This window comes from Dermacentor silvarum, chromosome 4, assembly GCF_013339745.2.
Source record: "Dermacentor silvarum isolate Dsil-2018 chromosome 4, BIME_Dsil_1.4, whole genome shotgun sequence".
NCBI lineage: Eukaryota > Metazoa > Arthropoda > Arachnida > Ixodida > Ixodidae > Dermacentor > Dermacentor silvarum.
The window spans coordinates 183,095,895-183,240,073 of NC_051157.2; the positions used below are offsets into that span (position 1 = coordinate 183,095,895).

General features: G+C 47.6%; 1 protein-coding gene and 1 long non-coding RNA gene across 2 annotated transcripts; one reads left to right on the forward strand and one right to left on the reverse strand.

Moving 5' to 3' along the window:
• Positions 1–13,326: 13,326 nt before the first annotated feature.
• Positions 13,327–110,176, reverse strand: LOC119450830 (hydroxyacid-oxoacid transhydrogenase, mitochondrial). Its single transcript, XM_037714323.2, has 12 exons — positions 109,954–110,176; positions 109,365–109,405; positions 100,331–100,446; positions 96,173–96,327; positions 81,607–81,803; positions 80,361–80,544; positions 70,604–70,756; positions 65,456–65,554; positions 53,038–53,116; positions 30,739–30,835; positions 26,158–26,315; positions 13,327–14,454 (listed from the first exon to the last, which is right to left on the reverse strand). The coding sequence occupies exons 1-12, from the start codon at positions 110,004–110,006 to the stop codon at positions 14,371–14,373; spliced, it is 1,416 nt and encodes a 471-aa protein (XP_037570251.1). The 5' UTR covers positions 110,007–110,176; the 3' UTR covers positions 13,327–14,370.
• On the forward strand, positions 103,485–105,040 carry LOC125944862 (uncharacterized). The gene is made up of 2 exons (XR_007466563.1): positions 103,485–104,445; positions 104,891–105,040. It is a non-coding gene; the product is annotated as an uncharacterized LOC125944862 (long non-coding RNA).
• Positions 110,177–144,179: the final 34,003 nt, after the last annotated feature.

The following is a 144,179-nucleotide window of genomic DNA, read 5'->3' on the forward strand; positions in this document are numbered from 1 at the left end:
CTGAGAATATGCCAAGTACTCGTTGTTTCCCACAGAGCATGTTCGCTTTTCCAAGTGACTTGATGTTCCAGAAAACGTGCCTTTGAAAACGCGCGATACTTTTGTCAATACGGGTGCAGACTGGGGCGTACCCACGACCACGAAAACATCGTTCATGAGCTGACCAGGACTTGTCGACACTTCGCACTTGAGCATCAGTTGTTGCTCAACATTCGGAACAACATTCACCGCTGCCTGCGATGTCTGGTCGTATCCAGTTGTTGGCACGAACTCCAGATTTTCGCATTTCACTGGGAAGTTAACCACCGGAACTGTCTTGGGCAAGGTCAGTCTACCGGATTGTGTTATCCTGGAGCACTTTTTGTCTGTCGTTGGGGGTGTGGCGGCGGCGACATGACACATGACTGTAAACACTGCAACCTCAATGGTGGATGCTCCTGGTTGAAAGACAGAGGAGTCGGGCGTCCACAAAAACGAAACTTTTTGTGTGCCAGCAGTCTGAGAATATGCCAAGTACTCGTTGTTTCCCACAGAGCATGTTCGCTTTTCCAAGTGACTTGATGTTCCAGAAAACGTGCCTTTGAAAACGCGCGATACTTTTGTCAATACGGGTGCAGACTGGGGCGTACCCACGACCACGAAAACATCGTTCATGAGCTGACCAGGACTTGTCGACACTTCGCACTTGAGCATCAGTTGTTGCTCAACATTCGGAACAACATTCACCGCTGCCTGCGATGTCTGGTCGTATCCAGTTGTTGGCACGAACTCCAGATTTTCGCATTTCACTGGGAAGTTAACCACCGGAACTGTCTTGGGCAAGGTCAGTCTACCGGATTGTGTTATCCTGGAGCACTTTTTGTCTGTCGTTGGGGGTGTGGCGGCGGCGACATGACACATGACTGTAAACACTGCAACCTCAATGGTGGATGCTCCTGGTTGAAAGACAGAGGAGTCGGGCGTCCACAAAAACGAAACTTTTTGTGTGCCAGCAGTCTGAGAATATGCCAAGTACTCGTTGTTTCCCACAGAGCATGTTCGCTTTTCCAAGTGACTTGATGTTCCAGAAAACGTGCCTTTGAAAACGCGCGATACTTTTGTCAATACGGGTGCAGACTGGGGCGTACCCACGACCACGAAAACATCGTTCATGAGCTGACCAGGACTTGTCGACACTTCGCACTTGAGCATCAGTTGTTGCTCAACATTCGGAACAACATTCACCGCTGCCTGCGATGTCTGGTCGTATCCAGTTGTTGGCACGAACTCCAGATTTTCGCATTTCACTGGGAAGTTAACCACCGGAACTGTCTTGGGCAAGGTCAGTCTACCGGATTGTGTTATCCTGGAGCACTTTTTGTCTGTCGTTGGGGGTGTGGCGGCGGCGACATGACACATGACTGTAAACACTGCAACCTCAATGGTGGATGCTCCTGGTTGAAAGACAGAGGAGTCGGGCGTCCACAAAAACGAAACTTTTTGTGTGCCAGCAGTCTGAGAATATGCCAAGTACTCGTTGTTTCCCACAGAGCATGTTCGCTTTTCCAAGTGACTTGATGTTCCAGAAAACGTGCCTTTGAAAACGCGCGATACTTTTGTCAATACGGGTGCAGACTGGGGCGTACCCACGACCACGAAAACATCGTTCATGAGCTGACCAGGACTTGTCGACACTTCGCACTTGAGCATCAGTTGTTGCTCAACATTCGGAACAACATTCACCGCTGCCTGCGATGTCTGGTCGTATCCAGTTGTTGGCACGAACTCCAGATTTTCGCATTTCACTGGGAAGTTAACCACCGGAACTGTCTTGGGCAAGGTCAGTCTACCGGATTGTGTTATCCTGGAGCACTTTTTGTCTGTCGTTGGGGGTGTGGCGGCGGCGACATGACACATGACTGTAAACACTGCAACCTCAATGGTGGATGCTCCTGGTTGAAAGACAGAGGAGTCGGGCGTCCACAAAAACGAAACTTTTTGTGTGCCAGCAGTCTGAGAATATGCCAAGTACTCGTTGTTTCCCACAGAGCATGTTCGCTTTTCCAAGTGACTTGATGTTCCAGAAAACGTGCCTTTGAAAACGCGCGATACTTTTGTCAATACGGGTGCAGACTGGGGCGTACCCACGACCACGAAAACATCGTTCATGAGCTGACCAGGACTTGTCGACACTTCGCACTTGAGCATCAGTTGTTGCTCAACATTCGGAACAACATTCACCGCTGCCTGCGATGTCTGGTCGTATCCAGTTGTTGGCACGAACTCCAGATTTTCGCATTTCACTGGGAAGTTAACCACCGGAACTGTCTTGGGCAAGGTCAGTCTACCGGATTGTGTTATCCTGGAGCACTTTTTGTCTGTCGTTGGGGGTGTGGCGGCGGCGACATGACACATGACTGTAAACACTGCAACCTCAATGGTGGATGCTCCTGGTTGAAAGACAGAGGAGTCGGGCGTCCACAAAAACGAAACTTTTTGTGTGCCAGCAGTCTGAGAATATGCCAAGTACTCGTTGTTTCCCACAGAGCATGTTCGCTTTTCCAAGTGACTTGATGTTCCAGAAAACGTGCCTTTGAAAACGCGCGATACTTTTGTCAATACGGGTGCAGACTGGGGCGTACCCACGACCACGAAAACATCGTTCATGAGCTGACCAGGACTTGTCGACACTTCGCACTTGAGCATCAGTTGTTGCTCAACATTCGGAACAACATTCACCGCTGCCTGCGATGTCTGGTCGTATCCAGTTGTTGGCACGAACTCCAGATTTTCGCATTTCACTGGATCGGACAGAGATTTATGTAGACAAGTAAACAGGATTACTTGCAGCAGTGCAATTGCAGCCATGCCGGTAAACGTCAGTTTTCTTCTTCTTCTATGTGGCACGCGCATTCGTTTCAGAGTCGAAGCCACGGTCGAAGCTCTTTCTCATCTTCGGAACAACAAAAGCTACGACGCGCGTGAGCAGTGAGAGTGTATAGTAGTGCCAGTAGTTCCTTGCAGGACTGTGGAAGCTGCCCGTGGCCAATAAGAAGACTCAATGCCACTCCAGCGCCGCGTCGTCTCCTCAGACTCTGTTTTCCATCCTGTCGATGCATGCTCCACGGTTGGTGGATTGACGCAATAAATGCTATGGCATTGTAACCATAAGCTCCTTTTACACGAATGCGACAACGGGCCTTTGCTTCATCTATACGCGTTGCAGTTCCGTAGCTAGTAGATAATGCGAACGTCTTTAAAAATGTTCACTCGCGCCGCATCGTTAGCTAGACGTTTATTTGGCGTCTGCTCGCCACCATCACGTACCATACTAGAGCGGGGTAGAATATTAATGATACAGTGAGCAAATAGATCTTTGTGGCGTTCCGCAACGCCCACGCATCAGCATGATGATAAGTGGCTTTGCCCTGTACAAGGCGAGCGAAGAACCTACTGAAAAAAGAAAAAAAGAACTACGCACTACGGGCGGGAGCGTCACGTGATTCAGCTAGCCTCGGCTAGAGTGACCTAAAATAGTGGCTAAAGCGCGAATGCATTTCCGGGGAACTGTCACGCCGCTGTGCCGGACCAGTGGGCTTTCTCCACTGTGGATTGTTTTCGGGGGGGGGGGGGGGGGGGCACTTGCTTAAGGCCTTGAGACTATTTGAGGAAGGCACCTATTTTTCAGTAATTATTTTTGGTAAAAATCGCAGTACGTAAATTATGTGACTTTTGAAATGCTATTGTATTAATAGTTTCACATTTTTAGATTTGAGATGAATCTTCCTAATAGATATATATTTTTCTACGGACGATTCGTCTCAATAGATTTCATTATTAAAAATTAAACAGCGGTACTCAGAGTCAAAAAATAAAAAAGACGCAGAGCGGAAATATTCGTTTCATTCAGACATACTCAAGAAGAGCTTCACCCAGCGTCTTGGCTGGAACGGTCGGCTGGTGCTACAAGGCTGTCTACCGCGGTACAAAGCTGGTACCGCGGCTAATACGCGGCGACGGTCGCGGGGGGAGGTGGAAGGATTGGGAGCGCAGCCAGCCGCCCCTCTCTATCGGGCGCCAACTGTCGGGTGCGGCGTCCTCTGCTCTTTTGTGATGGCCGCGGCGGCCCGTTCGGCCGATGTAAATTCGACCGCAAAATACACGCGAGCGCGTGACGAGACAGTGGGCCTTTTCGATTATGCAATCCCGGACTGTCTGCAAACCGTCCGCGGCTTCTGGTCCGACTAGCCCTGACAGACGAGCGCATCACACTCACGTGATCAAGCTGTCGGGGATTTCGGTCGAAGCAACGCGACCAGAAGTCACTCTCCTGGCTGCCGTCGTCTGCTCTTTGCTACTCGTAGATAGCCCCCTACCCAGCGTTTTTATTAGCGTGGCCTCCGAAATGGTGCAGTCTCAGAGGCCACGTCACCGACACAACCATGAAGCTAGCACAGTGGAATCGTACGTAGCCTGAGCGCGTAGAACGTTTTCGAAAAGCGCAGTTTATTACGTCGCGCTAGCCAGCTCATTGCCTGAGAAATTTAAGTGGAATTCCCACACGGACGTAAGCAAAATCGTGGTGGTGGTAAAATATATTTATTGGTCCTAAAATTGCTGTTGAGAGACTCCGAAATCATGGTCGTGCCACGTCGCTGTTCATGCAGAAGGCACCCGCCTACATCCTCAAAGATCACGAGACCGTCTGCTAATTAAAGGCCCGACGCGTGAGAGACCGCGTGTACACCGCCTACTAATCCTGCACGTCAAAAATCAAACGCTCGAACTTGGTAGCAGAAGGGATCAACATATATGTCAACAGCAATCCGCGAAGCTCCTATTGTATACCACCCCAGCTACCGGCGTGAAACAGGCACATGCAATATACGATTCCTCGCACGCTAGTTTCACTTACCTGAAAAGCAAAATTTACCTGCTTACTGCGCACATATCTAGCAATGAGCATGACAGATTTCGTGAAACACATTAAGAAAAGCAAGCATGTGCGCCTGATCGCTGTGCTTCTTTCTTAAAAAAACACTCGAAGACTAAAGCTACAGCAATTAGACGGCTTGTAAAAAACTTGCATGATGGCACACAAAGCACCGATGCAACAGAAGCGATAACTCAATGCACAATAGTTGCCGTCTGGACCGAGCAAAGTACGCAGAAGTACACGGAATCTTTCACAACATGGTGTCAAACACGGCGCGCATCTTTTTAAGACAGCCGTCGTCTGCTATAGCTACTTGCGCTTGTCCGAGCAAACATCTGCGGACAGCTCCAACAGTCCGCGGGCAGTCCGGAACTTCCGGTCCGTGAAAAAACGAACGCGCTTCTGACAACACTCGGACTAGTGGGCGGAGCTTTGGAAGCTGTCCGAGCAAAATCGAATGCAGCACAGCAGTTCCCAAGCAGTCTGGGACTGTCAGGGACTGATAATCGAAGAGGCCCAGTGCGTGTACATCGCCTACTGAGCCTGCACGTCAAAAATCAAACACTCCAACTTGGCAACAGAATGAATCAACATATATATCGACAGCAATCCGCGAAGCTCCTATAGTATACCACCCCAGCTACCGGAAATAGCCACATGCAATATACGATTACTCACACACTAGTTTCACTTACCTGAAAAGGAAAATTTACCTGCTTACTGCGCATATAGCAATGAGCATGACAGATTTCGCGAAACACATTAGGAAAAACAAGCATGTGCACATGATTGCTGTGCTTCTCCCTTAAAAAACACGAAGACCAAAGCTACAGCAACTAGACAGCTCGTGAAAAACTTGCATGATGGCACACATAGCACCGATGTAACAGAAGCGATAACTAAATGCCCACAAGTTGCCGTCTGGAGCGCGCAAAGTACGCAGAAGCACACGGCATCTTTCACAACATAGCGTCAAACACTCCGCGCATCTTTTTAAGACAGCCGTCGTCTGCTAGCTACTTGCGCTCGTCCGAGCAAGCATCCAACAGTCCGCGGGCAGTCCGGAACTTCCGGTCCGTGAAAAAAACTAACACGATTCTGACAACTCTCGGACTAGTGGGCGGAGCTTCGAAAGCTGTCCGAGCAAAATCGAATATGGCACAGCAGTCCCAAGCAGTCTGAGACTGATAATCGAAGAGGCCCAGTGTCAATCGCAAGAGGGGTTACACTCGCAGGTATATCGCCGGTGCACAAGGAGGAAGTGCGGAAACATGCACGCTTGCAGTCGCAGAGGGACGCGCATGCACTCAAGCGTCGGTCTCCTCACCAGGGGTGTGAGACGCGCAGGGCCGTCTTGCCACGCACTCCCGTGCCCCGCAATCTTTTGCAGCTGAGTGTACATCGGCGCTGTAGGACATAGGCACGGAAAGATCTGCTTAGCCTTGCACATGGTAAGCAGCTGCTGACAAGTTTAATTGCGCAGCGGATTAGAGGGAGCCCTGCTGGAGACCCCCCCTGGCTACAGGCCTGCTTGCTAATAAAAACCGTGTATCTATTAATCATCACACAAAATATTGACAGGCAAAATGAAAATACGTATAGAGCTGCGTTAAAATTTCGCATTAGGGAGTATCGTAATCGTCGGTGAATTTTTTTCGTCGCTATTAGTCAACGTTGCGATAATTTAGGTCCTATAAAATACTTAGTCACTGCAAGATAATACTGCAGTGACTCGCCGCACAGAGAACGAGTTTGTGTGCTGTAAATACGGGAAGTTTCTATATTTCCTTCTATGCTATATTGCAGGTTTGTCACCGCAATGGTCTGCACTTATGCGGCTGTTTCAGGCACACATTCAGCACACAATTCATCGTTGGCGGAGGTATTTTAATTTAGTTCAGAGTGGCATGATGAACGTAAACATACAGCAAAACAGAATGAGCCCGATCGAGATGGCGCCCGTAACCAGGAGAACCTAAAGCCTTTAGGAGAACCTTTGGCTTAAGCCGAAGGGAACGGACGTGCCGAGTGGACGAGCCTTACCGCGCAGCAGGAGCAGCGTGCCAAAGCGAAAAGTTTTTAAACAAAGCTTTATAGGCTCACAAGTGTCGGCGGTGGTGGTGTCACGCTAAAAAGTGGGCCGATCCTAGTGATAGTGCAGAAAGGGTCCAAGCTCAATGGCCCATTACCCCTCTAGGCTCGAAGACCTGTAACGTGCCCTGGAACTATCCTTGTCTCGCCCGCCTCTCCCCCAACAGTGTTGACAACGGCGTTTAGCCGTTCCCTCACGTAGCCAGTGTTTTGACAGCAGTTGTCTGCGGTCACACAAACAACGCCCACAACTGTTGTCGACGACGGCGGCGTTTTGCCCGCGTTCGTGACATATTTATGAAGAACGTGCCAACCTTTGCCGTACACCCTATGGCGGTGTACCGTAGCGACCATAAGACCATGGTTCCTGTGGTCACTAAATAAATGAAAACCACCGGATCATATATATTTCTTATTCTTTAATAGTTCAAATAAGCAATTACACCATCACATCTTAATAGTCATAATTGGAAATACATAATTCCCACCATAGTACAGCTTCGCTGGTCTTCCATCTCCACCTCAATGGAAGGGCTGACAGTTTTTTTATTTGGTATTTCGCTCATTTGTTGTTTAGGAGTGTTAGGTTAAGCGAGTAATCTTTATAAGTTATTTCTCATGCTTTTCAGTTTCTTGGTCTTTTTTGCTAAGATATAAACAGATAACAAATAGTTCTTATTTTTTTTTTACAGAAGATGGTTACATTGTACTGCACTTTGTTAGTACTAGGCGGAACCCACGAGTGTGTTGTTCTGAGTGCGAGTGTTCTTGCGCATTGTAAGAAACGCGGTTTGAGTCAGTACGTGAAGCGAACGGTGCAGATTTTATCTGTAGGATGTGTGGGCTAGGGTCGCGGCTAGATGGTCTAGAGCAGGAGAAGAATATGCTAGCCAAGCGGGTTGGAAAGCCAGAAAAGGGAACCGAAGCAGAGGAAGGAGGTAGAAGAAAGCTAGCCAATCTAGAAATAAACCTGAGGGCCACCATTCCGCAAGGCAATGGTGAACGCATTGACGTGAGCACTGCGAATGGAGCTGGCTTCGATGCGGGATTAGTTAAGGAAGCCGAAACCACCTCCGAACCATTTCAACCACATAAACTATTCCTGAAAAATGGACAAAGCTTGATGTGCAAGGTTTTGGCGGCCTACTGTACGCGACAACAAGCATCAGCAAAAATCTCTTCACCGTGTTTCACGAAAAGCTGCTAGTTTAGGGCCGAAGACAGCAACAGGCTTTCCGCCCGCTTTTACTTCCGGGGTAAAGAGGGCATAAATGTGCACGTAAACTCCATCAAAGACGCTGCCGAGATCCTGCGCCAAGCATCCTTTGCGAGGGAGCAGTCGGCATGAAGGATTATACAGTTAAACCTGGATATAACTAAATTGACAAATTCCCGAAAAACTTTGTTATAAAGAGGATTTCGTTATACAGTGAAATCTCGATGATACGAATCTCACGGAGTCACGAAAAATATTCGTATTAGCCGAAATTCGTATCATCTAAACACAATTAAAACTAGCTACATTAAAGAGTCGGAGGTGAACTCACTCAGGCACGCGCACGTAAAAAGCATTTACAGTATAGATCACTTATAACGCAACTGTTTATAGCGCAGAACTGGCTACAACGCGGCCTTTTCCGACTCCCGTTTACCCTCCCATAGAACTCCATGTATACGCATACCACTTGCAGTGCAGCCGCATGAGACGAAATACCGGTTATAATGCGGCTTCCGCTGGAAAATCTCGCCGACAAGGGCGGTAGCGAGCACGCTTCTCAACGAGGTGCGCCCACCGACGGGAGAGGAGATCAACGAAGGCGATGCGGAGGAGGAGCATGAGACGTAGAGCAGGAGTCCAAGGGTGATAAAATCGTCACCGCACGCCTGTGCGAGTGGAAGCGCGCCTTTCGCGCGGGGGACACGCGCCTTCACGCACGGAGAGCGAACGCACAGCGGAGAGCAAACGCAACTTCCGTCACGGCCGGGCGCGCCAGTCGAGCCCGGCCCTGCTTCCGTCGCGCGAAAGGCCGGGGGGGAGGTATGGGAGGGAGGGAAGGGAGGGAGGGGGGGGGCGACGCTGTGCTGCGGGGCACCAAATGCGTATCTTGCAACCGGGCGCAAGGGTAACTGGCGACGCAATCTCCCACAGAAAGGAGCAAAGCGGGAAGGCAGCGCAGGAGAGAGAGAAGGAGGGAGGGGGGGGGGGCGGCTTCTACTCTGCCAACAAATGCGTTCTTGTAATTTGCACCTGTGCCGGCTATCGGGGTTGTCGCGCGCACCATATCTTGAAAGCAATCTGCACACGGCTCTGACCTTTGTATGCGCTGTGCGTACGCAGCTGCTCAGTTACGGTTGAAGCGATAGACCGCACGAACCTTTGCGCGCAAGAGCAAAAAAGCGCCACCGCGTCAAACTCTTCGTGCCCAGTCGCGGCCTCCACGCTGTCCGGCGCCGCATCCGCGCCTCCGCACCAAAAGAGAAAGGAAGAAAGCGCGTGACTGCGCGCTGTTATTTTTCGTGGCCGTCGGTGGGGCGGCATTTATTCGTATCAACCGACGTGGGTCGAAAATCGATTCGTAACAACCGTTCTCTAGCACGTTGCAAATGGGGCTTGGCCGGGACTTCAGAAAAATTCGTATCATCCGGAAATTCGTATTAGGCGTGATCGTATCATCGAGATTCCACTGTATGCAGGTTCGGCACAAAAATTCGAAAAAAAAAACGCTTAACGTATAAACTCGATTCTAACGCACCCTCAATTGTAACGCGCACCCGTTTTCCGTTTTCGTCAAAGCACTCATCCTTGGAATGTCCCACCAGGTACCAGATGCGTGGACGCGTGTCGTTTCGCACAAGCGCGAGACATCGGAAACGAAGAGCGAGCGTCACGATGGCGTCGTAGCGTCGTAGTGTTACAGTAGAAACCCGCTGTTACGTTCCCGGGGGTTGCGTTTTCCTGGCTGTTCGTTTTCGGCCGGTCCCGGCACAGCACAACTCCCATAGAACCCAATGCATTGGTAACCTCGCTGTTGCGTCGCAACTGTGGGACCGTTCCCGCATCATACGTTGCGAACTGTCACCCCGCGCCGGCCCGAGCGGCCATTTTGACTTTTCATGTCGCTTGGCTTGGTGGCTTGACGATGGCATTGGCCACCCAAAGTGCCGGGGGCGACAACTATTATGTATTTTCGGTTTCCGCCAGCAAAAGTATGGCCCTTGAGATCCGTATTTGCTATACAAAGATGGTGTCTATGACACGTTGTGGCCCTAAAACTGGTTTTGGCTCATAGATATCTCGTATAAAGTCCAAGGGCGATAACGCAGTCGCCGCGCGCCGTATGCTGTATGTGCGAGTGAAAACGTGCGAGGGGAGCCGACGACTGCGTCTAAATCTCGCGTGCAAGAAAAGCAGGGAGGAAGTGTGCCTTCTTCCGTTACGCTCGAGGCACCAGCGAGGGAGCGAGGGGAGGGATAGCGGGGCGGCGTTGCACTGTACTCTGGCATCAACTGCGTACTGCGCGGCGGCGCGCGGTCCGGGCCGTATCTTGTAAGCGATCTGCGTTGGGATAGAGTCTCGTAGCTTTGTGCGTGCTGTGTGTTCTCGGCGCTCAGTTTGCGATGAAGTGATAGACAACAGCACGAAGGTCACTTCGCTGGCTTCTCCCGCGGCGCTTCCACCCGCCGCCAGCGTTTGACAGCGCGTGTCCGCGCTCTTCGAGTGTGATGTGTCACAGCGTGTACCAGCGCGTCGGCAACATCAGCTGGAAAAGGAGAGAGTGTCGGCTTGGCGGACTAGGCCAGCTGCAGCAACCGGCAGCAACCGGCAGGAAAGGTCACGCCCGCGGCGGCAAGATCGCCGGGTCGAGGAATGCAGGCCCGCCTCGCACACGCACGCACGCACATGTGTGCTCGCTTCGCATTCCGTCGCGGCGGAGAAGGTGCTGCTTCCAGTTGCTGCTCGCGCAAAAATAACAAAATTTGGGGCGAAATCTCTAGGTTGTCGGAGGGGAAAATTTGTTATATTGAGGGGGTCTCCCGCTGCCACTTCGTTACGTAGAGGGTCTCAAATACATGTGCTTCTATGGAGTAATGGCGGGGAATAGAAAAACTTCGTTATATCCAGGAATTCGTTATATGGAGGTTCGTTATAAGCAGGTTTAACTGTAGTATAACGGCAAGTACAGCCCACATATGACTGACCCCATCAAGGCTTCCACTCACATATTATGCAAGAAATCATATTCAGCAAACCTTGTGCGGGAGTTGTAACGGCAATCGGTAAGCGTTTCCATTTTTCAAAATTGTGTGCTTAGTACTTAATTGCGTGCATGTCAGATTCTCACCTTTAGTTTGTTTCTCAGCTACTTTGTGTTTACCAAATAATAATTGGCCAACTGTATCAATTTCATCTTGTAATAATTTTGTATCTTAATAACCTCATCTCATTCAACATATAAGCTAGTGGAGTCTAACTTGTTGACCATATTACAACTAAATCTGCTTAAATCATAATTTGCTTTTACCCCTAACATGAACTGATTACAACAGTGAAACAGCCTATTTTTCTAGCATATCAATTTGGATTTACCCCTCGTAACTGCCTGATTTCTCTCTCTCACATGCGTACAAAACATGCACTAAACTCTCCGATTTGTGCTAGCTACGTATATTCTACTAGAAGTTACTCATATTCTGTATTCTTTTTCAGTTCTGTAAATTTTGTTTGCACATAGTCTATAACATTTTTATTTTGCTTCATAGTTATTGTTTTGTCTGTATCATGTATTAATTTGCGTATTATTGGTGCAATTTTGTATGATACATTGATATTATGTACTTCACAAGGATGATAATTCTGGCTAGCTGTTTATTCATGACCATCAAGAACAACACATAAACAAGGAATGACCAACTAAGAAGAACAGCATTTGTATGTCTCTTCTTATCTCTAGGTGCCTTGTTTATGCACTGTTATAGTCAATATTATGTATATTATTGTTTTTCTGCTGTATTTTGGGTACCTTGCAAGTGTTCTACCCGGCTTTTTCCATAACCATCTTTTTATGTGCTAACAACAGGACGTCTCCGGCCACCTTGTGCTCTGGGGCCTCATTCTGTATCTTCTATTTATTACACTTAGTGGCTTAATGAAACATGTAATTCTTATGCAACACTCAGATTGCAGAGTTTAATTTGCCATTGTCTTGCTTTTTGTTTTCGCTTGCCTGAAATATTTTTAACAACTGCTAACCCAACCACCAAACTTATGCAGGGCGCTTTTGCTAGACAGTGGCGATTTTTTTTTTTTAGGAATCAGGCTTAGCATTAAGGCACCTGTCATCTTCACAGACAAACTGTTCGGCGAGGTGGGAGTACGCACGCTGTTTTCTATCCTTCTCCGCATCGCCAGCCGTGCGCACCGCTCTCCCGTTACCCTTCCACCCCTCCGAACACGAATGGGCTGTGCCCATAGCTCCAAGCTGCATCACCCTCCGAAACAAGAAAGGCCCACGCCAACTGCGCTGATAGCGCTTGGCTGGTGGAGCACCGTGATCGTGCGATGCAATAGAGCAAAAGGGGCGTTAGCGTCCACAGAAACGAAGCGACGGAGTTCGCATCGCCATAGTCATCAGTGAAAATCGTACGTGAATGACACCAACGCCGGAACGCTTCGAGCTTATATTTGTATTTAAAGCCTTTATTCTTGCGTTTACCACTGCGCATAGCACCGGGTCGGCCACGTGCCTTCATGACTGCGTAGTCGCCATCCATGATCGCGTCGATAGCGGCCGTGATTTCGTCTGCAGCGTTTGCGGCAAACAGTAGTTTCGTTTTGACAAGGTACGCGTGTCGGCTCGTGCCTTCATAACTGCATAGTCGCCATCCATGATCGCGTCGATAGTGACCGGAGTTTCGTCCGCAGTTGCAGCAAACGGTACTTTCATTTTGACTCTGCGTACGTTGGCCGCGCGCCTTCAGAACCGCAAGGTCGCTGTCCATGATCGCGTCAACAGCGGCCGCGCCAAACTATAGTTTCGTTTTTACTCAGTGCAAAGCTGCCGAGGATGAAAAGCACCGTCTACGTCGCGATGGGTGGCGACCTGGTGACACTGGCGAAAAAATAAGGGGATGTGCGCGCGGTAGTGAAAAGTAGTCTCAGATGAAGATGCGCGCCGCGGCCGCGCTGTGAACAAAGTCGCGAGGCCTTCGCCGCTGCGAGCTCTAATCAGTTACGAGATGACGAGAATTGCAGTTCCCGCACTGCTTTTGTGCAAAACAGAAACAGGATTCTGCCGATTCATTCAGTAAATAAAAGCGTGTTGACGTAGAAAGCATTTGTTTATTGTTTTTTTGGTACCCTCGGTAATTCGGACAGTTTTTCTGTCCCACGAAATCCAATTTAACGAGGTTTTACTACAGCAGTACCATTCTTGAACGCTGACAGCAGCGACTTGTTACACACGATCAGAGCGTGCAGGAAGGAGTATTAAACAGTTAAAAAGGAGTCAACACTATCAGCAGCCAGATGTAGGAAGGTGGCGGAGAGAGACACTGACCTCCCCACCATTATAGTTTTCGCACAACAGCTCTGCCATCCCCCCATTTTGATTTTTTTCGTGCAACCCGCAATTATCAGTCATAACAATGAAATTTTCGTGACACTTGAATATTGTTATAAGTGGGTGCGACTGTACAGGTAAACAATTGTTATAAGAAACATATTCGCTCGATAAATATGTGTGCTTCTGGGACAAAAAAAAAGAAGGAAAAAAAGATAAATACATCCATGCTATTCCCCCCTCTTAATATTGTGTATGGAGGCTTTTTACAAGTTTTAAGGTTTAGAGGTTGGCAGCTGTGCGTTTTGCACACGCACTCCATGTATGCTACAGTGCCAAGTACACTTCGATAAATTTCGTCACGAGCAGTCACCGTGAGGCATCTTGAAGGCACGCAGCTACAGATATAAACATGGACGAGCGTTTGCCTCCACATCGTCTGGTTTCACATACAACTCGCAGACTGCCATGAAAAACGGGTCTAATGTGAAGCAGCGTGACGTGCGTTGGTGAAGTTGAAGGTGCTGAATAACGAGTGCAATCCTTTGTTTCTGATGAAAGGTCCTCCAATTGCCGCCTCTTACACGCGTAGCTCAGGCTTTGCTCGGGTGACCCGGGCAGTTGGTGTGCGCTGCTAATGAGCGCTGGTACGAGTGCCCAAGAGGCGATGAAGTTGATGGGTGCTTGGTCCCACCTAGTGGGCACTCCAACAGGGGCACGCTATGTTTGAAATACGGTGGCCACGTTGCAAGAGGCGTGCTTGATTCTCTAGGCCAATCCTCGCACCCCGAGCCGTGTCAGCATTCAGTACACAGTCATGGAGGCCTCGAAGAGCTGCGTCAGATCCTCTTCGGTGTGGCTGCGTGGTGACAGGCGAGTCACTCGTTCCTGCACAAAGTGAAGGGGATCCATTAGGCAGGGCACACGGGATGCATGCGACAAGTCATGTGAAGAGCAGCCTATGACTGGCTGAACTTTAACATCCCTAAGAGCAGGGCAATGAGAGACACCGAAGCAATTAATTTTGATGGCTCTGGGCTCTTCCATGAGCGCTCAAATCACGGCATGCTCTTGCATTCCACACTCATCAAAATGCGGCTGCCTTGGCCCAGGAATCCAACCTGCAACCTTGTGCCATAGCCACTGGGCTCATGCAGTGAGTCAGTGAAAAGCAGCGTGTGGTCAAATGACCAGAACTGGTTTTCATTAGTCACTTACTGGGCGCTTTACCCTGTACTTTTCAGCTACTTGCTTAACAGTTCTCCCCTGAGCAATGTCTCATGGTACAGCTTTTTCTTTTCAGCTTTTTAATTGCGGGTAGCACAAGAAAAAGGATTTTTTTTTTGTTTTTGTTACTCTTCCACTTGTTTTGTAGCTGCTGGTAGTCATTGAAATGAACATCGCAGTTTCACATCCTCGCTCTAATGTTAACAAACAAATAATGTGAGTCTAGTACTCGTCACTAGATAGATGATGCACGTAGCACCAAGCTACAAATGAGTTGAACACTAGGCACTGCAGCTTTGCTCTATGCTGTACATACATTCCTGTACACTATTAACATCTTACACTCGTATCTTCCGAAATGCACATTAAAAATTACGTTCTTTAAGGTGGCCCTGAACCACCCCTCAGGCTTGGTGACAAAACACAGTCCGCGGGTAGCATACGCTGCTGTGAGCACCTCAGCCAAATTTTGCAGTCGTGTGTGGCGTGTAGATCTCACAAGCGGAGCGCGAAGTCACCTTTCTCTCAAACACTCTCATCTCAACAGAAGCCTGCTCCTCACTCTTTTCTGGACGCTTTAGTTCATAATATAGCTGATTCCCATACGTGGTTGCAATTGATCAATAGCTGACATCAATCGAGAAGGGTGTTTGGATCAGTAAGCTTCTTTCTACTGTTACTGTGCATATATGTTGATGCAGTTTAATAAACAAGCTGAAGTAAGCGACAATCTGCTTTCAAATTTCGATAATAATTTTGTACTTCCAGAAGAAGCCGACTATCGTCTGCTCACGCTCGGCCATGGCCGCCCACGTAGGAATTAAACTTTGGCCACTTTGCTTATCGGTGTCATAGCAGTCGGGTCCCGCTATTTTTGACTAGCTTTGAACACTGAATTTCGACAACTAGCCTCAAACCACGCTAAACTTAAGGTCACACCACGCGCACGCCTGCCAGCGCACGCTCATTCCTGGCTGCTCCTGGTTAGACGCCTTGGCAGACTTCGCTTCATAATGCGCGAGTTGGATGTGGCTACTTATCCGTCGGGCAAGCTGGTGCAGGACAAAACCGGTCTACACCATGTAGCACAGCCAGACAGGAGCATATGAGGGCGAGCCCACACACTTTAGCCCTGTCGCATACAAAGAAAACGCTGCAGTTGCATGTAGATACCGTGGCTGCCGTGGGGTGCCACGACGAGTCCATTGGTTGAGCGCTCTGCAGCTTGCTGAGGACAACTGTGTTTGGCTTATGTCATAGGCGTCAAATTTGGAAATAGTGGCATCTACGTGAACATCCGAAATCAAATTTGAACTGTGTGCCACAGTGACGTTTAGTAGGCAGAGCATTGTGGGCACACCCCGCTTCACCATAGCTGTCACAGTGCAAATCATTGAAGGAGGAGGGGAAGCACCGTGAACGGTATGCTTGATGACCAATACCTCCACTTCTGTAGAATGCACCAAAGAACTTTTTGCAGCAAAGTACAGTATAGACCACTTATAACGTAACCGTTAGGACGTGCCAGGACCGGATATAGTACGGTCTTTTCAGACTCCCGTTAATTTTCCCATAGCACTCCATGTATACGCATACCGCTTATAGTGCAGCCGCGTGAGACGAAATGCGGCTTCCACGGGAAAATCTCGCCGACAAGGGCGGCAGCGAGCACGCTTCTAACAAGGTGTGTGCTCTTGGCCGGCGTGCGCATTTACAGTATAGACCACTTATAACGTAACCGCTTATAGTGCAGGACCGTATATAGTGCGGTCTTTTCAGACTCCCGTTAACTTTCCCATAGCACTCCATGTATACACGTATCGCTTATAGTGCAGTTGCGGGAAACGAAATACCGATTACAGTGCGGCTGGCTGGGAGTACGGAAGTCAGCGGAGACGGCGAACGCTCCCCTCAAACGGGCGCCCCAAGGAGTGCTCGAGGAAGAAAGGGAGACGAAGTGGAGGAGAAGGGCACGTGGTGCGAACGAACAGCCAGTGAGGGTGAAACCAGAATCTTGAGTGCGAGTCGTGAAATATCACGGCGCGCATAGCAAGCGAGGGCGGCGAAACTGCCAACGCCATTCAACGCTCGCTTCACGATAACGGCAGTAAACGAAACTTCGGGGAGCGGGCGGCACCAGCGCAGCACGGCGAAGAGCGTACGCGGCGACCGTGGAATGTGAGGGAGGAGGGCGGCAGGGAAGCAGATTTCGCCTCAGCAACTCCGCCACTTCGGTGGCTCCCCTTGCCCTCCCTCGTAGCTCCCTCACTTTCGACTGTCACCGTGAGCACCCGCCGCCGTTCCAGCCGGCCCGGCGCCAGCTCCCCGAAGTTTCGTTTTCTGCCAGTATCGGGAAGCGGGCGTTTGCCGGCGTGGGCAGTTTCGTTGGCCGGCCTGGGACAGCGCCGCTGCTTCCCTCTGCGCCGTAGCCGCAGCGTGCAAGGTCAACACGTGACTAGAAAGTAGAGGAAGTATAAATGAGAAAGAAGGGTTCACTGCCATTTTCTACGCTTGGCTATGGTAGCGTGGCTGAGACGTCGGCACTAGAGTCTAGTACACTCTAGTCGGCACGTACACGCATGCTCCGGCGCAACGCAGAATCGGCGACCTTGCCATTTGAGAGAGGGCGAAATTTTCGCCGCGTTTTCTTTTTTTTGTTTTGTTCGCGCGCGACATTGAGGGGTCTCTCCTAAGTTTTTATTCTATGGCGGTGCTGGAGCAATGCCGGTTGGAGGCGCCGCCGCGTGATTTGGTTCGAATTAACGAGATTCGACTGTAAATTGAATGCGAACGTTCTAGCCGCATTCCTCGACTGTCACATATGCGTGGCGGCTCGGTGCACATGTTTTGCATATGTGCGGGCCTTGAAAATTGTTGCTTTGGTTACAGTGCGGTACCGCTTATAGTGCAGATATTCGCGACTCCGGCGACTTACGTTTTAAGCGGTCTACACTGTATTATGCAATCAAACTCTCGTTAATTCGGACTTATTTCGCCGCACATCAGTTAATTTGGACTACTTTCGGAGCTCGAGGAGCGCCGCAAATGTGGGACGCAAGAGAGCAAGACCGGCGCTAGCGTCCAACCGAAACGAAGCGGTGGAGTCCACATCGCCACAGCCATCAGTTGAAATCGTACGTGAATGACACCAACGCCAGAACGCTTCGAGCCTATATTTGTATTTAAAGCCTGTATTCTTGCGTTTACCGCTGCGCATAACACCGCATTGGCCGCGGGCTTTCGTAACTGCATAGTCGTCATCCACGATCGCGTCGATAGCGGCCGCGGTTTTCTCCGCAGCGGTTGCGGTGAACAGTAGTTTCATTTTTACATGGTACGCGCGTTGGCCGCGTGCCTAAAACACTGCGTAGTTGCCATTGATGATCGCATAGATAGCGATCGCGGTTTCGACCGCCAGTTGCAGCGAATGGTACTTCATTCGTCCAGACTTGGTGCGTGCGTCGGGCATGTGCCTTGAGCACCGCAATGTGACCGTTCATAATCGTGTCGATAGCGGTCACGGTTTTTTCCGCAGCGGTTGCGGCAAACTGTTGTTTCGTTTTGACTCGGTGCAAAGCTGCCGAACTTAAAGAGCACCGGCTACATCGTGATTATGTTTTCGCCAGCTCACTGGCGAAAACGTAATCGCGATGTGCGCGCAATAGTACAATGCTGGCGAAAACGTAATCGTGATGTGCGCGCGATAGTAAAAAGTGTGTCTACATGCTTGGTCTACATGTTTGCATACGTGCAGGGCTTGAAAATCGTTGTTTTGGTTATAGTGCGGTACCGCTTATAGTGCAGATATTCGCAACTCCGGCGACTTACATTATAAGCGGTCTACACTGTATTTCTGAAATAGTCTAATTTAACTTCAAGTGTATTTCTCGACTTCGATAAAAAGTGCCTCAGGGCCTCTTTAAAGTACTTAATCAAGACGGACTACTATGGTCAAGAAAGAGGCCCTGGTAGAGGTCTTAGGATAATTTTCATCTACCAGGGGTTCTTTAAAGCACACATAAATCTAAGCACACAGGCATCTTTGCATTCTGTGCCCATTGGTAAGGGTGTGCAAACACTGAATGGTAGATTTTGAATTCAATATTGAATTGAACCAAGAAAAAAAAGAAAAAAAGCGAAATATCGAATCGAGTATAAGAAAATTTAACAGAAAGCTTTATGCTTACAAAGTTTATGCACACAGTGCTGCACATGGTCAGGGGACTACTCACATTACGTAATAAAAATGTTGCTAGTCATCAGTAGCTTAGGTACTTAGGAATCAAGATGTATAGTATACAGTGTAGACCTACAGTGTGCTTATACAGTGTATACAGTGTGCTTATAACGCAAGTCCCCGGAGTCGTGAATATCTGCACTATAAGCGGTACCGCACTATAACCACAGCAACAATTTTCAAGGCCTGCACATATGCAAAACATGTGCACCGAGCCGCCATGCGTATGCGACAGTTGAGGAATGCAGCTAGAACGTTTGCATTCAATTTACAGTCGAATCTCGTTAATTCGAACACGCTTAATTCGAACTGACGCTGTGGTCCCGTCAAAGTTAAGTGTATTCCAATGGGCAAAAACGCCCGGTAAATCGAACGCGAAATCATTTGCAACGGTTAATTCGAACATACCACGCACCAAAAATGCTCTCGCCAGCGTGCCAAATCACACGGCGGTGCCTCCGACCGGCACTGCTCCGGCACCGCCGTAGAGTAACAGCTTAGGAGAGACCCCTCAATGTCGCGCGCGCGAACAAAAAAACACGGCGGAGATTTCGCCCTTTCTTAAATGGCAAGGTCGCCGATTCTGCGTTGTGCCGGAACATGCGTGTACGTGCCGACGTCTCAGCGACACAGAAAATGGCAGTGAACCCTTCTCCTCTATGCTTCCTCTACTTTCTAGTCAAGTGCTGACCTTGCACGCTGCGGCTGTGGCGCAGAGGGAAGCAGCGGCACTGTCCCAGTCCGGCCAGCTAAACTGCCCACGCTGGCAAACGCCCGCTTCCCCCCATAACGGCACAAAACGAAACTTCAGGGAGCTGGCACCGGCCTGGCGGCGGGCACGCAAGGTGACATTGGAAGGTGAGGGAGCTACAGGGAGTTGAGAGGGAGGGCGCGGGGAGCCACCAAAACGGCGGAGTTGCCAAGGCCAAACCACTTCCCTGCCATCTTCCTCCCTCACCTTCCACGGTCTCTGCGTGCGCCTGCCGTGCCGGCGCCGCCCGCTCCCTGAAGTTTCGTTTACTGCCGTTATCGGGAAGCGAGTGCTGGCCGGCGTGGGCAGTTTCGTCGCCCTCGCTTGCTATGTGCGCTGCGATATTTCACGACTCGCACTGTTCGTGCATCGTGCTATGATGCACAAATAATTCCGGTGCCCCTTTGAGGGGAGCATTCGCCGTCTCAGCTGACTTCTGTACTCCCAGGCAGCCGCACTGTAACCGGTATTTCATCCCCTGCAACTTCACTATAAGCGATATGCGCATACATAGAGTGCTATGGTAAAATTAACGGGACTCTGAAAAGATTGTATTATATCCGGTCCTGTACTATAAGCGGCTACGTTATAAGTGGTCTATACTGTAGTATGGTCTACTCTTATTAATTAAAGAAGACATCAAATTAGTATGCCAGCACTGATAACTCAGTTTGTGTACAAAGGTTTGGAAAATATCTTTTACCGATAGATTGTCTGCTGAATAGAATCAAGTGCTTTTTTTCGCTCTGAAGCTGAAGAAATTGAGAGGTTATGCTATCCTGAATACCAGCGAGGTTTTCAGTTTAATAGTGGGCCATAGTGTGCTTAATGGTAATCTTTTATTGATTAGCAAGTTTTGTTTTTCAAATTGCTTCCAGAAAACAAAAGGGTTTTTTCCCCATCTTTATGGCAAGTGGTTTCTATGGGTTATTATCAGCTCATTAAGCCCAATCTGTGCAACAGACAAATGTGGGGACTGTGCCATCACATGATTTGGCACTGCTCCACGTATTCAACGGCAATGCACGGGTAGACACCAACTCTAAGGAGTGGCCGTGGAAAGGCTGCCGTGGGCGCCTTTACACATTTGGTTTTGGCGTTGTTTGCTGCCTGTCACAAGCTCTCAAATTGGGAAGCCCACGGCAAGTTTGTGCGACGTGACCCCGCCTCCCTCTCCTAACTTCTGTTCGCGCCCACTGGTGGCCGTGTAAATGCGTCTGCAGCCGGGGGTCAGTGCACTAGTCACATGACATTTTCGAGCCTGCCATGTAAATCCAATGCTAGTTTGGTGATGGGTCGCTCGAAGCTATGAGAAAAGACCGATGTGCGCCTACGGATGGCATTCGGTGGTTCGGTACAGCGCTGCTCAAAGATGACAACCAGGAACAATGATCATCCCATACACTCGCTTTTGTCGGCATTCTATGTGTCATGCGACCGCTGTGAATAGATATGCGTTGATTCGGTATGAAATCGCAACTTTAGTTGCCGACACCTGGCGACACAACTACGACTAGGCCAATGGGTTGGACAGTGTGGCCGTGACGAAAATTCACCATCGGCCGATTCGATAATTGGCTGCAAGCTGTGGTAAAAAACTTGTCGCTAATATGTTCCTACAGTTAGCTCATCAGTAATTGGTCGATCAGTTCGACTGATGACTGATGAAACGGCATTTGGCATTCGGGTTTGTGGGCGAACAGCCGGCAACTACCGCAAGCACGGATGCCAAGTTCGTCTGTATTCTTAAGCATGCTGGGCAGGAAGCTCCGAACTGCGGGAACACTGAACATTCGCATCCGAATACGATATGCGTGCCTTCTGGTAGCTAATCAGCCCAATCTTTGCACATGCTCTTGGGCTTTCCATCGGCTCTGCTTTTGTTGTTCCCTCTTGCGTCAATCGTTTGAATTGGTCCTGTCGAGCTGGCCGAACCTTGCACTGAAAGAGACCGCGCCAGGGGGATTTCTGCGTGTGTCAAGGCGCCGACCACAGCTGCATCTTTCACCAAATATTCGAGTGTTTCCATAGCCCTACCCATCGGAATTAGGCCGCGGAGCCTGGGAATCAAACTCGTGATGTCATGCTCGGCAGCAGAAGGCCGTAGCCACTGACCGAGCTATTTCAGTGGTGCGCGCAAACAAAACGCATTTGCTCGTAAAATTGTCACTTACGTTTCTGGCAGCCTTATGCACAAATGCCTACTGACAAGGTTTCAGCCACTAAAAAAAAAAGTGTATTATGGGCCCATAGAGTTTCCTGGACTGTTGAAACACAGAAACTTTCCTTTTAGTGGAATCCCCTCATTTTAGTGAAACTTACTTTTTAATGATGTTCTCAGCTTTCAGTATGACTTCGTTATATTGATGCTTGGCTATGCAAGCTTAGCACAAGAGAGAGAGAGAGAAAGTGATCTGTGCTTTCGAAAATAAAAATGAGTAAATTTTACTTTTCGTACCATTTCTGGCTGAAGCCTTTCGTTATAAAGGTTAAAATGTTTGGTTGTGTTGGTGGGTCAGTTACATTAAGGTCACAGGTAGTTAGTGCGAGTGGTTTGGAATATATTGGTAGGCAAGTCTCTTGAAGCTATGAGGAAATACATTTACAGGGTTCGTACAGGTTTCTAAGGCATAAATTCAAGGATATTCCAGGACTTTCCAGGACCTGTCACAGGTTTTTCAAGGACTCAAAGCGGCACCCCAAAGTAGGATTTCTTTACTCAAACATTTCCAAAAATGACTACTTTTATTGCACTCACAATAAATAAATTTATATCAGAATTACCATAAAAATGTCTAGCCTTAACTTCTCAAGATCACAACACAATATAAATGCCTACAACAGCGGCTGAGATTTCTCCAGTATAGGCTGGGTGAAGTTCACCAAAACTATTCAAAACATTCAGCATAGGGTTATTGCACTAAAATAAAAAGAAATAAATGTATATCCCAATGATGTTAATAATATCTAGCCTTGATCACTTTGCAAGTTCACAAGAATACAAAAAAAAAAGTTTACAAAACGCAATGAATTCTCCCAACAGCTACTCTGACTCCTGAAGTAATAACTAGGCAAGTTTACCGAACATTTCCAAACCATTCAGTGTAGTCTTGCTGCACATCCATTGTATTATAACAAATAGATGTATATTGCAATTCTGTAAAACATGTCTTCATCATTTCTCAAGTCCGCAATATTAAAAGTTAACACAACAAACACTCACAACAGCTGCTAAAGCTTCTGAAGTATCAGCTGGGTTGGTTCATCAAACATTTCCAAAACATTCAGCATACCGTAGTTTCGGTGTATAAGACGAGTTTTTTTCCTGAATGTTTCGTCGGAGCGTCTTATAGAACGGTGCGACCTATGTCCGTTTTTTTTCCCCCCCGGAAAAAGTGCCTTCAAAATCGAATCCGATGTTATGGCCACTTGAAGCGTACTGGTTGACTTAATTGCTATGGGTTCTGTGTGCACTATCGAGGGGCCGGGTTCTCGTATTAAAGTCCCCGAGTGCCGTGCGAAAACGATGGAGCAGCAACACAAACGGCTGTAGGCCGACCGCGAGTCGCTCTACCCCAAAGTCGTCACATCTGCAGAGAAGATACGGCGCACGCCGCTGCGCGAACTACGCAGTTGCTACGAGAGTACAGGCAGCCCACCCTCCCTCCCGGGCTGCCTTCCCGCTTCCCTCCCTTGTGCGCGATTTGGCTCACCATCGCATGCTTTCACTCGCACAGACAGCATACGGCGCGCGGGGACGATGTTTGGATTTTACATGGACCTTGGACTTTATACGGAACATCGCGGCAACCACGACGGCAGCAATGTGCCTGGGATGGAAATATATGGCACCCATACGTTTGCGTGTGACCCGCTTTCACGGAGCGAAACATCGCTAACTTTTTTTAAAATCACGTACCGAAAGAACAGGTGCGTCTTATATACGTGTTTTTTTTTCGGGAAAACTGCCGTTTTGAGGGTAAGTCTTATACAAAAGTGCGAATTATAGACCGAAAAATACGGTAATTTTATTGCACTTATATTATCATAAATAATATAACAAACCTCCACCCAAAGGCACTTAGCATCAGTGGTAAAGTTGCTCCACTATAGCTCTCTTTAGCTTCACTAGCTTCACCTCACGCGCAAGAGTGAAGGTGGGACAAGGCAGACCGACGGGCGAGGAGTGAACCGAACGATAGGGTGAGCAAAGCAGCATAAACACTGCCAGCCGAGCCAGCACTGAAGCGCGGCACGGGTCTCTCGTTCCGTTTGCGGTTTGACGCGGTGAAGCCTGTTATTTTTTCCGTGCAGCTCTGCAAAACAGAACCATGTGTACTCGTTCTGGCGTATTGTTTCTGAAATGGGGAGTTTGTTAGATTGACGCCGATCTACTACAGAAAGGAGGTCTCAATGTCGATATCAGAGTGCATTGCTCACGAAATTCAAGGATTTTCGAGGAAGGAAAAAAATTCCAGGACTTGAATTTCAAGGGCCTTGAAAATGCACTTTTCAATTTCAAGGGTTTTCAAGGATTTCAAGGACCTGTACGCACCCCGATTTTATCTAGGCTAAGGAGTCGCGAGGGACCCTGATAAAGGAAATCTACACACCAAATAAAAATAGGCTGGAGATCGTATGGCAGGCATTCTCGCGTTGTGATTGGCGGCTTATCGATATTCCTTGATAAAAAAGAACTACAGGATCACAGCACTGGACTAGTACTTACCCATGGGAATATGGCTTGAAGGATAAGAAAGGAGCTTGAGAAGAAAGTAAGGACCATCCAATGAGCTATAGAACAGAAAATGATAGCTGGAAAGTTCGGAGGCTGAGAAACAGCAGTGTGGATTAGAGAGCAAACGAGGGTAGCCGACATTCTATTTGACATTAAGAGGAAAAGGTTGCATTGGGATTCAGTGCATAGGGCAGATAACCAGTGGTCTATTAGAGCCACACAACGGGGAAGGGCAGTGAAGGTAAGGATGGCAGTGAACTAGGCGGAGTCATGATGTTCGAACAGGATGGTGTTGACTGATGCATGACAAGGGTGACTGGGAGAGGCCGGCAGTATGCATAGGTACAGTACACTTCTGTTAATTCGACTCCTGTTAATTTGATTTTTTCCGTTAATTCAATCCCACGCATTTATATGCACCCAAGCTTTTGTTAATTCAATCCTAAAATTGGCCTTTCGCCTTCAAACTTGACCAGTTAACATCCACACGTCTGACCCCTATGGTGACCCCAATTGCGAATTTTTAGTGGCAGCGTGTGCAGGCAGATTTTAGAGCACAGTGAATGCTTCGAACACACGTCATCTCCCATCGAAAAACGTGTACTTTCGACCTGCCCTAGGAATATTTTCAAGGAATAATCGTAGCTTAGAATGTCCGATTACGGTATTTACCAGATTCTAATGTGCAGCCTTTTTTTTGTTTTCAGGAAAATTGGACAGAAAATTGACTGCGGGATGCAATTGGATATGAAATTCAAACGGCCTTCTTAGCGTTTGTATGCTTTACCACATAACACCAGCGTATTGTGATGAAGCTGACTTTAGAAAACTGGTCGCTATGTTTAACACATATGAGACCCTTGCCTATTTTCCCTGTTAAAAAAATCATGTGCGCACCATTAGATTTGTACTGTGTTTCATAGCTTTAATGTAATTTATACATTAGTTTTCTACTTTGGACACATAAAAATAGGGTGTGCGTTTGATTAGGGGCGTGTTCGATTTGGACAAATACTGCTAAGTGAATCAGTGGTGTTGTTATCTGCACCTTGTTTATTTCGGCCTGCCAGATAATCCGATTAATTTCATCTCATGAGGGTACAGTTAACGAAAGTCGATTGTAGTAGCACGGATGGTCATCATGACGATGACTTAACGTGGCCCTTTTTCAGTACACCCCAGCATATGATTTTGGTCAATGCAAACCTTCATTCCTGCACCTTGGCTATAGCAATAGGATAGAAATTATTACGCCAAGCACATGCTTGTGTTTGGGGACACCGCAGGAAGGGCCCCAGATACATTATGCATCAGTGAATTCCTTTTGCTCGATTCTATTCCTTTCTTATCATCCACCATTCACAATTGGCTGATCCTGCTCATAACTTAGGGAAGAGCACTGCTCAGACCACTGGGGAAGAGCGAAAACAAAAAGATTGGAACAGAACTGTAACGTTATCCCGGCTGTAATCGCTTAAGGAAGTTTACCAAAATGTCGGTAACATCGGTGCCCTCAAGTTCCACCCTCCCAGACGGAATGGAAATGGGCGGCCTTGTGCCCGGCAGATCAATGCCGTGGCCACAAAGCCATGTTCGAGCAGGTACCCACTCTGCAAGGAACGACAGGTGTACACTGACCTGGGGCAGGGTGCCTCTCACGAGGGCGGGGATGTCGTCACTGCCATAGCCCAGAGCAGCGAGTCCATTGTCCACCTTCATGTCCAGCATGTACTTGCGCAGCAGATCGGCCAAGGCCCGGCCAGCGTCTGCTTCCTTCAAGTTAGTCACATCACCGCCTGCAGTGGGCATTGCAAAGTTAACTCTTTCCGTACCGCGCCCATTGGGCATCGTTAGCGCTCTACTGATGGTTTGAAACGCCGCTTTCGAGACCTTCCGCGCTGCTCATGGACATACTGCGCTATCGGACGTGAAGGAGGATAGCTATATTTTACTTTTCTAAGCAGTTCACTTTTTTCCCGCGAGGCGGTGATTTTTAAACTTGATCTAAAGTTGCGTGATCATCAAAGGAGAACGAAAAAATGGCTGCCTGCTATCGACGGTTTGAAACAACTCTTTCGAGACCTTCCACACCGCTCACAGACACACTGCGCCATGGGACGTGAAGGAGGAGCAACTATATTTTCGTTTTCTAAGCAGTTCGCTTTTTTCCCACCATACGGTGATTTTTAAACGCATTACGAAGTTTCGTGATCGTCAAAGCAGAACGCAAGAATGTCTGGCTCCAAAAACGGCGCGCGCGCTTCGGGAGATCACAGATATCACGATTCCGCTGCCTCTGCGGCTGATCTTATAGATACATTGAATAGCAGCGAGTCAGAGGACGCTGACTTTTTGGCGGACTTTGAGTCTGAAAGCGACGACGACGCAAACCAGCCCAGAACATCGGCAGCCGCAGCCCAGCACGCCCAACTGTAGTGCTTGCAGTTAAATTTTCGTAGCGCGATACCTGTTCAATGAAAAATTTCGATTTTTTTCGGAGATAGTGCCTAATAGACGGCAATACTTTTTGTATATCTCATAATTTTCGTAACATCTTTTTTCTTAGCAGATACAAGTGTGTTTTTACAAGCTTTGTTAAATTTTATGGCACATTCTTGATTTTAACAATTTATATCTTTTTTACGACATACATCTCATTAATAAAACTTTTATGCATGACACGTGCATTCATTTTGCTTTCTGTTTATGTATTACATTAAATATTGCTACACGCGTGTGGTATTTGATTGTTTAACCGAGGCGCGCGGGCGCCATCACTCGAGAAAAGAAGAGGAAGAACGAGCTGGGCTCGCGCTGTGAACCTAACCGGTCAGCGCTGCAACCGCTGTTGTAAATACAACCTGTAAATAGATGCCCGTCTTACTGACTCATTCTTCGCCTAACATCATAGTGGAGGTGGAACGTTCCCCGTCCTCGCCACGGAGCTCCAAAGCGGCCGCACCGTCGTCTTCTCAGCCATGGCTTCCGATGGAAACACCCCGTCGCCACCTACACCTGCGGCGCCTACCACAACGTATGTTACGGTTCCTAGTCTCTGTGATCCTGGGACATTCTCCGCCCAAAATGGTGTTGACGTCAACGACTGGCTCAGCATGTATGAGTGTGTTAACCGAAGCCACCACTGGGACCCTACCATCATGCTTGCTAATGTGATATATTATCTGGACGGGACACCGCTTGTCTGGTTTCGCACCCATGAGGTTGAGATATCCAGCTGGGACACTTTCAAAGAGCGGCTTCGCGACCTCTTTGGCAACCCGTCAGGTCACCAACAGGCTGCGCGAAAGGAGCTTGCTACCCGTGTCCAGTCGTCGACAGAATCGTATCTCGCCTACATACAGGAAGTGCTCGCGCTTTGCCGTAAAGTCGACGAGCACATGACCGAGGTTGACAAGGTGGGCCATATCCTAAAAGGCATCGCGGACGACGCCTTCAATTTGCTCGTCTATAACGACGTCTACTGTCGACGCCATCGTCAAAGAATGCCGCCGCTTCGAGGTAGCCAAAAGCCGCCGCGTCGTCCCACAGTTTTCCCGGCTCCCAAACATCCCTGCCACGTCCTCTTGCTCTGCTCTTCCTGCCACACGACCTTTTCAAGAGAACGTCACTCGTATCGTTCGCCGTGAGATTGAAGCGGCGAGTCCGGCCCCCTTCATCCACGACCCCTCGACGGTACCTTTGACCCAGCGGCCCTTACTATTTCCGTCATACAAGCAGTTGTGCGGCAAGAAATTGCAAACCTTGGCATCCCTACCGCCTGCTCTGTCCCCCGACCTGATTCGGCTTCCATTCCCATGGCCACATCCTTCAACGAACAGTATTTCGCTCCCCGACCATGCAATCCTGCTGAATGGCATACCCCCGACGACAAACCGATCTGCTTCCGCTGCCACCGAGTTGGTCACGTATCCCGCCACTGCCGCAGCACCTGGATGCCGCCGTACTGGAGCTCATTCCCTGCTCCTCACCCATGTGATAAATGCCAGCGACGCAAGACACCATCGACGCTACCTGTTGGGTACCTACAACCAATCGACATTCCCGCGGAGCCATTCTTTCGGGTTGGTTTAGATTTACTTGGTCCCTTTCCTCTTTCTACCTCTGGGAACAGGTGGATCGCTGTGGCCACAGATTACGCCACGCGCTACGCCATCACCCGAGCGCTCCCTACAAGCTGCGCCACAGATGTTGCCAATTTTCTTTTACGCGACGTGATTTTATTACATGGAGCTCCGCGACAACTTCTCACAGACCGTGGCCGGACATTCCTGTCGAAAGTTATCGCGGACATCCTGCAGTCCTGTGCCACGAGGCACAAGCTATCCACGTCATACCATCCACAAACTAATGGCCTCACGGAGCGTCTTAATCGCACTCTCACAGACATGCTCGCGAAGTATGTCTCTTCAGACCACACAGACTGGGACCTCACTCTGCCGTTTGTCACCTTTGCCTATAATTCCTCGCGCCACAACACAGCCGCCTATTCCCCATTTTTCCTCCTGTTCGGCCGAGAACCAGCACTGCCCCTCGACACAACTCTCCCTGTTCACGCGGCACCCACCAGTGAATATGCACTTGATGCCGTCGCCTGCGCTGCTCACGCAAGGGAAATTGCCCGTGACCGCCTTCTGAACTCCCAAGAGAGTCAAAGGCGTTTGTACGACCGGCGACACCGCAATGTGCACCTCCCGCCTGGTTCTTTGGTGCTTCTATGGTCTCTGCCGCGTCAGGTCGGCCTGTCAGAAAAACTGCTGTCGCGTTACACAGGCCCCTACCGAGTGCTTCGTGCCGTGACTCCCGTCACATACGAGATCGCCCCTGACGCCCCATCTGCTTCCCAGTTCAGCGATATCGTGCACGTTACACGACTGAAGCAGTATCACCCTCCCAGTGATGACATTTAGACGCTCCGGGACATCGCTTCTGCTGCCGGGGGATTATGCTACACGCGTGTGGTATTTGATTGTTTGACCGAGGCGCGCGGGCGCCATCACTCGAGAAAAGAAGAGGAAGAACGAGCTGGGCTCGCGCTGTGAACCTAACCGGTCAGCGCTGCAACTGCTGTTGTAAATACAACCTGTAAATAGTTGCTCGTCTTACTGACTCGTTCTTCGCGTAACAATATTGAGTGCAGTAGTCCTTTCAGAAAAAAAATCTGCCGTAACATACAAAAAACACCTATTTTCTCCATGGTAGGGAAAGAGTTAAACATATTACTCAGATCCCATGCCCATGCTGGAACAGCATCTGTATGAAAGACAAACGTTAGTGCAGGGGTGCAGTAAATTACAACTAAATGGTACCTACACAATGCATGACATCATGCAAAGTTTGTTCTTACACACCGCACCGGTCAACACTTTAATCTCATGCAATCTTTATGCACTTTAATGACAGCCTGCAGGGCGCAAGCGCATGCAATGTGCAAAAAAAAAAAAAAAAGGCTCAAGGTTAGTTCTTCAACATGAACCTGAATCTAACTAATTACACAAGTGTCCTTGCTACCTGCTACAGCCAACCAGTGGCAACATTTTTATTTTTGTTTGATACATCGTCAGGGCTGAAGTGTTACAGACGGGAGCGGGAAACAAGAAATACAAGAAAAAGAAATATAAAAGCTGTATGTGAAACATAACGAGCAAAGCATGATTAACGTGGTTATTACAAAAGTAGCAGGTACAAAAATGGGTTCTATTTACACAGTACTAGCTAGGGCAGTCTTAAAGAGCTCGTGGTTTAAAATCGTAGACAGATTCTTAAGAAGGTGATTCCACTCTTGAGACGAGCGTGGAAGAAATGAAAGTGTGAAAAGGAATTAGCCCTGAAAAAAGGTATGCGCTGCCCAGCATTCGATCCTGGCTGCATATTGAAGGAGGTGAAATGCAAAAATTCTCGTTTACCTAGATCTAGGTGCAGGTTGAACACCACATGTCGTCAAAATAAATCTCGAACCGAATCAGATTGTGGCTTTGGCAAGTAAAACTTCAAATTAAAATTTTCTTACAAGTGCCTTCTTCGCTTTGTTGCACTTTGCCCCCAGCGAAACGCAGTTGCCATGACTCGGGAATCGAACCAACGACCTCGCGCTTAGCAGAAGAACGATGCAGCCACCGAGACGCCACGCGGGACTTCGAAGACACAGTTGGGAAAGCTTCTAGTTGGGGCTACGTATGCATGCAAGACGGGGCCACTCACCAAGGGCCTTGACTGCCTCAACGTGGCGCTCGGGACACATGCTGGCGGTGAACTCGAACACGGCTGGTGACGTCATCACCACAGAGAGACCGTGAGGCTGCACAGGGTGGAGGCAAAGTAAACAACATTTACAGTGGAGTGAAGGTAATCTGTAGCCCATGCCTGACAAGTTTGGTAGATTATGCAGGACAGTGAATCAAAACGAAAGCAAGAAACAGCCTTCTTCTAAGAGACACACTCGTGGCATTCAACAAAACAACACTAAAGTTGCCGTTGAAGTTATAGTTATCATGGACACAAAAGTTCTCGGTCACACTTTTTTTTTTTTTCGCTTGTTTAGGTAGCTGTCGACTGATTCCCGCTACGAAGCCTCAATACCTTGAAGCGGCAAACAATTTAAAACAACTTTTCTGTGAGTCGTTCAAAATGAATTCCAAGTGTAGTGTGGCTTTAGACAGGAGGGTTTACGGTAGCCCGATTAAAACATAGGACAAAAGAAGACACACAGGCACACATACGGCGCCGTAAACCCTCCAAGATGCATTACCAACAAGCCCACATTGTAAACCTCGTGAACTTTAGACAGGAGACTCATTTTCACGTCACCAAAAGTGGATCTGGTGTTCATGTGGTGTAACAAACAGCTCAAGGGTGTACCAGTCAGCCCAGTGCAGTGGTTTAAGGCCGTAGAATGACCACGCTGCTGAAAGCTGCCAAAGTGGTCCTTCCAATTGCGCGCTTCTCTTGAAAACGCAGGGGAACCATTGGCTCTTCTCCTCTGGTCGAGTGCTGAATGAACTCGGCTTTTGGCGACACGATTATGGAGTTTATGCAAGATGTGTCTGGTACCACGAGACCATCACATCAAGTTTCAGTGACGTGATAGCAACAGCAATTACATGGACACCCGGGGCGCATTTCCGCCGTTGCCGCCGTCTTCGCCATGAGGTTCCGTATCCACGGGCGATAAAATCGTCGCCACGCCCTATGCTGTATGTGCGAGTGAAAGCGTGCGAGGGTGAGCCAGTGATCGCGGCTCAATCTCGCACACGCAAAGGAGGCAAGTGGGAAGGAAGTGTGTTGTCTTCCAGTCGCGCGCAACGCTCCGGAGGGAGGGTAGGGAGAGGGGGGGGGGGCATTTTACTCTCTTTTTCATGGGAAGAGAGCCCGATGGCTCTTGTTTACATTATTATGAGACCACTTCTGAGCAGCAGTTGCAGGAATAAGGACGCCTCTTAAATATCTGCCTTTTCTACTGCAGACCGGCGCTAACGACTACGTGGTTCCCGCTGTCATCATCTTGCGCAGCATTCTTCCATGTGTAGCTGCTTTCCTGCCTGCACGTGCTGCCTTACTGCGCCTGCGCCGTCTGGCTTCAAGGGGATATAAAAAGAACCACTGAGGCATTCGGTCCACTTCTGAGCAGCAGTTGCAGGAATAAGGACGCCTCTTAAATATCTGCCTTTTCTACTGCAGGTTGGTCGTTTCTTATTTTATTTTTTTCGTCCTATTTTGCGTATCTACCTGCGGCTGCTGCTCACCAGTGTTTCCTTGAGTTATTGCCTGTACTGTAACATGCCTTCAAATGCTGAACTTGCTAAAAAAATTGAGCAACTTGAATCACTGCTTAATAATAAACTCGATAACCTTGTTGATAGCCTTGCTTCTAAGATTGCAAAACAGCTTGATGACCAGGGTCTTGGTAACCTTACGTCGCTGGCTGACAGTGTGCGTTACATGAGTGACCAATACGATAAAGTGCGGACGACTGTCGCTGAACTGGTAGATTCAAACAAAGATTTGAGGGCTCAAAATGAAGCGCTAGCCAGGAGAATTGCAGACATGGAGCAATACAGCCGGCTAAATAACATTGAAATCAAAGGCATCCCCTGTACGCAGGGTGAGGATTGCGCTGTCATCTTGAAAACAATTGCTGAAGTTGTTGAATGCCCCATTTCATCGTCGGATATCGACGCAGTTCACCGTGTCCCCAGCAAGACTGCAGAAAAGAGCATTATCGCTCGTTTTTGCTCGCGTGACAAGAAAAATGAATTCATTCGTAAAGCTCGTAAGGCATGTTTGCGTACGTCTCAGATAGGCCTGACAGGAAGTAAGGATAACGCTGTCTATGTCAATGAGCACCTGACCATTGACAACAAATGGCTATTCAGCAAAGCGCTCGCTCTCAAAAAGGCAATGAAATGGCGTTACCTTTGGACCGAGAATTGCCATATCAGGGCGCGTAAAACTGAGGACAGCAAGGTCTTTCGTATAAGTGCCGAGTCTGATCTCCGCATCTTCACGTAGCTATCCATCTGAACAGTTGTCCTTTGCCGTATCTGCTGCTGATAACATCCCTGTATGACGTTGCTCTCAACGGCAGAAGCAAAATCGTTGCTCGCTGATTCTAACTGCTCATTACTACACATCAATGCGCGCAGTTTATGCAAAAACCAAGATAGCATTACGGCCTTTATTGACGCACTTGGTCACTCCTTTTCATTTTTGTGCATTTCCGAAACTTGGCTTGGCTCTTCTGATGGCAACTTATATGGGTTTCGGTCATTCCGATCCGAATACTGTCACCGCAGTTCTGATCGGCACGGCGGTTCGACTATTTTCATATCCTCGGAAACCAAGTATGAAGGTAGGCTGGACCTTCGTTTAAACGTGTCTAACTGTGAATCAGTGTGGATCGAAACTAACCCGTCACCTTCGAGTAATCGCAAAAGTCTAATCATTGGTTGCATTTATCGCTCCCCATCTTCATCTATTCCCGATTTCCTACACAATCTTTCCACTGTTCTTCATAAAATTTCTGCTGAAAACAAAGAGATTTTAATAGTTGGTGATATTAATATTAATTTAATGGATGCTGGTAATAGCTCAGTAACATTTTATAGCGATTGTTTTGTTGGTTTTGGGCTTGAGTCTCTAATTACTTCTCCTACTCGATTTTCTGCTTCTGGAACTAATACTCTTCTTGATCACGGCTTAAGCAATATCACACCATCTCCAAGTGCAGGTGTCATTGACATGCCTATCACCGATCATCTTCCCATTTTTATTACTTTCGCCGCAGAAAAAATGCACCATGACACTAGTTATTTCACTTCCAGTTTTGACCTGGATAACTTTGTTAATACAATAAGTGGTACCAACTGGGCGTCTATTAGCACTCAATGTGATCCTGAAAAGGCGCTCCAAAAATTCTGCTCATTATTTTTGAAAGCCGTATACGCTAGCACTACAACTGTCAAATGTAAGAAAAAATTTAAATTTCCCTGTAATCCTTGGATAACTAAAGGTTTGTTAACCAGCATGCGAAAAAAAGATAATCTTTACAGGAAGACTAAAAAAAAGCCGTTCAATGTAAGCCTAGCACATCGCTATAAACAATACACTACCATGTTGACCAATCTACTGAAAAAATCAAAACGGCTTTATTACGAGAAAGAATTCTGCAAGGCTAGAAATAATCCTAAGAAGCAATGGCAACATTTTAATGAATTTCTGAATACACCCCAGCGTAGTATAACCATTGATAAAATAAATTATAAAAATGAAACCTGCACCGAATCAACCTGTATAGCCAACTCATTTAGTAATTACTTCTATGAAGTGCACAATAATAACCCGATAGCCTCTTCATATCCGTTAAAGCGTTGCAATCATACCTTCTTTCTTTTTCCTGTCTCAGCCGATGAGCTCTGTTCGGCCATATTAAATCTGAAAAAAACTAGCCCAGAACTAGATAATGTCTCTGCCTACCACTTAAAACTTGTTGCTCCTCGTATTGCTGAAACACTGAGCCACATAATTAATCTAATTTTCAAATGTGGCATCTTTCCCAGTTCGCTTAAGAAGGCCAAATTAATCCCTGTTTATAAAAAAGGTGATAAATCTCAGGTGTCCAATTATCGCCCAATCTCTATTTTGTCCTCCATTAGTAAACTTATCGAGAAATTATTTCTGAAGCGTTTAAACAGCTACCTAACAAAATTTCAACTATTAAAACCTTGCCAATTTGGTTTCCGTCCTGGCAGTTCCACCAGCTTAGCTTTTATAGCATTAACCGATTACATCAATTCTTCTATTGATAGAGGTGAATTCTTTGGCTCAGTGTTTCTAGACTTTACTAAAGCTTTTGACACTGTTAATCATCCCATTTTGTTTAACAAACTAGAATCATTAGGTATAACAGGTCCAGCTTTAACTTTTCTAAAAAATTACTTACTTGACCGCGAGCAAACAGTCTGTGTAAGGGGTGCTTATTCCGAATCAAAAGTAATTAATCAAGGGGTACCACAGGGCTCAATACTGGTACCCTTGTTGTTTTGCATTTACATTAATGACTTATCTGATTTTCTTAGTATTTCTAATACAATCCTATATGCTGATGATACCACCATTTCCCTGTCAGACAAGTCTTTACCAAGCTTACTCCTTAAACTGAACAATGAACTAGCGAAAGTCGTAGAATGGTGTCAGTTGAATCACTTAATTTTAAACCCGGTTAAAACTCAGTTCATGATATTTAAAACAAAACAGAGGATGTTACCTTGTATACCCCAAATTACCCTCGACAGTCATTTTATTGCTGCCGCGGACTGTGTGTCATTCCTTGGCATACAACTAGATCCTAACTTGAAATTTACTAATCATATTGCACTTGTTAAACAAAAAACAGCTTACGGCATAAGAGCATTGATTAAATCACGAGCATTTTTTTCAGAAAACGCATTACTATCTCTATACTTTGCATTCATTCATACTCATATCACCTACGGTATTGCTTCCTGGGGAAACACATATAGCTGTCACCTCTTGTCTATTCAACACATACAGAACCAGGCCATTCGCATAATCACCAACAGTTCCTTTTTTTCAGATGCTCTCCCGCTTCTTAAGGCTAACTCTATTCTACCTGTATCTGGCTTGTTTAAGTATCATTTAAGTATTATCTTCTTTAAATTGCTTAACAAACAGCTTGCTTACGAATTTGTAGACTTCAACTTACTTACTAATACCAATTCCACTAGGTTTGCTCATAATAACAACTTTCTCCTACCTAAATGTAGCACCAACTATGGAAAAATGACGTCGTCGTTTTCAGCGATCAAAATGTGGAATGACCTACCACATTCTCTTAAACAAACATCATCATTGAATACATTCAAATATGAATTGAAGTGTTTTTTTCTTTGTAAATAGTTTCATGCCCGATAATATGTTGTCCTGTATAATTACGCCTGTTGATTTCCTTGTTTTTTTTTGTATCTTACCATTGTATTGTATTTTACGCGTTCTTTTGTCTTCTTTCAACGTTGTTAATTTTGCTGCTTTAACCCATGACTTGTATACATTTTTTTTTTTTTTAATTTTAACCGAGGGTCCCGTTGCAGTCTTTGACTTTGGGACCCTCGTCTGTATAGTATCGTTTACATAATCATTGTATTGAATGGATAATAAACTGAAACTGAACTAAAAAAAATAAAATAAAAAATAACTATGAAGGCTCTCGACAGGTGGCGCTAGTGGTGTGTGACAATCGTCATTGGATTAAAAGCAACGCAAATGATGCCAACCACACACTGGCTTTTCGTGACTGATGCTTCCTTCCAACCATTTTTCTGCACTCGCCAGTGAGGATGATTTCGAGCTTCAGTATAAAAAAAGTGAGTTACCTATTAGGGAACAACCTACGACAAAAATGAGCTCCAAGAAACAGCTGGGTAATTAGAGTGAAGATGACTTTCACAACTGCCAATCACCTGTTTCTTGGAACATGCACTGAACAGGTAAAGTCTCAAGGACCAAGCGTTCAGACAAACCGGCGCAGTATGTCTATTACTCCTGCATAGAACTTGCTTATGGCTTTCTCAAGGTTTGCTGCTTATTCAGGCAACAATGCAAGAACAGATTGTTGTGTCTAGGAGGCTAACGATGAGGCACGAACCGATCATCAGGCCCTTTTTCCCCAAGCACACTGCGTTGGAAAATTGATTCATTCATGGGATTTAACCCCTTCTGTGCCACGCTATCTATTATCCTGAATTCTTACCAAAAATGGTGCAATTATTTGTCTCCCATTGCCAACATGTTATACTTCCTCCACCAGAATAAACTTGCTCCGGCTTGCGACTACCCCATGGACTGTGTGCGGCCATATATCAGAAGCACGACAGAGCACTGAGACGAATCCAGCTAGCTCATTCATGGCATTGCTAGAAAATTAAATGTACTGTTGACAAGCTGAGCTCGTCTTTGGCCGTTTTTAGCAGAAATGCGTGGGCGAACCCAGCTTGTTCATGGCATGGAAGGGGTTAATGCCTCAAAGTAATAACAAAGCTATGACAGCCCCTGCAGTGGTTGGCTCTGCCTTAACCTTGACTGCTTACAATACTTTCATCACCATCATCATCATCATCAGCCTATATTTATGTCCACTGCAGGACGAAGGCCTCTCTCTGCGATCTCCAATTACCCTTGTCTTGCGCTAGCCGATTCCAACTTGCGCCTGCGAATTTCCTAACTTCCTCACTTTACCTAGTTTTCTGCCATCCTTGACTGCGCTTCCCTTCTCTTGGTATCCATTCTGTAACCCTAATGGTCCACCGGTTATCAATCCGACGCATTACATGGTCTGCCCAGCTCCACGTCTAACTACACAAGTAGAAAGCTTACGAACACACATTATAAACAACCATTTCTCTGCTAGGTGTACAAAAACGTCACTGAACAATGCACTCAACACGGTGCATAAACATTCATTTACTTAGATTTAAGTACACATGTACTGAAAAATGGTTGTTTATAATGTGTGTTCGTAAGCTTTCTACTTGGTTACTGTGTATTTCATAAAATATGTTACATGTAAACTCCTACACCACTGCTTCTTGATACCTTTACATTTCTGAGAAGTGGTGGGGCCAGTCATGCTGCCGTAATGCAGCTTTCTTCCCCCACTACCCATGCCACTGATGTGCAGTTCTGTCAGGTACCGGTGTGGTAACAATAAGCATCAAGCTAAAGTGTGACTGCTGTGGGCAGGCATCGAACCCATGGCTTGGTCTTCAGCAGTAGAACACCGTAGCTACAGAGCCACCGCAGTGGGTCACACGCCACTGTAACCCTTGTGGGGACTCTGGCTCATTCTGCGGGCGCACAAAACGACATTACGACAGAAGGAGCAAGCTGAAGAGGAAGAAGACCAGCACAGTTGTGCCCACGGGCCTGCTAGCCAGTGCTCGGACCCTAGGCTTACCTACACCCTTTACAGAAGGGCATACTTACTGACTACTGCGTACTTACTGCATGTGCCTGCGTGACACACGTAGCACATTCACAGCATAAACGGGAGGCGTGCCTCCATAGGAGCTCCATTTTCAGCAACACGCACTAAAGGGTCATTGCGGCGAAGTCTCTTTGTTTTGCTTTCACAAAATGATCTCAACTGTCTGCCTGGCATCAATGGCGAGCCTGTGCTGCTCTACGCACAGTGGTCTACTGAGCCCGACGTTGCCTGGTTGCAGCCGCGGACATAGCTCTACGATTCACTTCTTCAGCAGCGGTTCATACCTTGCGGGGAGGTGTCATAAAGTGCACCGAAGAGTAAACACAGGTACCCCATTCCTAGAACAGTCACTAGCCCAAGCTCTGAGGGCCCTCCTGGAGTTTGCCGAGCCGGCCGAACTTGCCTCGCTTTAGCCGGCCTCCACGGCCACCAGCGTAGACACTCGTCATGGACATGCTGACGCTTGCCTCTTTCCCTTCTCTCGCTACTTAACTATACACCCTCTCTCACCCCCTCCCTAGTCACTGAGCCGTGCCCCGACATGGGAGGCAGAAAACAGTGACTCTTCTCTTTCCATCACAATCACTACTACTACTACTACTATCCAGACCATGCGGCACACATATCACATCTCTTGACATGCGGCACGATGCGATGCTGTTGATGATGATGATTCAATGGCATTCTCTTTGAAACGGGGCGGTACACAATACATGTTTCTTCATTCAAGCATTTTGTGTCATCATCATCAGCAGCCTATATTTATGTCCACTGCAAGATTTTTGTATTCATCTCCTTAAACTTCTTTTAAAGCAAAGCTTTCTGTGCCTAGTCGAAATCGTATATGGCTAGGTAAAATCACCTGTGAACAGAAAATTATCATCATCAGCATTGGCTCGAGCGCTGTCGTCGTCTTCCGCAGCTAGCTTATTCGCTCATGCTCGGCACGCGCTCGTGCCACTGCGCCGCGTTTGTCGTCGTCGTCTGCTTCCACAGCTGGCTGCGTTGCCGCTCATCATTCCAGCCTAGAATTCCACTTTTGTCATCGTAATGAGGAGGCCGCGTTTACGGGGGTATGAGCCATTGCTTAAGGGGGCATGAGCCATTCATTGTCTTACGTAACGGACAGATTTAATTTTGAAGCAATTTAATTTCGAAGGATCGCAAGCGGCAATGGCGGGCTAATGCTGCTAACCAAGCCGCCAAGCGAACTTGAGACATCGAACACAAGCGACACCGGCGGACTGCAGCCATACCGTCAGTGATGTCGTTCTCTCCTTCGCAGCCGAACATAACCTCCCAATTGAGAAATACTTCAATGAACCCTCTGAATTAATGCAGTGATAAGCACCGGGGCCGCACGTTTCAGCTTCACTGGGTTACCATCTTAACCAAGTGGAAGGGCTGACGAATTTTCTTCTTCCTCAAACCTTCTACTATGTACCGCTACCTGTGCATCTGCTACATGGCGTTCTACCTGGTGAAATAATATGCAACTGCAATGCAAAGTGCGCACGTATCGATGCTGTGTGGCGCGCATGTCACACCGCGTGTCCACTCAGGTGCTAGGACACGTGTATAGGGCATTTTTCCGCTACAAGCTAGCAAGCGCTGGTGTGGCTCAGTGGTAAAGTAGCCGACTCCTGCACAGAAAGCCCGGGTTCAATCCCAGTGAGAACTATTTTCTTTTTTTTTTTGCGACTGACACTAGCGGCGGCGACGGACAACATCGCCAACTGAAACGGCTATTGGCGTGAGCCCATAACAGCTTACGCTGTAAAAAGACAAACAATGAGCCCAAATGCAACCAAAACGTGCAGTAAGGCCTACCTTTGTCACAGTGTAAAACAAAATTTACAGCGAACCTGTTAAGGGCAGTAGTTCTGAAACAGTTTTCATGCAGTGGCGTGGTCGATATCAAATGCAAATGCAGTGCAAGGTATGTCAGAGTTCCAAATTCACTTGGAAACGTAATTATCAATGCTAATAAAATGTTATAAAATAAAAGATTCCTAGCGCATACTTCATTCGAATAGACAACGGCTTGCTGATGCAGACTTTTTTTAGTCAGTAATTCTGTAATTTTTTGTTTCTGTCATTTTCTTAATGGCATCATGTTGGAAGTCAGTTAGGAGTTCTTACGGCTGCAGCAGTGAAAGGTGTGGGTGTCACGCGACAACCCAGTCGGCGTGCGAGCCATCATTAAGAAGAGCCAGCCAGTGCCACACTTGAACAAAGAAGCCAGCAAAAAGACCCATAGCACTTTGGACGGGTGTGAGAAGTCTTATACAGCTTTGCTGTCTGTGATGTGTCATTTATCGGATTGGCATACATCTGCGAAGCATGTTCTTATTTTTAAATACGTAGTAAACTTGGCCCTTCCGATACAAACCTTTTTCTTGTTCATGCTTTATATAACCAACAAAATTGTTTGCACACCGTCCTACTTGCAAGAGGTTTTTTTTTTTCTTCCGTCCTGAAAGGGATAAAGTCATGCCGAAGGAGAGCTATACAGTCGAACCCACTTATAACGATACCGGTTTTAACAATATATCGGTTATAACAAGGAGAAGCTGCTGTACCGTCAACTTTTGTACGTTTTATATGGTGAAATAACCCGCTTATTACAATGCCGCATTATCGGGTATAACGATGAAGTCTGGCTACTGGGTGTCCATGCCGAAAGTGAATGAAATGCAAACTCCTTGAAAATAAAAAGAAAGGAAGAAATTTGAGCCGTTGCACGCCACCGCGCGCTGTTTTACATCCTTCTTCGCATCACCAGTCTCGCGCGCCTCTGTCCCGTTACGCTTCCACCCCTCCAAACACGAATAGCCTGCGCCAGCTGCTCTGATAGCGCTGAGCTGGCAAAGCGCCGAAAATGTGCGACGCAATCGAGCCAACACGTCGTTAGCATACACTGAAACGCAGCGACGACATTCGCATCGCCATAGTCGATCGTCAGTGAAAATCGTACGGGAATGAACGCAACAGCGGAACGCTTCGTGCCTATTTGCACCTTTAAAGGCTTTGCTTCTTGCGTTCACCGCTGCGCATAGCACTGCGTTGAGCGCGTGCCTTCCAGATAGCGTAGTCACCACCCATAATCGCGTCGATAATGGCCGCAATTTTGGCAAAGAGTAGTTTCGTTTTGACTCGGTACGTGCGTCGACCGTATGCCTTCACAACTGAGTAGTCGCCATCCACGATCGCATCAATAGCGACCGCGGTTTCGTCTGCAGTTACAGCAAACGGTAGTTTCGTTTTGACTCGGTGTGCGTGTCGGCCGCGCGCCTTCAGTAGGTTGTGACAAACAATAATTTCCTTTTTTAGTCACAGCATAGCTGTCGAGGATGAAGAGCACCGTCCACATCGTGATGGGCGGAGGCATGTCGACACAGGCAAAAAAATAATCGTGATGTGCGCGCGGTCGTGAGAAATGTGTCTCAAATGAAGACGCACACTGTGGCCGCGCTGTGACAGAAGTCGCGAGGCCTTTGCTGCTGCGAGCGCTAATCAGTCACGAGATGACGAGAATTGCAGTCGAAGATTTATTTTTCCAGGCACCCCGATATGTCAAAAATTGTGAAATCTGACAAGTAGCTAACATTCAGTCGTAATTTCAGAGGGTGCATGAGGTTGAAGAATGTCAATGGGAATGTTAACAACACACAAAAAACTGTTGAACAAATGGATCAATTTCTATAGGTGCAGTAATGAAAGAGGAGCATTAGTTGATACAACATCGCTTCAATGAAGCGATGTCTCCTATATTTGTTGTGCATCCGTCTCAAAAGCAGCTTCATATAGAAACGCCTTCAAGTCCCTGAAGGCCTTGTTGATGCTCAAAACCTGTTCAATTTCTCACAGAATGTGGAGTTGCAGGATAAATTTTACTTGCAATGACAACCATGGTGCAACGCGGAAAAATGGTAAAGAAACTGCTCAACAAATGTTTGTTAGGTATCACAGTATTCATTCGAAGGGACTTGTGGGTGTAAGCCTGGATATGTGGGTGTATAGGGGGAAAGATTTATGAACTTGTCATGGGCCACCGTTAGAGACGGCTTGTAAACGTGGCAAACAACACACAGCTGAAACATTTTTTTTAACCTAAGAAGATAGGTGAGAAGTGCATCAGCTGTCTGTCTTTGGCGCTGCATGATAATGATGTGGCATATCTTACAAAGTATTTGTAGACATGTGCGTGTGTTTTAATATTGCAATCATTTATGCACTTCATATCCAGAGTGCACCAAATGTCGACATGAATGTTAGCTGGCAGCTCAGCAGCCATCCTGTTGTCCCTGTTCTTTTTTTTGCATTCGTCTTTTGTGCAGCTGCTGTTTAAACAAAGGCACTGACAATAGCCATCAGTGCCAACGCTACTTGCTGTGTAACAGCTCTGACATGTGATCTGCCGCAAAGATATCAAATGCAGATATAAACATAACTGCCCAATTCACAATAGCTGGAAAGAGGATGCTAATCATGATGTTTGCACTTAATTGAGGACAATGTGATGAAAGGCTTTACATGCACAAGAGCTTTTAGGCATTCGCACCTAAACACATTTTGTTCCAGCTCATTCTGGACATTACTATAGTCGGATACAACTTTAGAAGACAGCGGCATTTGCCCCTCAAAGGCGGATGGACACGAGCCGGCACCAATAGGCGCGCACTTCAGGTGACGTCATGAGCCGGACGGCCGGTGTCCCCGCCGACGGAGAACATGCCTAACATGGCCGCCCTCGCTTCGAACTGGGCCGAGTCGCGTCAGCTCTGTGCGTCTCCCTTCGTCAGAGTGAATTGGAATTGTTTGTGGTGGTCTGTCATGCCGGAAATATTGTTACGTAGGAAGACGCAGACGAAAAGCTATATACAAGTATATTTACAAAGAAATGCGCCGCACTTGGCCAAGAAGCCACACCCCGCAGTAGCCTCTAATCTTCGTCGTCGTCTTCACTCTGCTCGCCTCTTCGTCAAGGCGAATACTGTTCCGTAGCACTACCCCCGGCGGCAAAAGCGCCGTCCCGGAGCGATTAAAGGCCGGACTCTGAAGCAGTGTAGTAGGCCTTGAGCCTACTGACGTGCACGACATCACTAGATGCCAGAGTAGACGGCGAGGTCGAACTCACAGGTTCAATTTCATACGTCACAGGCGTCACCTGGCGCAGCACGCGGTAGGGCCCAGTGTATCGCGAAAGGAGCTTCTCTGAAAGCCCGATGTGACGAGAGGGCGACCACAGGAGCACGAGCGCACCAGGCGAAAACTGCACGTCACGGTGGCGGGCGTTGTACTGACGCTGCTGAGTGGTTTGCGAGGCCGTCAGTCGAGCACGGGCAAGCTGGCGTGCATGGTCGGCGAGGGCGATGGCGTCGCGCGCATACTCGCTTGTTGAGATCGCAGCAGGAGGAAGTGCCGTATCAAGGGGCAAGGTCGGTTCGCGACCGTACAGTAAATAAAATGGAGAAAATCCGGCGGTGTCGTGCCGGGAAGAATTGTACGCAAATGTGACGTAAGGAAGGGCGATGTCCCAGTCGTGGTGGTCCTTGGAAACGTACTTGGACAGCATATCGGTAAGGGTACGGTTTAACCGCTCCGTCAGGCCATTCGTTTGAGGATGGTATGAGGTAGTCAGCTTGTGTTGAGTGGAGCAGGAACGCACAATGTCGGCGATAACTTTCGACAGGAAGTTGCGACCACGGTCAGTAAGCAGCTGTCGCGGGGCGCCATGAACCAAGATAATGTCACGCAAGAGAAAGTCCGCGACGTCAGTGGCGCAACTGGTAGGGAGAGCCCGCGTGATAGCATATCGGGTGGCGTAATCAGTTGCGACGGCTACCCATTTGTTCCCCGAAGATGACGTGGGAAAGGGGCCGAGGAGGTCTAATCCAACACGAAAGAACGGTTCCACAGGGACGGTGATCGGCTGGAGATGACCAGCAGGTAGCACCTGAGGTGTTTTCCGACGCTGGCAGGGATCACAGGCAGCAACATAGCGTCGGACGGAGCGAGCGAGACCAGGCCAATAGAAGCGGCGCCGGACGCGGTCGTACGTGCGGGTTACCCCAAGATGGCCTGCAGTGGGTGCGTCATGCATCTCAAAGAGCACAGTTCGTCGTAGATGTTTTGGCACGACAAGAAGATCAGATCCATCAGGGACGAAGTTCCTTCGGTACAGAATGCCGCCGTGGAGGACATATCGGCGAACGGAGGCGTCGGTAGGTGTAGAGCGCAGACGCTCGATGAGTGCTCGCAGCGATAGGTCCCGGTACTGCTCATCGGCGATGTTAGCGAAGTCAGACACAGAGAAAATACCGTTGGCGTTACTACTGTCGGCGTCGTCAGGCTCGTCTACCGGGTAGCGAGACAGGCAGTCAGCATCCTTGTGTAGTCGGCCGGATTTGTAGGTAACAGTATACGAATATTCTTGGAGGCGTAAGGCCCAGCGACCAAGTCTTCCTGTAGGATCTTTTAGTGAGCATAACCAGCAAAGCGCGTGGTGGTCTGTAACAACGGAAAAGGGCCTGCCATATAAGTATGGACGGAACTTCGCAACCGCCCAAACTAGGGCCAGACACTCACGCTCAGTGATGGAATAGTTGCGCTCGGAGGGTGAAAGGAGCCTGCTGGCGTAAGCGATAACACGGTCGCTGCCACGCTGGCGTTGCGCCAGTACCGCGCCAATTCCGTGGCCGCTGGCATCAGTACGGACTTCGGTAGGCGCAGAAGGATCGAAGTGGGCCAGAACGGGAGGCGTTGTGAGGAGGTCGATTAGATGCGAGAACGCAGAGGCCTCGTTATCGCCCCACTGGAAAGGAGTGTCTCTTTTCAAAAGCTCTGTTAGTGGTCGTGCTATTGCCGCGAAATTTTTCACGAAACGGCGGAAGTACGAACACAGGCCGACGAAGCTCCGCACATCTTTGACACACTTCGGAACAGGGAAGTGCCTAACAGCATGGATCTTGCCTGGGTCCGGTTGCACTCCGTGCGCGTCAACGAGATGTCCAAGGACAGTAATCTGGCGACGGCCGAATTGGCACTTCGATGCGTTGAGTTGTAGACCGGCTCGACGAAAAACGTCCAGGACTGCTGAGAGGCGCTCCAAGTGTGTAGCGAACGTTGGGGAGAATACTATAACGTCGTCTAAGTAGCACAGGCACGTGGACCATTTGAAGCCATGAAGAAGGGAGTCCATCATGCGTTCAAAAGTGGCAGGAGCATTACATAGACCGAAAGGCATCACTTTGAATTGATAAAGACCGTCGGGTGTTACAAAAGCAGTCTTCTCGCGGTCTAGATCGTCCACGGCAATCTGCCAGTAGCCGGAGCGAAGGTCAATAGAGGAGAAATAGCGAGCACCGTGGAGGCAGTCAAGGGCGTCATCAATCCGAGGTAGGGGATACACGTCCTTTTTGGTAACCCTGTTCAGGTGCCGATAATCCACGCAAAAGCGCCATGAGCCATCCTTCTTCTTTACAAGTACAACAGGTGACGCCCATGGACTACACGACGGTTCAATAATGTTCTTGGCAAGCATTTTGCGAACTTCAGCGTGAATAACTTGACGCTCAGCCGGGGACACTCGATACGGGCGGCGATGAATAGGAGGGGCATCGCCGGTATTAATGCGATGTTTAACAGCTGTAGTTTGGGCCAAGGGACGATCGTTAAAGTCAAAAATATCGTGGTAGGATAACAAAACGCGGTAGAGCTCACGAGCGTGCTCGGACGGCATGTCGGGCGCAATCATTTTCTGTAAGTCGGCAATGGCACAAGTTGCCGACTGCGATGGTAGAGGAGGATCGGCTGAATTGTCGTCTACTGCAATAGATGCTACTGAGTGATCCTCGAATGAGCAAAGCTGGGCCAGAGACATCCCGCGTGGCAGCACTTGTGCCGTCAAGCCAAAATTGACCACTGGCAGGCAGACGCAATTCGCCGTAATAGATAAAACTGTATGAGGCACTGTGATCCCGTGTGTAAGCAGAACGTCTTGCATGGGAGCCGCGATGTAGTGACCGTCGGGCACTGGTGGGGATGACACTAAGTCAACGTAGGTCAGTGCCGAAGGTGGCAAGCGAACGAAGTCGACAGAACTGAGGCGACTAGGGTGTGGTTCAGAGGGATCCAGAACAGGCAGGTCAAGGCGGAGAGTACTGGCGGAACAGTCGATGAGAGCAGAATGCGCGGAGAGGAAGTCCAAGCCGAGGATGATGTCGTGGGGACAGTGGGCGATGACTGTGAAAAGCACGATAGTGGAGCGATCGGCGAAGGAGACGCGGGCGGCACACATACCAATTACGGGGGCTGTTCCGCCATCGGCGACACGGACAACAGGCGCCGTGGGGGGTGTGAGTATCTTCTTCAGCCGGTTACGAAGGTCAGCACTCATTACGGATACATGCGCCCCAGTGTCTATAAGAGCAGATACAGAAACACCGTCGACTTGCACGTCAAGAAGGTTCAGATGAGTGGGCAACGTCAGTAGAGGATTTGGCGGCGTAGGGAGCAATGCAGCGTCACCTCGAGGCGCTGCATCGTCTAGTTTTCCGGCTGGGAGCGGCGTCCGAAGGGAGTCGGCGAATAGGAGCGACGGGGCTGAGGAGAGCGAGATTGTCGTCGTTGGGGCGAAGGCGAACGAGAATAGGGGCGGTTCGGCGCAGGAGAATCAGTGGCGGCATTATCGGAGCGTGCTGCATAGGGTCGAGAAGGGCCACCTGGGCGAGAGTAGGCAGTATAAGTAGACCGGGTCGGGGAACTCCAGCGACTGCGACAGTGGCGAGAAATGTGCCCGATTCTACGGCAGTGAAAACAAATGGGCTTGTCGTCAGCAGTGCGCCATTCAGATGGGTTGCGGAAACGTGGTGGATAATAAGATGTGGGACGGGGCGTAATCGAAGAAGACGGATGGGTATCAGGGCGATGGGCCGAGCAGACGGTGTGAAGACCCATGTTCGCAAACTCCTGGCGGACAACTGCCTGGATCAGGGAAACCGTGACTGCAGGTGCGTTGGAGGAGCTGGAGTCGAAGGCAGCCGGATAGGCGGCCTCAATCTCACGCCGGACGATCCTGGTAACATCACCAGTGTTGTTGGGACGAGGAGCGTCGGCACAGGAAGATGTCGCTGGGGTGTTGGGCAGACGGGCAAACTGCTGGTCGATACGTCGGCTTTTAGCGAGTTCCAGGCGGCGACACTCTTTTATAACTGCATCCACCGTCGCCACGTTGTTGAATACGAGCAAGTTGAAGGCGTCATCGGCAATGCCTTTGAGGATGTGGGAAACCTTGTCTGGCTCAGTCATGTGTGCGTCAACTTTGCGGCACAGAGCCAAGACGTCTTGGATGTATGTGACGTAGGGCTCTGTGGACGTCTGCACACGGCCGGATAACGCCCTCTGCGCGGCAAGTTGGTGACCGTAGGGGTTTCCGAACAAGTCTCGGAGCTTTTGCTTAAGCGAATCCCAACTGGTGATCTCCTCTTCGTGTGTCCGAAACCAAACTCGAGGTGTGCCACCGAGGTAAAAGAGTGCGTTGGCGAGCATGAGAGTAGGGTCCCACCGGTTATTGCGGCTGACGTGTTCGTACAGGCTGATCCAGTCGTCGACGTCTTCCCCATCTTTGCCCGAGAATACGCCAGGATCGCGGGAAGCGGGGAGAGCGATGTAGGTCGTCGAAGTGGCAGCAGGTGTCGGAGCTGGCTGAGTCGAGCTGTCGTCGGCGGGAGCCATGACGGAAGACTCGACGTACCGTCCACTGCGAAGCTCCGTGACGAGGTACAGGGAACGTCCACCTCCACCAGATATGTTACGTAGGAAGACGCAGACGAAAAGCTATATACAAGTATATTTACAAAGAAATGCGCCGCACTTGGCCAAGAAGCCACACCCCGCAGTAGCCTCTAATCTTCGTCGTCGTCTTCACTCTGCTCGCCTCTTCGTCAAGGCGAATACTGTTCCGTAGCAATATTATTGTGAGCTTACGATGCACAATTTGTGCCGCGTGCATTTGTTCTGAGCCGTGAGCCGGCGAAGAAAGATTGCAGCGAACATCGGTGGCGCTGCGCTGCGCTTCGTGTGGAAACAAGATCCCGCGGCGGCATACCGCTGCAAACAAACATCGTACGTGTTTGTTCCGTGGTGTTTTGTTTTGCTCCTAAGTGAAGTTACGACGACGAGAGTTCGCTAAAGTCTGGTACCTACTGTGAGCGGTGGGTGTGTTTGTGTACTGTGCCCCTGCGTTTCTCGTCGGACGTGGTGAAGTGATGGAGCAAAACCATTATCAGGATAAATGAGAAAAGCGTGCGCGGATGAAACCAACCTGCGAGTTTCTCAACAGAAAAGATTTGTGAAAGCAACCTCCAACGCAAAGATTCGTTGCTGCCAGCTCAGCGTGCAAACGACCGATCGTTGGCAGCAGTGTGATAAGATAGCCGAGCGTCTAGCGGCGTCGTTCGAGTGTTGTGTAGCACCGTCGATTGGTTGCTTTCCACCAATGCTAACAATCAGTGACTAACACGCGCTGCTTTAAGCGAATGTCATTGGATTGTTAACGGTCAGGCGTTTGGAAGCAGTGTTTGTTTCCTTAATGTCAGCCTGAATGCTAATTTAAAATTATGACTGATACACTGGTGCCGTTGCAAGGGAGCTTGGCATGAATTCGCGTCGCTGTGTGGCTTAGAACTCTTCGCTCACTGCACGCGCCAGCTGTAGAAAGCCTGCTGTGACACAATCGCGCATAAGTTGTGCTACCAGCGCTCGACTTGCTTTCCCACAACACAGCTTTGCGCTTTGTCGTGATATGTCGCTACTAAAAAATTCCTATGACAGTGAAGGCAACAGAGCCAATGTGTACATTAAAAAAAAGTACGACAAAGTAGGCACAGATGCTTGTGAACTGACTCCTAATAGTTCTACTCGCGTCTGCGTTAAATGTGTGTGCGTGTTTTCTTGTGTGTTTGTGTATATTTGTTATTTTGCCCTTTTTTGTATTTTATATCTTAGTTTTCGCGCTCGCGTTTGTGTTCATGTGTGTGAATATGTGAGTTCTTCCGTGCGTGTATGTATTTGTTCCTATTTCTATCCTTTATTTTTGCATTTGTTCTTGTAAGCATGCTGCAGCCACGACTTTCTACAATTCCATTAACTCGTCTCATTCAAAGCACCAAGTCCTGTGAATAGCAGGGCTGGTCTCTTCGATGTCATTTAAGCCATTCTCTCTTGTCTACCTTGCCTCCTCAGTCTGCCACCTTGCTTTGTTTTCTCATACTATTCTGACCTTGCTTCTTGTGCTGTTGCTGCAACGTGATTCATCAACTTGCACCAAAGAAAGTTCTATCAGCTGTGACAACAGAAACATTGACAGATACAAAATGTTAAAAGCATCACGTGGCTTGCACAGTTACTTCGTCTCTTTCCCCTGTTAATGTGTTTATGCATCAGTGCATGTGGTAGCTTACCAGAAGTGCACATGAAAAGGTGCCATATTGTGAAACAGCACCTTGCTATGTAGTTGCATTCAGTCTTAATAAACAGATGGTTTTGCTGCCCGTCACATGTGGTGGTACACATAGATAACATTGTGCAGTGGGGTATCATTTCCTGTCATGACGCTTTCATCATTACAAATGCAGTTTTCTAGTGAATGGAGTCCAGCAAAGCAGTGCTGTGAGAGCTTTTGCAACTTTCACCATTTATTACTTCCCCAATATCACTGTCTGAATCTGTCCGTCACTTTGCCTACGGCTTGTAATGAACAAAGTGACTCACTAAAACACGTTCAACTTTACTGAGCATTTTTCCGGTACGTAAATATGACAAAAAAGATGCTAGCAAAGTTTATCACGTTAATAATTGTCCTTGCATTCGCATTACTTGCTCGAGTCAGATTAATAAATTGAAAATTGGCTATGACAACACTTCAATTTTCAGTGCAGACTGCTAACGGAGCCATAAAGCGTGCTCCGACTAATTTCACTATGGGGCGCGTCAAACTCGACGGTGGCTGCCTGAATGAGCAGTTTGGGCCTCACTAAGCTAATGATGTTTTATATTTGTTCTCTTAATCGCATTACTTGCGTGAGCCAGATAACAAAATAAACAATGCAACCACATGAATGTGCTTTGGCATTCAAGCTGCTGACAGTGGCTGTCAGTTTCGTGTTGTCTGCTGCTATTTCACCACCAATCGCTATGACATGACTGCGATTTCCAGTGCAGACTGCTAACATAACCATAAAGCGTGCTCTGACTACTGCTATTTCACTATGGGGCCCGTCAAACTCGACGGTGGCTGCCTGAATGAGCATTTTGGGCCTCACTAAGCTAATGATGTCATATTTGTTCTCTTAATCGCTTTACTTGTGTAAGTCAGATAAGAAAATAAACAATGCAACCACATGAATGGCTGCCCGAATGAGCATTTTGAGCCCGCCAACGATAATCAGGGTTAACAATAGTGTTTCAATTCACATATACCAGCATTTAAATGTGTTTCTATGCCACTTCTTAAATCAAGCACAATGTGTGCAGGAACTTGCTTATCAGAATTGAGCTTCTATTATAAGGAATATGCCATAAATGGAACTGCTTATTTATTTGAGAAGTCACGGAATGGATGGTTGGCTGTTGCGAACCCACCGGCAAAATTTTGGTAGCCCTAATAAGGGCTGTTCTTTTGTTAATAAGAAGCGTTTATGCTTCGTCGAGTGGCTCAATGCCAGACAGCTCGCAGTCGGAGTCGCTTTCTTCAGTGTCATCTTCACCCAGCTGGATGATGATGGGTTGAATGTGCTCACTCCCAGACGTGTCAAGTCTGAACTTTGCCTCCAAGTCCATCACATGCTGAATGCTCTTCCTCCAGTCTTCCGCCGTTACCTGCTTGATTTTCTTCCTCAAGATGACGTCGACCGTGGGCAGCTTGAAGTCTCTGTTGTCCGCAGCGATGCCATTTTTGACCTTGGCCCACACAAGCTCAATGGGATTAAATTCGTAGTGGTACGGCGGGAGCCTGAGTACAATGCAACCGGCCCTTATAGCTGTGTTGTCTACGATGTAGCTCAGAAAGCGTGACTTTACAGATGCCACCAGCTCAAGCAGCTGCTTCTTCATCATCCTTTCACCGTAGGTGATGTTCTTGCTTGTGAGCCACTCCTGTATATTTTCCTTCTTCCAGGCCGTCGTCGGCAATTTCTCTTCTCGCCGGCTATGGCAAGGTGCATTGTCTAAAACAATGACGCTACCAGCTGGCAACTTCTGCAGAACGTCATTGAACCAGCCCTCAAAGCGATTGCCGTCCATTTCCTCGTGGTAGTCGCCTGTCTTTTGGCCTCCGAATATATCCAAGCAGCCGTCGACGAAACCATCCTCGCTGCCGATGTGCGTCACGACCAGGCACTGACCTTTCCCAGAACGTTGTTTTAGACCCGTCGTCAGGCCATTTGCTCGAGCGAACAGGCGTCCGCGCTTCTGCACCACGGTGTCTGTCCACACGATCGACCGAGTGTGTCCCCATGTCTCGTCCAGGTAGAAGATCTTTCGGCCTTCCGCCCGGTAGCGCTGCACGTCACAGAGGTAGCGATTCCGCCAATTGGTGATGTCATCCCGGTCGATAAGCAGCGAGTTGCGGCTTCTCTTTTCGTGCTTGAAGCCGATCTCGGCAAGCAGGCGACGCACAGTACACCGCCTTAGTGATGGTAGTTCCATACGCTCCGAGAACTCGGTAGTTACCTTCTCGACCGTCGGTATCTCGTTGCGGCGAAAGAAATCGTGCACACATGATCTCAGCGTGCACAACGTGAAGCTGTCAAACTTCGCGCTGCGTCTCCTCTTCTCCGCCTTGCATGGGCGCTTTCGCGAGGGCGTCGTCAGTTTGCCACCCGAAAAATGCGAAGCTTTAACTTCCTGCCTCACCCTGAACACAGTCCTTTCGCTTACACCAAGCATGTCGGCGACAAACTTGCTCGTGTCCTCCACACTGCGTTCAGGCTTCCTGTTAAGCCAAAACGTGTAGCAGTGGAAGATCATGTTGCGTGAATCGCTGTTCAGGATGTGGCTGCTCTTTTTCTTGCCGAGGCTCCTTGGTGGTGTGGTCATCGAGGCGACACAAGGCTCGTTCGGCAACAAAGGATCGCGTTCTGATGTCACCTGGCAGGGCTCCATGGCAGAAAACTGGCACAGAATGCCGCGCGCGATCGTTCGCGAATTCACGAGATCGCAGGTTCGCAACCGCGAAAAAAAAAGAAAAAAAAAATATTAATTAAAATAAGCCCAACACATTAAAAAATAAGGTTGTGCAAACACACAAAAAGTATATATGAATCTTATGCTATTAAGCCAGCGACTGCTACGCCCAGTGCCGTCGATCTTGCTCCGTAGCAGACGACGCACAGCGTTGTAGAAGGCACGGAGTTATTTTTCTCTCGCGATCCGGCATGTGCGGTAGCATTTCCATCATGATAGTTTTACCAAACCACTCGTCAAGATACACAAATCTTATTTATACCGACAAATACGCGTTTTAGAAGCAGTCACAATTTTTTGAGTGGGACTATTTCTTTAGTCGCGGAGGGATTGGCTGCTGCGCTTCGGTCAACTGGGCGGGGCCTCCTCCTGTCTTCTAAAGTTGTACCCGACTATAATTACTATGATCTACAGATATTGAGTACCCTAATTAAACCATAAAAAAAAAAACACGCGAATGCCTACACACACACACACACACACGCACACACACACACACATACATGCACGCATGCAGAGATGCACGACAGAAAGAGAAAAAGAGACCCTTCTGTTAGTAGTAATCTATCCCAGCAGCTAACCTAATCTAAGATGCCCAGAGCAAGTGCTGTTATATATGAAATCACTGGAGGAAATCTGCTTCTTCCAATGGCAAACAAGCCGCTGGTAGGTAGAGAGCACCCACAAGGAAAGCCAGGCTTCGTGCAAGCTATATTTGCCACTGACTCCAACAAACAGCGCTCGATGCCACTCACAATGATGGGGTGATCCGTGACATACTCAGCCGCCTTGTAGTCCTTGACTTGGCCAGCGATGGGGTAAGACATCCCGTGGCTAGAAGGCCGCGATGAAAGGCGAAAATGGGGAGAAATAAATAAAGGGATCCACAGTTCTTTATTCACCATGCCCATAGAGCATAGACCGCTTATCGCTTAAGTCACAAATATCTGCACTACAGTTGAACCCACTTATAACACTACCGGTTTTAACAATATATTTATTATAACAATAAGAAGCTGCTGCACCCTCAACTTTTGTATGTTTTTTATGGTGAAATAACCCACTTACTACAATGCCCCCATGCAGCAGTATCGGTTGTAACGAAGTGTGGCTACTGGGTGTCCGTGTCGAAAGGTAATGGAATGCGAAATCCTTAAAAACAAAAAAGAAAAATTTGAGCCGCTGCAGGCCGCTGTACGTGCTGTTTTCCAGCCTTTTCCGCATCACCAGCCTCGCGCGCCTCTTTCCCGTCGCCCTTCCATCCCTCCTAACACGAACGGGCTGCGCCCATAGATCTATGCCACGCCACCCTCTCAAACAGGAATGGACCGCGCCAACTGCGCTGACAGCGCCGGGCGCTACTCCCAGATTGCTCGTTGGCCCCTCATTCTGCACAGTCTTGCCAATGAATTAAATCGCTCATGCTCGTCTTTGTTGGTTGCGTCGAAGTTATTCCTGGCCACGTGGTTTATCAGCCTCGTTTGACTCATCGCCGAAACGGAAGATGGCTGATCTGCCCGCTGATCATCGGCAATGCACGACAGTGTGGGTAAAAAGAAAGCGCACTGCTATAGATTTGGAAACGAAGTGCGTCTAACCGATGAGGCGATCGTCGCAACCGTGCTTGCATCGGATAGCAACGGCAACAGTGATTGCGACGACGGCAGTGATGATGCGGCAGGGCAGGCTGCTTCGACCTTGTCCTTACAGGAGGCCCTGCACGTGATTCAGCCCCTCAGGGGCTTCGTTATCGCGAGGGACCTTCCGCTGCAGTACGAAGAACACCTGGATGCCTTGGAGAAGGATGTCGGCAAGCTTTGCGTAGAGCAAGCAAAGATGAGGGACATGGGGTTTTCTCGCGCAAGCCAGTGAGAAGTACGTGGCGAGCTGCTTGTAGCGATTTCGCCCAAGTGTTCCTTCTGGATTTCATAAGCCGAGAGGCTGCTGCGGTTACCTTCTCGCATTTTGTAAAAGGCCCCTTTTGAGGCCACCAAAGCAATGCCTTGGCAGCGCTGGCATGTCACTTGCCGCCCGTTACTTCGCTTTGCAGTTGTTATAGCAGAGCCATTCTTGAATGTCGGTAGCCGTGGCTTGTTACATGCGATCAGAGTGCGCAGGAAGCAGACTTAAACAGTTAAACAAACGAGTCAACACAATCAGCAGGAAGGTGGTGGGGAGAAGCACTGGCCTCCCCTCCCTTATAGCTTGCTCACAACAGCTCCGCCATCCCCCTATTTTCATTTTCTTCAGGCAACCCGGTTATAACAATAGAATTTTTGTGGCACGTGAATATTGTTATAAGTGGTTTAGACTGTATAAGCGGTACTGCCCTACAGCTAAAACAATTTTTCAAAGGCTGCAAACATACAAAGCATGTGAACCAAGCAGGCATGCACATTTGAGAATTGAAGCATGCGACCGGGACGTTTGCATTCATTTAAATTTATGAAAGTTGAAAGGTTAATGTCCTAGGACCCACGGTCTTCGCATGAAGTGGACAAAGAAAGAAAAACAACCATAGTGGTAAGTAAGTCGCTGACTAACTTAACAGACCTGTTCGATTACAGTCGCAGACCGATAAATCGGACACCGATAATCCGGACATACTCTGTAATTCGGACAGCTTCGCGGCACCACCAATCCCATAGACTTAATGTGTAAAGAAGACTGATATTTCGGACAGCCGCCAGCTTTACATTCGATTATATGGACTCCTTCCGTGAGTGTAGCGTACGTGGATTCTGCCACCATTATCTCCTCCAGCAACTTCGATGAGACATGAAGTATGGCCTCAGAGATTACATGTAAAACGGTAATCTCTGAGGCCTTGTCTCAGTCACAGCACTACGCCTCAAGGCTATTCCACATGGTGCGCTTTTGCACTGCGATTTTCGCAGATGCGAAATTCGCAACGGCCGTTTCACATGGCGTGATGTCAACAATGCGACTGATGCGACACCCAGGGTTGCTTGCTGCCAGATTTTGTCGCACACGCCGCATAAATTCGTTTAATGTAATGAAAAAGACGTGCGCGTTATAATATAATTGACCTCTCTTTATTAGGACCAAATAATACGTGCGTTTTGTAATTTAAAAACGCTTCAAAGTTTAATTTGTTTTGGTGTGCGCAACAGCGGTTTGTGAAGTTGAATACGAGGAGAAATGGCGGACGTAAACAGCTGTTCGCAGGGGGTCGTTCAGCGCTGTGTGCTGTCTCGTGTGTGTTTTATGCCCGTGTCGCTCTTCGTGCGGTTAAACAAATTACAAGAGGACCTATCAACAAGCCCCTATAGCTGTTGTCATCGCATATGTGAGTATTCGGAATTCGGCTGCAGCGAAGTCGTCATGTCAACGCAGAGACCCTCGCGCTACCCGTGATTACCGTCAGCTTCTGAAAAACGGATGTGTGTGTATTGCTCGTGATTGCGCATTAGCGGTTCCTGCTCCTAGCAATATTGTTGCACCAAACTTGGCAGCAAGCACCAACCCAAAAGCTCACGTCTGCCCCTGAACAAAGCCACAAATGATCTGTGTGTAATTACTGAACGTGCAATGGAATTCGTGTTGTGAACGTTTATCTTAGCGCCAGCCTGGCTCGTCCGTCTTGGCGCCTATGCTGTAATTATTCATACAAGTGCTCTCTGAATATTTCGAAAGGCGTAAAAGCCGACACCACATTTTTTTTAGGAGCTGTAGTCACTTGTGTACGTAGTATCGTATCATTCTGGCAGACATGGGCGTCGTCTATTTTCTCGTCCTGTTTCTTGCGCTGTTAGTGTGCTGTGAATCTGTATCAAGAAGCTTAAGTTAATATGCTGCAGTACGTAGCGCAGCCGCGTAGCCACACGGCTAACATTAAACTACCTTGTTAGGAGTACGTTTGTTTGTTTAATAACAAAATCGAACGCTAAAATTTTGTATTCATGGTGGCAAGTGTAAGGTAACAAGATATCGAAACTATCCGCTAATGGCATGCGTGTGCTTCTACATGCTTCAGCACGTTATCCGTAAAGTGAGGCTGAATACCCCTGATAACCAAAAACCTATGCAACTGGAGCAGGTGCTATGATTCCTTTCCTGGAAATGAAAGCCAGCATCCCAGTATGTTAAGCTAGTCATGTACTTAACCTGTATTAGACCAATGTTAGAGCATGCTAACTGGAGCCATTTCAAACTAGGTTATTTGACCAAAATAAGAAAGTGCAAGGAAAGTGTCAAGGTACAGTCTAATCTGGTATTCCCGAACCGATTGTATTAGCAAAACTTTATGCCTCCCTGAATTGCCTGCATTAACCCAATGCTGAAAACAGGGGAAGCTGATTCCCTTTCTTGCTGTTGAAAAGCTGCTAGAATCTCAATAACAGACTACTTATGTTCTGAGAGAAAGTGAGGGGCAATGACAATATCTCTAATCTTTTGTATGAGCCTTCACCTTGTACGAAACCTTGTACGAAAATAGAATAAAAATATTTACCTTTGCAAGCCTCAGAATCCAAACATTCTCAAAATTTTGAGGAGCCGCATTAAATTTTTGAGATATAGACAATAAAAAGTGTGCCCAAGTACAAGTGCGCACTGAACACACTTGAGTGGTTGAGTGGCCAGCTGCAAATGCAAAAGCGTCCATAGCTGCTACCTCGAGGTAACTGCTAGGTTGCACGTGTGTTTCTCCTATAGCCCATGTACCTGGCAAGGGGAATGGTTATACGTAGTCCTGTGCTTTTTTTTTTTTCAATAGGTGGTGGCTAGCTGATTCCATCTGTTTATGTATTTATCATTTGTGTGCATCTTATGTGCGTGTGTTTGTGTCATGTTCTGATTGTTATACGTGCAGTGATGCAAGCATCTTTTTTTTAATATATTGCACTACAGTCATTTATTAAACTTTGTGTTGAAATGTACAAAATGTGGCCACCCAGTAATGGCTAGGACAGCCAGCAGGATTGGCAAAAAATATGATGCAGATCCAATGCACTTGCTTGAATCGACATGAGGCGAAGCTTTCACGCAACGGTCAGTTAAACTCTAGAAAACTAACTGCAGTGTTTACAGTTGTTCTTATTTCACCCGATGCAACACGTACTCATATGCAATGTTTGCTTATTCACCGCACAGGTCACATAATGTAATGTATACATAGCACGGTGAACTCACTCAAACGTCGGCTCACTAAGACTTCGAACTAACCGTGAGTCTGAGTTCGTTTGAGCCTGACTGAGTAGAATTTTGGTGAATACGAGTAAGAGCAAGCTCAGTTGAGTAAACTTTTAGTGAATATTGTCATGTGGTAGTCAGGGAAAGCTCATCCAAGTATAATTTTAGTGAATATGAGTCAAAGCAAGCTTGGCAAGTAGATTTTTGGTGAATATGACTCAGTGGAAGCTCACCTGAGTAGAATTTTGATGAATATAAGTCGGAGAAATCTTGGCTAAGTAGATATTTGGTGAATATGACTCGGTGCAAGCTTGCCTGAGTAGAATCTTTGTGAATCAAGCTCGGCCAAGTACAATTTTGGTGAATATGACTCTGAGCAAGCTCGATTGAGTAATGATGGGATATGGTTATACGAGTTTATGCGGTAATACATGTAAATGCAGACTCATTAGCAACATTGCCTCCATCTTGATGGGCAATACCTACGCCTCGTGATGAGTCTGCACACTTTACGAGCTGTGGACATGCAAAACCCACCCACACTTGAAAAGATACTATCATTCACACGAAGGAATGCAACCGGCTGACTTCACTGCACAATTTTGATCTGCTTTTGTTTAATGTGTTATCTACTACTTAAAAAAACCAGATGTCTGCCTGCTTTTCGCATTATTGCATGTGTTTTACAGGAAGTAGAGACAGAGAAGCAAGAAAAGGCAAGGATGTTTATGGCTAAGTAGTTTCTTAGAGTGCTGCGATATGTTACAACCAGCATAAACAAAAGTAATTCGATGCACTGAAGTAAGCGAAATGTGCAATTACCTTTTAATGTGAGGGTTAATACAGATGCAGTAAGGATACAAAGTCGGCAACACACTGAAGGTTTATTGGTTTTTTTGTTCAGGAGAAAAATGCATCAGAAAAATGAGAAAAAAACTGTTTAAATATTGCTTCGAAAACAAATTGGCAATACTGCTTATTCCCAGTCAAAGCGTGAAATATGCTATTGTAGAACATTCATTACGATATCCAGTTTGCACGTTCGCTTTGCGTCTCTCAGCGGAAGTAACAGAACCTTGAAATGAGATAATTCATTGGGAAAAATGCGCATGAAAGCCCTAACCAACCGACTGCAACTAAATGGTCGCGCGTATAGCCTGACCTATTGACCACAGCATTTGTCCGTAGTTGCATATTCTTTACATTGTTCCGTCCGTAAAAGCATACGGCGATAAAACTGGCGTTTTCGTATATCGCGAGTTGTCTCCAGAACCAGAAAATTGGGACGACATCCGAAGGCTATGCCTTCCCGAGAGAGACACCTGTAGTATTTACCAACTCGCAGCGCGTGTGAATAACGGAAAATCACGCAAAAGTACGTACTATCAGCACCCGAAGCCAACCTAAAAAACAGCGTCGCCAGATTAGCAACGTAGCGTGTCAACATGCTCATAATCACGGAACCGAATCTGACCTACGAGTTTTTATCTGCACTGTTCGCGTGTCGGTGCTGATGTTACGTACCGATTGCGCAATCCAAGGCTCCACTTAATTAGTTGCACTGTTCGAGGCTTGTTGATCCAATATTTATAGACAAAAAAGTATTTATAAACGTTGCATTGAGCGACCGCCGCCATTTTCCAAAACAGACCGCGAAATACCTCTCGGCGCAATTTCGACGGAAAAATCGCAGCGATTACTGTGACGCTGCGACCAACCGGTTGGTCGCAGCCGAAAATTGCAGAATTGGCCCTGCGACTGCGATTTTGGTCGCATGCGACGGAAATCGCACTTCCGGTGCGATAATCGCAGTGCAAAATCGCACCATGTGAAACGGCCTTCAGACTAAATTACAACTGCTGATCTTGGACTCTTTGCCTGAATTGTGACGTCGCATCAACATCACCATCATCACATCCTATTCCGGCAGTGCAGCGCATGGCCCGCTCTCGCCATTCTGTTTGTTTAGTTTGCGTTCCACACAGCGCTCTGCTGGCTCCAAGAAGTCTTTCTCATGAAGTTATCGACAGGCCGCATCAAATGGCACCAACGATCCCTTCGCAGTTTTACTCCGAATGAGCCTTGAGTCGCAGCCCAAATCACCTTGACGCCGCAACTGAAGAGCCTAGCTGAACTGCCGCCTACCACAACGAGCTCAAAAGCAGACATCATTGATGACCTGCTAGGTTGCGGTGTGCCGATCCCTGCTGCCTTTACATTTGAAGACTTTGCACACGCCGACAGCGCAGTGTTGTGTGCCGAACTGAACGATAACGAAATAATTGAGCAAGTTCTCCCACCGTCAAACAGTGACTCTTAACTCGGATGATGATGTGCCATATGGATCTGACTGAGCCTTTGCAGTCCTTGCATCAGCGTACAGCGACAACAGAAAATAGGCGGAAATATAGGCCTACTTGGTTGCACGTAAGCTGAAGTGTGTGCAGCAACAAATCGACCACTTTTTCCTTGCACAGGGGCATTCAAACGTAAATAAAATGATCTTTTTTGGGCACATTCGCTTTTTTCGGACAATCAATAGTTCGGACTTATTTACGTTCCTCGTGAAGTCCGAATTATCGGTCGTTGACTGTGTTCAAAATTCCCCACGGCATTGCCACCAACTGCACAGAACTAATGTACATTGGAATCGCGACCGAAATTTTGGATGCCGCACAGGGTTTCATTCAATTTCCTGGACAGATCCACATGCGCATGATATCGAAAAAATGGTGACCACAAACCAAGCTGCCACTGTTCAAGAGTTGCCTGCGCCACCTGTGCCCTCGCATTCGTTGTTGAGGTGGTTTCTCCGCTTTCCAAGTGCCTACAGCCACTGCAACGCGTTTCGTTGACTCAGCACTAAACCGCAACTTTGGTCGCCAACTCCCAACAAGGCACGCTGGTTAGGGAAGCTCATCCTGGATATGATCATACCCATAAACGACTACATAAGAGATTGGGCATGTGATCATCATCCGCATGGGCAGCCGGGTGTGTGGAGCGGAGTTTGATTCTTGGGCAATCAGCCACGGCAACACTGCGAACACCTACCAAGTTTGTATGTGTGCGTACTGGTAGGAACGGCAGAAGCTCACGTGTGGGCATAAGGCCTCTGAACTAAATTTGTCGAACACCGCTTAAACTGAGCGCAGTCAAGGTCACAGGTGTGATATCTGCCCTTCATGATGACTAGCATAGCGACAGGCGCACACAGACTGAAGAGTCAAAGCTGCCAAAGGGCGACAATGCACAGGCGTTCCGTGCGGAGGGTGCGCTGCTGATAAGGGGCCGAGAAAAGGCTTCTCCGATGCCTAAGCAAACCCCAGATGCCTACATTGCGCTGCTGCTGTTTTCTTTTTAGAATGCAGCTCTTAATGAGCCGTTCCTGCGGCAAGCATCGGCGGTGGCATAACCGAGCACAACAGCGAAAGATGAAAGAGCGAATGTGGAGCGGCAGATGAAAGATGTGAGCCGCGAATGGTGGAGACCAATGAGAGCGGATCCTTCGGTGAAGTGTGCGCGGAAAACTGGTTTCATGCGGACCTGCCCGACCGCTCGATGTGTACTCATATCTGGTCTAAACCAAGCCGCTCATTTCGCACTATCGTCTGCTTGCGTCAGCTCTCGATCGCGCTTGTTTGGTTTGCTTAGTTTGGTCTCGTTTGCACTTGTTTTGATTGTCATGGTTTGCGACTGTTTTGTAATCTGATTGTATGCGCGATGCGAATTCTGTAGTACTTTCTGGAAGCTAAGCGGCACCAGCGATTACACTGGAACCTTCGACGAGTCACGTATAAAAGCCGACACGCTTGATCCGCAGACCAATCGTCGACTTTGCAACATGTCTCTCTTGTATTCTTTGCCTCAATATATCGCAAAATGAAAACACATATAGAGCTGCGCTCAAATTTCGCATTCAGGAGTATTGTAATTGTCCAGTGAATTATTTCTTCTCTTTTTTTCGTTTCTTGTTCACTTGTTCTGCATCTCCTCCATATTGCCCTCGTCGCTCTCCCCTCCCATCGGCCGGCATACATCGTTGAGAAGTGCACTCACTACTGTGCTTATGTTTGGGATTTTCCCATGGAAGCTGTACTCTAATCAGTATTTCATCTCGCGCGACTGCACTATAACCGATATGCGTAAACATGGAGTTCTATGAGAGGGTAAACACGAATCAGAAAAGGCCACGTTATAGCAAGTTCTGTGTCATGAGTAAGGGGCGTGCGGAGGAAAAGGGACGATGACGACGAAGAGCACACGGCGTTCCAAATGGCACAAACACTCGAGGCGTGTGACCTGAACCGTGATCGTGAGAAAAGCAGCGATGAGCTGTCATTGTCTGCGTGGCTTCAATCAAGGAAGATTGGCTCGCCAGCACCGTATGGGTGATGGGGGCAGCGGGTGTTTGGTTCCGGAGGCCGTGATGCTGGCATTCCGAGGCGTGGCCGTCGGCCTCGACGAGGTTCGAGCGAGGCTCCTCAGACTTGCTCCAGCCTCTCACGGTAGTTCCGGGCACCCCAGCAGCAATGCCCCATGTAGACAGGAGACCGACCAACAATGCCACGCAAGACAGTCCCCAGGGTGCCTTGTCGTTACTTGAGCAAAGTACCAAACGGAAGCAGCGGCTGAACCCATCGCTAGGCCTAACCCGCCAAGTCTCACTGCCACATCGACAACGACCGGGACACAGGCGGCTACTGAGCGATGACATTTACAGGATTGTCGGAAGTAGCGACCCCGGAAGAGATGTGACCAAGCCTGGACTTTGAACCAACACGAGCTGACGACATTAAGTAAGAAAGTTCCCTTCGTGCAATGATGCAGCGAGAGAAGCTAGGAGGGTCAGACTGTCTGCTCCTACTTTAGACTATTGAGAACTGGGACGCTATAGCTGGGGTGTTTATACTCATTACTGTGCTTATGTTTGGGATTTTCCCATAGAAGCTGTACTATAACCAGTATTTTATCTCGTGCGACTGCACTATAAGCGATATGCATAAACATGGAGTTCTATGGGAGGGTAAACACGAATGAGAAAAGGCCATGTTATAGCCGGTTCTGCACTATAAGTTCATATGTTATAAGTGGTCTCAGCTGTACATGTTCCACGGTTAAAATGTTCCAATATATTTTTACGCAACCAGACTGGCACACAATAATTTCTTGAAAGGGGTTCTGAGCCACCCCTCGGGCTTGGTGAGAAAACGTTTTCCACGGATAGTGTATGCTGCTGTGAACATTTCAGCCAAGCTTTGCAGTCATATGCGACACATGAAGCTCGCAAGCGTAGCGCGAAGTCACCTTTCTCTCAAACGCTTTCTTTTCAACAGAAGCCTGCTTCCCACTCTCTTCTGGGTGCAGTATTTCGTACCGTATATACTCGTGTAAGGGCCGCACTTTTTTTTTTTTTGAAATTTTTGCTGGGTGCGGCCCTTACACGAATCAGGCCGACGACAGCTCACCAAAGGTCTATACTGTTTCCGCAACAGTAGCAGTGCGCAAGAGTCACAAATAACATGCCAGGAATGTTTTATTACGATTCCATGTCGCTATCGCTGTCCTCGCCCTCGGAAGAGCTTGCCTCAGCGTCTGTATCCCCCCAGAGACGATCATCCTCAGTACTGTCCATGCTGTTCGAAATTCCAGTCACCTTGAAGCTTTTTGCAACTGTTTCCAATGACACGGCACGCCACGCACTCTAAATCCACGCACACACTCGTTGGAGTGATGCCCGCTTCAGCCGTCCCGTAGGGGTCTTCTCATGATGGCCTCCAGCCATCCATTCCGAGTAGCATCGGCGAAATTCCGTTTTGAAAGGACGGTTAATGCAGACGTCAAGTGGCTGCAGCACACTCGTTAGCCCTCCAGGAATAACGGCCAAGTCCGTGCAAGTCGTGGCGAGTCGGTCCTTGACGCGGTCAGTCAAATGGCCCCTGAAACTGTCCAGAACAAGGAGGGCTTTCCTTGTAACAGGCCTCTAGGTCTGTTTGCCCATACGGTCTTGATCCAGTCTACGACGAGTTCCTCGCACATCCAACCCTTTTCCTGGGCACGTAGGATGATTCCCTGAGTGAACTTTTCTTTTGGGAGAGTCTTTCTTTTAAACAAGACATATGGCGGAAGTTTTCTGCCATCTGCGATTATGCACAGCATCACAGTGCATCTTTGACGTTCTGCGCCGGTCGTGCGCACAGACACACTTTTCGCGCCCCTTGCACCTTTTCGCACCTGAAAGCACCTGTGGTGCTTTCAGGTGCGTCGAACCACACAGGAGTCTGGTTCACATTTCCAATTTGGGAGAGGTTGTACTCATGTTCCCTCCTGAGAGCATTCACAAAGCGATGGAATTTAACCACATGGCTTTCGTATTCACTTGGAAGTTTTGACAAATCGTTGTTCTGCGGCGGATAGAGAGCTAGTTCCGGTTCATAAACCACGTAGCCCACCCCCGACTTGCCTTGAATTGTGCCTGGGGTATTTCCATGTGGCGAGCGATGTTCAGGGCTTTCACGCGTACCATGTCAGTTGATACAGTGTAGCCGTCAATTCGAGTGTCGATGACATATTTGACGAGTTCGCCTTCGAGTTCTGGGTATTTGCACTTCTTGCCCCGAAACGCCTTTGGGCTCCTGTTGGTAGCGGCGAGGGCATCTTTCTGCTTTATCCATTAACGCACGCACTTCTCGTCTACGTTGTACTTGCATCCAGCTTCTCGCTTGCCGTGCTCCTTAGCATATTCAGTCACTTGCAGTTTAAATGAAGCAGTGAACGATCTCAAATGCCGGCCCATCTTCCTTCACCTGCGCTGGCTCAAACAGGGCTCATTACTACTGACGGAGTGACACCAGTTCGCCGGCAACACGATGCAAATGATGCACCACACAAAGCAATCATGGCGCCGTACGCCAACGCTCAACCAACGCCTCCTAGGAGGCATTGGCTCAACCAGCTCAACGGCTTGGCCAGCGGAAGTGGAAAACTGGCAACGCCACCTAGCTTCGATTGAACTAACTACACCTTTCTGGCAGGACTTTTCGAACTTTTTTTTTAAATTTCTCCTTTCAAAGTAGGGGTGCGGCCCTTAAACGAAGGCAGCCCTTACACGAATATATACAGTAATAAAGTGGATTCCCATAATTGGCTGTTATTGGCCAATAGCTGACATCAGTCAAGAAGGATGTTTGGATCAATGCACTTCGTACTATTAAGCGAGAAAGAGAGAGAGAAATAAAGATAGAAAGAAAGAGAAAGAAAATCACCACGAAGGTCAAAGAACGAAAGAGAGAAAGGAAGAAAGGGAGAGAGAAAGAAAGAGATAGAAAGAAAGGAAGAGAGAGAGAGATAAAGAAAGAGAGAAGGAATAAAAGAGAGAAAGATAGACAGAGAAAGAAAGACAGAGAGAGAGAGAGAGAGAAAGGGGGAGAAAAAGAAAGAAAATGACTACGACGGTCAGATACACACACGATAAGCTTCGCTTACCCATATTTTCTCGACAGGGGAAGGGGGGGTTATTTTTTTTAATTGAAAAGTTGGTGGCCCCACCGTCACCTGAACGAGCGGCGCCACATGCCGGCCGGACACTTGTCGCGTCGGAGACCCTAGCACAGCTGCATGGAGCTTTGAGGGGTGTTTCACTCTGCTGTATCTAGTTTTGATACTCGATGACGGCAACACTGATATTCCTCACCCCATTATGTAGTAAATATAGTAATTAAAATGGAAAAAGAGTGACAGAAAGAGTGCAAACGACGCAACAATGATGGTGCTTCGAGCAGACGACAGCTACTCAGCCTGTGAGCCCGCCTCAGCCAATGGGCGCTGCCGAAACAGCCGGAACCAACGTTTATACTGACAGCTTCAGGATAAGGTGCTGGCAACGCCGGCGCAATTTCAACGTTTTTTTCCATCACCCGTGGCGTTTGCCAAGGCAGGACACACTCCCCCATTCTAGCATACTCTACTCATGACTATGAGTTCAGACAAAAGTGCAACTACATGTAGCTGCGAGCTCACCAGAGATGGACCCCGGCATTGCCAAAGCCAATGCCTGCATAGACGCTGGCCAAGTGCATGCTGGAACGAGCCTCGACATCCTCCTTGTCGAACACAGCTCTGTCAAAAGGACAAAAAGCGATACGTCAGACAGAATCACACAATCGCTGACAGGGTTCTAGAGAAAGAACTCTGACGAATTAGAAAAACCTATTAGGTAATACAGCAAACCCTCGTTAACTCAAACTCTGATATCTCAAAACATCAGCTAAGCTAAAATTCTTTTCCGCTGCGAAGTCAACTCCATGTATTTCTCACCCCCTTATTTTTTAAAATTTTGTGCTGGACTCCGGATATGTCTGAATCTTCACTGCAAAAATATCTTGACAGTGAAAGCTTCTGGCTGTCTCTCTCTCATGGATGCGGCTTGATGGAAACACTTTGCCGCCCGTGCATTGGCAATTTCCTTTGCTCGCAGTGCCAGGAATTTTCTGTTGCCATGCCTGTCTTAACTCAAAAACATGAAAAAGTTGACAGTAAGAGACAATAGAAATTAGCAAACGAACTGATACTATTATAATAACCAAAACTGTTCACAATAAAGCTGTTGTAAAATAATTTGGAAAATTTTAATGGTTTTTAAAAGAAAAATGAATGCCACAGAAGTTTAAGTTTAACAGACACTTGAAAATTGGCACATGAATGTTGTTGCATTCCAGCCCCATAAGAATACGCCGCCAGAGCTAGCAATCAAACCCATAATCTCGTGAAGAGCAGCTGAACATCATAGCCACCCGAGTTACTCTCGAGTATTTTCATTTCTTTCTTTCATCAGGGCCATTTTTTGTCTGGCTAGACAGTGCTGCTGCTATTTTCTTATTGGCCACTCATCTACATAGAGTGAAGTCTTGTTAATTAGAAATCTCTTCATTCTAACTGGCACACAATTCAACTGCTCTGTTGGTCCCAGCAAAGTCCTTTGTACTTGATTACAGAAAAACTCCCGTGAATTCAAACTCCAATGAACATGCAATGGTTATTTCGAACAAAATTTCTCACTCCCACGGACCACTTTTCGGACAAACCCGAGCGAAAGGCGAAAGTTCGAGGCATTGCTAGCTGCCGTACTGCCGCGTGCAATAAGAATGACGAGGAAAGACGTGCAGGAAGCCGCGACCGTACCACAGTAACCAGAGCGGTGCACGCTCGCCTTTCCCATCCGGCTTAAAAGGAGCAGAGGCTCTATTCTGAACATTCTGCCATTTTCTTCGAGCCATGATGTAGGCACAATGCGTACAAATTGGCCCCGATGGCCCCGATTTGCTTTCATAACGTGAGGCAAACTTGACGCTATGCCTAAGAATCTGCAATGGAGGCAATGAGCCTAATGTTCTTGATAAACCAAAACAGTTTTCCTCCTCAGTAAAAATAAAGCAGCTAGCTCAAAGAATGATTCCACCGAAAACACCCCTCGCTTCCATTGTCTTCAGTGCACAAGCCGATGTCTGAGTCATTAGCCAGGATGCGTGTCTCGGTACTTGAGTCATCGTATATTGGTGCCGATACGCGTGTTTTCTACCTTGAGACAGCATATGTGACCAACCAGTGATGATGATGAGCGCATGTTTTAGGTCGCGTTATCGCTACCTCACAAAACGCAAGTGACTCAGCCCAACTTGGCTCACTGAGAAACGGTTGATTATCACAAGTAGTGATGCACGCACCACAGGTAACCGCTTGCACGACACAAGCCCCAGCGCTGCCATTTCTCATTCACTTCGCTGCTTACTCGCACTGTGCGAGGAAACCTCAAGGTGCTGCCTTGCATAATTTTTAAGTGAAGCTTCATAGGCTCACTTGTGTCAGGGTCGGTGTATGCAGTACAATCATCAGCATTGGCTCGAGCATTGTCGTCTTCTTCCGCAGCTGGCTCTCGTTGGTGCCCCTCGGGCTGCGCTAGCGCTCATGCTCGGCACATGCTCGTGCCACTGCTCCCACGTTCGTCGTTGTCATCTTCTGCCACCGCTGGCGCCGTTGCCGCACATAATTCCAGCGTTCACTTTTCTTTGCGGGGAGGCCACGTTTACGGCGTTGTGAGCCATTGCTTAAGGAGGTATGAGCCATTCATTGTCTTACGTGACAGAGAGATTTAATTTTGAAGCAATTTAATTTCGAAGAATCGCAAGCGGCAATGGCAGGCGAATGCTGCTAACCAAGCCGCCGAGCAAACTCGAGACATTGAACGCAAGCGACAACAGCAACGAGCAGAGAATCGTACACCGCAATGGAAGGAGAAGTTGCATGAAAGGGAAGGAAAACTAGTAGGAAACGGACGGAAAAGTAGTAGGTCGGGTACACACATGACAAGCTTCGCTTACCCCCATTTTCTTGACAGGAGAAGGGCTGGTGATTTTTTGTTTTTTTTTATAAAAAAAAAAAAAAAACAGTGCAGCTTCACTGACTTAACGTCACGAAGACTGATGAAACAGCGGAGCTGGTGGCGTCAACTTGGCTTTTACTTTCCGATGAGTCTCTTCGTACCGTTGCTGCGACGCCGCCTCCCTCACTCGAAACTCGGAGTCTTCAGATCTTTGCCGTCGCTTAGCCTCCCCTTGCTCGGAACTCTGGGTCGGCACGTCGCCTTTGGGCCCATGCTCGAGCAGCTTACCATCGTCCTTCCTGCCGACAGTTGCTTCTTCATCCTAACCATACTTGTCGCCAAACATTGGAATGCTTTGCGCCGACAGTGCACACTTTCTTACTGCTCGGGAGACCCTCCCCCACTACCTCTCCCCGGAAAGCGTCGCGCCGCCGTCTCTCTCTCCTTGGCTCTGCCTACCTGTCGCACGGCGCGCGCTCTCCCTATCTCATGCTCGCCACTCTCCGACCACCTGTGGCTGGCACGCGCTTTGCAAAACTGATCAACGCTCGGCACGGTTCAACCTCGGCCTTAAGCAGCTCCGCTGTTAAAAGCTGCTGTAGTCATAAGCTCTGGCGATGTTAATCTTGATTACAATACGAATTCAGCAGTGAAAAGTCCAAAATGTTGCCAAAGATTTGTAGTGCTCAACCAATATTATTTCAAATAAACATGTTTAAAAGAAAATTATGTCCCAAGACACAAGCCAACCTCACCCAAGAGTGATGTAAACGCTATGAGCACGAATTATGAACAAAAGATTTCCATGGCTCCAAATGATGTGAAAAAATATGGCAATATACACGCCTCTTTCAACCATAATTTGAGGTGCGACGAGCTGCGCAAAATATGCTAATGAGCAGCCATATGAAATGCGGCGATACACATGCCTCTCGGCTGCCATTGTATATGGCCACTCATTAGCATATTTTGCCCACCTCGTTGCACCACAAATTATGCCGGAAAATCTCAGCAATGGTGGCCCAGCACAACGTCAACTTGATGTTAACATAACGGCCCTTCCTGTGGCATCAACAAGCTGACATGGTGGCTATAATGGACTGGACTACCTATACATATTTGAGAAATTTCAGATGCATTGCCACAGGCTTCTGCACGCTACCATTCACTTTCCTTTTAAAGCGCTAACATCACAATATGGCTGCCAAGGACAAGAAAAAAGTATTACAGTGGAACCTCGCTGATACGATCTTCATGGGAACCAGAAAATAAATCGTATCATCCAAAGCAAGCCCCAATATGTAAAAAAACAGGCTTACTTGGTGACAAACTCGATAGCAAAGTTTCCTGTGGCGTCGAGTGATACTGGTCCGCATAACACGCGTGTTATGCAAAGCAGCATCATGACACCACACGAACCACAGCCAACACACTTTTATTCAGCACTGAACTTCCTTTTTTTCAAAGTCTGTAAACAAGTTCTTTTTAAAGATTAAAAAAGAAACAAAAAAACAACGGAGTCGCCGCCTCAACGGTGCATTTGCAATGAAGCCGCGATGAGTATCCAACACTGCGAGTGCGTCGCCAGTAGTTGAGCACCAGTTGCCGCAGCTGTCACCACCTCCTTCGGTGATGTCGTCATCACAGCCGTCTTCCGTGCTTCTTTTTTTTTCGCGGTAGACAAGTGCGAGCGAAAGGTGATGCGAGCAGACGGCGAAATGGGGAAACGGCCGGTCTGGAGGCACGTGCTCCCTTCCTTCTTTAAAAAGCGAGCGCGTGCCTCCAGACCGGCCGTGTACATCACAGAAAGGGGCAGCACTCATTGGTCGGTTTTGCTCGCGGCTCGTTTGCCTCCAAGGCGCGTGTCAATTTAAATCAGCCAAGGATCAATCCCTCGCACGCTGAAAAACCTGCTTCGTGGCAGCTTTTGTGGCGCGCAGTGTGCGTTTTTTCGCTAGTGTCATCGGCCCTTAACACATTGTTCGTGGGTCTATGGAATGTCATTTAATCTAGTACACTTGAATATAAAGGTACGAGTTTCAGGAATAACAGCTTGCAGTCGTATCATCCAATTTCAGGTGGAAATGCGATCGTATGAACCGCATGAAAATACATTGAATACAAATAGGAAAACACAAATGAGAAAAAAAATGTATCATCCCAAAAAACGTATTATGTATCAACGAGGTTCCACTGTATTAGAAAAAGTCATCATCTTAATGAAAAACAAAATCGCATTGTAAAATTTGCACTACTCGGCACAAATTTGAAAACACATGACCTTTCCAAAGCCAATCAGAAAGCCAACATGGTGGATAATGGCAGCCGTACAACCGCCATGTGTGTCAAGAATAGCGCCTCAGCAAGGTGCCCCAGCGCATGCTTGATCACGTTACCACACACTCTTTTTAGTTTGAAATTAGTTTTATTTGAACAAATTTCAGGTTCTTCTTAGAATTCAAACTAACGAGATTCTACTGCACTTTCCTGAGCTAGGTGCAAATCTGCTTAGTGAAACAAGGAACCAATCAATGGCCACACTTGCTGACGTGATACAACAACACACAGCTATAATTCATGTGAAGAAAGCTGCTTATCTAGGACTGTGTGAAATGCCCGTTTACATCCTAGTTCCTAGCCACATTCAAGACGAGGCACCGTGTGATGAGCGTGGCGAGTAGATAATGTAAAGCCTTGTGCATTGTGAGCGGTCACACAAGTGCGACTAAAGTTGCCTGGCAAAGACTTTATTGTGCACGAAGAAATGCAACAAGAGTTAATATATGTACCTCTTGAAGTACTTCTTGATGATGCGCAGCGCGTAGAGGGACCAAACATCGCTGATGGGGTTGCTGCCCTGGTAGGCGGGCCTCTGGATGGGATTGGACGGGCAGGGGGTGCGCTTGTTAAAGGGGATGGCTGTGTACGACTCCAGTGCGTGGCTGTTTAACAAAATAAATGAAACCTGCATGAATGCTCCCATCCTGCTGTGGAGGTAACCATTGTCATTTAATCAGTTCTTTGGCAAATGCAAAGAGTTGACTGACATTACAGGGACCTCAGGCAAGAACGCCAAATCATCATCATCAACCTATAAAGGTCCAAAAGGGGTGCCTGTGGAGCCAAAGTTTCAACAAGAGGCTTGACTTGTCTTTGTTAGGGCAACAACTGCTTTTTCCATTGGTACCCGAACAAAGACAAGTCCCCTTGTCGTAATGTTAGATTCACAAACATCCCTTGTTCAACAACGGTTGATCATACCAAATCTCCATCTTGCTGTGATACAGTCCATGCCCATTTAAACAGATTCGCTTACAACATACTTTCGGGCATAACAGACCATTCTTTTCACTCATAGTCGGGTACAACTTTAGAAGGCAGCGGCATCTGCACCTCAAAGGTGGATGCACACGAGCCGCCACCAATGGGTGCGCACTCTAGACTAATGTAATGAGCCGGACGGCCGGTGACCCCACCGACAGAGAATGTGGCAGCCTGCGCTTTGAACTGGGCCGAGTCGCGTCAGCTGTTTACGTCTGCCACTCATCAGAGTCAGTTTGTGCTGGTCTATCATGCCGGAAATATTATTGCGATCTTACGATGCATCATTTGTGCTGTGAGTGTTTGTTCTGAGCGGTTATTCGGCGAAGAAAAACTGCAGAGAGCATCGGTGATGCTGTGCTACGTTCTGTCGCATGTGCAATGCAGGGCGTGCGAACTGCGTATGCACTCAGCTGCACGCACGGCTGCACTAGACTAGGAGATGTGGGCCATCCTCCCCCCACTTCCCCCTCCCTTCATCCGTGCTTGATCGCGTTACCACATGCGACAGAGGTAATCTGTCGCATGTGCAAAGACTGGGCATGCCGAGAAGAAATGGCATGGCATTACGTGTGCTGTCTTCCCGCAAGTTTAGTACTGGTTTCTGAGACACGTTGAAGCGAGAGGCAGGTGAAGTTTGTGGGGAGCACACGCTGCCACCTTCTCCCGCGGGCGCTCGCCCGTCACGTGCGAACGGAGCGCACGCGGCGGTAGCCGGGCGGACATCTCGTGTGCGCACAACGCGCGCCGCGGGAGCCGTGCGGACACGGGAGAAATGCACTTTGCCCTCTCCCGGTTCTCGCTCGCCTCTCGAGACGCGCGCGCCCGCGCGGGAAGAGGGAAAGTATCCGGCGGTCGAGGAGGACACTCCCCTCGCGGAAAGGTAAAAAGATATAAAAGAGCGCGACCGAGAGACCCCCGGGTCTCTCTGACCTCGCTTGACCTAACTGCCCGGACGGATTTTACCTGCTGAAAGCCGTGAGTGACCTCGTTTGCGTGACTACCACACGCGACGAGGCAAGCCTATTTTATTAGTTGTTATACAGAGCGGACTTCCCTCTGCAAGTGTGTTTTATTGCTGACAGCAATAAACGTTGTTGAGTTGACTCGCTTGTTGCCTTATTCGCCCGAACCCTGCGTAGCTGCGATTACACGCGCTACGGGTTGGGGAAGACCCCCACATTTGGTGCTACCAACGTGGTTCGAATTCGGCAACACGGCGAGTTTTTTTTTTTTTTCTCTGTTTTTTGGAGCTGGGACTACTGAAGTTGCAGCAAACAATGGCGATGGGCTTGTCTGACTTTCCAGATTAGTTCATGTTGTCGGATGTCGCGGCAGGTAATCAGAGGCCTAGTGCTAACGTGGCGGCAGCTTCCGAACAAACCGGTAGCTTTGATGTACTACCGCCCGAACCTTCGGGCGGTAGTATTCCGTCAAGCGAAATAATGCTGCAGAATGCGCTGCAAGTCATGCAGAGCTTAGCCGGCGCCCTGCAGAACACAATGCGGGCCCCGTCGCAGAGCGAGCGACCACGAATTGAGGTAGACATGCCTACCTATAGTGGGTACCACGATTGCACTAGTGCAAACGAGTACCTCGACCGTCTGCAGTATTATCAGCAAGCAACAGGGCTTTCAGACGCCGAACTTCTCGCGTGCGTGGTCCCTGCTTCACTGACTGAACAGGCGGCTCGTTGGTTCCGACTGGCCGGACACAGAGCCCGCACGGTAGAAGAGTTCCGCGTGAACTTCCGCGAGGAATTTCTTCCGGCCAACTACGAGTGGCGTTTGAGGAGAGAGTTGGAGTTGCGTACCTAGCATCCGGACGAGTCCCTGCTGGAGTATGTTCGAGCGATGGACGAACTTTATCGTCTCACGAGCCTTCTCGCCACCGACGCCGAGAAAGTCGAGCGCGTCACACGGCAAGCGCACCCGACTTTCGCGGCCTACTTCAGGGGATGTAGGTTCAAAGACCTAGACGAGCTCGCCGCCGAAGCAAAGCGCATCTAAGGGGACATCCTCGCGGCGCGAGCATACCGTCCGCCTCCACGCGCCACACTGTCACTCGAGCCTCGCTGCGCGTGGAATGGCGGCGGGATCGCTTCACATTCCCCGAGGGTCGACGCGTCGGCATCGTTCGCCGCAGAGCAGGTCCAGCGTGGTTGGGAATTATCAGACCGCGCCTTGGACCCGTACGCCTACGCGCTGAAAACAGCACAGCATAACGCGGCACGCAGTGCGCCGCGCCAGGAACTTGCGACTAATGCGAGAACGGAGGAGCGGCACATGCCGACCGCCGAGCGTGGAAGCTACGGCCCGCCGGATTGGAGCGACGGGCGCCCACACCACCAAGGCTTCGGTGGCCGTTGCTACCAGTGCGGCGGACTGGGGCACATCGCCCGTGACTGTGCAAGCACGCCGGGCCGAGGTCGAGCACGTGGTTCGGGAAACGGGCGAGGCCGCCGGTGATCCACCTTGGGTCCCGGGCGGCGATCTCGAACACAACTGGTGATTTCGATTTACTTGCGCCTTTGGCTTGTCGCGTAGGAGATGTCGCGGACTCGCAGGCGCCGTTCATCGAGCTAACGATAGCCCGAAAGAAGTTTGCCGCATTATTGGATACTGGGGCAAGCGCTTCTTTATTTGGTGATGAGGTGTTGCAGCATCTCCGCGGGAACAATATCCGCTTAAGAGATAGTGACATCACTTTCCGCCTTGCTTCCGGCACAGCACAATCGAGCAGTACAGCTAGACTAGTTATTCGTTGGGAGAGACGCGACAGGCGACAACGCCTCGTACATCTTCCCGGTCTGTCAGTGCCTGTTATTTTAGGTCGAGACTTTCTCGCCAAGTCTGGTATTTTGATAGACATCGCCAGCGGAGGTTACAGAGAGAACGGAACGGGTGTTTTGAAGCGTTTCGCAAAAGCGCCCGTGCCTGCGGCGACACGCCAGTCTCCGGGGGCGGCGCGAGCGGGCCACACCCAGCCACAGCCGAGCGAACAAACAGTAATCGGTGAAGGCGATGAAAGCAACGGAGAGACGGTGGCACAACATTGTACCGCGGTGTTGCATGCGGCAGCGCACCCACTTTTGTCAGAGGTCAACAGCCTGCCGGAGAGAGAAAGGGCACGACTGTCATCGCTGTTGTACGAATACGATGCGATTTTCACGGACCGTCCGGGCCGCACTACGTTAGTCAGGCAAAGGATAGACACGGGTGACGCTGCGCTGTGGAAATGTAATCCTCGGCCGATAAGCTTGACTAAACGGAAAGCACTTGACAGCGCCTTAGACGAACTCATCGACACAGGCGTTGTGGAAAGGTCGAACAGCCCATGGGGCTTCCCGGTAGTTCTAGTCCCGAAGAAGGACGATACTTATTGCCTTTGTGTAGACTACCGCAGGCTGAATGAGGTTACGAAGAAGGATGCGTACCCTCTACCCTCCATTTCCTCTTTAGTATCTAACCTAGGCGGGGCGAAGTACTTTACGACGCTCGATGCTAGTCGTGCATATTTTCAGGTCGAAATGGACGAGCGTGACAAAGAGAAAACAGCTTTCACTTGTCACCGCGGGCTCTTTCAGTTCAAAAGAATGTCTTTTGGCTTAGTCGGAGCTCCTGCTACGTATCAGAGGTTGATGGACCGAGTTCTAGGAGATGCGAAGTGGCAACATGCTCTCGCATATCTCGACAACATAGTGGTTTATTCGAAAACATTCGACGAGCACTTGCGCCACTTGAGAGACGTCCTAGACAGGCTGAGGTCCGCGGGTATCACGTTGAACCCGAGTAAAGCGCAGATAGCTGCGAACAGAATAACGCTGTTGGGATTCACGTTGGACAATGGCCGCATTCTGCCGAGTGAGGATAAGCTCGAGGCTATACTGAGCTACCCGTCGCCAAAAGATATCGGCGAACTGAGACGCTTTCTGGGATTGGTGAACTTTTATCGCTAATTCATTCCAGACTGCGCGGCAGTGCAAGCGCCTTTAACGAAGCTCTTGAGGAAAGACGAGCGTTGGACTTGAGGTCAAGAGCAGGAGGCGGCACTGCGCGGCCTCACAAAGGTGCTCGCTGACACAGCAGAGTTGCAGCTGCCTGACTTGAACAGGGAGTTTGTGATTCAAACAGACGCAAGCGACCTGGGTCTAGGTGCAATTTTGCTTCAGGAGCACGGAGGCATTCTCCGACCGGTTGCGTTCGCGAGCCGTTCGTTGACGCCGGCGGAAAGGAACTACTCGGTGACAGAGAAGGAGTGTCTCGCGATAGTTTTCGCTCTGCGAAAGTTTGACTATTATGTCGACGGAAGTGGCATTCACGATTGAGATGACCACATGGCTCTCACTTGGTTGAGGCGCTTGAGTGAGCCGAGTGGCCGCCTGGCGCGTTGGGCACTGCTGCTGCAGCGTTACGACTTCAGCGTGCGCTACCGCAAAGGAAAAAGCAATGCCGCAGGGGACGCACTTTCGCGAGCGCCAGTCCGAGGCGAGCAAGAAACCCTGTCCGTAGCCCGAGTAAGGGACGCGGAACAACCGTCGATCCTGGGCGAGAGCATGAACCACGTAGATGTTGTCGGTTCCGCAGGAGTTGTCTTCAGCAGAAAAGAGCTGTTCGAGGCTCAGCAGAAGGATCCGTTTTGTCGAAAAGTGCTCGACGGGCTCCGGGAGCCGGGCGGCGCGGCCGCCGCGCACATGGAGGCAGCTGGTATTGCTGTCGGTGCGGAGCGCTCAGGAAGAGCTGGTAATGCTGTGAGCGCGCTGGATTCCTATCTGCTGAATTCCGACGGCGTCCTGCTGAGGTATATTCCCACCGAGAACGACACAAGTGAGGCGTTTAAGGTTGTGATACCGCGCGCGTTGAGAGGAGCACTGCTACGCTACTTTCATGACTCGTGCATCGCTGGGCACGCGAGCGGCCCCAAGACTTACGTTAAGTTGTGTCGCTTCGCTACCTGGCCAGGCATGAAACAGGACGTGATTCGCTACGCCCGATCGTGTCATGTGTGCCAAAGCGCCAAGCCCCGAGGCGGACGACCGCCCGGCTTCATGCAGCCTATCGACAGCCAGACTCCCTGGCAAATCGCGGCATGTGACGTCATGGGACCGTATCCCACAACACCGAGCAGGAACAAATTCTTGCTGGTGGTCACGGATCACTTCAGTAAATGGGTAGAACTTTTCCCCCTACGAAAACTGACGGCACGGGTGATCATGGATAAGTTGATGGAGGTTTTCACCAGGTTTGGTTTTCCGGAGCAGTTGATAACGGACAATGCGTCCTACTTCACTGCAAAGGTATTCGTTGACTCATGCGCCGCACTGGGCATTAAGCATAAGAAAACGACAACCTACCATGCTCAGTCGAACCCCACTGAACGAGTCAATCGCAACATCAAGCACATGCTTGTCGCGTTCTCTGAAAGGCATAAGGACTGGGATACCTACCTTCCAGAGATCGGGTTTGCATTGCGATCGACAGTGAACCGCTCGACTGGGTATGCGCCTTCTTCTCTCAACCTGGGGAGAGAGCTGTCGAATCCGATGGATAGGGTTCTCGCGGATCGCAGTGGAATGCCAGTCGCGCCGTCAGCAGAATACGCGACGCCTCTACGTGCCAAGATGACGGAAGCTTTACATAAAGCACGCTGTAATCTTCGCACTGCAAGGGCACAGCAGAAGGCGCAGTACGACCGCTCGCATCGGAACGTCCACTACGAAGTGGGCGATCTGGTGCTTCGACGCCAGTACGTCCTCAGCGATGCTACCAAACAGTTCGCTGCCTCGCTGGCGCCTAAGTGGACCGGGCCGTATCAAGTGAGAGAGAAGGTTTCCTCGCTTGTTTACCGGCTCGAGAACAAGAAAGGAAAGCCGATTGGCGGACCGGTACACGTATGTGACCTGAAACGCTACGTGCCGCGTGATGAGCAGTGGGATGACGATCAGGCCCTCCCTCAACCGCGATCGGTGAGAGAGAGCAGTCAGAACCGAACGGCGAGCCCGCAGCCGCGCTACAATTTGCGTAGCAGGCGAAAGTAATCCGACTGCTAGTTGCGTAACTCGACGACTGCGAGGAACATTCGTAAGTCCGGGTGGCATTGCGTACCGCGTGAGCATACAGCCGCGCCGGGCTGGCACCTTGGTAGTTCCGGCCGGGGAAGCGAACGTCTAGTGACCACGGAGCGCCGAGTATGGACGACGAGTCGTCGAGGCCACGACGGGAATATGGCGTGAACATTCGACGCGTGGGTGTGCGGGGTGCGGTTTCACCAAAGACAGCTGTGAGGGACAGTGCGGTGATTATCTTGTGCTGCGACTCGAATTGGTGATGATTCTTGCGAACATTCCCTTCGTAACAGACATCGACGGGGTTCCCGGATACGGCCAACTTTGCTGCTGATCACGTGCCGCTTCGTGCAGTTTGCTAATAATTTCCAGGAGCCGAGCAAGACGAGATACGGCCGTGCGAATTGCCTGCAGTACGCGCTGGAACAACTGACGCCCTTGCAGTACTGACGGCGCTACGCCGGCCTTGGAGCCGCACGAACCGCAAGCCGGCGGCCGGCAGACGACCACCCCCTCCAGCGCAGCCGACACCTAGGGCGCAGCACTGAGAGCCACCTTCGAGCCCGACAACGATCCCGCCTCGCAAGCCCAAGCAGTGCAGCTGACCAGCCGCCTCCGAGTCGGCATCAAGTGTCCGCCAGCTGAGAGCCACATCACCACAACGCTTCCTCGGTCGCCAACCTCGGCGGGTACTCAGGCAAACGGACGTCCCTAGGTGCCAGCCTCAACGTACGGGGGCCTTCTTAAGGGGGGGAGGATGTGGGGAGCACACGCTGCCACTTTCTCCTGCGGGCGCTCGCCCGTCGCGTGCGAACGGAGCGCACGCGGCGGTAGCCGGGCGGACATCTCGTGCGTGCACAACGCGCGCCGCGGGAGCCGGGCGGACACGGGAGAAATGCACTTTGCCCTCTCCCGGTTCTTGCTCGCCTCTCGCGACGCGCGCGCCCGCGCGGGAAGAGGGAAAGTATCCAGCGGTCGAGGAGGACACTCCCCTCGCGGAAAGGTAAAAAGATATAAAAGAGCGCGACCGAGAGACCCCCGGGTCTCTCTGACCTCGCTTGACCTAACTGCCCGGACGGATTTTACCTGCTGAAAGCCGTGAGTGACCTCGTTTGCGTGACTACCACACGCGACGAGGCAAGCCTATTTTATTAGTTGTTATACAGAGCGGACTTCCCTCTGCAAGTGTGTTTTATTGCTGACAGCAATAAACGTTTGTTGAGTTGACTCGCTTGTTGCCTTATTCGCCCGAACCCTGCGTAGCTGCGATTACACGCGCTACGGGTTGGGGAAGACCCCCCCCCCCCCCAAGTTATAGTTATTTATTTTAATTTCAATGTTATTATCATTTTGCCTTTGCTTATGGGTTAGATTGTGGTATGTGGTTTCGCCACTTCACAACATACCGCGACCCTAATTTTGAATACAACGAACTTTGGATATAAGGGACCTTTTTCGCTGGATTATCATCGTCCATTGTAACGAGCGCCGACTGTACTCTGTCTTATTTGTGTTAGTGGTGACAGTCACTTCAGGCAACATTCATGGCATGGATGTGGTAATGATTGGCAATTATTATCAAAAACAGAGTGTGGCAGTGGAGTGGTACTAGTTCTATATAAACAGGCAAAGTTGAGGTGCGGCCCAGGTCTCTGTCATAATCACTCCCTTGTCACTCCTTGCCTTGCTCAGTTCCTCACCTCACTAGGATGGCTGAGCTGCTAATGTTGCTGAGGGAAAGTGCTGAAATGTGGAGATGCAGCATGTAAGTGACAGAGACTATAGCTCAGTGAGAAGAATGACAGTGCAGTATGTCAGTCAAGGTTGTAATTTCAGTTTGTTGGTACAGTTAAACCTCGATATAACGAACTTCAATATAATGAAATTCTCAATATAATGAAGTATTTAACTTTTCATAACTTCTTATCCATAGAATACCACGTATTTAGAACCTCAATATAACGAAGCGTGTTTATACGCGATATCAATATAACAAAATTTTACTGCCGCCACAGAGAAATACCGAGACAATAAATGGAAACTTGCACGAACGCAGATAGTCAAATGATTGAATTACAAGATGCTGCTTCCAAACGCACCTCTCAAATCGCGCACCGCACGACAAGTTCTGTATAAAGTCCAAGTTCGATAAGATTCTATCATGCCCCGCGCACTGTGTGCTTTAGGTGCGAGCGAAAGCATGCGAGGGTGAGAGAAGAAAGATGGTGGATTCACGAGTGCCACCTTCCCGCGCGATCATAGGGAAAGAGGGGGATGGGAGTGAGCTCGCAGTAACGCGATGAAGCACGCGTGAGGGTTTGGCAGGAGGGAGGGGCAACTTGGCGCGCGTCTCGGCCGTGGCTGCGCATGGCTGTAAGTGCAGCTGAGCGTATATGCAGCCGCGCACCCTGCTTTAGAGGTAATCTGCCACGGGTACAAAAAGTGGGCGTGCCGAGACGGTGTGGCATCATGTAAGCTGTCGGCACACGCGTTTGGTATTGGAGGTTGCGTAATCTCGAGTTTCAGATTCCTGTTGAAAAGAAAGGCAGACAAAGCGACTGTACTTATTTGCATAAAAGGTCAAATTTCAATGTAACACAATTTCGATATAACGAAGCAAATTGGAGATTTTACCGACTTCATTAAATTGAGGTTTAACTGTATATCTACGCAAAAGCATCAGGTACAGGACATGCACACACAGCAATAACTTACGTTTTATTTTAAGGAATTAAGGTTACGAAGAATGGTTATTGTGTGCAGCACAACCTTAACACACAGACACACTCGCGTTCTGCCAGTATTAAAATGCAATGCTGGCAATGGTACCTAAAACATCATATGTGGCAGAGCAACATGACCACAACATCACAGTTTGGGTTAGGCTGGGTTAGGATAAGTCACGTGAGGAGAGATTGGCTTACGAAAGGATAGAAGAATGGTTTGCTGGGCCAGTCGCTATTTCATTCTTGAGGCAACCAAAGCAAAAAAAAAGGTAAACGCTGTGTACAACTTCCTTTCTGCTGTATTATTTTCTTATGCTGCCTGCCTCAACAAGAGGTTAGGCTGGGTCAGGAGAGGTCACATTAGGAGAGGTTGGTTTAGAAGAGGTTAGTCTAGGCGGAGTCAGGTTAGGCACCGGACAATGGTAGGTTTCTTACCAGAGCACGTCAAATCCACTGTAGGCGGCCACTCTCTCTGGCATGTGGAGGGCATGCAATGGGTCAACGATGCCAAGCGTGGGCTTGAGGGCGCGGTGCGCGATGCCCGTCTTGGCACGCAGCGGCAGGTAGTCGAAGATGGCCACGCCCGTCGTCTCGCTGCCCGTGCCAGCCGTCGTGGGCACTGCGGGTCAATAGACAAACCGTGACGATGAAAGCAGCAATGCTGCCGAAGCAGTGTGGCATGCTGGGCTGGTCAGTAATACACTCTTGTCGAAGACATGCCTGCAACCTGGGAGCACTTAAAACTCGTAAAAATCATGTGGATGCAACACTCAGGGGGGGAGGGGAGGGGATAGGGATGAGGTGACCAGCATGCATGTCTTTTTAAAGCTTGCCTTGGACATGCATTTTTTGAGAGATACAGTCGTTACAGATTGTATCCCCCTTCATCAACAATGATTTACTTTTAGAAGCAGCGAAGGAGCAGCAGCAAACTTGGAACAGCAAAAACTGACAAGCAACACATTGTTTTTAGATAACTGACTTTTTCAGCGAACTTGTTGCTGTCGATAAGTATTGCCTATTGCAGGAAAGTGTCTGTACAGACTCGTTCAAAGAAAGTACCGTACCCTCTGGTGTCTTTTCACCATTAGAAGACTTACAAAGGTAGGGTCGAAGATTAAAGGGGTGCCAAAGAAAGTGCAACAATGTCCATCTTTTCGGGGTTCTTTCGAGAACACTCTTTGTAGCTGGCATACCAAAAACTTACGCTGAAAAGTCACTGCAAATCGTAATCTGAGAGAGCACAAAGAATGTGTACATGCTGTGACTACTTTCCACGCATGTCAAAGGATCCCGAGCTGGCATAATGCGACAATTCTATTACCATCCATTTCCTATTCCTGCTTTGTGAGTGGGCCAAGCAGCACTTTGCCTATGTTTTATAAAGGACTGATCGATCATTAGCAGTGGATGACAAGAAGGTAGAAAGTTGGGCTAGTTGGAATGCATGCATACTTGAAATCAATGTTGAAAACGGTGGCTGATGAGGACACAGGACGAGAGAAGGAAACAGAATCGAGTGAAAGCAATTGTTTAACTACAAATGTCCTATTTATTTTCTTTTTTCATGTTCTACACCACTACAAACTTTTTCATCTCTTTTCAGAGTTTGTGACAATATGAGGCAGAATGGAAAGAGCAGAGTGGAATGACGTGCTGAGTGACACATCAGCTACATCACCTGCGACCAGAGGCTTGAGGTTCGAAGGTATGGGAACACCACGGCCAATGGGGGCGTTGACGAAGTCCAGGAAGTCTCGTTCGAGATTGCACGAGTAGAGGTTGGCGGCCTTGCACGTGTCGATGGTGGAGCCACCACCCACTGCCAAGAAGGCGTCGTACTCCGATGCACGGGCAAACCCTATGGCCCTTTGGAAGCTGCGCAACGACAAAGCACGAGAACCAGTGGACTGGCTTGCCAACCTGTCCAATAGTCTACGAATAGATCTGCGATACAGTCATAGTAGGTAATGGCCACTACAGCACATAAAGCATATTGCATATTTAGCCAATAAAATGCAGTGACAGCACCGACATAGATGAACCTTGAGTGCATTCATGTCCATCTCACGATCACTGTCAATGGTAATGCGTCAGCATTGAATCAATATAGCGATACACCGCATTGCCACCTTCGAAAAGAGTTATGTATGAGGTGTGTACTGCAGTGGGACTCCTCTTTCGGGCTACCCAAGAACACTCAGCGCTATCCAACACTGGGTGCGCAAAACCTGCGCGTGGCCTCCAAAATGCATGGCACGCTGGTACATGTGAATGCTGAGAAACACGTCATGCAGCAACCAGGCTCCTCTATTACGCTTCTTTTTGGACACGCTGCGCCATCAAGTGGCACGGCCAAGAAATACCCGCACAGCTTCAGAGACAAGAAGCGTGGCGCACCGATGCCTGCAAATGCTGAGAATTGTTTTCTCGCTTGCTGCACACTCTGTGGCACATACCGTATTTCCTCGCATAAAGAAAGCACTATATTTCCCCAACATGTGCGCAAAATTGGGGGGTGCGTTCATTATGCGGGGTAAAATTTAGAGAGTTTTTTTTCCGCGGCTACCTTTAAAAAAGTTGCAGTTTCGCCCGAAAGGCGAACCATCGATTGCGATAGCAAGTGCGTAGACAGCTACAGGAAGTAAGAATAATAATTTTATTGGCCGTATAAATTTGCAAACATTTGCTATTATGTAAATTAACAAGCATGGTGTCAGCGCGCACAGGCAAACATGAACAGGCAGTCCAGCGGGGCCCTTGAACGGCGCTGACAGAAAGAAATGCTCTGTCTCTTTTTTAGGCAATCCGTCGGCCCTGCACGGGAACGAGATGCGACACGGCAAGAAGCAACAAAAGAAGATGCACTGTTGATCGAAACATGATGACGTCATTATCGGCAGCGAATGAGCGAGTGACAACGGGGACCCTTCATGCTTTAAAGGGGCAGCGGATCATCGCACCGTTGCAGTCCAGCAGGGCCCTTGAACGACGCTGACAGAAAGAAACGCTCTGTCTCTATTTTAGGTATGAACTCTAAATTTTTTTCTCTTTGCATTTTTTAATCAAAGGGGCGCTGCTAGACTGCACTTCTGCTTTGTTTGCACTTTGGTTTGTTGTTTAACTTTGCTGACACGAGTGAAATGGAAAACAACTCTGATTTTCTTGTGTGCATGAAGGCTCTCTGCTCCGTTGGAATTACATGTGGTCTATGCCGCAATAACTACCATATTGGCAAATGCGCAGGAGTAACTAAAACTGCCTACAAAAGTATGAGCAATGCTGACGTAGAATTGTGGACGTGTCAGACTTGCAAAACGGCCGACACCCGGACTCGCAAGAATCCGCATGACCAGCAAAAGAACGATAATGATAAGGGAGCAACGAAAGAGCCTTCACTAAACGACGTCATGGCTTCATTTGAATCACTGTCGTCGAAGCTCAGCAATGTGTTAAAACGCCTAGGAAAATTGGAAAGAACCGCCGAAACGCAAATGCTGAAACATAACGACACACAATTGGAGGAACAACACAAAAAAAAATGTAGGAATGGAGAGCTCACTTGAACACACGTCTTCACAATATGACTCACTGTTGAAGGCGATCGAAGCACAAAAGGAAGATATTAAAATTCTGCAGACAACAACCGTGAACTTAGGTACTAAATCAGAAAGTCTGGCAGATGAGGTCGCACAGATGAAGCTAACGATTGAAAGTTTGGAAGAATACTCCCGGAGAAGTAACATTGAAATCCACGGAATACCACAGTCAAACAATGAAAACCTTAGAGATGTGTTGAACAATTGTGGTGACAAATTCGGTCTGACTAAGCCAATGGATGGGCAGCTAGAGGCCATTCACAGAGTTCGGGCAGGGGCAACTCCACCGGTCAGATTGTCGAGTCAGAGAGCCTTCAGCTAAAGTCGGATAAAATCTTCATAAATTAAAACCTCACGTCATATTGTGGATGGCAAAGAATGCCGCCAAAGGAAAAGAGTTCCTGTGGGTGAAGAATGGGAAAGTATTTGCACGAAAACAAGAATCAGAATTGAAAATGAAGCCAAAATGACATAGACATGGAAGTAGAATCCAGCTCAATTAAAGACTGTGTCGGCAGAGATACATCCGCGAGGAAGAAAAAGCCTTGACCTGATGCATATTAACATCAGAAGCATACATAAAAATTGGGACCTATTAGAGCTTTATTTAGAGCCATACAAAAATGCATTAGATGTGATTATTCTGACTGAAGTGAACGTAGATGACCTCAATGTTAAATTATATCAAATAAACGATTTTGAACAATTTGCTGTATGCCGCCACGACAGAAGAGGAGGCGGCGGTATAATATTCGTTAGAAACAATCGGCTAGGCCGCTAGGTGAAAAACAGTCCATAACAATCAACGAGGCAGAGGTACTACTGTTATCAATCGAAAGTGCACATGCATCATTTATAATCTGCGCAATCTACAGGCCACCAGATAAAAATATTGGCGCTTTTTTTGGGTGAATTACAGCATCTTTTAACGACACTAGAGAAACGAGACAACATAATTCTCGTAGGTGACCTCAACATAGATACCTATTCTTCTACGAAAAAATATGTCAGTGATTATTTGACTCTCATTTCAAGTTATGGATTAGAAAACAACATTACAGGATTTACGCGAGAAGAATTTTTGGGTAACAAACTTACGACGTCATGTATAGACCACATACTAACGCGTGTTTCTAGCATGCAACCAGTAACAAGTATTGTAAAAGAAAAGGTTGCTGACCATTACTTTATTGCTCTCACAATGTTTAGTGAAGACATAACCAAGTTACGTGGGGAAACTAAACATAAGTTTGATATCTTTGATAATCAGAAGATGGATAGATTAATTAATTTAATTGGAATACCTTATTGAAACTAAACCATTTAGAAGCTTATGATAAACTAATGGTCACATTGAAATCATTTTATGATAAATGTCGAAAGGTAATTACTATAAAAAAAGGAAAGTAGAAAAACCATGGATCACCAATGAAATTAAAGAGTTAAGTTACATCAAAGAAAAGCTGTGGCACCGAAGTAAGGCCAATCAATCAGACGTACAACTGAGAGAAGAATTTAGGCAAACAAGAAATAAACTAACGGCTACAGTAAGGCTAGCAAGGAATAAATACTATAGTAACAAGCTTAATGAGTGTAAATTTAATTTGAGAAAGTCGTCGAACGTAGTAAATTCGCTAACGGGCAGACAAACAAACCGCAGCGTAGACGAAGTCATAAGCAATAATTTTCGAAGACGACTAATGGATGAAGTAGCAAACGAATTTATTAAATGATTTGCGAATACTGTTATCAAACTTTGAGAAAATTCCCCTAGGGTGGCATACAACATAGCAATTAAGCCAAACATCAGCTCTGCATACTTGAGTGAGGTAACTGATCTCGATGTTTTGGATGCAATAACATTACTAACATTACTAGAATGCCAGGATATGATGGGATTGGATTTCGTGAGATACTGTTTAACTTTACTTGTTTAAAGACTGTACTACTATATATTTATTCAGAAGTATTTAGGACGTGTCTAATTCCTAACGCAATGAAAGTATCTTGATTAGACCAATTTACAAGAATGGGAGAAGGCAACAGTGCGAGAACTATAGACCAGTGGCGTAGCCAGAAATTTTTTTCGGGGGGGGGGGGCTCAGGTTGCAGCGCGGCCTCCTCCTTATAGAATTTGTCGAGGGTCAAATACATGAATAACAACTGCATTGCCAATGCCATTGTATATTAGATGCTGCAAACGAATTATTGAACGCTATACGCACTGTCAAGTAAACTATGTATTTTTTCATAAAAGAATATATTCGTATGTCCCAAAAATTGTGGCAGAAATAACTAATATATATGCTGCTGCGGTTTTTTTTTGTCGATTTAATAAGTAAAGAAAATATCACACGAACTTTAGAACTATATCAGTTCGAAGCCAGCAAAGCAGTGCATGCAGCTGATATGAAAAACATAAAGGCCATGAAATGAATAAGTTGAGGACAAATATTTTGATGAATCTTTGTCATTCAAGAACCTTGTTTACATTTTTGCACATATGCAACGGCCAGGAAAAAACCTCAATGACGCTGTCCCTCGTTGCAATAGATTGCGCAGGAGCAGCTGTTACCGGTCATGTATTGTAATTACACCGAGATTATACTCGCAACAGTGAGTACAAATAAAAAGTAGGAGTTCTGCAAAATATACATTAGAAATGCGAAGATAGAATAGAATATACAAATGCGAAGGTACAACTCGTTAAAGGGCAAAAATGAGCCGCTGGAAACAAAGTTCACTGCTTGTATACACAAAACCTTGCAACAAGATAATTAAATATACGTCTAAGTCTCCAATAAAACTACGTAAACGTCACTGTATATAATGCGTCAAACAAGAAAAATAAACATTTTGCACAGTCACAGATAGTAAACTTTGCGCACGGAAAGACCGATGATCTAGGCAGGAACAAAACTATGATCGCAGAAATCGTGATATGTACTCGGGCCATGCGGTGGTCGCGACAGCGCCATATGGGTAGAATAAAAGAGGACTAATGCAGAAATCAGTACGAAAATGTGTAATTTAACTGCCTGCACAGCGGCAACAATTATTCTGCACCCAAAATTAAAGGAAGGTATTGCTTCATTTCAAAAAAGAAATAGCAGCAGGTAGCTAAAAAGGAAAGAAAGGGACAAACGAAAGCCACAGATGATGCGGCAAGTTGAACTACCCAATATCCGAGTGTGTTTTTGGCAAACGCCGCGTGGGCTGGGCTTTCAATGAGCGAGGTCGATCAAAATTGGTTATTGATGTCCTCGTAATTTTCGTATTTACATGATAATTTTGATCATGATGCTAAATGCTAGAATAACGGCTAAAATTTCTGCGGTTTTAAAAGCTAACGAATAGTCACACGTTTTCACAATTACGAGCTTATGGACCTGAAGGAACAGAGCTTTTTAGTTGCATTGATTTTTTGCTGCTTCGCTATTCACAGGACAAACTTCTCTCGGCGGGGAAGTTGAGTGAAGCAGTCAATGACTTCGGACACGTTGATGCCGACGTCTCTGTGGGTGTATAGAAGCACCAGCCTAACCGTGCATTCCATAGACATTGTAGAGCGCAAGTAGTTTTTTAGTAAACTCTTGTTAAAAAATATTCTCTCTGCACTGGCAGTGGTCACTGGAAAGGTGACTAGAATCTGCAGCAGTTTGTACACATTTGCATAGAACCTGCAGTCGCAATGAGAGAGGGCATCTATTCCGGTGCTAAAAGCTAAAACACTCCCTCGATGTCGTTGGCATCCTTGTTTAGGTACCTTGTACAAACAGTAGGCTATTCGATTCCAGCGATGTCCGTCGTTTTGTCAGGAAGTATGGAGAAGCAGCCTGCTTTTGCAACTAGGCTTCCCTTGTTAATTTCAGCACAAATTTCTATAATTTGGTTTTGTGCATCTGAGCTTAAATACGAGGCATTACTGGGACAACTTTCCAAATGGTTCCTCAGATATGTATCTCCAGAATCAGCTCGCATGCGAAGAAGCGCTCTGAAAATACCTGTATTTTCAGCGGGGGCTATGCTTAAATCCATAGGGCCACTGTCCCTGTGGCCACAGAGAGGCAGACCCTGTCGCCCGCAAAAAGAATTTCCTCAAGAATAGGCTATTTACTTTCTTCTGTTTTCTCATATTTTACTTTGCCTGCCCTGGTCCAGCTGATCGATCACATTGAGCCCGCTTCCTGAAAATGTTTGGAGAAAATTATCAGCTGCCAGCTCACAGTCACTGTGATATTTAGTATTTTCGTGTGTGGGGAAGATTGCGAGCGCATGCTTTCATTTCTGGAACGGCTAGGACACGAGGGCTCTAGTGCACGCATGTTGGCCCAAGTTTATAAGATCATTAGCCCCATAAAGTCCCAGAATTGAAAATCTTTTAAAGCACGTCTTTGGAAATGTCAGTGCACCTTTCACGTCAAAAGTTTATAAGAACTTTATACTTATAAAGTTTCGTAATTGAAATCCATGCGCGCCGTAGATTCCGCGGCAGCTGCAAGATGCCGCAACGCACCCGCTCGCTATCGAAAAGCCCTCGAAAAATTGTGCTCAGATGGGGCTTCTTGCGTTACGCGACTCCAGGTGCAAGGGTGTTGCCACGAAATCCAGCCGTAGTTCGCAATGTTCGTGCGGAAATGTCTTTTCGAGCGTGAAAAAGACATTGTAGACAGAATCCAGAATGATTCCCGGCGTCGGTGGTAGTTTTGGTCGACGGTGCATGCCGGCACGAAAAAATTTCTGGGGGGGGGGGGGGGCTGAAGCCCCATCAACCCTGGCTACGCCACTGCTATAGACCTATGGCAATCTTGCCAGCACTGTTGTGTGTTCTGGAAAAGCTTATTCACAAAAAAATGGTTTCCTTTTGCAAAAAATTTGATCTGTTGTCTAGCTCACAATTGGTTTTCGTCGCAAGAAAAGCACAATCACACTGCTAGAAGACTTTGCAGACATAGTGAATGGTGGAATTGATAAAAATAAGACGGTAATTGGGCTTTTCTTAGATCTTAAAATAGCCTTCGATACGTTGGATCACGAAGTACTCCTTGGAAAATTAGCTCAAATGGGATTCTGCGGACCTTTCCCCCCATAGAGGTTTTAAAAGACTACTTCAAAAATCGATATCAGGTCGTTCGAATTCAAAATATAGAGAGCAACTTAATTCACATAAAGCATGGAGTCCCACAAGGATCCGTGCTAGGCCCACTGCTTTTTAATTTGTATGTCAATGATTTGGCCCATCTGTCGTTGCACTCAAAGTTATACCAATTTGCGGATGATACTGCTTTAATATTACCCCATGAAAATTTTAATGAAAGTGTTACTTTACTACAAGAAGATATATGCAAAATAATGACATGGTTTGAGAACAACTATATATTTGTGAACAAAGAAAAAACACAGTTAATCTGCTTCCACAGCCCGTACAAAAAAGTGGAACTGACTGAACATCTATATTTGCATAGTGAGTGCTGCAATCGATGCTCCTGCCAAAGTATGCAGTATGCTACCAAAATAAAAATACCTTGGCATTATTTTTGATGAATCCTTCTCGTTTGTACATCACATACAATATGTAGCTAAATGACTCCAAACAGTATGTGCACTTATTTACAAAATCAGATCAGTATGTAATCTTCGCTTAAGAAAACTCACCTATAAGGCTCTGGGTGAAACAGTATTAAGATATGGGATTACGATATACGGACTGGCCTCGCCACAAAGGCTAAACGTGTTAAATAGAATCATACAGAAAGTAACTCATAACATAACATACGGAACAAACAGCAGCGCTGTTGGCCACAGCGAGCTGACGGCAGAACATGGTATATTTGATACTAAACAGCTTTTTCTTTCGGTAGTACTTACGAAGCACTATTTCGATGAAACATTTAAAACAAAAAACGTAAAAACTCGGGATTTGCGCAAGATTGAGACATTCGTTTGCGCTAAAGCGTTCACGAATTATGGTAAAAGAACGAGGGCATTTTATGTACCGTTCTACTTTAATAAAATACCAGAAATCACCAACGTATGGTCACTCAGGAAAATAAAAAAATTGATACACCACACGGTTCTGGTAAACGACTGGGAATAATAAGAGAAACGATGTGATGGGAGTTTTTCCAACGTCATTTCGCTGACTATTGTATAAAATGGACTAGGATATTGTGTTCTTTATGTTTATTTTTCGTGTCTGTTTTTCGTTTCAAAACATTTCACTACTACATATGATGGAATGGAGGGTCGTGCTGTACACACGATATTTTTTTTAGCTAAAATATGCAATTGCTTACGTTATTGCTTGTGCAGAAACAACAATTGGAAAATAGTCGAGCGATGGAGGATAACGGAAAAGGAGGAATGGGGAAAACTGAAAGAAAGCATGTACTATGCCTTGCTGAGAGAAACTATACAGTGGTTTGCATAAAAGCATCGATGCTTTCACGGACTTCGTGTTATTGCTACATAAAGAAAATGTGTATCTATATGTATATTTCTTTTTTATCTTCCTGCTGTACCTATTTTTTTCCTATTGATTTTTTACCTATTGTTTCCTTTGTTTGAAGCACAAAACTGTGTCATTCAGGCCAAAGCACTGCCGTATCCCGCTCAAAAGCATATTTGCTTTGGCGGGCTGACGAATTACTGAGATTGTATATTTTGTGTTTTAATAATAAAGAATGAAAAGAATGAATCACACTCGACGACCACGGACACTCGCTGTCAAAACGCTGGCGTGAGCAAGCGTGGCAGCAACAGCAAGCGAAGTGACCTTTGTGCTGTGTATCGTGGCAATGCAAACTAAGAGGCAAGATTGGAGCACGCACAAAGGTCTAAGCTGCCATTGCACTGCTTTGCACTGCTAGACTCAGCCCCCGACGCAGATTGCTTTCGAGATAAGGCACGCGTGGCCGCGCAATGCGCAGTTACTGTGCTGCCCCTCTCCCTCCCCTCCGCCTGGCACCATGTGTGCGACTGAATACGGCGTGTTTCCTCCCCGCTTTCCTCCATTGAACGTGGAAGATTGAGGCACAATCGTCGGCCCCAACGGCAAAATTGCGCCTGGAGTGTTCATATAATTGCTATTGCAATAAAAGTAACCGGCACCCATTGTACGATTCGGCATCCAATTCAGCATCCGATACCTCGTCCGATATAATCGTACCCGCCGGACGCCATATCAGACATTAAATCGTACTATGTCTTTCCTAATCGTACTGTGTCTCTCCTTCATTAGGCTAGTAAATACAGTACTCTGTGACTCGAGTTGCGGAGAGGTTCACATACCCAGTGCATTTGTGGAGCAGCCTGCTAATGCGTCGGGTGGCTGCCCTTGAGATGTGGGCTCGATTCTGTTCAGCATTGGAGAAATTTAAGGGATCTTTCTCATCATTGTAGAACTGCACATTCCCAGTGGCACACACCTGGTTACCCAAGTTGGCGTCAAAGATGTTCATTGAAGTGCAGAACACACCTACTGGAACATACCTGGTGACCCGAGTTGGCATCAAAAGCGGTTCATTGACACCGACCGAATGGCACACACCCAGTGCTCCACGTCGGCGTCAAAGAGTTTCTTCGAACAGCGGTACCTCTCCAGTCTCGCATCTTATGGTCCTCGGGGAGCTTCATTGAATAGCAGCACGTATGTACACATTGCCACGTACTCAGTGACACAAGTTGGTCCGATGGCTGGTTTCAATCCCTGTTACCACAGCATAGCATGCGCTACCCATTCGACCGTGGACTAACTATCCAGTGACCCGGGAGAACGGTAAGATACAAAACTAACATACATAGATACAAACAGATACATAGCCCACGGAAAGTGCATCAAGTATCTAAAGAATGCGAACGCATAAACAAAATGTCTCCGTTCGTTGAAAGCACTGTGACACAATCTGGCAGTTCTATTAATGGCTTTCCTTCAGAGTGGCATAGCTTAAGTGTATGAACTCAGCGACGGTGTTTCACAATTGGTGATGTTAGTTAAAACAGGTAGTACATAGTATTTCTGCAAGCACTGAAGCAGAGTGTGTACAAGTTTGCCACTTTACCTTCCTTGTAAATGAATACTGTCTTCTGAATACTAGTGCAGGGCTGCTACAGAACACTGCATTAGATAAGTGATGCAAAAGCAAAGTGCATTTTGTGTCAAAATATGTTGGATGTGATTACACATAGGTGCTGGTCACACCGAAACCCCAGCAACGGCTCCCCCAAAGTAGAGGAAACCAATCTCAGATGCCATACTTTTGCATATTTAAGGTGCCCGAAGCAATTTCAGGAGCCGGAGACACGTGATGACCGCCATGTTTTGGACATCACCTTTTATGCTAGTTCACTGATACTAGTATGCACATTTCTTTCGCAGCCAAACAGTTCAAATCATTCGGGGCAAAGCATCGCCGTGTATTCGTCCATGTGTGCAGCCGAGTGCTGACCGCCTACTCACGTTAACGTAGTGATGATGCTGCCACCTCAAGGTTGATCTCATAGCAAATAGAGTGGAGGGCAGGTTACTTATTACAGGGAACAGTGTGCAGAAGAAGCAAGTGGTCAGAAAGCGCTGTCCAATCACAGTCAGGTGAAGGAGGAGGTTAACTGCAAGATTCAAGAGGGAAGTAGCGCAAAGCACTGTGCCAGGGAGGGAAATTCTTGTTCTGGTGAGAAAATACCTTATGAAGCTCAGTAGACCTTCTTAATTTGGTTGCACCTGGACCAGTATAGCTCCGCTAAGCCTCGGCAATCCGTATTTTTTTTTCTATGATGGTTTGACTTCAAGACTGAAAATGTAGTGACCTGGTCGAAGATTCAAACTTGGGACCTTGAATATAGAGAAATGCTGCCCTACCTCTACTTCACGGCATGTCGGCCTTAGCTGCCACTTCTAGGTTGACCTTAGCTGACAAAGTGTAAGAGTAGGGTTGAAGATTAATATGCAGAAGACAAGGGTAATGTTCGACAGCCTGGCAAGAGAACAAGAATTCGTGATTGGCACCCAGCCTCTTGAATCTTTGCAAGAGCACATTTAAGCCATTGAGTCACAGGGGACCCTTATCATGAGATTTACATAATTAAAAAAACATGGGTTAGAGTGCGTATGGCAAGCACTACCAAATTACGCCTGGGAGCTTACCAGTGATATAGCCAGAAATTGTTATTTTGGGAGGAGAGGGGAGGGGGGCAAGCACTTGACTGGCGACAGGGAGGGTGAGGAGTAGGGGCTGTGCAGGCCGCATACTAAAACAGATTCTAGGGAAGAGGGGGGGGGGTGCCTGGTGTCCCACCTCCTGGATATGTCACTGGAGCTTACACATATCCTTGAAAAGAAAAATGTTAAATCATTGCATTCTACCAGTACTAACCTGTGGGGCAGAAACTTGGAGATTAACAAAAGACGCTTGAGAAGTATAGGGCCCCGGAACAAGCGATGGAACGAAAAATGCTAGACGTAACGTTAAGAGGCGGGAAGACAGCAGTGCGGATTAGAGAGCAAACAGAGGTAGCCGATATTCTAGTTGACGTTAAGAGAAAAAAATGGAGCTGGGCAGGCCATGTAATGCGTAGGACAGATAAATGCTGGTCTATATTAGAATTACGGAATGGGTGCCAAGAGATGAGAAACGCAGTCGGGGATGGCAAAGAACCGGTGATGTGTAAAACAAATATACAGTAAAAGCTCGATGATACGAATCTCATGGGGTCACGAAAAATATTCGTATTAGCCGAAATTCGTATCATCGAAACACAATTAAAACTACTGTCGAATCTCGATAATTCGAACTCGAAGGGGCCCGAAAATTTGTTCGAATTAAAAGGACGTATTTTTGAAGTATTCGTGCACCATAGCACGATGCACGAACGGTGCGAGTCGTGAAATATCGCGGCGCGCAAGCGCATAGCAAGCGCGGGCCACGAAACTGCCCACGCCGGCTAACGGTCACTTCCCGATAACGACAGAAAACGAAGCTTCAGGGAGCGAGCGGGCGGCGCCGGCACACGGGTGCGCGCGGAGACCGTCGAAGGTGAGGGAGAAGGGCGGCAGGGAAGCGGATTTGGCCGCGTCAACTCCGTCGCTTCGGTGGCTCCCCTCGCCCTCCCTCTCAACTCCCTCGTAGCTCTCTCACCTTCGACTCCGTGCGCGCCCGCCGCCGTGCTGGCGCCTGCTTATTTTAGCCGCCCCCTGAAGTTTCGTTTTCTGCCGTTATTGGGAAGCGAGCGTTTGCGGGCGTGGCAGTTTCGTTGGCCCGACTGTGCCTCCGCCGCTGCTTCCCTCTGCGCTGCTGCCGCAGCGTGCAAGGTCAACATGTGACTAGAAAATAGAGGAGAAGGGTTCACTGCCATTTTATCCGCGTGGCTGAGACGTAGGCACTAGTGTGTGCTAGAATACGGTTGTCTAGAACACTCTAGTCGGCACGTACACGCTTGTTCCGGCGCGATGCAGAAATGGCGACCTTGCAATTTGAGAGAGAGGGAAATTTCCGCCGCGGGTTCTTCTTTTTTTTCCCCCATTCTTTCGCGCGCGGCATTGAGGGGTCTCTCCTTAGCTTTTGCTCTATGGCGGTGTTGGAGCAATGCCGGTCAGAGGCGCCGCCGCGTTATTTGGCGCGCTGCTAAGAGCATTGTCGGTGCGCGGTATGTTCGAAATAAGCGTGTTCGAATTAACGAGATTCGACTGTAGCTAAATTAAAGAGTCAGAGGTGAACTCACTCAGGCACGTGTACGTAAAAAGTATTTATTTCTTGAAGTGCCACCGCTTCAAACTCTTCGCGCCCAGTCGCGGAGTCCGCGCTGTCCGGCGCCGCGCCTCCGCACCAAAAGAGAAGGAGAGAAAGCGCGTGACTGCACGCTGTTCTCTTTCGCGGCCGTCGGTGGGGCGGCGTTTATTCGTATCAACCGACGTAGGCTGAAAATCGATTCGTAACAACCGTTCTCTAGCACGTTGCAAAGTAATGGGGCTCGGCCGGGACCACAGAAAAATTCGTATCATCCGGAAATTTGTATTAGCCGTGATCGTATCATCGAGCTTTTAGTGTATTAATTCTGGAATTTTACGATCCAAATCTACAATCTGATTATGAGTCGTGCCGTAGTATTTTTTACCACTCGGGGTTCTTTAACGTGCACCTAAATCTAAGTACCGTATTTTTCTATCTATAAGTAGCATCCCCCTCAAAAATGCAGTTTCTCTGGAAAAAAACGTATATAAGCTGCACCGGTCTATACAAGACGCACCTGTTCATTCGGTAAGCGATTTAAAAAAATTACACAGACGTTTCACTTCGTGAACGCGGGTCGCATTCACGAAGTGAAAAATAATAAAAAGATTAAAAAAAAGAAGGCTCGCATAATGCAAGGTTTTCTTTCACTCAATTCTACTCCCTTTTAATCCTCTTCCGTGCTCAACCAACCAACGTAGCGGTAAAGTAGGCTGAGTGCCGCTTGGACCACTCACAATGCATAAAAAGGAATAGGTAGCGTTGAAATAAAATCATTACTATATCCTGGACCAGTTGACTACCCCTAATCTTTCCTCAATGCTCCGTTGTCTGTTGCCTTCTCATGGTTATAGCTCGTTCAAAGGAAGTTGAATGAAAAAGATGCTATCAGCCTGTTCCCAATCTTAAGACTTCTGTTTGCAGTAAACAAATGGGCATTCTGCATTACATTCTCGAAAAACTCTGGCAGAACCAATCTCAAGATGAATTTCAACGTCAATGTGATTAGCATTGAATCAGCGTAGCAACACGCCTCTTGCCACCACCGAAACGAGTCACGTATGAGGCACTTCTCTCGCGCTCTCTACCTATCTGCACCATTACATATTCACACAAGATTGGCTGCACATACATCAGGTGGGTTTGATTTCACCAAGCACATTGTAAAGCAGTTTGTTTTTTTGTCATTGAAGAGCCGCACATACCCAGTGTCACATAACCAGCGACCCTAGTTTCGAACCGGGTTCCCTCAGCAGCCCATTGCTCTACACCGTGGACCACCTAGTGATCAAGGTTGTCGGGACAGACGTTAGAGCAGTGTTTCTCAAATGGCGGGTCATGACTCGCAAATGGGTCACAAGCCTTTTTCTGGGGGTCATGGAGGGCCCAACTATCATCAACGACGTCTATGCCTCTTGCCAATGTTTGACGTCAAGCTTTAAACTATTCCACTTCCCTCTTCCCACTCCTTCGTTTATCTATGCGAGACGACAAAACTTTGCCAGGGAGGTACTCAAGGAAATGCCATCGCATTTAAATTCAGGGCCTCAAGGGCTAAACTACACCCTTCTCTTTACAATATGTATAAAACAATTATTGCTAAAAACAACCTTAGCAAGCATTCTTGGTAGCTCTACCTGCTGCGGCTGATGTCGTTTAGGTTAATATCTACATATATCTGTGTCACTGATAAAAGTAAGTTTTCAGAAGGACAATAATGATGGGAGGTCATGGTAGGTTTGGTACTACTATAAGGGGTCATGTACTCGAAAAGATTGAGAAACATTGGCTTATAGACATAGACAGAATGATTGACAGACACCGGAAAGTGCATGAAGAATGTTAATCACATTAAAACAACTTCAGAAGATGCGAGTTCCAGAGCGGCAACGCAACAGGGTAATAAATGCAGCACTGCACCCACCTCTCGTCGGTGGGTTCGATGCAGACTTCGCTGAACAAGCTGTAGTTGACATTGTGCCGGTGCAGAGAGTCCAATGTGTCCTGAACGGGCGGCAAGTTCACCAGGTTCGGATCCGTCATAAGGCAGACGTTTTTCGCGCCCAAGTTGTTCATGTCCTGAATGGGGTTAACGAATAAAATTGTAACATTTTTGTAACACGTAACAATTTCAGACAGGATAGCAAAACATCTGAGACAGAACTTGAAAAGACAACATAGCTGTTTCAATTATAGAAACTTGAGCACTAAAACAGTCCAAAACAAAATTATTGGTTGTTAAATGTAGAGATTGCTCCCACACATAGTCTGAACTGAATAGATATGTTACCGTGTGACACACATACAGTAAAACCTCGGTGATACGAATCTCACGGGGTCGCGTGAGATCACCCGAAATTCGTATCATCAAAACATACACAATATCAAGAAAAATGAATTAATCTTTACCAGAAAAGATTTATAATAGTGGAATCCCTTCGATACCTTCCTCGCTCCTGCGTTTTCCCGGCTGCTACGTCGCGTTTTCGCGGTCCCGACCTAAATCTCATTGACTTCCATGTATAGTCGAATCTCGATAATTCGAACTCGAAGGGGCCCAAAAATTTGTTCGAATTAAAAGATGGACTTATTTTTGAAATATTCGTGCACCATAGCACGACGTACGAACGGTGCGATTCGTGAAATATCGCGGAGCGCAAGCACGAGGGCCACGAAACCGCCCGCACTCGCTTCGCGATAACGGCTGAAAACTAAACTTCAGGGAGCTGGCGGCGCACGCACGGCGAGAGAGCGAGATTGTGGTTGTGAAGAGGCGACACGGCGACGGGCGCGCGCGGGGACCGTCCCAGGTGACGGAGGAGGGCGGCAGGGAAGCGGTTTGGTCTCCCCTCGCCCTTCCTCTCAACACCCTCGTAGCCCCTTCACCTTCGACTGTCTCCGTGCGCGTCCGCCGCTCCCGCCGGCCCGGCGCCGCTTAGCCCGCTCCCTGAAGTTTCGTTTTCTGCCGTTGAAGGGAGCGTTGGCCGAACTGGGCCTCCGCCGTTGCTACCCTCTGCGCTGCAGCCGCAGCGTTGGCTGAGACGTCGGCACGTACGCGCGTGTTCCAGCGCCACGCAGAAACGGCGACCTTGGCGTGACGCCGAGGTTCTTTTTTTTTTTTTCCGCGCGGCGTTGAGGGGTCTCGCCGTGTTCTCGCCTCAGCTTTTGCTCGGAGCAATGCCGGTCGTAGGCGCCGCCACGTGATTTGGCGCGCTGCTGAGAGCACTGTCGGTGCGCGGTATATTCGAATTAACCATCGCAAATGCTTTCGCGTTCGAATCACCAGGCGTTCCCCGCGATACTTCGCCAATCTATAATGTACCAGCACGTTACGTTGCGTTTGAACGTGGCGGTCACGTAAATTTAGCGGTGCAGTCAGCTTGTACTACATTGCAACAAGCAGCCGATGCGTTTCAACAAGCGACCGGCACGTTGCAGATACGACGCACCCGCGCGGACCTTATCGTCAAAATGATCTGCGACGTTGACAAAGTGCGCCTAGTGCCAGTAGCTTCGTATGCGCTGTGCCTTCGACGTTTAGCTCGCGTTGAAGCGAGAGACAGCGCAAAGGTCAATTCGCTCGCTGTTGCTGCTGCGTTTCCGTTGCTTCACCTTTCGGGCGAAATTTCGGCTTCTCTCTCTCTCTCTCTTTTTTTCGCGGTCCCTTGAAAAACATATCAACGGGACGTTTTCTTCTTGTCCAAATCGTCAACGATCGCCTTCTGAAAGGCGTATAAGTGCGCGCACGTGATCTTAGGAATGTTTTCGCACGCCACTGAACGCCTTAGCACGTCGAGTGCAGGGAGCATTTTGATAGTCGGTACTCCGCCTCGGTCGTCGTTGCAGCAGCGGTCCTCGTCTACTTTCTCTCTAAGCATCGGCTACGCTGTGATGTGGTCCGGTCCGCTCGACGTGGGGACCAAGGAGAGATTGCGCAGCCGCATGACGTAGTCGGTTGCTTGGCGACTATGGATCCCACCCAGATCCCGCTGTGCCGGCTTGTCAGTGCCGGTGGCTCGGCCGCCGCCGCTGTTGCTCACGCGTTCGTATGATCCGTAGCGGCGCGGCAACACGTTCGGAACAGCCGATTTTTTTCGTATTGTGAGCAATGTATTTCGGCCGGGGAATGTTACGAATTCGTATCACACCGAAATTCGTACGAGCCGGGTTCGTATCACCGAGGTTTTACTGTAGTGAGCTGCCCTTGTAGCTGCACTACCGGACCAATAAAAATCGATGAATTTGACAGTTTTTCTACGTGTTGATAAACATTATTTCTGTTGGGATTCTGCTACCAACATCATGCGCCCTCTGAAATTACGATTGATTGTTAGCTATTTGTCAGATTTGACAATTTTTGACATATCAGGGAGCCTGGAAAAGTAAATCTTCGACTGGAAGTATTGCAGAGATTAGCCTCCGGTGCTAGCACTTCTTCAATAAAAGGACTCAGAATTTGTGCTTTGGTCTAATCGGCAACATCATTTTTAAATGAAAGCAGCAGCGAAGAGACAAAAGCTTCTCTCAAGTTGTCGCGGTTCTAATAAGATGTATAGGCTGTTTTAACAATGTCTCAAACAACGATAGATGCTCATGAGTGCGTGTTATTTTGATGACTGTGTTCGACTAATATCAAATGCAACTTTATTTTCCCCACCATGGGTTGCTTTTACCCGTCAGCGCTTCGACAGCGTACGTACAAATTATTATTAGCAATCCTTCCTGTCTTGTGGGGTTTTCACTCACTCAAGAACATGTAGTCAATTTCAGAGTGGCCTTTTACCGAAACTTGTCTAGCTGTCTAATTTCATACATCTTGAATGCTGCCTGTGCAAGGGCTCTTATTCATTACTGTACAATACTGTGCAGCACTCCACATTACTGCACAGCACTGTACAGGAACTGAACAAAGCACCTGGGGGCTTCAGCGCCAGTTGAAAGCATAATAGACCACCTTGCTTGCACAGAAAAGCTGATCGAATGAAATGATCAGTTATGAGGAGGCTTCTGCATGCTGAGGGTTTGTTTATATTAAGGAGAACTTTGGAAGAAGTAAGTTCGAGTGATTGTGAGTTTACTACATGTATTGTGAGTTTTGCAAGCATGTTTTCTTAACTGCCAGCCTCTGTTGACTCTTAACTGCCATCCTCTCTGATCATCATCAGTTATTTCATGATGGCTGACTCATTTTTCTACTGCTGTTTGCATGGCATCTGTCTCTCAGCATTATTTAAAGCAGTATAATTATTGCCCAGTGGAAATGGCACAAAACTCCTTCCGATTTCCATCGTCCAAACATAATTAAACTGCAAGCAGGGCCCCAACGAAAGTGAGTAATTTGGCATCACACTTAGCATCTCAACGTACCATGCCTTTGGTTAGCCACGGTTTATACAGTCTGTAACCATTGTCACCTGCCTGATGAAATGTTATGTCTCTACTACATTCACTATAACTTAGCACCACGATTATGCAATTATCATGTCACATTACTTTTCACTTGCCCACTGGTACACCATGCATGCTTGACTGATGCTATTGCCATTCGGCTCCAGATGTAACAAAATCATGGACACGATATGTTTTACAAAGATACCAGAAATTATTCTACTCACTAAGAAAACTCACCAAAGAATTTAATACTATTCCTAATCTGCACAGCAGCCATGAGCCACGCTTTTGTGATTCTGAAGATGCAAGGGCTATGGTGAAACTAAATTTTTAATGGAAAGAATTGGCACCTGAAGAAGATAGACAATACTGCCATCTACGTCCACTCATTTCTGCAACATCATGGTATAAGCAAACTCCTTTCCATATTGGCTTGTCTTGGGAACTATGTGTTGTAGTGCGGAAGCATTGAGAGCAATTGCAATGCATTTTGTACGTGGAGCTTATACTAAATTATTAGGTTCGCACCGAGTACAGTATCTTAGTATGAATGTCCATGGTTCTGACCGTCTTTGTCATCACAGTTCACTACAACACACAGACAGCCATGAAAGGCCTAGCACACATTTTAAGATAGCCATCGCACTCCCTTACGTCAGTTCTGGAAAACACAGCAAGCGAAAGCACTAACCATTCCAACTTCGCGGGTCACCCCGGGTCCGTAGCGGATGTTGGAGCAGGCCATCTCGAATGCATAGTCACTCTTCGGGAGGTCCACCTGGTGGTCATGGTGGCTGTCTCTAACACCTGCATGCAACAACTTGGATCAGGGAAGAGCACATGCGCAACACATTCTCGAGCAAGACTCTTGGTTTGACTGCACATTGCCAGGAATGAGAGCATGTGAACTAAGCCTTGCCAGGCCTAATTCACTGGAACAGCAAGTTACAAGATAAAGCAAGAGGTCATTCTTGCATATCACAGTACCAAGCATTGTGACAGATGGGTCAGCATGCCTTTTTCGTTCTCTCTTTAGAAGGAATTGTTTTCACACAGATGTTTGTACTTGCATTACCTTGCTAGTTCGTTGTGCCAGAAATTTGATAAGTTTCTTGAAATTATCTGAGAACGCATCGTTTGGCAGCACTGTGGTTTTCAAGACATTAGAGATAGTGTATAGCGTTTTTTCAGTTTCGTTTTCCCCATTTTTGCTATAATACCCATGCTGATTACTATCAATTGCTCTTGTGTACAATATTAATTACCTGTGTGTGGTTATCTCTTTAAGCAAGGTTTTTTATTTTATTGCTTTCTTGCATAATGTATACCGGGGCCTCAAAGTAAAACATCAGTAATTTTAATAAAAACGCTTTGCTAGCTATATGAATCCTGCTTGCCCAGGTGACTTGTGTGTTTTGGCAGACAATTCTAGAGAGCACATAGAGGCAGCAAGTACCCACATAAGTGAAAGCATTTGTACTAAATTTTTGAATTTTGCAATTATGATATATGTTTATATTAGAAACTTGAAGACAATCGCATTCAAGGACCACTTCTTATTTGACACTTCTAAAAGATTTGCACTGCGAGACATTTGTCATCATACGCTAGTTTAGCACTCAGAGGCAGCAGACCCACCACAAAAATTAACACCTTTCCCTACCCCATGTAACATAGCCGATTAGAAGCTGGATGGAGCTGTGAACAGCTGCACTGCTGCTCTCAGCTCGCAAAAACAAGACTGGCTTTTTTCTTTCCTCCTACAATTGGCTGCATCACATGGAAATGGGGGTTTGTCTTTAGATCGAGACCCCCACCTCTGAATGAAAAAAAAAGAAAAAATGAGCATACCACTCTTCAGATGCAATGATGAAAATGAAACACAAATACCGGAGCAGTGTCAAATAAAAATGAAGTTGTCTTCAAACACGTTGCTTGTTTAGTTTCTTCTCCCAATTCTCAAAATGCAGTTATTTTTTCTGTAGGTTCATAATTTCACTACATAATTGAGAAAACATTCTTTTGTTCTTACTACAATAGACAACTAACCGCCACACAAAAATATACGAATGAAATATTGATCAACAACAGAAAGCACAAGACACAACAATGGAAGCACTTTCATGATTGGGTCAATATTTTGTACCTTATAGTACACTGAACTCCATTGTTTTAAACATGGCCATGCATTGGTCACACAAAAGACAAATTTAAAAAAACTTAAAACAAAAGAAACTTGAAAAGTGCTTCCCATGTTGTGTGCTCCAAACATCTAGCTTCATACTGCAAAATTAATTATTATTGTATCTGTGATGGCTGCTGATGTATTACAGTACACGTCTTGCTGGGTGTGCAAAATTAGCATTTTGCGAAAACAAACGAATCACCCACCCTATATTTTAAAATTAATATATTACGGTTTAAATAACGACATGTGAGATACAAAACTTGGCAGATTAAGAGAATAATAGATGCAGAATCCGAAAATGCAGTTTTACAAAGCTCAATTTGTTGGTAATTTATAGGCCTAAAGACCCATGTCTCCCCTAATGCGAAATTTGAACAACTAAGAAATTTTTCTTGATTGTCTACTTGCTGGCTCTACTCGTCAATTTTTTTTTTTACCCGGAAAAGCAACTAAACCAACTGCACAAGCAGCATTTGTGTTGGAAGCATAACCTGTTAGAGTTATTGATTAAAATTACATTTTCTTTCCACATTGTGTTAGTCTTGTTTACACCTTGTACAGCACTATTCACTCTTCTGATCTCACCCTTCCTCTTATGATTCCCAATGCGACTGACAGTACCCAGGTGAAAATTTCCAACTGGGATCAGCTGGGATGAACTGGTTCCAGCTGGAAAGCAACTGGTCCCAGTTACACACCAACTGGTCCCAGTTGGGATCCAACTGGAACTTTGACCAGTTGTACTAGAATCAACTGGTTCCAGTAGAGAGGCAACTGGAACTTTCACTAGTCGTACTGGAATCAGCTGGTTCCAGTTGGATTCCAACTGGAACTGACCAGTTGTATCAGTAGCAACTGGAACCAACTTAAACATTGGCCAGTTCAACTGGTAGCAACTGGTTCCAGTTTGGATCCAAATGAAATGGTGACCAGAAGTTTAACTGAAAGCAAGTAACATGCAGTGCTTGCTAAGACAGCAGTAGCACTGCAGAAAACTTTATTTGATGTTTTGAAACGAAGTCCCAGAGGGTGGAGCACTCAGTCCAGGGCCCCATTTGCTGCTGCTATCCGGCTGGCCCGGTCGATCAGGCATCGCTGGTCGTCGAAGGCTGTGCTGGAAAGAGCGGCTTCCCACTGGGATGGGGAAGGGTTGGGTATTCTAGGTAAGCCGGGTGGTTTGGAGCATTCCCACGTAGAATGGTAGAGGTTTGGGTGACCATCACAGAAAGGACATTTGTCGGGGTACTGGCTAGAGTAAAAATTGCGGCGGAGAGCAGGGCTGGGGAACGTATTAGTTTGGAGCTGGTGCCAAGCGGCTGCATCTGCACGGTTTAGGCTCACGTGTGGTGGAGAGAATGTTCTATGGGATAGTCTGTGGTGTTGTAGTACATGCATGTATGTAAGCGGTATCGTTTCCACCTTGTCTGCCAGCAGCATCTAGTCCTACTGAGCAATTAGGTTTGGCAGTTTGAGCAACCCTAGCAAAAATTCTAATAGAAGTTTGTATTAATTAGTCGAATACAGTTTTGTATTAGACCAATAGAAATTTCTATTAGTCGTACTGATTTACCTGTAAGACCAATAGGCCCTGTGTATTATATTTATTAGTCTTATAGAAGCAGTGTTGCGTGTCTACTAGTTTCTGTATTAGACTAATAGGTCCTATTGGCCTTATGCAGATTGTTGCTGGCCTGATACAACATGTATTGCTTGATTCCGCAGCTCTTGTTTGCTGGTGAAAGTTAATTGACAAAAAATTGTACTAGCGGACTGCTTGCTTGCATGGAGAGGTGTTTCTAATTAATCACTGAATAATTAAAAATTCTGCTGTACAATGGTGCAGCAGATTGTGTTCGCACGTTTGCATTAGTTTTAGTGCACTAAGCTAGAACTGGCCATTTTTCAGCGACATACACAAAAGCAACGTGCACCTACATGATCTCGCCAATTTTGCTTCACTGAGCCTCGTCGCGATGAGTCGTTGAGAAAACAGCTAGTGTTTACAGCACCGCGAACACTTCCCCACGAAAAAAAAAAAGAAAAAACTGAACAACCAGCTGTAATCTGCAAGGCAGATCGCGGTGCCCGGTCAGCTTACGAACACTGGTGCAATAGCAGCAACCATATTTGTTTGCCGATGAAGTTTCGTCAGTGTCATATTTTCTGTTGAAGTGCGCATAAAGTAAATGTTAAACTTTTAATCTAAATCGCTAACTTGATACTGCATATAAAATGCTGTAATTTTTTATTGACATCAAAGAGCAGTATCGCAGAGAAGGGAACACGGCGGGCGGGAAGCACATAAAACTGCGACCGTAGTCAGCTGTAGTTGAGCACAGCACATGTGCAATGGCGGCTGCCATGTCAAGGCGAGGCGTCACGCGAGGCGTGCGTGCGTGTTAGTGAATGAACGATGTGTTTTTAAGGAACCTGTGGTGTTAGCGCCTGCGCAATCTCATTCATGCAGTAGTATATTTGGATAGTTTTATCTATGGCTGCTGTTGTGACTTCAAAACAATGCAAGGCAACTGTTTCACCCCTGTCCTTCGCGACTTTGTGGATCTTTCAGCATGCATCGATGTGCAGTGTTTTCCCTGGCACCGATTTACCATTTCGAGGTAATTATACCTTTTATTTATGCTTCTATAGTACAGTATGAAGTGTTTTCTTCTTGTTTTTTTTATCCTGACAGTGGACGTAAGTACTTCTGTACAGTGCCGTCGGGCCGATTGCTGTGTGCGTTGCAGCAATGACACACCTGTTTCCGACAACGAGCTGTGCGAGATTTCTGTCCAGAGTTCCTTATATCTGCCTACTGTTTCGATGGAACACACATGTTGATTTTGTGTGATTTATAATTGTCCTGTCGTGTCACATGGCGTCATTTTTTATTATGATAAACATTTTGAGCTAGCATATATCACACTGTCCTAAAATTAGTTTGGTAATTGCGGAGCCACATTATTCTAATGTGGAAGCAAATATTGGCAGCTTAAACGTTTAGTGGTAGAACTGGCACCACTGTTTTTAACTGCTTCTATATGTGTGTATTTTTGTGCCCAGGTTTTTTAGCCACTTCCTCAAAAGGACGCCCTTTGGTCGAAGTCAACGAAAAGCTCTCAATCAAGATTGCTGACCTGACGAAGATCTCGAAAGAGGAATCTGTAAAAATACATGCCGTGCTAATAAATGCTTCTAGCAATTTTACCTGTTTTTCGTTATGTATCTGGTACATTGCAACATTTTCTTACACACCAATAGACCTATTACACTAGTACACTAATAGGCCTATTAGACAAATACACTTATACCTAATAGACTGTATCAGTGTCAATAACCTAATAGGCTTTTCATTTTTGTATTATAATTTTTTCTGGGGAATTAAGTAATAACAGCTGAACTGCCTTAGTTGTGTGAAATCCATCAGAAGAATACACTTTTGGTAGGCTTCTGCACGGGCCAGTTGCAATGGGGACCAACTGGGAATCGTTCCATACACCAGTTTAACTGGAACCAGTTGCATTCCCAGTTTGAAATTTTCACCTGGGTATCAATAAAAAAATTAAATAGAAACACCATCCACGGCATCACACATGAATCCACTGTTACTAAGACGGCATGCTCACACTGACCATTTCAGTGTTTTGGCAAAACACAGCTCGCAGCTGTACATTGCAGCTGTGCTGCATTGCTGTAGCTGTGGCGAAGCAATCTTATGAACCAATCTTTCGGTCATATTAAATCATTCAATCAGTCATTAAATCATCAATCGGTCATTAAATCTGAATGGTCCTTCAAAGCAAAGCTCCTGAAACTAAAACTTTCTTGCTTTGGTCATGTCATGCAGGCTGCCAGTTCAATGGAACATAAATCAATGCTAGCTAAAGTAGAAGGTAAGAGAAAACAGAATCAATAGTGCACGAGATGGTGAGATGGCGATTCTTCAGGTCACAGGGAAGCATATCAATGAGCATAAGGAACTTGTGTTAAGCAGATATCATTGGCATTCATATATGCGATGCTTTGCCAAGCCTTGCACATCTGGGTGTTCATGCCACGCAATGCCTCCCTTGTGACCCTTGCCACCGATCTAAGGTACCCTGCTATCCCGTCTCTCCACCCGAACAGTGTTAATTGCCTAATGACTGTTTCGCCACGGTTCACATTGACATTGAGGGCCCTCTACCACCCTGCCAATACCGGTCGGGTTCGCCAGGTCCCAAATGTGAAAAGTAGTAAAAAAATCTCGAAAAGTTGCCAAAAAAGTAGCCAACTTTGGCTGGAGACAAAAAGGTAGCCCAAAAAAAAGTAGCCACATTATGGAAAAACATTACATTTGCTTTTATTGTGTTACTGTAAAGACATTATCACAGCCTACGCTTCAGGCTGATTTTAGTAAATATAGGAACATACAAAAAACATTATGGAACATGTATAAATGGCTAAAGCCAACAGTGCTTTGATTAGCATCTTATTATGGCTGGAATATTGACCACACTAGAAAATTATCACATAATCAGAATCACAGCTCCATTTCAGGTGTAAATGTAAATGCAATCATTTCTGAAGGGATAACAAAGCTGGAGCTGGTCAAGTTCCTCAGTCGCAGTCCGAAATTTATCCTTAGAGTCGAGACTAGGAGATCATCAGACATTGTGTTTCTAACCCCTGCTTGCGGACTAATAGCCCAAAGCGAGCATGCTTTCCCACGAAGTGTTTGATGTGCTACCAGTTCGCTTCTACAGTATGCGACGCAACAATTTGTAGTAGGCCTGACATCAATGCAAAAATGGCACACACTGTGGCCCGCACGCCGTCTCAGAGCGTCGCGACTCGAGTTACATCATTGACATAAAAGGCAACCGGCAAGCTATAGCATCGGAACGCCTCAAACCTGCCTAGTGTGCTAGCACTGCATCTCTCACTACCATGATGTCCTGTTCAACGACATCAAATGTCTCACAGCACAAAGAGCACTGGCTCATGTCATCATCACCATCACTAACCGCTGTGGCTCCACACTTGGGGGCAGCCATATGGCCACTGCCCGTGGCTGACACGTGCACGACTGGAGTGCTCCTTGGCGTAAGAATAGACATCCCTGTGCAGCACCAGCAATGAACAGGCACTGGCTTAGCAGACTGGTGGTGCTCTTCTCATACAGTGTCGTCCTTATGCTCATCATATTCACGGTGTCACCAGGAGTTGACGTTGACTCGAAGGTACAACAAATTATCAAGGCTGATGTTGCTGAAAGGCTGGACAGCCTCTTGCGTCTTATTGCTTTATCGGTTGGTTTGACAAAGCTTGGGACTGGATATGGCAACCAGTTTTGATGTTTTCTGTTACATCTTCTAAATAAGTAAGCCCACGTACATACTGTGGAAGCAATACTTGTCACTACCAAGTTGATGAGATCCCTTTTGTTGGTTTTATTGTCTGCTTGCCTGTATGTACACCCTGTCGCAAAAATGTCAAGGCGGGTTAGCCACTGCCGAGGACGGCAGATGGGCCTTTACATTTTTTTTTGTGTTGAATAGAATCAGAATGATGTTTTATTGAGTTACGCATAAACGAAGATTTAAAAAAAATTTAATTATGGGGTTTTACGTGCCAAAACCACGATCTGATTATGAGGCACGCCGTAGTGGGGGACTCCGGAAATTGGGACCACCTGGGGTTCTTGAACGTGCACCTAAATCTAAGTACACGGGTGTTTTCGCATTTAACCCCCATCGAAATGCGGCCGCCGTGGCCGGGATTCGATCCCGCGGCCTCGTGTTCAGCAGCCCAACACCATAACCACTGAGCAACCACGGCAGGTCACATAAATGAAGATACAAGAAGAGGTCACAGAGAACAAGGCTTTAGGAGGACCTCCTGTCAGGCGATGGACAAGATAAATAACACTGTTAAGAAGCCCACTGAAGAATAGAAAAAGAAAAGGAGGCACGATGATACATAATAATACAAAGTAACAGCCATATTAACACCAACAGAAACCTATGGCTTCCACCTGCAGCAACTAATCTTTTCGTGCACTTTCATTTCCCTTTATGTTATAATTTCTACATTTAAATGAGACATAATTAATTTCCTCTATGCTTCCACTGGCTTCATTGTCTGTTTTTTCATATAGTTGCAAATATACAGATAAGGTTGTTTACTGTGATTGTTAATCTGCTAATGCCATGAAAGATTTTTGAAGTTGTTTATGATGTTGTTGCTTGGCAGGCACAGTGAACTTTTTGTCTGGTATAAAAACCGATCATGAGCTTCGAAAAAAAAAAAAAAACAGTTGCGAGTTAGCGTCAAGTGTGTCTTATCACTGCTTTTGTCCTCGTCTGCAATGAAGGGCATCTTGCTATTGTAGTGCTTTTACTTGCTGCGCTAGTTAATGACTGTGTGCCACGTGCATTATACAGTGAATTTATACTGCTCTTTTCTTTATTTTGCAGTTGCCTGACGTTGAAATACCCTGCTTATTCCTTCACCTTTCTGTGAACACTTCTGCAGGCTTTTTCATGATAAAATCTTAATAACTTTGTTTCCATTCAATATGAAGCATGTATGTTTCTGTTGTATGCAGAACCTGTTAAGCCTGTTTCACATGGTGCGATTTTGTCTGCGAATTTGCAGCTGCGGGAAATAGGCTGCCGGACCCTTCGTGCATGCTATTTTTCGATGTTCGGCGTGCTGTACTTCTCTGCGAAAACACAGATGCGGTGGAAACAGACGACCAATAGGAGGTGGCCCTTGCTGTGTTTTTTTTTTTTCATTAACTACGTTAATAAAACTTTCAGGAGTTTAAATATATAGTTTAGAAATATTAGAGTCATCATTTTAGCAAAAAAAGTTTGTAAAACATACATCGAACAGTTTATGAGTTTGCAAACCCTGTGCTAAGAGTATGCGAAAAACGCAGCTGCTGTGGATCCATGTGAAACGGGATTGCGAATTTCACATTTGCGGAAATCATAGCTGCGAAAAATGCACTACAAAATCGCACCATGTGAAACGGGCTTTAGTTTCCCTTCAGTGTGTAGCTACGACCATCTTAAAAGAGCTGGGCCATCCATAACAGCTGATTGTTCTACAGACAGGTGATTATTAGCAGATTAGAGCAATGCAGAGTTGAAACTAACATATGCTACACCACAAGTATCAGCATGTCAAAAGAATGTGTCAGCTGAAAGCACAATACGGTAGCAACAAAAACCTTAATTAAAATTTCTGTTTCATCTGTCAAAGTTATAGTTCCCTTGTAATCAACTTAACTGTAATTACCTTCAACCACTCTGGGAATTGGAGGATCCTTTAGCTTGTTTTCTTCATTTATAGAATTAAGCTTTTATGAACAAGGATGTCAGGCCACCAGCGCTCGTACGGTGAATGCTAGCGCTCTGCAAGAGCTTCGATTTTTCCAACATTTGAAGTGTTTTGAATACTTCACAAAGCAGTCACAATCAAGATTGACAACAGGTGCCCCCCCCCCCCGCCGAACGATATAGCGATTTTTATCAGCCCTAAGGCTCACCTTGAGCGGACGAAACTGCAGCGTGAGCTGGACACCGGCATCTGTATATCAAGGTGAAAACAAGGTACCACAGATAAGCGCTATAAAATAACACACACACACACACACAAAGCTTCAGGCTACCAGCTGATTATCCAAAGCAATGGTGTAAGCGAGGCTGAAATAACCTGAACTCGTCTATTGTTAACTAAAAGAACAAATAAAATGGAGGGAAGCGCGCAAGTAAAACCACACCGGCATGGCGTGAAATACGCCAACGTGGCGCAAGGTATACAGTAACAATAAATTTGATTGATTGACTGCCTGATTAAGTAACTACCTATGAACTGGATCGAGTGACTCTAACCGCAGCAATAGCGGTAGGCTTCTAGATATGTTCTTGAGAAACCCTGAAAGCACAAACCGCCACAGTTACTGAAACCATTTGCCGCACAAGTGTCCGCACGCCGGTCGCGGCCGAACGTACGTACTTCAGATGCACAGACCGGAGATAAGAGCGATGAAAGCCGCTAAACATGCATGGTGACACATACAACACGACAGCCGCACTGTATGTCACATAACGCGCAAATGAAGCTGCCACACTTACGATGCCCGCGACACTTGTTGGAGCAAGTTGACGACGCGAAGTGCGTTGGACATTGGGACGTGACGGTGGCAGTTTTAGCACCAAGTTGAGTGGAAACGTTAGCACAAACCCTCGAGAACTTACGCCTCAAACGCGGCAAGTACACGACCACACTTGCACACTGCACGGAGGCGTATGCACTGCAACAAACCACCAGCCCACCAGTCGCTTACGTATTAAAAAAAAGAGTCATGTCCGAGGAGGTGACGTTAAACCTGGCCTCTGAGATCTACGGCATGCTACGAATGGTAGTCGGTATGATTTTAGGAAATTCATGAGAGCTGCGCTGCAAAGACACGCATAAAATTCCTTAGCCTCCCAAATAACACGGAAACTTCTGTTCTGCTACAATCAGCGCATTGATAGCCTCGTACTCGCGTTGTGGCGGCGTCGTGTTGCTCGTCGGACGGAATCATGAAAGGAACAACTTCAGCGGTGAGCAACAGATAGTGGTACGCTTCTTCTTGCGTTTCTGCTTTCGTTTTGCTGCTGACACCGCGTACGGTGCAGTGCACTGCGAGCGGGGTTGACAGCGGATGGGATTTCGCGGGCTTGGCATGGCAGCATGGTGACCTAGTCCGCCTAGTCCCGTCGTCAGCAACACTACGCGTACGCACGAGCAGACGATACGAGCAGACGACACAGAAGTGCGCGTACTCCTACAACGAGCATCGATCAACAGCTGTCTCCAAACTTTTTTTGGCCAGAGGGCCGGATTGGCGACCAGTGGCGGTGTCGAGGGCTCGACAATAAAAAAGTTAACTAAATAGGACTGAAAATAAATTCGCAAACATAAGTAACGGTAAACTAAACTTTCATTCCAAATAATCGACGTGCTTTATTCAAATGTTTTTTTATCTTAATTAGTTGCGTTGACCTTATGCATAACATATCCAGCATAGGAACGAAATAAATATCTCAAGCAGGCTAGGTGATTATTGTCACCGCCTGCCGCCCCGTTTCAAAGGGGATGCCAATAAATCATCATCAGTAGCAGCATTAACAATCTTGTTTTAGGGGCGAAGCTCGATCCTTAGGGTGTGGGTCTGTCCCTCCTCTGTAGTATGTAGTAGTAGCAGTCGTCGTCGTAGTAGGTAGCCACGTCTACTTTTATGAGAAAAAAAATTCCGAAAGTTGTGTCTGTAGTGGAATCGAACCTGGGACCCCGCGCTTCCGAACACGCGGCGCTAACCACTACGCCACGAAGCTTTTTTTTTTTTTTTTTCTTTATTGTCTCATGTGCAAAATTCACTCATTTATCAACAGCCCAGTTCAACGAAGTAGCACGTGAAAATCATATGTAACATTTACCAACCAGCATGATTGCAATCACATCAAAATTCTCTTAATGTTGCCAAAGGTTCTAACCTTGACAGCCACTCCGGGGCGCATTCATGCGCTTTCTGCACCTCCAGAAAGGCATTTATACTCTCTCGGAAGTACATTCGCGCAGGTCGTGCGTCTGGGTCACAGTAATAGCCCGCCATTCTAGCGCGCCAGATACTGTGAAGGCCAACGAGCATTACCAGATCAAAAGGAAGCCCATCGTCGTTTTCAATCGCTAGATATCTGATACCGTAGGGTACTAGAGGGAATTATTTTTTGACTGTCCTTTGTAAAACACCCCACAAGAACACTCCCTCCCAACAATGTAGAAAAACATGGTCAATTGTCTCGGGTTGATTACAGATTAAGCAATGTGTACCAAGCCCCATGTTCCCCATGGTACAAAAAAACCCTTTTCTTTCAAAACTGTCTTTACTGAAAGCGTTCCTGTATGAACCTTGAAAAAAAAAAAAGGTTTTTACCCCTGGTGGAATTTGCATACGCTTTACCCTTTTTAGTACATTTTGGCCCTGGCAACCTCTGTAAAGGGATCTATATAAAGGAACCGGAAATTCAGTGTCGCATAGATCCCTGTACAGCTTTTTTCTTTGGACAGAACTCAGGTAATCCTTTGAAAAACGTACACTTAGGAAGCGCACAGTGGAGACAACCTCCTTAAAAAACCCCGTAAGCATTCCGGGAATACTGCTTGTGGCAACAATAAAATCTGGTAGCGCTTTGCTTATTCTCATCTGACACACAGTGCGCAAGAAAGGGTCCCTGACGTCTCGAAAAAATATAAATCTGTTTACGAGCTGACGCACAAAGAGGTGTCCCAGACCTACTCCCCCATCTTTGACGCGCCTGAATAGGTTCGTCCGACTACACCTCTCCCAACTCGAGGCCCACACAAACACGGCAAATATGCGGTGAAATTTCTGAATGTTTAGCCGAGAACAGTATAACACCTGCATTCTGTACCAAATCTCACTGATAAAGAACAAATTACACACTGTTGCTCTGGAGAAGATGGATAGATTAGCCACTTTCCATCTTTCCACCTTCTCACGCATCTCTTTCACTTGTTGTTGCCAATACCGATCATTATCCTTATAAAATTCAAGCGGCACACCAAGATATTTTACCGGAGTAGTTTCCCACCTAATGTTGGCAAAAGTGGCCGGGGTCGAAGGCCACTCTCCATGCCAAAACCCCAGGCACTTTCCCCAATTGACAGGACTTCCAGAGATGTCACTAAATTGTTTAACCACCCTAACTGCTTCAATAACACTTTCTTTGTTTTCACAGAAAAGAGCTACGTCGTCTGCATACGCCAAGAGTTTAACTTCTGATGCATGCAGGCGAAAACCTTCAATGGCATCATTCTGCAATATAGAGCGACACAGTGTTTCAATATACACACAGAAGAGAAGAGGGCTGAGAGGGCAGCCTTGGCGTACAGAACGTTGCACACTAATTGACTTTCCTATCGTCTTGTTCACAATTAACTGTGTGGAGCAGTTCTGGTACGCCGTGGCTACACCTTGTCTGATAACAGTACCAACATTGATGTATTCCAATAGAGCTAACAAAATATCGTGTGATACACAGTCGAATGCCTTTTCGAGGTCTATCTGGAGAACCGCGACACAAACCTGCATAACGTCACAACACTCCAGAACGCATCTAGCCTTATGAATGTTGTTTAGAATCGAACGACCCTTTATACCACAAGTTTGATGGTCGCCTACTATTTCGGCTTTTCGGGCATAACAGTCTGAAGCCTGGCTGCTAAGATCTTCATGAAGATCTTATAGTCGACGTTTGTCAATGAGTATGACGTGGGCAACCTTAGTTTTCCCGTTTGATCTGTTTTTGGTATGAGGACTGTATGAGATGTGCGATACGACGGTGGCAGCACATTAAGCTCATAAGCCTCATTAAAGACTGCGGCAAGGACTGGGGTAATTTCCTGTTTAAAAGCTTTGTAAAAAGCTCCACTCAACCCATCTGGTCCGGGTGATTTACCGTTATTTAAGTTATCTATAGCTCGATAAACCTCTTCCTCTGATATCGGCTGCTCCAATCTTTCTTTTAATTCATCGTCCAGCTGTGGCATGACACCCAAAAAAGCATTCTTAAACTTAGGCACGTCAACCTTTCGGAGCGAAAAGAGCGCTTGGTAATGCTGGGAAAACACATCTGCTATGCTAAAGTTATTCATTACCAAATTACCGTTCCACTCAATCTCATGAATTTGATTTCGACTGGCGTATGTCTTTTCTAACCCTAACGCCCTTTTCGTTGGCATTTCCCCTGCGGTTAGTGCTTCCGCCCTCGCCCTCACGATTGCACCACGGTATTTTTCCTCTTCTATTACTTGAAGCTTCTGTTTAATTTTTCGCACATCATCTTTAAATGCACCAGGCGTTCTGCTTTCAAGTTCAATCAACCTCTTGAGCATTGTTCTTAGTGCACTTTCGTTCCTTCTTTCTTCGTATCTTATGCAGTTTGACCTTTCAAGAGCCTTCATTTTAATGTTCTGTTTGCACCATTCCCACTGTTCTCCCATATTGCTTGCATATGCAAAGTTTATTTCACTTAATTTATTTTTTACTGTGTCAATGAAAGTTTTGTCACTGATGAGCTTCGCATTAATTTTCCATAAATCCCAATTAAAACTGCAGCTGTGTTTCTTCGTACCTATCAGGCATTTAACAAGGCAGTGGTCTGAAAATGACATTGGTACCTCGTCGTAATTATTACACTTGGGAACCATGTCCAATGAAGCGTAAATTCGGTCGAGGCGAGCATGGCTAGTGCCCTGAAAGTGCGTATACTCCACACCATGAGCCGTCTGTAGACATTCAGCCACGTCATCCAAGTCATATTCCTTGATTAGGTCTGTTAACAAATCTGTGCTTTTGTCTCCGAAAGCACTCCTGCTCGTTTTATCACGCCCATTCAACACGCAGTTAAAATCGCCCATTAAAACAACGCGCTTCTGTGTACTCAAATACTGCTTAACATTCGCGAAGAAATTTTCTCTCGCGTCCACTTCGTTTGGGGCATAAAGACACAAAATCCGCCATTCCTTATCGCATAACAAAAAATCACATACAACTAACCTTCCTGTTGGTGACGAGACAGTTTCCTGCATAACCAGTCCCGACAGTTTTTTAACAAAAAGCACACACCCAGCTGACGCACCATTTGCATGGCTGACTACGGCGTAATACCGTGACGTGAAACGCTGCACCATGCTCGCGGTATTTGCCTCCCCTGCTATTTTTGTTTCCTGGATGGCTAACACATCCAGGTCCTGATCAGTCATTAAGCGATATACTTGACTCTGATTTCTTTTAGCAGCCAATCCTCGTACATTTAAAGTAGATAAACACAGGGACGTTTCGGAAGCCATGTCTGATTATAACTGGAGGTAGGCTCCGGAGCATGGCGCTTACCTTTCACGTCTAGCGCCACGCTAGACGCCTCCGGAGCCGTCACATTGAACGGTCTCGCTTTCAGTCGGAGGGGGCTTGTCACAAGGATTCCTGTCCAGCACATTGGGCCGTGGTCTAAGGCTACTCCTCCGACCCTGGACCGCCTTTGCTGGTGGCTCTTCGTGGCTGCTGGCTGGCGCGTTGTCGGTCTGGTCATGACCGCGCTTCGCTGCGGCACCAACGCTGCCCAACCGGGCGACGCTCGCTGCTGGTGCGTTCTGTGGCTTCGCAAGCTCCAAAACCTCGGTAATTTCCGGAGAATTGGTGGCTTCTTCTACTTTTTCTACCTCTTTCTCTACTACGACTGAGCCCACTGAAGGCCCATTGTGTTGTTCGCCGGTCGCCCAGACGAGCGTCGATTGCCGCTCGCTGCTGGACGCTGCCAGCGTTTCTGGTTCACTGGTACCTTCGGCTGCTTCCTCTGCTTCAACGGTGTCCATAATCTGTTCCGACGATTCAACTCCAGCACCCGGACCCGTCGCCGTGGCGTAGGTGCGAACGCACTGTGCGTCTGTGTGTCCAAACCACCTGCACCGCGAGCAGCGTGGCACTTTGCAATCACGGCGTACATGGCCAACGCCACGGCAGCGCAAGCACTGCATCGGACGCCCCCGTGCCACCACTAGAGCCAGTTCACCGCCTACCCTTATTTGATGAGGCAGGTCATCTACCTTCATGCCCGGCTTGAGCTTGAGGAGCACTGAACGTGTTGTGGACCCCTTGTCACTCACACCTTGCACTCGCCAACGCTCTCGAGTAATCTCGGTGACCTTGCCGAAAGTCGCCAACGCCGTCCGCACATCCTCGTCGTCCACCCCGTGCAGAAGCCAGTGTAGCCTGAGCCTGATCTGGTGGTCTTGTGGGTCTACGATTAGACACCGTCGCCTTTTCACTTGTAGTTCTTTCAAGTCAACCATCCGCTTCGTTGCTTCCGCGCTGTTCAAAGTCACGGCCCACACGTGGTTGATCTGATAAGCTCCTAAGGCTACCACCATAGAGAAGGAAATTCAACAAGAGGGGACACTCCCATAGGGCCCAGCAGCCGAATTGACTGCAGCGTGCCAAGCGGTCGGTGTCGATCACTTGCATCACTTCCGGTTTCGGTTTTGGGCGCGCGTATTTTAAACGCAAGCTAGCACACCGGCTGCGCCCCCCCTCCCTTTCCTTTTCCTTTCTTTTTCTTTTTTTTTTTGCTCTTCGTGCAGAATCGGTTTATTATTTAATAAAAATGATTACGAACGATCTCGTAAAGTCCTATCGAGTCTGTGCCACGTGCAATTTCACAAAGTAGACGCAAGACCTTTTGTGCAATGAGGAAATATTTATTTTGCTCTATATAAAAGCTCGTTCCGCGCTTTTTGTGCGTTCATCCAACGTTGTGACACCAGCAGGTAAGGCAGTAGTTCCTGTATGAAGCTCCACCGGACGGTACCATCTGAAAAAAAAAAAGTAAATTACAAGCATGTTACATTTGCAAGCACGTAACAGCATGTTACAAGCATGAGTCATTTTGGTATTTAGACATAGGAATACTGCGAGGCGAAACGTGCGAAAGCGGTGGATGGGCGGCATTACAAACAAAAGCAATTCGCTTTTACATACATGGCGTAGAAAATACCCGACTCATCCCAAACATATATGAAAACATCTGATTTCCAAGCGTTCCCCAATTTCCGGGCATTATTTCCTGCACTTAGGCAGCACAAATACACGAGCGACTTCGCGTTTCCAAAACTTGGCCTCGGGCGACGCGACGGTACGCGACATACACAGAGACGGACGCAACAGGCACTCAAGACAAATGCGTGGGTGCAATGCCTTTTTTTTTTCAGTCCTTTAGAAGACGTAATTTTCGAATTACAAGTTTCTGATATGTTCGTCGTTCGCGCGTTCAGCCGGCGCCAGCAGCACACCCCATGTTATCACTCTTGGCAATCGCCCATCGCGTTTTCAAGAGGCGTGAGTACCGAAAGAAAGTATATGTTGTTGCGGAGCCACAAAAAACGTCACAGACTTGTCCCTCTAAGATTCATTACACGCCAAACTAACTTTATCACCACGGCCGAGCTGCCCATCGCTAACTGCGTCACAGTGCGTTGTGCGGCCAGCGTGCCTCAAAAGTACGCCAGAAAGTAACGAAATTACTTTTCAGTAATGTCTGGCGTCAGAGAAAGCGGCACAAACTTCTCCTAGCAAGATGCACTAGACTACACACTACGGCTGAGTTCTCGCTAACTGCGACACGGCGCCCTGTGCGGCCAGTGTGGCTCAAAAACCGAAATAAGTTACAATAGTCCCCTAGGAAGCGTCGGAAACATGTCTCAGCACGATTCATTTACTCAAATTAACTGCGCTAGGATGGCCGAGCTGTTTGTCGCTAACTGCGTCTTAAGTCTCGGTCCCGTGCCGTAAGCCTAATTGCGTCGTAGACTGTGAAACAAGATTTCTCACCTTGCCGTAGTCCAATAGTGCAGTGGTGTCTTGCCCCAGTGCAGAATGAACGCACGAATACGCCGAGAGCCCAATAAACCAGGTTACATTAAAAAAAAAAAAAAAAAAAAGAATGAGACAGACGGGTCGCCGCGCGCGAGCGCTCAAACGCGCGCGCAGCCATCCTCGCTGGCTTCGGGGGAGTGTCTGGCGGATGACGCATGTAACTGGCGCGTCATTGACCTGTGGCTAGGTAAGGCAAGGAAAATAAGTCGCAAAGCTTAAGTTCATTTATACGCAAAACGTTTTAGTTTTCGCGGCAAAGAATTTAAAAAATAAATGAATGCCTGTTAACTTAAGTTCACTTTCTTTTTTTTCGATGCTCTCGGCAGCTAACGTTCGGTGTCAAAAGTATAGCGTGACGTATGATGACGTGTTTCGTGTTGCCAGTTTTTGCCGAGTGTCCCCTCTTGTTGAATTTCTTTCTCTATGCTACCACTTCGGGTAGCATGCCAGCTTGATCAATTGCGTCCCGGAAATCTTCAACCCGAAAGGGTCTCACACGTACAACGTCCCCGTGCAAGAACACGGTGTTGTTAACCACACGTCCTGTAGGTAGCTGTGGCAGAATAACCTGGTAGTCACTGTCCTCACTTGCGTTCATCCTGTTTCCGCGACCAGCAAGGGCCGCTGACGCAGCTCCAAGGGAGCTCATGATTCCTGCGTCCGACGCACATGACAGCCGGCGAAAGAATGTACTACGCCACGAAGCGCACATGGACACACGCACCACGATGGCAATAAATACCCAACATTAACGAAAGACTGCGCGTTTCTAAAGCCCCAACCAGACGTACGCGTTGTAACGCGTCCGCAGGCACCGTGCGCCCGAGAGAGTTTGTGGTTGTCAAGAGGAAGAGGCGCTATTTTCTGCCTCTTCCTCTTCACAACCACAATCTCTCTCAGGCGCACGGCGCCTGCGGACGCGTTCCAACGCGTACGTCTGGTTGGGGCTTAACGCGTTTGTGCTAGCGCGTTATAGTCCGTGTAAGAAGCTGGTGTAAGACGCTGTGGCCTCTCCACCTTACCCCCGTATTCATAAACGCTGATGGCGTCGGCAAACGCGGTGCACGTTCCGGCATATGTAAACGGCTGCGTAAGACGCTGTGGCCTCTCCCCCTTACTAGAGAGTACTGCACGTTTCTAGCACAAACCCTCGAGAACTTACGCCTCAAACGCGGCAAGTACACGACCACACTTGCACACTGCACGGAGCGTTTGTGCTAGCGTCCCCTTAAGCGGGAGATGGTGCAATTATAATGAAGGGCGCTGTTATAAAATAGGAATGACGTCACATATGGCGCGTGTCATTGGTGGAAGTCAATCGTTCGATTTAGTGCGGCGAGACTGGGCGAATTGCACGGAAGATTCACGGTTTACCGATGATTCCCTCCGGAGCTTCGCCCACTCATCATCATTCACCCCGTGGATATGCGGTGTTTTTTTTACCTGTTTTTTACCACCAGGTGTCCGTGGGTATATAGATTTGAAAAAAATTTGTCGCAGTTTCACCCGAAAGGCGAAGCATCAATTGCGATAGCAAATTGGTAGAGAGCTATACGGAGTAAGGATAGTAGTTTTATCAGCTGTATAAACTTGGACATGCAGCAGCCCCAGCAACGCGCGGAACTGTTGTCGAGGCCGTCGGCATTTTGCCAGCGTTCGCACCGAACGCGCGCGGCGTTGGTGACTGTTGCCGGTGCCTCTGGGCAACGTTTATAGATACTTTTTCAATAGATACGTTTCAATAGAACGTTTATAGATACGTTTTACAATCACCATATACATATATATATATATATATATATATATATATATAGAGAGAGAGAGAGAGAGAGAGAGAGAGAGCAAACGCGACTTTTTCCGTCGTGCGAGAGGCCGCGGGGGGGGGGGGGACGGGAGGAAGGGAGGGGAGACGACATCTAGCTGCGGCATCAAATGCGTATTTATATAAAAACGTTGCGAGGCAAGAAGGTGGGTAAGATTTCCGACGCTGCTCGACGAGTGTCCCATCCTGATCTCGTCGAAAACCTCCGAGTCGCATTGCAGGTGCCCTAGAGGCACCTGCAATAGTCACCAACGCCGCACGCGTTCGGTGCGGACGCGGGCAAAACGCCGGCGGCGTCGACAACAGTTCTGCGCGTTGCTGGTCCTGCTGCATGTCCAACTTTATACAGCTGCTAAAGCTACTATCCTTACTCCGTATAGATCTCTACTAATTCGCTATCGCAATTGATGCTTCGCCTTTCGGGTGAAACTGCGACCAATATTTTGAGTAATTGGGTTGCAGACTGACAGGCATATCAGCTAGTGGGCTCTTAGAACTTCTTACGTTTTATTTGCAATCAACCTACGTTGAATGCGATGGACACATCTACCTTCAACAGAGGGGTTTGCATTGGGTCGTGTCTGGCACCCATACTCAGTGATATATTCCTGGCTCATTATGACAAAGTTATAGAAACTTGTATGTCAGCGGTGAAGATCACCCAAATTTTTAGATATGTGGACGATTACCTAGTCCTGTTTGATTCCACTCAATCTGTAAATGATGTAGTTAACATTTTTTCTCGATGTCTTGGCAGTCTGGAGATAACAAATGAACTACCGGTCAATAATTCCATCCAGTTTTTAGACTTAGGAATTTTTCTGTTCGATAATCATATTTGTTGGGAATATCATCCTCGTGACAATAGTGAGTGAGTGAGTGAGTGAGTGAGTGAGTGAGTGAATAAACTTTTATTGGGTCCAGCAAAACGCGATAAAATTCGCACCCGGCTAATCCCACGACGGAACCAACAGGTCTAGCCTGCCGGCCCGATCACGGGCGCGCTGGACGGCCAGGATTTGGTCTTCAAAGAAGAGACTTCGCAGGAGCGCGTCCCACTTTTCTTTGGTGAACTTCGGGCCCAAGGACCCGCACTCCCAGAGCATGTGAGCCAAAGTAGCATCCTCACCACAGGCCGCGCAAGAACAATTCGGATAAACATCAGGATATATGCTGTTAAGGGACACCGGATTTGGGTAGGAGTTAGTTTGCAGGAGTCTGAGCGTGACCACCTGCGGCCCGCTTAGCTTAGAATTAGGCGGAGGGAAGACCCTTCTCGCTAAGTAAAATAATTTAGTGAGTTCATTGTGCGTGATAGGCGAGTCCCTGTGGTCGGAGGAAGAGTCGTCCGATCCGAGAGCAGCGCGGTCGGTAAAGCCACGCGCAGCCTCGTGGGCAGACTCGTTGAGGTACAGAGGAACCCCCTCAACCGCACCGACGTGGGCAGGGAACCAAAATATGGAGTGTGTGGAGCTGTCGCCTTGTTTGGCGCATTTCAGAATTTGAACTACCTGCCGGACTATCCGGATTTTCTGGAATGCGCTGACGGCCACTTTTGAATCTCTGTAGACCCTCTCTCTCCGACCGTCTTGCATGGCGAGTGCAATGGCCACCTGCTCGGCCACCTGGGGGTCCGTCGTCCGAACCGAGGTACAGTTTATGACATTGCCCAACGTGTCCACGACGGAAACCGCAAAAGCCTTGCCGTCTCGGTACGCGGCGGCATCGACGAAGCTTGCTTCAATCTTGTCCTTGTATATTTGTTTTAATATCGTGGACGCTCTTGCCTTGCGACGACCTGCGTTGTGCACGGGATGAACGTTGCGGGGAAACGGGGCGACGACGAGCTTCTCCCCTATTTCTCTGGGGATATTGGCGTTGCTAGCCAAGTTCTTGGTGGGGGCGAGTCCGATCTCCTCAAGGATGCGCCTGCCGGCCGGCGTGGTGGATAGCCGAGTTAGCTGGACCCGTTCCTGAGCCTCGGCTATCTCCTCGAAGTTTTGTGTATGCCGAGCCAGAGGAGGTCCTGGGTATGCGTTCTGACGGGCGGGCAGCCCGAGGGCTTTCTTGACAATTTTTCTAATGAAGGCATTGAGCTTGTCCCGCTCGGCTCTGAGCCAGTTGTGCATGGCCACCGTGTAGGTGAAGTGACACAGCACAAAGGCGTTGATGAGCCGAAGCAGGTTGTCCTTCTTGAGGCCACGACGTCTGTTCGTGACCCTTCGCACGAGGCGAAAAGCGTTGTCGGTCTTCGCAATGATGTTGCGCAACGCAGTACCGTTGCCGCCACCCGATTCGATGAACATACCCAGAACTCTGATGGTGTCAACCCTGGGTATCGGGTCACCGCTCCGAGAGAACAGGTGAATATCACTTTCGGAGACCGGTTTCCAGCCCTTGGGTCCACCCCCTCTTCCTTTTCTGTAAAGCAGAAGCTCGGATTTGTCGGGGAACACCTGAGTCCGGTGGGTGGCAGGTACTGCTCCGTGACGTCTACAGCCTCTTGCATGGCGCTTTCCACTTGCCCGTCGCTACCACCGGTGCACCAGATCGTGATGTCGTCGGCGTAGATGGTGTGTTTGATACCTTCAACTTGGGCCAGCTTCCTCGAGAGGCCGACCATGCAAATGTTGAAGAGAGTGGGCGAAATGACCGTGCCTTGCGGCGTGCCCCGTTGGCCCAGGAGCACCTTGTCGGAGGCAAATTCGCCAATCCGCAGCTTCGCTTTCCTCCCGGTCAGGAACTAACGGACGTAGTTATAAAGCCTGGGGCCCAGCTCGAAGTCCGCGATGGAAGCCAGGATGTATTCGTGGAGAACGTTGTCAAACGCTTTCTCGAGGTGTCGAGTCCAAGCAGGGCCCTGGTGTCCCTGGTACTGCCGTCGATGATGTGATGTTTGATCATCTTCATGGCAACCTGCGTCGAGAGGCCGGCGCGGAAGCCAATCATGTTGTGAGTATAGATGTTGTCTGCGAGATATCTGCTTAGTCTCTTGAGGACGACGTGCTCCGCCACCTTTCCGACGCAGGACGTGAGAGAGATGGGTCGGAGACTGTCCACGTTCGGAGCCTTGCCGGGTTTGGGGATCAGGACGGTGTTGGCGGTCCTCCAGTTCTCTGGGACACTCCCGTTTCTCCACGTCCCGTTGATCTTCTCGGTGAAGTATTCGATTGAACGGTCGTCAAGGTTCCGCAGCATCTTGTTGGTGATGCCGTCGGGACCCGGCGCAGACTTGCCGTGAGTGCAAAAATGGCTTGCCTGATTTCCGTCACGGTGAAGTCTTCGTCCAACTCCGGACGGGCTGGGCCGAAGTAGTCGGGAAACCGGACTTCCTCGTCTCCGTGCTTTACGGGCAGGTACTTCCCCATAAGCTTGGCTACCAGCTCGTCCCCGGAACAGGATGTGGTACCTTCGTGCAGGGCTCTGGCGAGCGTGTGTCTCTGGTTGGATCTGGTGCTGCCCTCGTCGAGGAGATGTTTGAGCATGCCCACGTCTTGACGTTGCGCATCTGCCCGTCGATCGAATCGCAGACCTCGTCCCATTGCTGCTTGCCGAGGGTCCGACAGTGATCTTCGATGACCTTGTTGAGCTCGGAGATCTTTTTCCTCAGTCTTCGGTTTAACCTTTGTCCCTTCCATCGGCGGAGCAGCGCCTGCTTGGCCTCGATAAGATGGGCTAGCCCACTGTCCATCTTCTCAACCTCCAGGTCGGTGACGATCTTCTTGGTGGACGACTCCGCGTCACTCTTGATTCTCTCGCACTAGTCTTCCAGGTCTTTGGGGACGGGTGCGCTTTCGTTGCTGCGGAGCTTGCGAAAATGGTCCCAGTCTGTGATGGTGAACTCTCTAGATTTACTTCGGGCGACGTCGAAGCGGGTCTCGAGCACATAATGGTCGCTACCAAACTCCATTGCGGTGTTACTGCACTCGGCTCCCGCGACGTTCTTCACGAACGCCAGATCGGGGGTGGTGTCCCGGTTAACCGAGTTGCCGAGTCGGATCGGGAACGCCTTGCCCGTGATGAGCGTGAGGTCCATTTTCGTTGGCGCTCTGCCAGAGACCCCGGCCCTTGCTCGTGTCGTAGATGTAGCCCCACAGTCCGCACGGGGCGTTGAAGTCCCCGACGACGATCAGGGGATGGGTGCTAGCCAGGTCGACGGACTTCTTAAATATCGTCTTGAACTGCTCTCGAGAGTCCCTGGGATTGCTGTAGATGTTGAGTATAAACACACTGTTTCTCCGCTGATTGCGTTGTCTCGTGTTGAGCAGTCGTGAGACAAGTGCGTAAGCTTTTTTCAACTAACGTGCATACTCCCCGACCACCGGGTTGACTGGAGGCGGCCCGATAACCGCGAAGGGATGCGGGGGAAACTAGGGTTTCCTGCAATGCTATTACCTGTGGTTTGTTAGCTAGCGATCTAAAATATTGCTGCAATGGAGCCCTCTTATTGGAGTATCCCCTGCAGTTCCATTGCCAAATTCTGAACGCTTCTTTCGAACTATCCATGATTAGACACGTTTTCCGTACTACCTGCTGTAAGCAAAGCAGCACGTAAAAGGTGCCCCCCAGTCTGATGCGTCGATGTGCTCGTAGCCCTGACTATAGTCGACGACGCGTTTGGATCAACCACCTGCATCGGAGTTGTGGACGTAGTACTTGGAATCACCAGACGCTCGAGGGCATCGATGCGATCGGCCAGCGCGCCTAGGCCTCTCTTCGGGTCTCCTAAGGCGACCTGCACCTGTGCTAAGCCTTGATGTAACGGCTGCACGCTCGTAGTGAGCGTGGCCAACATGCCCTTGATCTCATTCGTTTGCGAAACTGATGCTTCCTTACTGGAAACTGCCCTGCGCTTGGAGGCCCCGGCTGAGTCGCTGACCGGAACCGGTACTTCGCTGGCGGTCGGGGCCGACGCTTTGACCGAAGCACTCTGACTGATGTCCAATTTCTTAATCTCCGTCATATCGCTCAATACCAGGAATCTGGGACATCGCCGAACAGCGCCTCTAGTGGCCGCCTCTGAAAACATGCGCATTTTCTATGGGAGAGCGTCGTTTTTCCCAAATAACTAATCATACAAGCCATCTTTCAAAATATTACCGTGGAAATAAGCTCTAGGAGCTTAGCCCGACATCTCATGCAAGCGGTACCATTACTTACGACAGAAAAGCCGTTCCAAATTGCGGGACGAAGTTCGAAGTATGGGAGTCTATGGAAAAGGCCAAATTTTGGAGGCTTTTTTGGCCAGTAAAAAGCAATTTGCGATGAGCCTATTGCATCGATCGACGTATTATTGGGGATTTATCAACTTCAATGACTCGGCTTTCAGCTAGTTGCAGCAGCAACTCTTGAAATGGCAAAAAAGTCGTTCCAAAATCGCAGTTTTCATAACAAGGTCGCAGAATTTATTGTGGTACGTATATAAACCTAGTTTTTGCCTCGGGCAGCACTCAAACCGATAGCCGAGCGTTCTGCGCGACCACCGATTAGGATCGCTGATACCACGATTGGCAGTTCGCAGGTTCGAAGCCAGCGGCGCAGCTATTTTTTTTATCACTTTGTCGCTGCTTAGTTTGGCCGTTTCCCGCCAGATGGCATATTCCGAAACGCAGGTCATTTAGTTGCGGTTCTTGTTTCGTTTCTTTCTACTGTACCAACGTCTTCCTAAAAAAAATAGCTGGATGGTTTCGTGAACATGCGAACGTGCTTCCAAACTTCTTTTGCACTTTAGGTGTAATGTATTTTAGACAATAAACCCAACTTTGTGCTTTCAAAGTTGATTTCTTTCTTAAGGCAAACATTTATGAAGACATTACTAAGAAATATTTTTGCCTATTCAGCTATGTCATGGAAAGGCGTGTTTGTGCGACTTTTGTTCAGACTGAAACGTACCACAAAGATAAACAGCTTCCCGTGAGTACAATTAAAAGACGCAGAAGTAGAAAACTTGGCTGCAGACCCAGACGTAGTATTCTTACAAAGGAATACAGAAGCTATTTGACTGAGTATATTTGCATTATATCAAAGCAGAATTTTTGCGTACCGGATCTTCGGTGCAATTGAAGGCTGTCCGAATTATTTAACAAGCTTTTTTGCTTAGTACAAACCAATGCCTCGAAACGTAAACATTCTATCCTCAATATGCAGCGCACGTGTCTTATCATTTGAACCATTCCCATATACCTTCACGAAATTCCCGAAATACTAAAGGTCTTCATATCCTTTTACCACGACGTACGCAGAGGAGTATTGGAAATAATGCGAAAGGACACCGGGGCGTGTTAATGTAGTTTGTCGTGTAAAAATAGAGAACTATTCCAATCACAGACCACACCCTTTTTGAGTTATGCCCACAAAGCGTTGCAAGACATCTTTTTCGGCTAGAATCACCAAAGTTACTATGGCATTCTGCTGTTCTGTTCTTAACTAACTCTATTGCTGAATCAGATCGCAGCACCATGATATAATTACTGATACAATTCTTCAGTAATTCTGTAAGAATTTTCTCCTACGCTAAATTTAACGTGTTTGGACAATTGAAGAAACACGAGAAAGGACCGTGAGGCTTGCAGAAATGTTCCCTTATTAAAATCGTTTATCACCCATATCGGTACGGTGGTATTGTCATGATCACTCCAGCATCCACGGACACCATTTATCACTTTACTGCCTGTAAAAAAATACAAAAGTGTCGTTCCTTGTGCGTGAGTAGCACAATCGCAGCTGATACTTTCATATGGGCCCACTAAGCTACACCTTCCCTTTTCTGCCATGGTGCCACAAGAGATGTCAATTTCACCCTTGAATTTTTCCCTTTCAGTTTGCTAGAAAGTATAGGGACGTACACAAGACGAACAGGCGAAGTTTTGTAGTCCTGAGATTTTAGTAAAATTTCATAGGCAATGTTATTATGCTTTATTTGTTTACGTATTATGTAGCACGTCATTATTATCACCTGATTGGTGATAATAATGACGTGCTACATAATAGTTCAGTTCTTCTACTTAATAAGTCATGTCTGAGTCTGCTGTCCTGAAAATTAACCAGGAGTAAGCACTGCATGACGTTGGCTGGAAGGCCATTCATTAAAACAAATTGTGTGCAGAATAAAGAAAATGCAAGTGTTCAATCGCACAGTCGCCGCCAAAAGTTTACGCGGCCGAGGTTCTGCGAATAAGTTCATTTTCAACGCAGCTACCCCGCAGCCAGTAAAACTATGCAAAACTTTTCTTTTGTTTTCTCTAGACCAGTATACGCTGTAAATCCGAATACTACGATGCGTGACTAAGGCGTAGAAATATAAATATTTTTTCACCTTCCGGGGTACGAAAGCTTGTGACGCTGACTATACGTTCTGAAGGCGAGGTTGCTTTTTAGCTTAATCGTGATGACAAGCGCCGAGCTCTTGGTGATGGGATATTGGAGCGTAGAATTGTAGAACTTGTGCAAGCTCAGGCGACTTCACGACGCAAACCTAGCGATAGAAGCTCAGAAGGAGGAATAAACATTTATTGTAGAGCCAGCACTTTATGATGGCCGGGCCTAAGCCTCCCATGAGGGGACGTCGAGGGCCTCATGGGCGTGCTGGGTCGCCCAGGTTTGGTCGTCGAGGGCGGAGCTCCGCAGAGCCTCACGCAACCTCGACGAGGGGGTCGTGGTGTTAATGTATGTGTACAGTGCTGGGCACCCCCACAGCACACGCGGAAGCGTAGCCGGGTGAGTGCCACAGCACCGGCAGTTGGGTGTACTGTAGACTTCAGGGAAAATATGGTGAAGGCGGGCGAGTGAAGGGTACGTATTTGTTTGTAGCAGACGCAGGGTGGTAGCCTGCGCCCAGCTGAATTTGGGGTGAGGTGGGGGAAAAGATCGGCACAGCATGCGTTTAGTTTATTAACACTGATCATAGATGAATAGTCAGAGTAAATGAATGTTACTGTCTAATTCTGGACAGACTCGAGTGTAATGCATACGTTCTAGATCACTCTAGGTTCCATACTAATTCCGTTCTACGCAGTCCGATTCGAATTTTGGCCTGTCTTAAGCCTACCGAGCCTTAAGTAATCAAAATAGGTAGGAAATTGCTTCTTGGGATGTAGCCGAGGCCATGGTAGATGTGATTAGTAATGCGCTATATGTGAGCAGGCTGACTGGGATTATTACATGAAGTGCGCCAACGTACCTACGTAAAGCCATGGTGGAAATTATGGCGCCCTTTATTGTAAATATATTGAAGTCATCTGAGAGTGTCTCTGGTAAAAAGTTATAAGTTTATTAATATGAGGACTGATTAGCCTTCTGTTAAGCTGTTAGGAAAACTGCCATGTACGAAGTGCTATTGTGGTTAAAATTGTAACGTTATCAGCGCTTCCAAAAAAAAGTGACTGTACAAGTCCATTTTTCTAGGGTGTTCATGTCACCTAGGTACCACCGCCTGACCCAAGACCTTTATGTTTTAAAATCTGCCCCGATGACGTAGGTTACGTTGCGGGAAAAAATAAATACCCTTTCTAAAGAATGAACCATAACAGCTTCCCGACAAAGCGCAGTACGTTGCCGCAAGTCGCCATTTGTGATAACGATAAGAGCGACAGCCCGTCGTTAAAAATGACTTGTCACTCCCCGGTTTTTCTTTTTTGCTCAAGGATGCAACTAAACCGTACAAGGGTAATCCCTCCCTTCGCATGATGCTTGCGACCTTTCTGGTTCTGGACAAGCGCGTTGTTTGTGTATATTTCAGGCGCTTGGCATCGAAAGGCTTAAACCTTTAAACAGCGAAAGGCTGTCACAGTCGCTTCGGTAGCTGCACGGAAAGCGCGGACAATCAGTCTACTTTTAGCACACGCGCTCTCAACCAAGACATATTTGCGAGAAAGGGGCTCCTATATTACCCATAGCGAGAAACGTATCCACAAATTACACCTCTTTATCCCGATGTGTTTATGAGCCGCACTCTGGGCCTGTATTCCGTGTTATGACAAAAAATATAGTTTGTGCAGTGTCAGTAGCCTAAACATAAAACAGGAAATTGAAGTCATCACATCAACCATCATATATCATAAATTGAAAGACATAAAACTGAAACTGTACTTCATAATACTCGCACTGCAAACTTTTGTGCATGTGATTCATTTCAATTTCCTATCTGTTTGAGGGTAGAAATATGCTGTTCAGTTGGTAAACACAAATTATTTTGCAAAATTTGCTAAGAATTTTTGCCTCCAACATATGTTCCTATTGGTCATGCACATTTCTATCTATCAAATATATGGTCGAAACATCACAAAGTCGAATTGTGAATCACTTAAAAGTTAAACTGACTTCTCCACATAGGGGAAATGCCGTAGGAATTTGAGGATGTAATAATACACAATCATTTGGTTGCATAAACTTCCTGGCTATAGGCATGTAATGAAAAGCTCAAATGTATTACACGGCTTTGTCTTTTCGCAGCAATTTCATTCACTGCATTTATAAAGCAATGTACGTTTTTTTTATTTTAGCGCGTGAGTCCAAAAACACATAGCAACTTATTTACCAAAGCGATATAAGCTTCAAAAGCTTGTTAATTAGGTTGTCATTTGAGCAAATAAAACGAGAGACTTTCATGCACAGACAAAATAAGCGGCTAAGAGAAACAACTGACTAGTTATTTCAGAAGAATAACTGAGTTTAGCTACGTAGTGTTAAAATATATGTAGCTTTAATATATGCGCATATTTTATACATCGCCGGATAGGGGTCATTGGAGATCGCTGGGCAAGGCGTTCGTCCTGCCATGGACATAAATATAGTCTGATGATGATGATGAAACATTGCCGGAGGTGACCACCTCTCATCCAAGAAATATTTTTTAAAGTTTATAATTTATTTATTTGCGCCGTCAGCACTCGAAGGCATTACGGAAGGAAGTGGGTTGAGCAGGCTAAACAAATAATGCAATGATTAAAAAGTAAGTTTCTAATCATATAATTTTAGCTGGTGGTACGTGGAAAAAAGTTCAGTGCGCACGACGAAGACAGCTTTACAATTATACCATACATGAAACTTGCGTTTATTTGTACTCTTTATGATTTCTTTGGGGAGGCGATACCATTCAAGGGCTGTGTGAGGCCAGAAAGAGCTGAAGGAAGTTAATGTGACTAAATCTGATACGTATTTTGTACAGCTGATCAATACGATGCCATATATATGGTGACGGAGATACAGTCGTAGGCGGATATATCAAGCCAACTTATAACGAATTATTCTGTATATCGAACAGCTGTAAAATCCCCTTGAAAATTCCATGCAAATGTATCGGGCTGGTGCACGCATATAAAGAACGCTCGTTCACCAGCACATTCGATATATCGAACGCGGCGCCACGCAGAAGACCTCATAGTGCACTCCTTTGTACACTTTGAGGTATTCTGGCACCTGGAGGTGGAGAAGAGATCGTGCAGTCAGTTCAGCCCCGTCAGGCTGTTCAGCTAGCCCTCATGCTACCTCGGACGTCAACATTCCTTCTATCCGATTTTGGAGGCGTCGTCGTGTGGGTTGAGTGCCTATTCACGAGTTTATTTTCCGCAAGCGATGGCCGCTACAAGTGTAAAGAAAGAATCAGGTTGGACTTTTCAATGAAGTTGAAAGTGAAACAGCATTTTTTTTTGCGGGTAAATAAAGTGTACTTGCTTTTTTTCCCCCATGCTGCGTGCAGTAAGTTAGCGGCTCTCAGATGCACTAACCGGTAAGCCACCGCTTACCCGAGGGCCTATTATTTTATATACCGAATTACCTATACAACGAACTTCTTGGGATTCCCTTCAGATTCGATATATCCGGGTTCGACTGTATCAGTTTACGGGTTACAAATTCAACTTTAGCTTTATTTGGGGTTAGAGTAGCTATTCGATCATAAGTTGAACATATAAACGAGTGGAGTAAATTTGAGTTCTAATGAGGTAATAAATACAATGGAATTTCCCACATTGGATGTATACTCAAATTTTGTTCCTATTAGTGTTTTCTATAGTAACATGAGAGAGGATGGTGGCATTATAAGTGTACAGGAGCCAATAACCTAACGTTCGATCCGCAGTGTTACTAATGTCGATATGCCAGGTAAGATTAGCGGTAATAGGTTGACCAGGTAAGATTAGCGGTACTATGAACACGTGAATACTTTTATGAATATACAGGCTGTAACTCCGTGTTGTTAACTAAGTAATACCCGTGTCACACGGGCGTTTGGAAGGCCTTCCAACCGATAGTCAGTTGACTCAAAGGTCAAGTTCGAGCTGCTACACGTGCGGTTTCGAAGGCCGCCGAGTCAATAGTCTATCGAGTCAACGGAGCACCCTACAACTCTATTGAAATCTGGATGGCCTTGGAGCAACGGAAGCGGAAACAGCGCGAACATGCCGTCTCGTTCACAGTGTGCTCGTACTCACGGTTAGAAAGAACAAATCCAACCAAAATGCTCTAAAAATACTATACATGAGTGGTATTAATTATTCAATAAACTATTTTCGCCACTTCATATGTGCGAACTGCACATACTCTCGACAACAGGGACGTGCTTGTGTTCATTCCTTCCTCCATGTTGTCTAGTACACTCTCCCTCTACTCCATGTGTTGCCGGATTCCGTCATATCGCCGCCATTTCGCAACATAAAATAAATTATAGCGTTTTTAAGTGGTTTTAATGTTCTTTAACTTTTGGTTACATGAAAACGAAAATAAAGATCCGCAGCGCCACACAATTTTGCGAGAAACGCCTGAACCAGTCAACGGCCTTTCAAAAGTGTCATGTAGCAGCGCGACAACTCCTTCGAGTCGATAGAGTTGTGGCGTTTCGAAGGCCGTCGTCTGGAAGGCCTCCCAAATGTACCTGTGTGATACAGGTATAAGTCGAAGAGTTGTTTTGAATGGGAGTTGCTCAGATGATGTTGCTGCTACGTCTGGTGTGCCGCAAGGCTCCGTGTTGGGGTCAATTCCTTTGCACTTTTTTAATGCAAAAGCATTATATGCCCCATTACGCGAAAACCCGTAGTTGTAGTCGGTGGCGTGACCCAATGACGCTACCAAAAATGGCCGACGGCAAAGAGTAAAAACGCGTAAAAAATGCTCGAATTGATGACAAATGTAGCAGGCAGATTCATGTAAACAAAGTAAACTAATCCCTTTGAAACAAAAAACAGGTAAATTTTGATCTGGGCGGGAATCGAAACCGGGCCTGCGGGGTGCGGAGGAGACCCGACTTTGTCCCCTACGACCGGATAAACTCATCCTAGCCAATTCATCCTAGCTCGACTCGCAACTCCCGCTACACCGCTACTCCGAATTCCGTCGCTGCCGAAAATGTATGCAGCCATCTACGCCTCAAGCTCTGGCGAGGAGCCGGCCCCGGCCGCCCCAACTCTCTGCCCTACGCCACCCCAAGCTACCCATCAACGATCATAAAATCATCCTCCGTCCCCGTGTCGGCCTCAACCTTCGGACCGTGAACGGCGTTGCGCTTCGCGATGGGATTCTGCAAGCAGCCCGCCTCGGACACCAAGGGGCCAAGCCAGACACCGTAATCATCAACACCCTCCAACACGTCGTCCTCATCAACACTCCCGACCCACAACGCCGACATCACTACCTCGAACAAGACTTTTCGAACAAGACTGGGTGCCCAAGCACATCTATTGCTCCTCTGTACTATATAGGTGCTACATCTGAAACAGCCCGAAACCGTAGCCATCTCCTGAAACAGCCCTCCAACCGTACCAAGCCTATGGCCTGATCCCACTCCTGAACCGGACTCAGGCAACCCCCAGTTCCAGTCCCCCAAAAACCACCTGCACAGGAACCCGGCCGCCACACCAGTGAGGTGAGCTGGGCAGACGTAGTCTGCCAGGACTCCGCCAACCCCCTCTAGAAAATGTTGCATGTCCGCGCACAGCTCGCCTCCCTCCACAACACCAACCAACGCCTTCAGTCGCAGCTGCATGCCTTCCTGCAGGTACTCACCCCTACCCCGGCGACAATGATCTCGGCCGCTCATAAACTCCCTCCCCTACTACCTTCTCCTCCTACTCGCGAACAGCCGGTCAAGAAGAGGGCTGCAACTCCCACTACCTCCTCGGCCACACCAACATCGGCCGCGGCAACCCCGGCCCTAACCCCACAATTCGAACAACTCGTGGAGGCCAAAATTCAGGCCGTGGTACAGACGGCCATCCAAGCTTTCACCCAACAATTCTCCAACCTAACTATCCGTCTAGTCGAATTTGCTCGCCAAATTGACGAGCGATTTAAGGAGCAAGATGCCCTCCACGCGATAGCCTGTGCTGCCACGCGGCCTAAAAAGAAGGCCAAGCTCCACACCCTCTCCACTTCTCCGCTGCAAACTAGACCCTTTAGCTGTGGCACCAAGTGTGTATTTATATAAAAACGTTGCGAGGCGAGAAGGTGGTAAAGACTTCCGACGCTGCTCGACGAGTTTCCCGTTCTGGCGCTGAGCCGTGCTCCCTCAAGGGCTGCAGAAGATAGCGCCAACCTTTCCCTTTCCCTCAAGAACCACTTATCATCCCGTTCTGATCTCGTCGAAAACCTCCGAGCCGCCCCCAGAAGCCCTGGCAACAGTCACCAACGCTGCGCGCGTTCCGTGCGAACGCGGGCAAAACATCGACGGCGTCGACAACAGTTCTGCGCGTTGCGGGTGCTGCTGCATCTCCAAGTTTATACAGCTGATAAAACTACTATCCTTACTCCGTAAAGCTCTCTACTAAGTTGCTATCGCCATTGGTGCTTCGCCTTTCGGGTGTCTCCTTGCCTGACCCCTTGTATTTAAGTCCAATTGAACGCCGCGGAGCGCTCCTTCTAGTTACGAACTCGTGGGCAAGCGAGTGCGTTCAGACGTTTAGCGCGTTTTCATTTGGCCTCGCCGAAGCGCCGTTAGAGCGCAGGGGTGAACTTGCACGGAGGTGGAACGTGCGGAAAAAACATTTCACCAAAGCAGCGTTGTACACGTTCATCTAAAACAGGAACGAAAGCTCGTTCCTCGTTCCTTCCCAATCTTGGAACGAGTTCCCGTTACAAGATACTTTAAGGCGAATGGAACGCGTTCCAGTTACATTTCTAACATTGTAACGTGTCGTTACATTAACGTTACCTTTGATTTTTTGAAATTAAAATGTGGTGTCGGATAATCTTGCTACGAAATAAAGTGTGCAATTTAAATCTCACATCAAACTAAGTATATTATAAGAATTTGAATATTGCCGGCGGCACATTATCTGGAGATAAAAAGAATCCAAAGCAACGCTCCTAGACGAATTTTTTTCAAGCAGCACCGGACATACTCCAGACATGTTTAACTGCCACTTTGGTGCTCGTCTATTACAAGTGCAACACATACGGCACTTTCCACTTCGGTCTTCAAATGCGCAGTCAGGATACTGCGCTTCAGATCTGCAAATAGAAAGTTACTCGCATGCACCAATCGCCTCCTGAGACCCGGACACAACAACGGGACATAATCACTCTTCACGGTAGTTTTTATTGCCTACTGTTATGTCATGAACTTAAAAACAATTTTTAAAATTTCAATAGTGTAGCACCACTGCAGGATGACGTGACAGCGGCCGAACGAGCCGTGCCGTCGTCCCTACTCAAAATGGCGAAGGTGGTGAGCCGAGCGGCGGCTGCGACGACCAGCGTGGCTAGCTTCTAGAACGACACTGGGCGTGCCGAGCTTGCGCCTCGAGCACGCGCTGTGCTTCTTAATTTTTTCACTTCTTTGACAGCCGGCGCTAAGGCACCCGCTGAGAGTGCCGACCAAAGGGCCCCGCGTTGCGGCGTCGGTGGGCGCTATAATACCACGGAAAGATGTCAAAAGCTCCGCCTCCATGTACGTGAAAAAAATGACTATCTCCATCATCTCCTCATGTAAGCTGTGGTAAAAGCTGCATTTCATTGTTTGAACGCTGAGATGAAGATGGAACTACGTGTCATATTGCCATATTGTCATATTGTCCTATTGCCATATTGCTGCCGCGTCCGGTATTTTCACGAAATCTCGGTGACTTCGAAATACACCTCGATGTCTTTCGGCCATGTGGGACGACACAGAGGTCTAGACCAATTTATTGTCAAATTTCTCGAAAGCGGATGACAAGAATATGAGTAAACCACTTCTTTACAGTAGTTACACATGCACCGTTCTTCACACCCAGAGTGAATATTTTGCGTAATCACTTCCGAGTGAATTTCGAAAAAAAAAGTGGAAGGCAATGTGCAATGTATTGTACAAGGGGTCTCAGGAGGATATAATTGAATGTCTGCACAAGAAATCGCATCGAAAGGAACAATACTTAGGCGTTTAATGAATGCTGATCCAATATTGCAGTATGAGCGGAAAAAGAAATGTCCAGAATAGATGTTCTTAATTTAGTAAAGACCCTTGTTTGAACTGGGTAAGAGTTACATCTCGATGTTAGTGTCCGACAGGCCGCCATGGCGGAAAGAAACTACAGAATGGAGCGTCACGTGCCCATCTTGAAGCCTAGTCATTAAAAAAATATAATGCAGAACTCGCGAAAAAAATGCACCATAGTCATGTGACAGACAAGCGGTAGTTCTTTGCGCCTTGCATGATGTGCTGCATACGTGCGTGCGTCGGTGCGCCTGTTTAGTGCCGTGGAACGTTTACAGAAGGAACGCCGTTCTCTCTGCCGTCCCTTTGTAAAAATAACGAGTTACCCTTACAGTTCCACCGAGCCTTAAAGGAATGGTGTCATTCCTCCGTTCCTCCCAAAAGGAACTAGTTCCTGGAACGCCGTTCCGTACAAAACTGCACCAAATGGAATATATCGCTTTCGCATAGCCACACGTAAGCAGTTTGAAATGTCTCTGCCGAATTTCTTTTTTTTAACAGCGAAGCTGTTTAAGCCAGCCGTAATTTGTGGTGCGTATCAAGAAACTACCAAAAAAAGAAATTAATAAACTTTCTTGCAGAGGTGGGTTTCAAGGCCGCGTACCTCGGGTACCAAAGCGAGCGTCGGAACCACTAGGCTATACAGCCACGCTGCCAGACCATGCATTTATGCTAACCATAGGATTGCGTTCGAGCGTCGTCGTATTCCTCCACAGCTGGCGCGTTTGTACGCTCGTGCTCTGCGAGGTGAAGAGGTTTTGCGTGCTATGAGAGCGAGAGAGAGAGAGCGACGCATTCACGGAGCGGGTCTCCTGGAACGCGGTGTCGGTGTTGCAAGCTGCGCTGTGCAACGCGCAGTGTCGGCCGTAAGTCCGAGACGCGCGAAAAGAAATTATCGTCTACATGAGTAATAAGATGAAAAGTTCGCGCGCACTTCCGGAAAATGCGGGGCTACGATCACACAGCTTCGCTGTTTCAAGCGTTGCGCGGCCGAGTGCAAGGTTTTTTATTAGCAATATGTGTGATATTATTGAACCGGGATACAATTTTTGTGGATGATTGTGTACTGTGTGCAAGGGCATCTAATGAGTCATTGTTTTTATTGGCGGCCGACTTGAAGCGCGTATAAAAATGGTGTGTCACTAATAGCATGGCCCTAAACATAAATATTTATGTAGACATTAGCTTCACTACAAAAATGTTACAAAATCAGATATAAGTATTTGTTAAGTGGCCAGTTGAAATAAAAAAATAATTCACCTGTGAAATATTTAGGTCTTATGCTGTCAGAGGATGGCTCTTGGTCATAACATCTCAATACAGTAGTTAGAAATGCCGGGCAGGCCCTTCACTTGCAACAAAGTTTAAAACACATAAGTATTAACGCAAAAGAGCAGCGTAAAAAACAAATTTTACCAATGTTCGTGTAGGCATGCCCTGTGTTGAATGCGGTTTCTGATGTGCATATCAATGCAGCATTGGGTGAACGTTAAAGAACCCCAGGTGGACTAAAGTAATCCGGAGTCCCCCACAACGGCGTGCCTCATAATCAGAATGTGGTTTTGGCACGTAAAGCCCAACAATAAATTTTTTGCATATTAACGCTCTAGAAATGTCCAATTCGTCGCGACACTGTTCGACCTGTGGATATACAACCACTTTCTAAGTGTAAGAGGAAAAAAATAACTTGACTGGATCCTTTTGCTTGAACAGGGAAGCAGGTTACGTCTTAAATTGTTTTACTCAATCTTTCATAATCATATTCACACGTATACATGTTTATCTTTCACCGGTGACCACTTTCACCGGTTCGCCACTTTCGTTGTGCTTCGAGTGTAGCTTGATTTTGTGGGCCTGCAAGGGTTCGCTGTCAGCGCGCCACATCCACAGCTTGGCGAGCGGTCACGTGACATCGCCGACTACCTCGCCAGAGCCCAGTGGCAATCACGACGACCCTCACGCTCGCCGTCACCAGGCCGCTACATCTCGCCCCGGGTTGGGCCGGGTAAGGGCTGTATGCCGGCCCAACCCGGGGCCGATCTCCTAGCCCTTACCCGGGAAACTAAAGGCAGCAACCGATGGAGGTGCGGTTGCTGTACGACGCAATGCTGAAGATACTCCGCCGCCGACGAACTAAATTCGCGAATCATCATGACGAGGTACCAGCATAGCGCCTGGCAAGAGCCTTGACGACAACACTTCGCCGCCGAAAGTAGATCTACCAACGCGACGTAGCAGCAGCGCAGCAAGCCGACGCAGTCGTGATCCGACGCCACGACTTAACCGTAACGCCAGACGATGGTCTACCGATCTAAACGTGCTATTCGATGGTCATAACGTCACCGCTCTCGTCGACACTGAAGCCGACTATTCCGTCTGCAGTGGCGAGTTCGCCGCCAAGTTGAAGAAGGTGAAAACGGCCTGGCAAGGACCCGATATCCGGACAGCGGGAGGCCACCTAATAACGCCGGCTGGAATCTGCTCAGCGCGAGTCACGGTAAACAACCGCACTTACCCGGCGAGCTTCGTAATCCTGCAGCACGGCTCCAGGGATGTTATCCTAGGCATGGACTTTCTAAACCAACACGGTGCAGTCATCGACTTAAGGTCCAAGTCGATAACGCTTTCAACGCACAAGGCGACACCACCGGATACAAACACCAGTTACCATGCCTTGAATGTGCTAGAAGAACAAGTCACCGTTCCGCCTCGCTCCAGCGTAATGATTTCCGTCGGTACCGAAGTGCCTACAGACATGGAGGGTGTCATTGAGGGCGATCATCACCTACTGCACGACCGTGAAATTTGCGTCGCTAAAGGCATAGGTGAGCTACATGAAGGCAAAGCAAGAGTGATGCTTACGAGCTTCAGCCACGAATACAAGCACATTAACAAAGGCACCATGGTCGCCTACATCGACGAAATAGTACAATCCAGCGGTGCTTTCGCCTTCACGAATTCTAGTGCACCTGCAAGGATGACTGTAGTACCTGAACCAACTTTCGACGTCAATCAGAATCTTCCCAATCATAAGAAAGAATAGCTAAAAGCTCTGCTCCTGCAATACAAGAACTGCTTCTCGTCGTCGTCAAAAGTTCGACAAACCTCTGTCGCCAAGCACCGCATCATAACCGACGAATATGTCCGCCCACTCGGTCAGAGCCCCTAACGAGTTTCGGCGCGCGAACGCGAGGCCATAAGGCAACAAGTCGACGAAATGCTACGCGACGACATCATCCAGCCATCCAAGAGTCCGTGGGCGTCCCCCGTGGTGTTAGTAAAGAAGAAGGATGGAACGCTGCGTTTGTGCGTCGATTATCGTCGCCTCAATAAAATCACGAAGAAGGACGTATACCCTCTCCCACGTATTGACGACGCCTTGGATCGACTCTACAACGCAAAGTACTTTTTGTCAATGGACCTCAACACCGGCTACTGGCAAGTCGAAGTCGACGAGAGGGACCGGGAGAAGACTGCCTTTATAACACCAGACGGACTGTTCGAGTTCAATGTCATGTCGTTTGGTCTTTGCTGGGCACCTGCGACTTTCCAACGCGTCATGGATAATGTACTGGCAGGCTTGAAGTGGCAGACTTGCCTCGTCTATTTGGACGACGTCGTTTGCCTCAAGCTTCGAGGAACACCTCCGGCGCCTTCAAAATTTCTTCAAGTTATCAAGACCTTCGGACTCACGTTAAAGCCAGAAAAGTGCCGCTTCGCATACGAGGAGCTCTTGTTTTTGGGCCACGTCATCAACAAGTCTGGAGTTGACCACAGAAAACTGCGGCCATCGCTGAATTTCCTCCGCCCGCCGACAAGAAGGCAGTCCGTAGATTTCTTGGACTGCGCGCTTATTACAGGCGCTTCGTGAAGGACTTTTCACGGATGGCTGAGCCACTGACGTACCTCACGAAGGCCGACGTCGAGTTCAAGTGGGAGATGCCGCAAGTCGAAGCATTTGAAGAACTGAAGCGACGCCTGCAATCGCCGCCAATACTTGCACATTTCGACGAAATAGCCGATACCGAAGTGCACACCGACGCAATCAGTGTAGGACTCAGCGCTGTGCTTGTGCAGAGGACTGACGGACTAGAAAGGGTTGCAAGTTACGCTAGCCGGTCGCTGTCGAAGGCGGAAACAAATTATTCCACAACCGAAAAGGAATACCTCGCCATCATCTGGGCTACATCAAAGTTTCGTCCCTACCTCTATGGCAGGCCCTTCAAAGTTGTCAGCGACCACCACGCCTTGTGTTGGCTAGCTAACTGGAAGGATCCTTCAGGTCGCCTCGCACAATGGAGTCTGACACTTCAAGCATTCGACATCACCGTCGTTTACAAGTCCGGGCGAAAGCACTCTGACGCCAAGTGCTTGTTTTGCGCCCCCGTTGAACCGCCGCCACAGGACGACCAGGATGACAACACTTTGTCGGGACCCATCAGTCCTTGTTTGCTTGTCTGGCGTCCCCGTCGAACCGCCGCCACAGGACGACCAGGATGACGACACTTTCTTGGGACCCAACAACAGCGAGCTGACCCGGAACTAATGAGCCTTGTAGACTGCCTGGAAGGCAAGACCGTCATTGTGCCCAAGGTGTTCAGGCGAGGATTGGCGTCGTTTTTCTTGCAAAACGACATTCTCTGAAAGACGAACTTCTCGACTGTTCGAGCCAACTACCTCCTCGTGGTACCCTCAGCATTGCGTCCAGAGGTCCTGCGAGCTCTCCATAGCGACCCAACGGCTGGACAGCTCAGTTTTTCCCGCACGCTCGCGAGGATCCAAGAAAAATACTACTGGCCTCGCCTCTCTGCCGACGTCGCCCATTACGTAAGGACATACCGAGACTCTCAGCGACGCAAAACACCGCCGACAAGGCCAGCCGGACTTCTACAGCCGATCGAGCCACCTCGCCGACTGTTCCAGATGATCGGGATGGTCATACTGGGGCCTTTCCCGACGTCTACGTCCGGGAATAAATGTATCATCGTTGCTACGGACTACCTCACGCGCTACGCCGAAACAAAAGCCTTGCCCAAAGGCAGCGCCGCCGAGGTAGCCCGATTTTTCGTTGAGAACACCCTCCTGCGTCACGGCGCCGCAGAAGTCCTCGTCAACGACAGAGGTACAGCCTTTACGGCAGAACTAACTCAAGCCATCCTGCGATACAGCCACACAAGCCATCGCCGAACCACCGCCTACCACCCGCAGACGAATGGCCTCACCGAGCACCTAAATAAGACCATCGGCGACATGCTGGCAATGTACGTCGACGTCGAACACAAGACGTGGGATGCCATCCTTCCGCATGTGACCTTCGCATACAACACGGCCGTGCAAGAAACGACGCACGTGGCGCCGTTCAACCTAGGCTACGGAAGGAACCCGGCAACGACGCTTGATGCCATGCTACCGGACGTCACCGACGAAGAAAATCTCGACGTTGCCAGCTATTTGCAGCGTTCCGAAGAAGGCCGACAGCTCGCCCGCCTGCGCATCAAGAACCAGCAGAGGACCGACAGCCGACACTACAATCTTCGACGACGCTACGTCGAGTACCAGCCCGGCGACCGTGTTTAGGTCTGGACTCCGATACGCCGACGAGGACTTAGCGAGAAACTGTTACGTCGCTATGTCGGACCATATAAGATCATCCGACGTATTGGCACACTGGACTATGAGGTTGTGCCAGACGGCATTTCGTAATCACAGCGGCGCCGGGCACGACGTGAAGTCATAGAGTTTCTCACTATAACACCTAGATAGTAAAGTGGCGCCACTGTCTATGCGATTTTCTTAAAGGGCGCCGTGCCCTCATGGGAATGAGCGTGACGGGATATGTGTCTGCGAGGCTTGTGTTGGCTGGTGTTGTACGAGGCTCCGTCAAAACGTGTCTATATGACTACACAAATAACGCATTCTTAAAATAAAATCTACATAAAAGGCTTTCATTCACCCATATTACATCTCTCAATAAAGTTTACTCACCTGCAATGCAGCATCAAGCGAAGAAAAGCAAGAACAGACGACAAGTTGTTCCAAAGCGAGCGAGAATCTTATCGTCTGCCCTCCAACTTTAGCGGCCAGCTGATACTTATTACGTTCCATAGAATTCTGCATTGAATAGTATGTCGTCAAAATTAAACAAAACATGTTTTTGTGTAATAATAAAGCTAAAGCAGTTTTTACGTGCTGTTTTAGCAGGAAATGAATCATTGTGACAGACGGAACGGTGCTAGCCAGGCGCGTCTTCAAGGCGTTCTGGCTCTCCAAGAACGATGCCAATCCGAAGTCACAATATACCGGCATTCCCATGGATACCACAGCGCAGCAGCGCCAGTTTTCCCTCTAGGTAATATAGTGAGAAACTCTACGCGTGAAGTCATCACGTAGTGCGTCTTAGCCCTTTCTACGCCCGCTGACGAACTTCGGTAGTTTGTTACTTTTTTATTGTTTGTTGTTGTTTTTATTGCGATAGCAATTATATGGACACTTAGACCGGATTTCTGCCGTCGGCGTCGCCGTCGCCGTGAGGTTCCGTACAGATTCCAAGGGCGATAAAATCGTCGCCGCGCGCCGTATGCGCGAGCGAAATCGCGAGGGGGGGGGGGACGCGCGCGCTAACACGGAGAGTGAACGCACGGCCGAAAGCAAACGCGACCGTCACGCGAAAGGCCGTGGGGGTATGGGAGGCAGGGAGGCGGGGCGACGCTGTGCTCCGGCACCAAAGGCGTATCTTGCAATCGGGCGTAAGGAGAACTTGCCACTCTATCTCCCACGCGAAAGCAACAAAGCGGTAAGGCAGCGCGGGGAGGGAGGGGGGGGGGCGCAGCTTCTACTCTGCCAACAACTCCGTTCGTACTTTGCCCGGCTGTGGCCGTCGCCCGCACGGTCTCCTATCTCCACACGGCTCTGACCTTTGTATGCGCTGTGCATCCGCCGCTCAGTTTCCTTTGAAGCGATAGACCCCACGAACCTTGCCCGCTCCGGCGGCTGCGATTGCTGCCAACGTTTTGACAGTCGTTGTATGCGGTCATTCAGTGTGATCTATTCATGTTTGCTTGTGCGCGCTGACACCACGCTTGTTAATTCAGTTAGTAAGCGGATGTGTCCAAGTTTATGCAGCCGATAAAACTACTATCCCTACTCCGAATAGCTCTCTACTAATTTGCTATCGCAATTGATGCTTCGCCTTTCGGGCGAAACTGACTTTTTTTTCTCTCTCTGTACGCGTGGTTTTGTTTTCGCTGTCTTGTTTGTATCATCGGGACGATGCTTTTTAAGGGGAAGGTATTGACACGTATATATGTTTATCTTTCACCGGTGGCCGCTTTTCACCGGCTAAAAATGTTAAACGTTATCGCTAGGCACAGGACGCGCCTGCATGTATGGGAAGTTTCTCGAACGTTATCGATGCTTCTATCCGTTGTCTTTTGTCACCGACGCTCATGTAATCTGATTGTATGAGAAACGCGAATTATCTAGATCTTTCTGGAAGAGATGCGGGTACCAGGGGTTATTCTGGGGCCTTCGATGACTCATGTATAAAAGCCGACGCGTTTCGCCGCTGATCAGATTTCGACGATCGCCGACTGTGTTCACCGCTTTCGTTGTGCTTTGAGTGTAGCTTGCTTTTGTGGGCACATGTTCGCCCAATAAAGAATCGGTTTCGTCCTACACAGTTTTACGACTGTTTACTTCAGCGTCACTACTACATGACAGTATGGGAATCTGCTGATCAGACTATCTGGAGTAGAGCCCTGCACGGGCCGGTTTTTCAGGTCCGGGCCTGGCCCGAGCCCGAAAGTACCATTCTTTGGCCGGCCCGGTTCTGTTACACCCATTAGCCCTTTTGCCTTTACGAAGCTAGCTCGCGTTCTCGATTATTGTGAAGATACTGTCATGTGATCAACGGCCGCCGGGCGGTCTTCAAGTTGCATCATAGCAAGTTTTTGCCCTGCATCCCTTCTTTATGGTTACCGGATAATTTAACTGTGAGAGAAATAAACATTTCATTACTAGCCGAACACCCACAGATTCTTATGTGAATATTTGGTATGAAAACAAACCATGCAACGGACAGTTAGGAAAATAGGGAGGGATCAGGCTGGCAACAATTACCGGGAGTGGGAGAACCCCGGCTTACATTTAGGGATGAAGTTGTATAAAAGCACATCGGTTGATCACCATGCTCGTGCTTTAAAGTGTGCGGCAACATACTATAGCGAAGGCATAGGTGAACACTACCATACACGCCGCCGCCCGCCATTTAATCTCACTTTTGAATCGCATATAGTCATTCGGATGTACCTACAGTGATGTAACTCGAGCCACTAATTTTGGCGCGAATGTAAATTTAGATACGCTGGTTACTGGTTTTCAGAAATACGATAATACACGGCCACTAGAAGCTTTTTTTTTTCATTAAACAGAAATTGTTGACCCACAAGGCTAACGCTCATCATATTTTCACGCGGAACATGCCATCTTTATTGCTTTATTCGGCTTCATTATAATGATGTGAATTTTTCAATCGACAATTTAGGCACCCTTGTTTAGAAATATATGCGAATTTAGACTCTGTCTAATTGTGTTTCAGTACAGTGCATCTGCAACGTAGGCTTTCCTTGTTTTTTTTCTCCGCCAGATTAAAGTATGATCTGCTTGCTTATTCACGTAAATTCGCAGACAACGCACCTAGTGCTACAAAAACATATACAAGGCTGCGAACATGAGGGTCGTGCCACTTAACGAGTGGAAATAGCATTCAAAATAAAAATTTACGAGGCAATATAGTGCTTTGCATTTCTATTTTGTTTTTCATATTCCCCTCCCCAATGTTTAGAAATTTTGCAGCATCCGAGTAGTCTTAAAACATTTGTTCAAGAACAATATACACTTGAAAGTCTCAGTTTAATTATTTGGGCTAATTGTGATATAACCTACGGCAGAATATTCAACTCGCTTGAAAATATAACGAAGAAAATTAATTGAAACCAGTAGTATGTTGCCCTGTGCCTTAGGACACAAAAAAGTTGCAAATTAACTTTTCAGAATTTGTTTGCTACAATTTTATCAATGTACTCTAAGTACTTCTTGAAAACTTATTTAATTTTTGTTTTTCCGTTAAATTGATCATTCCGAAAATCTAGATATTTTTGTGCAGCTACAAAATATTGCCGTCGACTCTGCCTCTAGGCACGTCTTCCACTCTTGAAAAATGTAACGAGCTCTATCGAAACTAATCTCATTGATTCCCGTTAAGGATAGCTCGGATACCTGAGACAGTCTAATGAAGGTTTTTGCAGCGAGTCTCGCACCAATCCAATAGTTTTTCAATTTCTTTAGCGCGAGTGCAATGCATATATATTTCAAACTCTTTATCAGGTTGATTCAAATCTGTGATGTCTAGCAACTCATGAAGTGTGCCTTTCGCCGCTATTCCCACCCACCCAAATGTGTTTCTCCTGGTCGATAGGCGGCGCCGCTGTCGAAATCATACCGCTACCTCCATCAAACTTCGGGTCGTCCGTCACATGCCTGAGCACGATCACCTCTAGGAATTCGAGGTGTTAATAGGCTGGGAACAATGTGGACAAGAGTTCGTTAGTGTCGCGAAGACGAAAGAATTCCTGCAGAA

What these genes read in the sequence shown, in the direction of transcription:
- LOC119450830 (XM_037714323.2), bottom strand. Translation starts at nt 110,006, where the DNA reads ATGTCCAACGCACTTCGCGTCGTCAACTTGCTCCAACAAGTGTCGCGG. An exon ending in TCACGGATCACCCCATCATT is followed by an intron (nt 30,836 to 53,037) that starts GTGAGTGGCATC and finishes CACCCTGTGCAG; the next exon opens with CCTCACGGTCTCTCTGTGGT. An exon ending in TGAGAGGCACCCTGCCCCAG is followed by an intron (nt 14,455 to 26,157) that starts GTCAGTGTACAC and finishes CACTTTGTGCAG; the next exon opens with GAACGAGTGACTCGCCTGTC.